Raw genomic sequence first — 144,179 nt, forward strand, 5'->3', positions numbered from 1 at the left:
TGCCTTCCCAGGTCCTGGACTTAGACAAGTTAGCAGAAGCAGCCCTTGGTAAAGAAGACAGCTTCAAAGGGAGAACTTTCTGGCTATGATTTCCCCTTTGCAAAACCTTGCTTCTTTCGTCATATGCAGGCGTTGCAAAATGTATTGCGCTTGAGTACACAGGGCAGTTGTTTGGCAAGCAAGTAAGCACACACACACACATACACACACAAACCCACAACAGCTTCTTATTGGACCAACCTTATCACCCTTCACAGCCAATCAGAACTGCTGAGGAGTTCCATGTGTCAACCAGCTTGAAGTGGAGGAAGAGGGCAAGAAAATTCGGGGAAGGGTTAACTAGCAGTTAACTTGCGCCAAAGGTATAAAAAGTTTCCCCGTGGCAGAATTCGTCCCGTTTGGCTGAAGCCACCCCGTCCATTCACAAGAGCTTCTGGGAGAGGCGGTGAAGATCCACCGAAACGGTAAGCGCAAAGGCGTTCAGGAGGGTTCTTGGGAAACTAGGGAAGAGAGAAAGCTTTGTTGGTGGTGGTGGTAAATGAGAAAAAAGTGTGCCTCCCCGGAGATGCCCCTTCTCAGATTAAAACGGAGCCTCTAGCTCTTACTGAAGGGTACAGTAACTCCCTATAGCCCATTGATCCAGAAAGGTGCGAGTCAGTTCAACAATCGCTCCGCGCATTTCTACCTAAACTGCATGTAAATTAAAGCCTCCAGTCCCTCGGAAAGCTATGCCCAGGACGAGAGAGGAGGTCTTCCTCTCCAAGGGTTGTGTAATTGTGTCACTGCAATTCGTTACACCAGTGTTTCTCAACCTTGGTAGCTTGAAGATGGGTGGACTTCAACTCCCAGAATTCCCCCAGCCAGCAGCGCTGGCTGGGGGAATTCTGGGAGTTGAAGTCCACCCATCTTCAAGCTACCAAGGTTGAGAAACACTGCGTTACACAATTGCAGAGGCTTTTGGTCTTCCCATTCAAAAGCCAAGTCGCGGGTTTGCTCTTTAGAACCCGCCTCATCTTTTTGCGTCTGAAATGGTTTTCATCTCCGATGTAGACTCTCCCTTTCTCTTCCCCAAATCGTCTTCACTCGAGGGATTCCGCCGCTCTTAAAGCCGCTAATGAAATGTCTCCCTCCCGATCCAGAATAAAGATTACAGTCCCGGATCCCTCAATAATCGTTAACAAGATGTGAGTGTCCGCTCCAATTGTGCAAGAAGTTAGTCCTATTAAAAGCAGCCTAGATCTTTGCCACGTCAGCAATAAGACGGATCGCCAAGGAAAAATGAACAGAATGTAAGACAGAAGAATGGATCAAGGAGCTCCTATGGAGCGTATGGGGGGGGGGGAGGCAGAGGTGTAGTTAATAATTCTCTTTTGGTGCTTTTACCCTCGTAAATTGGAGGGACCGATCTGTGGCTCTCCAGATATTGCTGAAGTAAAACTCCCAGCATCTCTGCTATTAACCATGGAACAACTGGTCCTTCATTGTAATGATAAGCAATCTTCGTGAGATGATGACACACTTGGAATTTGGAGAATTTATTTATTTATTGGACTTATATAATCTTGTGATTTACTCTTCCACATACCATGAGAGAGGATGTATACAATATTGACAAGAGCTAAGCAATGACAGCCAGTCCCCAAAGAGCCATTTACCCAAAGGCGAACTGGTGGAGCTGTTTCTATTCCCCAGTAAGCATACATTTAAATCCCTCAGTGAGTAATATGTTACCCTTCAGGTATTGTCGGACTGCGGCTGCCATCAGTCTTTCCTCTGACCATGCTTTCTTGGACTTATGAGAGTTAGACAACATTCGGGGAATCACGTGTTGCCCAACTGTGCTCCAAGCAAGGTGGTTGTAGAGTAGGTTTGAAAGAATGCTTAAAATGCAGCTTAATGTTCATCCAAGATTTCAGGCAAACATTCATTAAGGCTATGATACATGCCTTGTTAAGTCAAGGACTGCAAAATCTATTGGGGAAGCTGATTTACTGTCGGATAAGAAAATCCTATTATCTTCTGTACACAAAGAAGATTCTTAGTTCCTACTGTGTGCCAAAACCAGAATAGTGGCCATGCGTTTTTTGATATGCCGGTAGGACAATGAAAAGTCATTAAAAGAGTTGTCTTTGGCTCAATGAGGAACACAACTAGGCTTCCCATGGCTGTATCAGGACTACTTTTCTCCCAATGGGAGAAATCATCAGGGACATGGACTTTCAAAGATTTTATTTTATTTATTTATGTATTGCTGGTATGATGCTATCTTTTTCTCTACTACTTCTAAGAGCCCTGGTGGCACAGCGGTTAGAATGCAGTACTGCAGGTTAATTCTGCCGACTGTCAGCAGTTCAATCCAGACCGGTTCAAGGTTGACTCAGCTTTCCATCTTTCCAAGGTTGGTAAAACAAGGACCCAGATTGTTGGGGCCAATATGCTGACTCTGTAAACTGCTTAGAGAAGGCTGTAAAGCACTATGAAACTGTATACGGTTCTATTGCTATTTATTATACAAATACCGAGAAACTTTAATAGCTGGGAAGAAAGTATTGCTCCACTTGTTATCTTCAAATACCAACCCACACTTTGGAAGAGGGTATGGCAGTTTTTATTCAATGAAGAGCCTGAAGAGACTTCAAAGATAAACCAGTGTTTTCTGTCTATTAAAATGGCCCTCTGCCTCTCTCCACACCAAGTTTCAAAGCAGTCCACATCTTCTCCTATTATCTTCTTTAATTCATTATTGTGGTTGACTGCTTCCGCTGAGGAAGATTGAAATGACTGTTGGCAGATAGGGCATATTCTCTTTCTATCACTCACTGTTTTAAATCATACGATGTTTCTCTACATCAACTGGCTTTTTAAAAATCTATGTATTAGTAGGAATACTTGAATACATTTTGCTTATTTTTTAAGTAGCGTTCATTACTTGATAATGCAATTGGTAGTTTGAAAAACTTCATAGGGCAGGAACTTCAGAGGGAATGTAGTTCAGATTTAGGTTTTCTTAAGTATCCAAATTATATTTGATGGCAATGGCTTGTTCTATTTCTAGGTATCATGAACTTTGTTGTTTTTTTCATCACTAGTGGGCCTGGTTTTTTTTTTCTAATTTTTAAAAATTATTTTAGAGGTCCTGGCAATAAGGACATTGTTTAGGATCTGCTAATATCCCAAACAAGACTGTAGAAGTTTGAGACTTTTTTCCGCTTTAAACATTTTGAAGTCATTGCTCTCTTAAGTCAAAATTGCGATAGCATTAGAAAGACAGATGAGTGCACACATGCAACCTACAAAAGCAACTTTCTGTAGTCCTGGCTGCAGCGTTTGTGCAGGTGGCTGTGGAAAAAACTGAGATCCATTTGTGACTGAGCTGCATGGAAGCTGTAGTTAAGGATAAATATATAGATGAATACAGAACTGGATTGTTGGATTTCAAAACGCATTAGCAATAGCAATAGCACTTAGACTTATATACCTGTTTACAGTGCTTTAGGGCCCTCTCTAGGCAGGTTACAGAGTCAGCATATTTTCCCCAACAATCTGGGTCCTCATTTTACCCACCTTGGAAGGATGGAAGGCTGAGTCAACCTTGAGCCTGGTAAGATTTAAACTGCCAAATTGCAGGCAGCAGAAGTAGCCTACAGTACTGCACTCTAACCACTGTGCCACAGTGGCTCATTAATTCTTTTATTGTCTGGGAATAATTCATTTATTGTCTGAGAAAGTCTTGTGGAAAGTGCTGGCAATAATTAAATACTTATTTCTGTGGTAGTACTAAAGAGCCCCTGGAACACTAAAATTCACTAATCATAGGTGGCAAGAACTCCTTGGGTGCCTGATACTATAGGACAGTGATGGCTAACCTTTTCCGGACCGAGTGCCTAAAGCGTGCACCCAAACCCCCAAAATGCAATATGCGCATTGGCCCCACACATGTGCCCAGCCCCCATGAGTGCATGGGCCCCACCCCACACATGCGCACCCCCCACACACACCTGTGCCCCCTGCACATACACCCCCCTTGCATGCACCCTGTCACCCGCGCATGCGTGGCAGAGACCGAAGACCAGCTGGCCAGCGGGAGGCACGCATGCTATAGGTTCGCTATCACGGCTATAGGACATTTTGGGTGAAAAAATACTATTTTTTTCCCCCTCTGTCAAAGCAATATTGATCAGTTCTACACAAGCAGAGAGGCAGAAACTTCTGTTTTGTATGTTCTTTTCCAATATGCCATCCAATACTTATTTATAATTCTTTTCCTTCAGATAAACTTTACAATCCGGAACCCTCCCCCTCCCACACACATAAATAACTAAATAAAATAAATATTTTTGAGAGCTCCTACTGTTACTAATCAAAAGACAGTATTGAAGCATTCAATCCTTTCTTTCCAAATACTGTGTATATTATTGTGTCCCGTATTATGCCAAGGCAAAGAGGCATACATTGGTAAGATCACCCAGGAGAGTTATAGCTGTAATGGACACTCATATGCACCCATCTCCATAGCATTTCATGAGCAAAGCGGGGGAAATATGCAGTACATCACATCTAGAAGCTGTGAACTGATGGAAGGCTCTTTTTATTGGACTCAATATCATGCTTGAAGTAGTGAGTCCAGTAAAATCGATGGAGCAGGTTATGATCACCAACACTTCGAAGTTGCCTTATTTTAAAGAAATTCATGACTCTTGACCACAGTACTGTATACTATTCTCTCCCTCCCCCACCCCACCTCCTCTTGAAATTTTAGAGCTTTCTGCTTGACGGAATGCTGTGCAAAAGGCAACTTCCATTTTTTCACTCTTGCAGGTCTGCAAAAATCTACAAACTCACCTAGTGTCTATTTTAATGTTTAGTTGCACACTCTCTCTCCCCATGGAAGGGGCACCTATTTATCTACGGCATTGCATGCTTTCAAACAGCTAGGAGGGCAGGAGTTGGGCAAGGACAGGAACTCACCCTGTCACATGGCACTTGGGTCTCGTCTCGAACCCACACATATACACCTTCAAATCAGCGTTGACTCCTAGCAACTGCCAGGACTTGTCCCTGCAGTTTTCTCGGCAAGATTTTTCAGAAGTAGCTTGCCATTGCTTCCTTCCTAGAGCTGAGAGTGTGTGACTGGACCAAGGTCACTGAGCTGGCTTTGTGCCTCAGGTGGGGCTAGAACTCACAGTCTCCCAGTTTCTAGCCAGATGTCTAAACCACCACACCAAACTGTCTCTCATTTAATTGCACTGTAGAAGATTTATTTATTTATTAAATGTGTATTTTGCCTTTCATCCAAGAGCTCAGTGAACCACCATGAATAACACTACTCCCTCCTGTTTTCCACCATCATATCAATCATGTAAGGTACAATTAAAGAAGTACTTTATAAACGCGCTATAGAAAAATTCTGCTAATCCAAGATTCTTTTTAACCCATATAGCAAATCACTAGATTTTTAATCCTGCTTAGACTGCTACTAAAGTCCATATCTTTTGGGTCTAGCAAGTGAAAAGAGTGATCGTTCAAATCCACGTAATGGCTGTACTCAGTGGTTAATTATTCTCCATACAACCAGGGTTTAGATTTAGCAAAACTAAACATTAGCTGTCTATTACCTAGGAACAAAAGTTGGACACACGTCCTAAAAGACTCACAAGAGACCTTGCAAATTGCACATCTATCTCTCCCTCCCCCCCAAAATACACACACACACACACACACACAGTCCATACTGCAGCAACCATAGTTGGAAGGCACAACCTGCTAACCCTCTTCTGACCTCAGTTCTTGGACTTTGATCTGTCATCTGTTATAACATTAACAGAAGACAACCTTTGTGCTATTTCTAATGGGGAATTATTATTTTTCTCCTCTTCTTCTGTAGCTCAAAAAAAAAAGAGAGGAAAAAAGGTTTACATTCCAGCTAGGTTGACTGTTCCTGCCCAGATCCTGTTGTCTCACTGCCAGGGATTTGATTAGGCAAACAGCCTTCTTTGCTGTGGATGCTCCTGATATATGTTAAATGCCACCACACTTTTTATTGTGCTGCAACCAGTGGTGGGATTCAGCCAGTTCGCACCACTTCAGGAGAACCAGTTGTTAACTTTCTGAGCAGTTTGGTGAACTGGTTGTTGGAAGAAATCATTAGGGCAGAGAACTGGTTGTTAAATTATTTGAATCCCACCACTGGCTGCAACAACCTTTTCTCTCTGTGAAACTTTTAGGCTTGGAAAATACAATTTGTTTGTGTGACAAATGGGCTCATTCGGTACCTAGTTATGTCCGTCTTAATTGCTAGCTTTCAAAGCTTGGGTGTGTGTGTGTGTTTTTCCTAGAAGCCGAAGTCTGTTATTTTATTATACTTTTCAAAATAATAAAAACTCTTCCTTATCACTTTTTTTAATGCGGTGTCACCCAGATTTGCTAAAATTCAAGCCACACGATATAACCCTGAACATCCTCTTTTAAAATTGTCTCCAGAACTGCTCAAGTTCAGGCTGCCAAAATATATTGATTGGTGGTGAGAAACAAAGAGAAATTGTTAGGGTGAAACTGCAATGAGCTTAACATCCACTTGCAAGTGAAAACATGTTTCCCCCCCTCTTTCTTTTGCATTTATTTAGTTATTTGATTTATATAGTCGCCCATCTCACACACGTAACTTGTTACAGCACTTATATTCTGCCAAATTCAAATTACTCCAGGCAATTACTTATTATACTGTCAATTCTAAATCTCAAACCAAAACTGAACCCTGCAATATTAACAACAATTAAGTTAAAACCATTAAAAGATTTTTTTAAAATATGCATTTTAATGTCTTCTTCATATCAAAGATGTTTAGAGAGAAACCTTCCTTATTTAGGCAGACATTCATTTATTCAGATGGAAAAAGCTTTGTACAGTTTTTCTTAAGATGGTATTTTGTGATTTCACCTGTGGTTTTGGATGCTCTGTCATTCCAGGAAATAGTTTTTTTTTTTTAATGGTAGTGTTACACACAAGCAGACATGCACACTAATACCGTATTTTTTGGAGAATAAGACGCTCCAGAGTACAAGACACACATTTGTCTTTGGGGAGGAAAACAAAGGGAAAAATATCTGCCTCTGCCTACCAGTATCCATTGGTATTCATCTGGCTAACGTCCTTTCAGCAAACAGCTTGGTCAGCTTCAGCACGTTATCGCAGCCTGATTTAGCACGAACAGCTGATTGGCAGTTGGATCAGTCCAGTGGTGGGTTGCCCCCGGTAGTAATACCGGTGGGAGGCCCTGCCCACTGCCCCAGATGTCGTCATCGGCAATCTGCACATGCGCAGAAGTTTCTGTATATGTACAGAAGCAAGGTGCATGCGTGCGAAGCAAGCGCGCATGCACGATCTCATTGCGAACCAGTAGTAAAGGTAAGTAGAACTCACCCCTGGATCAGCCTCCTGGAATACTGTCAATCAGCTGTTCCAGGCTGCTGGGATCGCCAGAGCCCATCGCTGCCGATTGCTGCCTCCGTACATCACATTTTTGGCCTTCACAGGCTCTGTTTTAGACCTGTTCCAGGCTGCAGGGATCACCACAGCATATCGCTGCTGATCGCATCGCGTTTTTAACCTCTGTGCATCATATTTTCCGTCTCTGCATGCCCTGTTTTTGGCCTTCACACGTCACATTTTTAGCGGTTCCAAGCGGCGGGGATTGCAGCTGCTGCCGCCGCCAATCCCCGCTGCCTGGAACAGGCTGAAAATATGAGACACATAGGCCAAAAATGGGGTGTGCGGTGGTGGAAAATGCGGCGGGTGGAGGCGGAAAATGCAATGCGCAGAGGCAGCGATCGGTGGCAATGTGCTGTGGCAATCCCCGCAGCCTGGAACAGGTCTAAAATGGCCGGCGGGTGGGTGGGGCTTCAGCAACATTCGGTGTATAAGATGCACCACAAATTTCACCCACTTTGGGGGAGGGAGTGCATTTTATACTCCAAAAAGTACGGTACATATGTCTGAGTACAGCCATTATCCAAGTGAAAGAAAATAATTACTACAGTCTTGAATGTCATTCACAGTAGCCAGTGGCAGATAATAGAACCACTTAGCTTTTCTCTTGGCAGATTCTGAAACAGGATAATCAACAGCCTGCTTTAATGATTAACTGACTGGATACCTACATGAGCCATATAAATTATTCCTACATCTATGTACCTAAAAATCTCTGAACTACATATAAGCACCAAGGGAAGAATTAAAAGCTATCGTATCTCCCAGTAGAAGCAAAAATTCAGGTGTTTTTGTAGGAGTTTTTTTAACCTCCTGTATATATTTTATGAATCCAGATTCTTCCTGGTTTTGGCTACCATAAAGTAACATAGCTCTCCTCCTCCAAGAATCCCTGATAGGCGCATTGGCGCTGAGGAAGCAGAAGCTGATTAGCCCAAGGGCCTGTTAATAAAAAACAGAGTCCTCTATTAGAAGATCCCAATGTTATTTGGAAACAAGGAATCTGATTCTCTGTAGTAGAAAAGAATCTTAGCACTTAGCAATAGCACTTATATACTGCTTCATAATGTTTTACAGCCCTCTCTAAGTGGTTTACAGAGTCAACAAATTGCCCCCAACAATCTGGGTTCTCATTTTACCGACTTCAGAAAGATGGAAGGCTGAGTCAACCTTGAGCCAATCAGGATCGAACTCCAGGCTGTGGGCAGAGTTAGCCTGCAATACTGCATTCTAACCACTGCGCCACCATGGCTCTTTTAGGATCACAATCTTGTTGGACATAACATGCTAAAATTTTGATAGCCAGTGTCAGAAGAATAAAGCAATATGGCTGAGGGCAGGCAGTTTCTTGCATTTCTACAAAAAGCAGCTTCTACAATGGCAAACGTCAGCAAAGGAAAGGGAGAGAGCCACCATGCTATCTGCTTCTAGCAATCCATATTGCTTCTTCTCATCATATGGATAGTTCGTTTCTTCAGTGAGGTATTTTTAGGTTGCTTTTAAGACCTTCCCAAGGCAACTTCTAGAGTATTTCTCAAATACTTTTGGATGGGGTCCATGACCATACAGGGAAGGGAAAATATCACACAGGGAAGGGAAAATATCACACATGTGATCATCTTTGGTGACCTTCTGATAAGCAAAGTCAACAGGGAAGTCAGATTCACTTAACAAACGTGTTACTAACTTAACAACTGTAGCGATTCACTTAACAACTCTGGTAAAAAAAGGTCGTAAAATGAGGCACAACTCACTTAAGAACTATCTTGCTTAGCAATGGAAGTTTTGATCTCTGGTCGTAAGTCGAGGACTACCTCTGCATGACACTTAAAGCCCATTATATCATTTTTATTAAGCCAGATGTTAATTAGATTGGAATTACAGAAAGGCAAAATGTTTTAGGCATTAATCTTAGCAAACACGGAAAATAATTGCTCAGTTTGTTGTTCTTATTACCCAGGATCTAATAAACAGGAAAGGCTGAAAATGTGGTGTTTCCCTGATTATGTTTACCTTTCTTTTCTAAATAAGGAATTTGTTTATTAGTAGGTATTTTATTAGAAGAAAATAATCTTATAAACTCCCCACTCAAAATTAACAGGGTGCCACATATTACTTACATTAGAGATGGTCAGAAGGAGGACCAATTTCTAGAGATGTCAATGCTTCTTGCTTGAAGAATGTAGGACTATGTAGATGTTGCGCCAAATTCTGAAGGTCCTGTATGCGTTAAGCAATAATGCACATTGAGAGCATGTCCGCATGAGGATTCTAAGCAGCTCCAGACAGCTGTTTTCCCATGATGTCAGCAGTGTTGGAAAATTAAGCTGGTTTATCTCCAGCTCAGCTGTGGCTTAGATGAGAATGCTGCGGAACTCATGTTATTCTTGCCTTCTTGTGTGGAGATGTTGCTGTTCCATTTCTCTTTTAGCCGGAACTCTTGCTTCATTCCTTCACCTGTTTTTTTGGACTGTACAGGGAATCCTCGACTTATGACCATTCATTCAGGAACCTTTCAAAATTACAATGGCACTGAACAAAGGGATTTACCACCTGTTCCTAAAGCTATGGATGCTGCAGTACCCCTGTAATCACGTGAACAAAATTTGGGCATTTATCCACCAGCCCTTACGAAAGACCTCAGGGGTGCTCCCACCTGCATCCCACCACCCAAGGTCCCTTGGGTCTACCTTCCACCTGTCTGATTCTTGGGCTTGCTTCCTCCTGCCCCTCTGGGCTCACAGTTTTAGTCCCATTCAGGAATAAGAATGGAAAATTTGGTTTCAGTTGGTCCAACTACATACATTTCATTTGGCAGGGTGCCAGGGTTGTCTGAGTCTGTTCCTCACTATCCAGACCTTCACAGCCTCCGAACACTGAGATAAGATCTTGATCTCATACTTAGTCAGGCTTAGCTTAGATACACCATCATCTTAGTGGCCATACCTGACCTCAAAATGACAGATCACCTCACACAGATATTAAATAAGAGGAAAGGAGAGTGCCAAGTCCTACGGCACCCCGTATATCAAGGAACTCAGGTTCATAGTCTCCTCCCACCAACACTGACTGGGACCAGCTATAAAGAAAGAGGAAAATCACTACAATACAGTGCTTCCTATTCTTCATCCCCAAAGGTGGTCCAGAAAGACACTGTGGTCAATTTTATTGAAAACAGCTAAGACATCAAGAACTGGGGTAGTCCTGGTTCCTCTAGAGATCACCACAAATATGCCTGATGGCATCTCTGTACCATGTTCTGAATCCCAACCAAAATGAGTCCAGGGCCCTTTGAAGCTGAAGACATTTTTAAAATCCACTATTTATTGTTTTTTTTGTTGTTGTGATAACCCGGGGCATGGCACAAGGGCAACACAATCAAAGAATAAGTACAAATCCCTTTATTAGCTCCAAACTTTGCCCCCAACGTCCCTTTACTCTCCGGTCTGGAGAAAAACTCTTCCACAAACCTGTAAGCAGACAAAACTTCCAACTATAAATCCCACAGGGCAAGATAAAGTAATTAATCTGGCAGGGCAAGCAAGATAAGAAGTCCAGACTTGAAGTTGAACGGCAGTAAATCAAACCAGTTGGAAGGATGCCAGGAACTCAGATAAAGCAGCTAATAGGAACTCAGTGTTTGTTCCCGACAACCATCCCTCCCATTTGCCTCCCTTTTAAACTCCAGCTCCAGGTGTATCTTATGAAGGGAGTTGGGGCCCACTCCTCCTCGTAAGCCACGCAACCCAAACCCATGTTGCTCTCTTCTCTGTTCTTCCGTGCGTGCCCTAGGATGAGGAGGGGGTGGGCCTTGGTCTTCATCAGAACCCCCTTTCCCTTGTTCTACCTCTCCCCTGCTCTGACTTTGCCCTTCCCCAGTTTCCTCCACAACCAATGGAGCCACTCTCTTGCTCTGTCAGTTTTTCCTCTTCTATCTCAGAGACAGACTCAGACAGGGACATGACAGTTGTTTTACTGATTTATAATGGCTGAAAACCTCAGTGTAGGTGAGAATGTGTCCTCTTCCTGTTACATTTAAATGCACAAAGGCTTTATGCCATTATAATGATGCTGTTGTTACTAAAATAAAATTAAAAAATCATTAGATTATTCAGATATCCAAATAAATTTATCTTAAAACTTTGGAATGGTCTTTTCTTTCAGCCACCATGACCCACCAATTTCCAACCCTCTCTCCGGAGCAGAAAAAGGCACTCTCTGACACAGCTCAGCGGATTGTAGCTACTGGCAAAGGGATCCTAGCTGCAGATGAATCTGTAGGTAAGTGCCATCAAACCATCATTTTTATTCTTTTCTATCGAGGCTGAAAGGTTAGATTCATTCATTTCAGTTGTGAATGATTCAACTATAAGGGGCGCCATTGTAAATGATGAATGAGGCTCATTTTCAGAGTTGCCTTAGACAAGCCAAGGGAAGACATTCAGAAATGAATTTCACATTGTTTTCTACCCTCTCTCTGCTTTTCCTGGTCTGCACACTTTCAGACCACAGGCAAAGGATAGAAAATGTGAATTTTTCCAGTCAAAAATTGCTAATATAATCCCAATTTCCCCTAATCCTATAAGAGAGAGAGATTAGCCAATTTTCTATAAATATAGAGAATATTTTCACATGATGTGGAATGTTAAGATTAAATCCCGTGCCTGTAATCTGAAGGAGTGTAATCCACATAGGTGATACTACCAGTTATATTTTAGGTGATGGAATTTTATAAATCATTGCGTGTTATTCATGAATGCACACCCTACCATCTTTTGCGGAGCTTTTAAAACTTGTTATAAATAAAAGGACAGATTATAGGCAAAGGTCACCAACACAAAGTTCCTGACTTTTAGTGGTTCTCCTCTCCATAGGGACAATGGGTAACAGGCTGCAACGCATCAAAGTGGAGAATACGGAAGAAAATCGGCGTCAGTTCCGTGATATTCTCTTCTCTTCCGACCCATCCATCAACCAACAGATTGGGGGAGTTATTTTCTTCCACGAGACTCTCTATCAGAAGGACAACACTGGAAAACTCTTCCCAGCTGTCATTAAGGACAAGGGTATAGTGGTTGGAATCAAGGTAAATAGTTTCAAAATCCTTTCCTAGATGTCTAGAAAAGAAAAGATACGTTCATCAAGAATCATAAGGTACAACACTTAATGATAGTCATAGAGTACAAATAAGCAATCAGGAAATAATATCAATATAAATCATAAGGATACAAGCAACAAAATTACAGTCATACAATCATAAGTGGGAGGAGATGGGTGATAGGAACGATGAGAAAATTAATAGTAGTGCAGACTTAGTAACTAGTTTGACAGTGTTGAGGGAATTATTTATTTAGCAGAGTGATGGCATTCGGGGAAAAAACTGTTCTTTTTTTTTAAAAAAAAGTTTTTTATTATTTTTTTAAAAACATAAACATAAAACACATTTTTTCAAAACAAAGCTTTTGATCCGGTCATAAATTAATACAAATCACTAACAAATCTTAATTTTCAATTAACACAACTTAATATTTTACTCAGTTATTTCCCTCAATTTTATCTATTTAACTATGCCATTATCCCCCAAAACCCATTACAAATCTTAAATTCTAATCAATTATAATTCCATTGTTCTCTTTCATTTGCTTAGATGGATATATTTTAACAATATAAATCATCACAATTATTATAAACATTCATAAAGTAATTAATTCCAACATAATCATTTTATTTTTACAAATGAACGCAACATTTATAGTCTTTATTTCTGTTATTAAACTTAACTGTTCTTGTGTCTAGTTGTTCTGGTGTGCAGTGCTCTATAGCGTCGTTTTGAGGGTAGGAGTTGATCCAACATATATTGGTAGTGCCCATGTTTAAACGATCTGTGTGCTTTATTACATTTTGTGATACATGTGCATTTAATGCTGTGTTAATTATCCACAGCTGGATAAAGGCACAGCTCCATTGGCAGGAACTAACAATGAAACCAGCATTCAAGGTAAGCTTTCTTTTACATCATAGAATTTTCAGAAACATTAGCTAGAATGTTAGATAAAAAGGTTGCAGAACAAGGGAAAAAAGAACATAGTGCTTTTAAATTGAGGGAAAAGACTTCTATAAACACTAAAGGCAAGAACAAATTAACCTTGGGAACCCTGGACTTGGAAGGCATGGTTGCGTTTTAGTCCTGAAAACTCAAGAAATGAGGAATCCAAAAAACAGAATTGAAGTTCAAATAGGAACACAATTACCTGACTAGGTGGCTCAGTGACTAAGACACTGAGCTTGTCGATCAGAAAGGTCTGCAGTTCGAATCCCTAGTATAGGTCTCCTGCGTGAGCAGGAGGTTGAATTAGATGACCTCCAAGGTCCCTTCCAACTGTTACTGTTACATGCTTAAGGTAGCAAAAGTAATTATTGTCACGTGCCCCAGGGGCAGTGTTTACAAAGATTTGGGGGTGGGTGGGGAGAAATTCTTGTCAAAAGCTTCCTCAAGACTACAAAATAATTCAACTTTTCTATCTGGTATTCCAAGCTTCCAGAAGGCAGAGGTTTTGTTTACATGGCATTCTTATCCATGGTTAAGTCAACCAAATATTTTTCAATGAAACCAATATACAGTATTGGATTTTCATGACAAACAGAGCCATAAACTAACTTCACGGACTGAGTTTGCCCCATTGGAAAAACCCAACTGCTAAAATACTTCTACATTTGCCTTCAGGTCTGGATGGGCTTGCTGAGCGCTGTGCCCAGTATAAGAAAGATGGAGCAGATTTTGGCAAGTGGCGTGCTGTGCTGAAAATTACACATACAACTCCTTCTACCCTTGCCATCCAGGAGAACGCTAACACATTGGCACGCTATGCTAGCATTTGCCAACAGGTATAATAAGATCTCCACAAATATTTGGGTGCTTGGGACAGTTTGTTCAGCGGCTTGATAATGAGTATGATTGTGAGCGTTCCTAGTTTTAAGCTGGCTAAACTCAAGTACAGCCTATCTGGATTTCAATTAAATCTTCTCTCTCCGTTTAAACACCAGCATGGCTTAGTTCCTATTGTGGAACCTGAAATCCTGCCTGATGGAGACCATGACCTGCAGCGATGTCAATATGTGACTGAAAAGGTAAAGAGGTGTTGTTGTTGCTGCTGCTGTTGCTGCTGTTGCTGCTGTTGTTATTATTATTATTATTATTATTATTATTATTATTATTATTATTATTATTATTAATCATTGCACAGTCACCCAGAGAGATGTTCAGACTGGCTTTGGTGTTTTAGTGTACCTATCGAGTCCTTACCAAGAACCTGGGATAGGCAATGACACTGCCAATCCCAGTGCTTTTAAGTTGAGATATGTTACAGATATCGTTGCAGGATGGAAGCTGTTCCAAGTAAATCTGCCTTCTGCAATTGACATCATCATCATTATTAGTCTGGTCCACTTTTCAGTCTAAAATTAAATTCCCATGGGTGCAATGGTCTCATCCCCTGGTTATCAGGGTTTGATCACTTAAAATGTAATTCTAATCTTCAAGGACTTTAAAAGTCCAAACTGTTTTGTGTCTCTCTTAATATTCATTTTACTCCTGTTATATCATTTTATTTTTTAAATAAGGAGAACCATTTAACCTCATCCATTATGGGTACAATTAGAGGTTTGTGCAGGCTTGTAATTTTATTAGAAATAAATAAGCAAAACCAACCATGAAAATATATGCCAGTTTTGAAATCTCGGGCTAATGCCTTTTGAAATGAATAAAGATGAAGAATTGTTTTCTCCAGTTTTTTAAAAATATAAGACAAGCTTATGTTACTGAGCCACACCGTCCAACATTTCTTATCCTGGATCATAATGGCTGGGGTTAAAGGAAGTTGCATACTTGACATTTAGAACAGCGGTCCCCAACCTTGGTGGCTTGGCAGCTCGGCGGCAGGGGGACAGGGGAACCAGGCCAAGTGAGCAGCGGGCCAGGGCACACACACATGCACAAGTAGCTCGACTGCAAGTTGAGCTGTGCACACATGACGTGCACACTGGTCCACCAATCATGCAATCCGGTTCTGAATAGGCCACGGTCCAGTAGTGGGCCGTGGGCCGGGGCTTGGGGACCCCTGATCTAGAGGACCTGATTAGATATAAGCAAAGTGTAATCAATGATAATGTGTTGTACTCCTATCATTTTCAGTCAGTGTGAGTGTTAATGAATGACAGAGACTATAGTCCAACACTGAAAGAAAGTACCAGACTGAGGAAGGACAGCCATCTTGAGTAGCCATGGAGACACTGAAGGAAACTTATTGGCACGATTGTTGCTGAACCATCTTGTTTGAGGATAAAGGCACATTTATCTGAGAGTTATCACACTAAAAGAAGTGGGGCTGTAAGCATTTTATAAACACTTCCACCATCACTTTTCTTTATACCCCAGGTGCTAGCTGCTGTTTATAAGGCCTTGAATGACCACCATGTTTATTTGGAAGGGACACTGCTGAAGCCCAACATGGTGACAGCTGGACAAGCTTGTCCCAAGAAATATACCCCACAAGATGTGGCCATGGCAACAGTTACAGCTCTTCTTCGGACAGTCCCAGCAGCTGTTCCAGGTAATTCTTCAGACCCTGTGATTTGAGCAACAGAACTCTCCTCGGTCATTATTTCATTTTAGGTTTTCCTATCTAATTAAGGCTGTTTTAAAGCTAATTTGAGCATCCTGAATCAATATTTCTTGGTTTGTGAAAGAAAAAATGTGTTTTTATGTGAACAGTCTACCATGGTGAGAATTGATTTTAGGCACACAAAATCTTTTTACACTCACACTTGCCAGTTGTGCACCTATCTTCAGCCTGCTCAGTTTGTATGATGGAAGACTGGAAGTCTCCAGCACCTTATTCCAGAAGTCTTCTGGGTCTTCACACCTTAGTTTCATCTCATGCTTTCAGAGAGTGACTAGGTAGCCCCTGCTGTCACTCCTATCTTCCATGATACCTCACTGGAGTTCACTCCCTTCCTTAGGTATGTGATAGCCCAGCTTCATTTTAAACTAATTTTTAAAGCACGAAATGGCTTAGAATTAGGTTATTTGAAAGACTCCCTACAAAACGTGGCCTATTAGGGGCAATAAAGACCCATCTTAGGTCAGTTAAGTCCACGTGTGGTTTTAACTGGGGCAGCCCCATCTTTATTGCATCTTTTCAGTAGAAGAATTCCTGTCTTCATTTGTGATTACTTTTCTAATAAGGCTGAAAATTTCAGTTCACATTTAAATGATTGTAAGATGCAGCTCCAAAATTTGACATCTTGCTGGGTTTGATTTTATTATGTTTAAATGTGGCCTCTGTTGAAATGGAATGTTTACAGTATAGTGTAGCTTGAATTAACTGTCTTTAAATTTTTTTAATTCTTTAAATTCTTGAAAAATAAGAAATTTTTGAAAAATATGAAAAGTAAACTACCGTGACAAACTTCCTACCTTGAAAGGGGAATTTTAAAAAATGTTTCAATAAGAAACATTTGAGGCACATAAACAGAAAATAAACAGAAAACAAAGATGCCGTTGAGTGAAGTCCAACTTCACATATTTTTCATGACAATACAGATAGTCCTCGACGTATCACCACAATTGAGACCAAAATTTCTGTTGCTAAGCAAGACAGTTAAATGAGTTTTGCCCCTTTACAACCTTTCTTGCCACAGTTGTTAAGTGAATCACCACAGTTATAAAATTAGTAACATGGTTGTTAAGTGAATCTTCAAAAGGTGATCACCTCAAAAGGTGATCACATGGCCCCAGGACACTGCAACCGTCATAAATACAAACCAGTTGCCAAGTTTCCAAATTTTGATCACATGATCACAGGGTCTAAGTGCAAAAAATGGTCATAAGACACTTTTTTCAGTGCTGCTGTAACTTTGAATGATCACTAAATGAATGGTTGTAAGTCAAGGACTACCTGTAATATGGAACTAGCTGATCATCATTTCTTTCTGAGATTTTGGATTTATTAGTCTAATCATATAAAACATCACAATCCAGCACAGTTACTTTAACACTTATGAATTTGAGCCATCAATATCTTGTAATCTGATTCAAACTGCAGGAATTTGCTTCCTTTCCGGGGGCCAAAGTGAAGAGGAGGCCTCCATTAACCTCAATGCTATCAATTTGTGCCCACTGCCCAAACCTTGGAAGCTGACTTTCTCATACGGGCGAGCTCTACAGGCATCGGCGTTGGCTGCCTGGTCTGGCAAGCCTGAGAATAAGAAGGCTTCCCAAGAGGCCTTCATGAAACGGGCAAAGGTAAGCCAGTATCCTTAAAAGAACCAGAATCTCAGAGGTGCCAAAACTAAACAACATAATCAGTATATGTTTCAAACTGAAATATTATTGCTTTCAGTCAAGCTATTTCTAGCATTTTTTCACATTTTTTCTCTTAATAGAAGAGAAGATGGATGCATCTTCACTCAAATTTCATTTCTTTTATTGGATACACGCTTTGGAGGGCATAATTATAAAAGGGGCCCATAATTATAATTGAAAAATGTGCCCCAAGGACCAAAAAGCTCATCTATCCTGCTTTATCATGTAAAAATCTAAATATGTCATTAAGTCAATAAACCCAAGTTAAATGAGATAAACCTGAGTTAAACCAAGCTCAGGATGATGTGGAGCCTCACCATGCAAATATGATCAAATCATAGTAGTTGCACTATAAAAGGATAGTTTGGTGTAGTGGTTAAGATATTGGCGTAGAAGCCAGGAGACAGTCAGTTCTAGTCCCACATCACCTTAGGTATAAAACCAGCTGGATGACTTTGAGCTAGTCATTCTTTTTCAGCCCAACCCACCTCACAGGATTGTTGTTGTGGGGAAAACAAGAGAGAAAAGCATTAGGTACGTTCACTGCCTTAAGATGTATTTAAAGAAATTGAGAAGAAAGAGAAGACCTCTATGAAATTTATTTATTTATTTATTTTATTTGTTCGATTTATATGCTGCCCTTCTCTGGAGACTCAGGGCAGCTTACAATGCATTAAGCAATAGCCTTCATACTTTTGTATATACCTGCTTAGTAGGGCTTTTGGGCCCCCCTAAGCGGTGTTCTTTTTATACAAAGTCAGCTTATTGCCCCCACAATCCAGGTTCTTATTTTACCTACCTCGAAAGGATGGAAGGCTGAGTCAACCTTGAGCCTGATGAGATTTTAACTTGCAGTAATTGCAGGCAGCTGGCAACTAAGTGCTACTTTAACAGCACTTAGTCCACTGCGCCACCAGGCTCCTTATGAAAGCATCATTAGAGTGAAATTTACATAGATGTGAGGATTTTCTACCATTGTCTTGTGATATATTTAATTCACAATTCCTCTTGATTGCCTCTATAGCTAACACATTTGTGCTCTTATCTACAAGTGATGTGTTATTACAATAACATATATAATATACAAATATTTTAAATTTAATGCTATTTTTCATATTTAATATATCTGATATAAAATTACATTGTTTATATAATTATGTATTATGTCATAGTTGGTATAAAAATAGCCTGTGAACAGGTGTATTTTTACACTAGCCAAATTGACCGCTTAACTTCTTGCAGAAATTATTCAGTATAGTTAAATACAGCACTATAACAAGGGCCTGATGAGTAAAACCATGCTTTTAGAAACTTAAGCTTTGCTTAGATTAACTGATTTTTCTCAATTCTTTGTTTTTGTTATTACCTATATCTTTCCATTTTCTTTTTCAGATTAATGGCTTAGCTTGCAAAGGCCAGTATGTGACATCTGAAAAGAGCAGTGGAGCAGCCACCCAATCATTGTTTAGTCCCAGTTACACATACTAATGTTAACAACCAAAACAACCAACCTCAGAGAGCACCAAGGACCCCTCATTTCAACCCTGAGCTACAAATATTCTCCTTTATTGACATACTAGTTCATAAAGCATGGCAGTTCAGTCACCCTCTCCTACAGTTGGCAAATGGCTGAAAGAGAAAACATTACGCAGTATATATTCCTAGTAGGAAGAGCAAATGGATGAATTGCAATGAAAGCCATCATGATACTTTGTAAATCCTTTTGACACCATGCAAATTAATTTAAATAGGGAGCCGGGCAGTTTTTAAAAAATTTATCATTCATTGGACCGCTGCCTTTTTTATGACTCCCTCCCTGTCCTGTTATTATCCAAGGGGAGAAATAAGAATAAAATGCCCATGTGCAGAGAACAATGTAAAGAACACCAAGAAAGAAGCAGCAGAGAGTGCCTTTTCCAGTCTATAAATTCTGAGCAAATGTCTTAACACTGTGAAAAGATTAAATGGCTGTGAAACCTTGGACAAGTCTGTATCTGTTATTCATTTCTGGTTTTTGCTTTTTTGTGTGGCAATTCAATGACCTTATATAATGGCTTAACATAATCAGTGTTTGATTAATGTGTTTGAGATTGAGTTAAAAAGGGGTCTTTCAAGATAACCAGAAGGTTGTTCAAATCCCAGGGGAAACCACATTCCAAAAAGCTGCTACCAAGTAAATGCACTTCTGAGCTCCCAATAGGTGACATTGTTTAATCAATGGAACTGGAGCATGCCAAACCTGCCAGACTGAACCAGCTGGGCAGATTTTGCTATGGTAGGCATAGCTGGTTTATGGAATCCGGGAGCCAAACATACATCAGGTTTGAAAGTCTCCCTGAAAACCCTTTCAGATGGGTTCCTGCAAAAAGGGACGGAGGGAGGGAAAGAGAGAGGGATTTTCTATTTAAAACAGAATACACCTAGAAGCTGAACTACCAGTATTTCTGAAAATACTTAAAAGAAACACATTGCATAGGAAAATCATCACCCAGGGAAATCCTGCTTTAGATATGTGATCCACTGGCCCAAACTACCTATAGGCTAAACCAGATTGTATAAGTGTATAAGTGGACCTGCCTGCCAAAAATTCTATTGGCCCAAAGCAACAAGAGATCTTTGGTGGCAGGGATCAGACATAGCCTAATTTCAGTGTTCCAGTTAATCACAGCCCTCTTCAGCTTCTGCTCATAGGGGGCTTCCATTTTTCTGTCATCCAATACAATTTGATATTTAATGTCAGCAGAAGCTAGTAGACAGTTCATTTCTGTTTTGATATAAATCCATCCCTTTGTGGGAATAGCATTCATGGTGACCTTGCCTAAAGCCAATATCTAAACAATGCACAGATGTACACAGTGTGCATGAACATGTTATCAACATAAAACAGCAGTGCTTAAATATATAATAACCCTAGGGATGGATTTGCACGTATACTTGAGTAGAAATAAAATAGCCTAATTTAAAGTCTTGATCAGGAATGAGTCTTGAACCAACCACACTAAAGGGACGGGATGGGCCATTTTTGCAACTTGGAAGAAAGCGAGAGTGTGAACGCCTCTATCATCCATTTTTGGCTTCAAAGCTCACCCTACCAGCATTTCCAGTTCTCACATACCAATCTTTCCAAGGGCAGGACAAAAAAGACGCACTTTTGCAGGGTCGTCTTTGGCCACTGCCGAAACGAAATGGGGAAATACAGGTAGTCCTTGAGTTACAACCACAATTGAGCCCCAAATTCCTGTTGTTAAGTGACACGGTTGTGAAGTGAGTTTTGCCCCATTTTATGACTTTTCTTGCCACAGTTGTTAAGTGAATCACTGCAGTTAGTAAGTTACTAACCCGGTTGTTAAGTGAATCTGGCTAGCCTGCTGACTTTGGCTTGTCAGAAGGTTGCAAAAAGTGATCACATGACCTTAGATCACTGCAATGGTCATAAACACGAACCAGTTGCCAAGCAAGTGAATTCTGATCACATGATTGTGGGGAATGCTGCAAAGGTCGTAACTCTGAAAAATGGTCACCAGTCACTTTTCTCAGCGCCGTTGTAACTTTGAAAGGTCGCTAAACTGACCGTAAATCGAGGACTATCTGTATAAATCTCATCCAATGGAAATCACCTTCTGCCCGGCTAGACCCCGCGATCTTCACTTCTCTGCGGCGGAGAGGGGCAAGAAAGTCTCGGTGCAATTAAAACCTGCTCCGTTTCAAACTGATTTTGATTCTTTCCCAATCAAAGCTGAGCCAAGCGGTACTTTCCGCTCTCTACTTCGTCTTCCGCACCTTTTCCAGGGCAGGGGAAAAAAAAATCAGAGCATACGCCGATTGCTACGGCATGAGCCGTAGGAAAACCTCACGTTTTATTTTCTGATTACAAGCGACTTCGCATTAAGGTAGCGCTAATCGCGTCAAGTTACTTCTATCCTATTATGTCTCTATGTGGGAAAGGCACAAACTACATATCCCACAATGCCAAGGGCTTTCGCGCTTCCTCTTTCCCAACGGCGGGGCGGCGCTTTCTTTGCGTCGACAAGATGGCGGCTCCCATCGTGCTGCTGAAAGTGTGGAGACACCGGCTGAGTTTGGGGGTTCCTGGACGCAGGAGTTTCTGGGGAGGGAAGAAGTAAGTGTCTGATGGGCTTCTTTCCATGCAATAACCACAGAAAGAGGCTCATCGTATTAGGACGGGGACATAACATGGGGATGAGTTAAAAGTCTGCAGAAAGTCTCAGTCGACCAGGTCATGGTTGTCCCAAAGGTGCTTTTTCAGGAGGCAACTGGACTTTCTTGGTTTTTTTCTTTGAGGACGTTTCGCTTCTCATCCAAGAAGCTTCTTTAGTTCTGACCAGGCTAGTGGGGAATGGAAGGATTTATATACTTTGCAGACAGTTGGTCATTTGCATTCTTTTAGAGCAGAGGTCTTCAAACTTGGCAGCTTTAAGACTTGTGGACTTCAACTCCCAGAATTGGGAATTGAAGTCCACAAGTCTTAAAGCTGCCAAGTTTGAAGACCTCTGTTTTAGAGGCTCGTTGAAGCATTTGGGGGTTTATCTGTGTCCTCAGGAACACTATTCAGGTAACCCTGAGGACACAGATAAACTTCCAGGTGCTTCAACGAGCCTCTAAAAGGATGCAAAGGACCAGCTGTCTGCAAGGAATATAAATCCTTCCATTCCCCACTCTCCTGTCAGAGCTGAAGAATCTTCTTGGAGGAGAAGCGAAACGTCTTCAAAGGAAAAAAAAACACAAGTCCAGTTGCCTCCTGAAAAAGCATGGGGACATGGGGATAAGTTGGAGTAAGACAGTGGGTTAACAGAATTGAGTTGCAAAAATTCAAATGCCACTAGATGGCAGCAAAAAGAGAGACTGGGCTGCTGTTTTAGGATCGCCCAGATGTTTGCAGGAGAGAGAGAGAGAGTCCTTAGAACGCAAAATCTCAAGTTTTATTATTCTGCAGCTTTTACCTGTTGTGTGTTGAATGTCAGGCACCTTTAAACTTCATATTATGTTTTCCTACCTCTGAAATTGCAATGATTAATACCGCTCTTCCCAAGTTGTTATGTTTCAAAACCCTGATTTACAGTTCAACATTTTCCTGCCAGCGTTGGTTGGTTAGATTCTTTATCGCTGGCAACTTTGCTCTTTGGAAATAAAAGGGAAAAAATTCCCCATGATCCAGTGTACTAGGGAAGACCACACAGCCTAATTTATTTGAACAGTGCTGAGGACAAACTAGAAGCAGTCCTTGACTTAGAACAGTTCACTTAGTGACAATTCAGAGTTACAACAGCATTGAAAAAAGTGACCATTTATGACCATTTTCAGAGTTATGACCATTGCAGGATACCCATGGTCACGTGATTTACGTTCAGATGCTTGACAACTAACTCACATTTACGATGGTTGCAGTGTCCTGGCCCGGGTCATATGACCATCTTTTGCCAGATTTTGACAAGCAAAGTCAATGCGGAAGCCAGATTCATTTAACAACCGGGTTAGTAATTTAACAACTGCAGTGATTCACTTAACAAATGTGGCAAGAAAAGTTGTAAAATGGAGCAAAACTCACTTAACAAATTTCTCACTTAGTAACATAAATTTTTAGCTCAATTGTGGTTGTAAGTTGAGGACTATCTGTATAAGTACCATCCACTGAAGGAGGGTACAACAGCCTTTATATGGTTGTATAATAAATGCTGATCAGTAATGATGTCAAATGCTGAGTATAACACAGATTAAATTTTCTGCTTATAGTGAGATAAGCAGAACACTAAATTGGAGGTCTGCATTAGTTAGTTTTTATGGTTAGTTCCTTCCTAGTTTCCATTTAAAAATAAAGTGCTAGCTTAAGATAACGCATGAGCTAACATCAGTAAATACCTAAGCAAGCTATTAAAGAGGTGTATTTTTGCTCAAGGGCTTTGGTAATTTGAACATTTGGGTTCAAGTACCTGATTTATTCCTTCAGAAAACTGAGCAAAGTAGTCAGATTAGTATTAATAAATATGAGATGTGTCCCTGAAGTATTAGATTTTGAGGGAAAAGATTCTGAGTTTAGATTTATGCCTACATACATATGCAGCAGTTTTAGCAATCCCAGTAAGATTAGGTGATGTCAAGGCTATTTTAACCAATTGTTTTATGGGACAGATCTCTCAATCAAGAAGACTTCCAACAAAATTCAACACAACTTGTTTTTTTCTTTGTCCCAGAGGGCCATACTACCCATGACTTTACGAGAAGGAGTTGAACAATGTCTTCATTTGTTTGGATTGAAGTAATATTTATTATGTTTTGATTTACAAACATTTATACAGCCCACAAACCATTTTGGGAGAATGATTGTCTTGGATTAAAGGACATAAATTATAAATAGTAAGCCTTTGAATATAAATCCTCTTCTAATTTATTTCAACAGGAAACAAGATCAGCCAGTAGTAGAACCCGTGAAAGATGTTTGCCCTGTGATAGACGTTTGCCCTCCACCACGAAGTAAAAAATACCTTCCTCCTGAATATCTCCAGAATCATCTAGAATCTCGTGTGAGAGAGATTTGGGGATCCTCAGTTTTGAGTGACTGGCAGAGGACATCACTAGCAGACATCAGTTTAAAGTTTCAGCTATTGGCACAAATGGCAGCAGATCTGGACCACACAGTCCCCAATAACCAGCTCCATCAAATGAAGAGTGTGGGCGATGTCTTGGATTTCTACAGTACACCTGTAAAAGACATCTCAAAGTTAGATGAATTGGGCATGCAAGAGCTTCCATCAAATCTGAAGATCAATTGGGAGTAGGAATTAAAACAAAGTACTGGTGCCATTTGTCCTTGATAAAACAGCATCAGTATAAGTGCAGATAAAGCTTGCTTTTGTTTTCCCAAGTTCCCAAATAATGTTTCTTACCTCCCTGCAAATAATAATACTGTAATCCATCCAAGCAAATAATTCATGCATGCTTTTTTTTGGAGACAAAGAACTCGAGGGGGTGGGTTTTTTCCCCCCCCAGGCTGTTTTTCATCTGAGGAGACTATGGATATCCAAATGAGTCACCAGAAAATATTTGAGACTTGATTTTCCTCTTCTTCTTTTTACCTTCATTTATTCTGAATATGTTCATAAGAGAAGTTCTTACGTTGGTCATATATAAAATGGTGTTGAGGCAGCAATTAATTTAATCTATTAAACATTGGAGACCTCTCAGATAGCAAACTTCTGTTAATTGAATGGGAAGGAAATAGGCACCATCTTAACCATATAAGACAGCTGTAGATATTTTTTTAAAATCTACATCAATGAATTTTATTTGCTGTATAAATAAGACAGATTTCCTTTTATGACATTATAAAAATAGTGGGAATCTCATGTAAGAAAATAAAGTTATCCATTACAAGAGAATATTTATATATATGGCTCAGGGTTGAACTAGGGAATCATTGATATTCTGACATTTAACTGGCTGGCTTGTGATATCTGGGCCCCATTACACAACTACGTAACCTCTGTGTGAATAAATGTGAAATTTGCTTCCTGTTTATATACAGTAGTTTGCCCTGTCAGTTGGTGGTGTGTGTGTGTGTTTCTTGGTAGTTCTTTGATTGGAATATTGTTTTCTTCTTGATAGTTTGTCTGATATTAATCTTTATTTGTCTGGGTGTTGGCTTCGGAAGATGATCTTCTGGTCTTTTGTTTCTTACATTTTGTTTGTCTCTTGAATGGTATGTAGATGTGGTTTATAAGTCTGCCAATGGTTGATTTGTCTGAATGCTAAACTTCTAAGCATTTTTTAATTTGTTCTGGTTTAAGATGCTAATAGTTTCCCAGTTTACACTACAGTTGAGTCTATCTATATTGTGACATTAAGGAGTTTTAATTGTGCCTTCTGACTGCTAATTGGAGTTTACGGATATGCTCTGCTAGTCTTCTGCATGTTATTCATAATGGCTATTATAGTCCTTACGCTGTAAGTTATAGATGACTCCTGTTTTAATTTTTTGTTCTTTCCTTCTTTTGGTTTACTTAAAATGTTTTGGAGGGCTTTAGTTGATATAGTGCTATAGTGTATCCATGCAGTTGTAATAGTCTGTTGTTTTGGAAATGTTTTTGATATATGGTAATGTTACCCTTTCCATAGCTTGTGCTGTTTGTGCTGCAGTGGATCAAATAGTCAGACACTTTTTAATTAAGTTGTGCAGATATTCATTTTGTTAGAAGAGGTATAGGTGATCTGTTTCCTTCTTCTGTTGTTCTTGGTTGTTGTAATGCATTTATACTTTTTTTTTTAATACAGGTAGTCCTCAACTTACAACCACAATTGAGCCCCAAATTTATGTTGCTAAGTGAGAAATTTGTTAAGTGAGTTTTGCTCCATTTTACGACTTTACTTGCCACCGTTGTTAAATGAATCACTGCAGTTGGTAAATTGACACGGTTGTTAAGTGAATCTAGCTTCCACCTTGACTTTGCTTGTCAGAAAGTGGCAAAAGGTGAATCGCATGACCCCGGGACACTGCAACCGTCATAAATGTGAGTCAGTTGTCAAGCATCTAAATTGTAAATCATGTGACCACGGGGGTGCTGCAATGGTCATAAGTGTGAAAAGCCATCATAAATCACTTTTTTCAGTGCCATTGGAACTTTGAACGGTCACTAAATGAACTATTGTAAGTTGAGGACTATCTGTAATGTTCTTACACAGCTCCTCGGGTGGGAAGTTAGGTTATTTTGGTAATGGTGCACTCGGTTAGCGTGCATTATGTTTTGAAAGAAACGCATTTCTAATTTGTTATAATTTTTTCTGCTGGTGAGGATATCCAGGAAGGGTAGTGTGTTGTTTTCTTGTTCCCTTGTGAATTTTATTCATTTGAAGATGTCTCCAGTTGGCGCTCTGTGGTCACAATAATGGTTGAGAAATAGCAATGCTTTGTTACCCTTAGTGCCAACAGATACTCCTTAGAAAGACTCTTACCTGTGTTTGGTTGAGTTCACTCTTCGTTTTACTTCAGTGGCATTTTAGGTATCTTTTATGCTTTATCACCCAGAGCTCCTCTGAAAACAAGAGCCCTCTCCTGGATCTTCAAGAATAGGAGTCTGCATAGGTGCCATCTAATTGAAGACCAGAATCTCCTCCTCATTGCAAATGGCAACAAAGGTCTCAGTTAAACCATGTAGTAGAGCCCCAGGAACAATTCCAAGCTTACTCTGGAATCCAGTAGGGTTTATCAGGTGCTTGGGGTAGACTATTCAAATAGATCCTGCCTCCCCACAGGGAGATGCAGCACCAGAGAACTCCAAACCAATAAGGAATGATTTGTCTATGTCAAGGGACTGATGGTAACATTCCCCAACTCTAGGTCATGTATTGATGCAACATAAAAGCCATGACAAACGTGTGATATCCACAAGGAGCTTGGCCAGAAATAATTTGGGTAAGATCCATAGTTGCCATGGTGGTCGAGAATTTACAAGATATCTCTGAGTCCATGCCAATTGAAGGGACAGCAGATTGAAGGAATTCCACTGCTTGTCTAGCCAGATTTGAGCAGTTCAGGTAGGAGGTTACTATCCAATAGGAAGAGTGGTACATAAGCCAGAGTCTCTTCTCAGGCTATAACTGAGCCATGGTGGCGCAGTGGTTAGAATGCAGTAATGCAGGCTAATTCACTGTCAGGAATTTGATTCTGACCGGCTCAAAATTGACTCACCCTTCCATCCTTCCTCTATTTTACCCTTCCATCCTTCCTCCATTTTGAAGACTCAGATTGTTGGCAATATGTTGACTCTGTAAGCCCCTTAGAGAGGGCTGTTAAGCACTTTGAAGCGGTCCAAGTGCTATTGATGCTGCTGCTAGAATTCATCTTCACAAACAAGGGCTGAGACACTTGGCAATCTGCAAAGCCATTAGGATGTCTCAGATAATCATTGCCACATCTCTACTGTGATTCTGTGATTGTGACCGATGTAATGCAGGAAATCTGGCTGGGCACATCTCCAAGGGGGGAACATCTCACCCACACCTATGCCCAGGTAAGTTTCAACAATGGAAAGATCCACCCCTTCATCCAAAATAAATTTATGGATGAGACCAGCTTTATTACAGGCTGGCTGTGCATTCATCAGCAGCAGCTAGTCGGTCTCTAGACATGACTATCAGGCCATGGATCCTGCATAGAGGTAGGGCTGGAAAGTGATACTGATACTAACATCAAGGGTGAGTTCATGGTGAGATATTTGCATAATGACATATAAATGATACAAACATCATTTGTTTGCATAATCTCATTGCTTAAACAATATCTTTGCAAATGATGTGAATTATAGACACTCAAGAACAACACTCATACACTCCTCTTGTATCAATCACCATACTAAACTGTTGGGTTGATTTCTACAACCCTTTAGACTAAAGTGGGATTGGATAGTTTGTGGGGTCAACACATAGAAATCCAGCTATTTTTATCGTATTAGGTGAAGGCAATTTCATAAAACCAGAATATGCTTTATTTGTGTGTGTGTGTGTGGGGGGGGGGGGGAGACAGGACAGCATGGTATATTAACTCTATTAATCCAGGTTTAAAGTTTAGTATGTTATGCACATCCAGCTAATCGACTCTATAGAAAAGAATCCAAGTTGGATCAATAGTTACTTTTTAAAAATATCCAGGTCTGTCTTATGACCACTTGCTCCACTTATGCAACCTGTTCCCACTTCTGCATGTGTGGAATGTGGAATCTGTAGCAACCCTGCTAGCTAGATGATCCAGAAAGGTACAGTATGGCCGGAATGTGCAGAATGCATAGCCATGGTTGTCCATGGTGGAAGACTTGGAGATACAAATTACTTTCAACCAAAGGCTGAGACTCTTGTCAAATTTGAAGCCATAACAAAGCGTTACTGATTTTAAGTACTGTATGTTGTTGCTCTTACACTCATTCACTCTTCTGCACACCCTCACATGCCCACATCCTAGGTTGACCAGGCACTAGCTAGAGGGAGGGAAGTCTCCAAGCCCAAATCCCAAATGTTTCAAACAGCTGATGTGAACAAAATCCTTCCTAGTGGCCAAAGTCCCTGCTTTAGTGAACTGTAAAATTCATCAACAGTTAATGGATAAGGGCTTGCTTGCCCTCCAGGCATTTTTGCCTGATTACATTTCTATTAGGTGCACACATAAGAGTTGCCTTGTGGCAAGATGGGCAGCAAATAAATTTAATAAATAAAAATATTGTTTGGCTCTTAATGATTTGATTCTTTCTTAGCTATTTTCTGAAGGTGTGTTTTTGATAAGATTCCTGGTTTTGTCCTCTGTAAGCTCATATTTAGTCCAATTTAAGGTTATGGTTACAATTGTCAATTTTGGCCTGGTCAACACCCAGTGCTGGTATTTTAATGTCTTTCCCCAATGAGTGACTCCAATTGACTATTGTGTATTGCAGTGGTTCTCATCCTGTGATCCACGGACCCCTGGGGGCCACAAGGGGTCCATGAAGGCTTGAGAAAAAATTATGATTTAAATCTTGAGTTAAGTCTTGGGGGTCTGTGGTCATAAACGTTATTTAAAAGTGGTCAATGGTGAAGAAAAGATTGAGAATCACTGGTTTATTGTACTGTATTGTGTATTGGATATATAATGGGTTCAACAGGGCACTCTTGTAAGGAACTTCAGGACTAATGTTTTTGTATCATATGCAAGAGAAAAATACAATTATAGCCCCTAATGATCCCAAACTGTGAATCTCTGAACTACATCTTCTAAATGTATTGGATAACAATTTTGAGATTAGCTGATTTAACAGGATTCTTAATGACTTGCACTTTCTAAAGTACCGGTGAGGTATCAACAAGATGCCTTTTTTAAAGGAAATCTATGATTGGAGGTTTATTCATGAAACGCTGAAGAACATAGTTAAGAAATAAGACATGTCTCATATATCCCTCCCAACTCCTAGAAAAATGACAAAACCCTGATGCAAACAGTTTTGTGATAATTTTTTTTTATCTCTTTTGGAAAAAAAAATTATATACAAAAACCCAGGAATCAACATGGCAGGCATTCCAGCAAAAATACAGAGAGAAGTTCCATTTCTCAAAGGAAACACTATTGTGATTATGATCATGCTAGAAAAATGGGATGTAGCAGAAAATTTCTAGGACTGGGAGAGGGAGAGGATGAGATCAGCAAACTGGTCCTTTTTCATTTCCTTTGATTTGTTAACAATAAACCGCAAAATGAAAATCAGTTTTCAATACAGATGTGTTACATTTTGATTCAGAAAATTAAGCCGGCATTACTTGGAGGAAGGAACACCCACATTTTGGGGGAATTCAACAGCTGCTGTAGGCATTGCATTTTATTTTAACAGATGCTAAATTCTATCTCTTCAGAAGAGTCCCTCTCTGAAAACAAGGAAAATTGTTGAAACCCAAAGTCCTTTTTGGCTGCCTTTTTCCTTGGTGTTTCCATTTAACTCCTTGATAGCTTATCTTCCCAGGGAGCTGAGAAAAGGAAAAGCAGAGATAAGGTACCAAGTTTGACCAGTCTTCATCCTTGAACTGGCGTTCTAAATTTCTTTTAAATTTCCTTATGAATGAAGAGGGCCATTTCTGAGGAGGCACAACAATGATGCTTTTCACATGGTTCATATTTGACACACATAGTCAGCAACTGATTTCCTACTTGTGTCAACGTGAAAGGTATTACAATATATTAGCACCAGTGAAACTGAATCACAAATGTATTGCCTTAAGGCATCTTTCTGAGTTGCAAAATACGCTCAAATATAGCAATGAAACATTTACACTCTTTCTATTACAAAACACCAATTGGTAACACAGTGATGGTTTCCAATTTTCGGGATCATTTTGGAGCCTTCTGTGAAGCACTGTATGAAATAACAGGATTTTGAGTGGCTCTAAAGAGATTAATATATTTGTTCCAAGGTTAAGTGCTACTTCCAAAGTTCATCATGTATTAGAAACGCATGCATATGTCACAAGAAAGCGATACATATATGTCTACAGCAAAAAAAATGCTCATTTGGTAGAATTCTGGTAAATGATTCAATGATTATGGCTACAAATTTTCCTACATGATTTTCATGCTTCTTAGGAAGAGACAGTTCTTAAGAAATTTAAAAGTATCACACTGAGGTGGATTTCAGCTTAGTGCAGGCCATTGTTCTTTGGCCTGCGACTGCAATAATACTGCAATAATACTTCATTCTCCTAAGTATCCCAACTTGTTCTTCGGTTCCTCAAATCTACTAAAAGGCTAATGATACAGTCTTTTGACTAACACTATGAATTCTTGATCCAATCTGCTAAACTATTAGTGCTAAACTGGATTCCGACTAAAAGCTGCAGTCATTTGTTCTTGTAGATCAAGGCAATAATCTTAAGGATAGTGCACAAGAGGTGTGCATTCACACGCAGGCTTTCTCTATAATTTCCATCTTGCCGAAAGAAATTTTGCTAGTTGCTTTACATGAAGAAAATTTGCTTGAAGCAGACTCTACGAGACAACAAAAAGCTGCTAAGCAAGAGGTGTGAATTATGCACATTCAATGAAGACCTTGGGGCTAAGGAAACTAATCTTGAGTCAACAACCCAAAGATTACATACCATGAGCATAACCCCTTGGGACAATTTCCTGAGCAAGCTCCATAAAAAAAATTGGACTCCTGAAAAAAAGTTCAGGGTATTTCCTGCTCTAGTCACAGTCACAATTATGGGGCTTGTATAAGAGGAATCAAAGTTTGCAAACAGACATGTTCTTAGTCTTGCTATGTTAAACCAGCATTCAAAGTACATATTTCTCATTATTGATAATCTAAAGGGCCAGATCGCAGTCATGCAGAGACAATTCTACAGTAACTTCTAGAAAACGAGTATGAATTCTGTAGAATTGCACTGCCAATGCTGAATCTGAACTCACTTACTGGAAGCATCATCTCTGGTAATAAAAAGGTAAAAAATGAATTAGTATTATAATTATCATTTAATTTATTGTATATAAAACAAAACGAAACAAAAAAGTTTGTGTGTACAAATATCACAAAACATCAACAATTCCCAAAGGTGTAGTGCCTCAGAACACATTGTAATCAAAAAAGAGTTCATATTTTTTTGTCTTGTTTCTTTTTTGTTTTCATTTGTCTTAAATTCTGGCATAAATATATTAAAGCTGACAACAAGAAAAAAGAAAGTGGGTGGGAATTCCAGGGCAAGCTATATCACTTCCTCATACAAAAATGTACAAAACATTAGTTCCTAACTAGACATAACATAATAATACTGGTCATCACAGTTTGACAATTAGTATAACTGTGTATTCTGGTGGGAGTACTGTAGCAGAGGTCAATAAAAAAATTCTCTTGATGTTGTTCAGATCAGGTTACTTCGGTCATAGAGGCAGAATGATTCTGCAGAACAAAGAGAGAAGAGACAGAATATGCTTTAGTATGCAGTGATGTAGTCACAGCAGTTGATCTCGGGACAAATAAGAAATAAGGTAGGGAAAGCACACAGAGTATGGTGTCTGGAATTGTTTTTAACCTGTTCAAAACACTTCTCCCTAGGACACATGACCAGAAAGGAAAAGGAAAGAGGGTTTAATTGAGGATCCATCAATTTTTTTTAAGACACTGCCTAACTGCCTGTTTCATAACTATCAGGCTTTTTTACAATTTTTTTGAGAATTTCTCTCCTGTTTCAAACTCTTTCTGTTCTCTTTCCCCTCCAAATCCCAAACATAATTCCATTTTGTTCATTTTTGGAGCGTTATCCTGCTGGTGGTCTGGTGAAGAGACATTGATCTGATCCCCTTATTTATTTCCAAGGTTCTGTTAGGTTGGAAGCAATAAGGCTGAAAAAATAATCCTTAATAAGTAGTTAAGTAGTCCTGCTAACACTTAATGACAGCCATTAAGAGAAGCATTCATGTGATTGCCCCATTTATGACCCATCGCTGGTCTTCTCGATGTGGTCATTAAACAAATGTGCGAGTTGTTAAGCAGAGCACATTCAGGGGCCCCGGGGGGGGAGGTCCTGAGATGACTGGTGCAGGCTCTAACCAGGGGTTCCATTTGGCTTCCCCCACCTCAACGCATCCCATGCTCCTCTTCCTGCCCTGTTCCAACACTGGGCCTACTCTCCACCCCACCGGGCCCCACACCCTCTTTCTCACTTGCATTGCCGATTGTGTATGTACCTTTCAAAGAGTTCCAGAGCTTGGCTTAGGGAAGCTTTGTTGTTGGGCTGTGCGGTGCGACCCCAGAAGCAGCCACCATTTTCTGAGAGCCCTCAATTCAATGCGGCTATTTCTGGGATCACATCACGCAGCTCAGCAACAAAGCACATTGTTTTGCTTAACAATCCATACAGTCCTTGCTTAACAATGACAACTGGGACTGCCAGAACAGCTGTCACTAAGCAGCACAGTTATGTGGCAACTTACAACAATGTCACTTAATGCAAGAGTTTCCAGGCCCAAGTAGCATATTTAATGAGGTTCTACCCTGTTTTTTGGAGTTAATGGGAACTGGATTACAACACAATTCCCCATCCTGCTTTAAAAATACTTGTACAGGGCATAATATCTGAAGTAGTTCAAAGGCTCAAATATAATTGCCAAGAGTGGATACTTAGGAGGGTATTGGTTATTGAGCAGATTGTCCCAATTAAATGATTACCTTTAATCCAGAATGGATGAAACAGAATATAAAAATGCAGGATGGAAGGATTGGTGTAATGAAATATGGTGCTTCTAAACAGTTGCCTTTTTTACCCTGTTATTTATCCTGCTGAAAATGCTAAAAACATAAAAGCAAACCGACTACCAAGTTTATTTGTAATATAAAGAACTGAACTACTGAAAAAGAGTTAATCAAAAAGAGAAATAGATAAACAGAAGGTTATATGGTACCTGGGCACTCAACGTCTCCAAAGGACTTTCCACTCGTGGAAACGCCATCAAGGGCACGCCTCGCTGTTCATCTAGTTTTGATTTTGAAGGTGTCCCATGTGCTCCCTTGAAATTATGAACTACGCAGATGCCCTTGGGATCAGAAAGAGAAAAGAAGATTCCTGGAGCGATTATAATTACTAAAACCCAGAAGATATTCGCATGCATTTTGTGGCATGGACTTAAGTTTCTATCACTGAATGACATTCTTTTAAAAGGTAACAGTAAAGGTTCCCCTCGCACATATGTGCTAGTCGTTCCCGACTCTAGGGGGCAGTGCTCCTCTCCGTTTCAAAGCCAAAGAGCCAGCGCCGTCTGAAGTCGTCTCCAGCATGATTAAACTCTAAAGGCACACGGAATGCTGTTACCTTCCCACCAAAGGTGGTCCCTATTTTTCTACTTGCATTTTTTACGTGCTTTCAAACTGCTAGGTTGGCAGAAGCTGGGAAAAGTAACGGGAGCTCACCCTGTTACACAGCACTAAGGATTCGAACCGCTGAACTGCCGACCTTTCAATCAACAAGCTCAGTGTCTTAGCCACTGAGCCATCGCATCCCTTCTTTTAGAGTGAGCCACCGTGACTCACCGTGATTCACTGAGCCACCGCGACATTCTTCATAATTCATTCATAAACTACCAATTTTATCTTGTTCATACTTTGCAACCAATTAAAAGCTTTTGTATATTCTAAAAGCATTCCATGTGTACTATATAATGTTGGCTCCTGCTGAGCAACATCTAGCAAAGGTGTTTACTGACTCTCAGGATCATTAACACTCTTTTTTCTAAAGCAACTGCTAAAACGTTTCAAAGCAGATTTATATTACAGCAATCCATGATCGTATCACATAATTCCCAGTCAGCGCTTTAGATAACAGTGCACAAACTTATGACTGAGATGAAAACAGAAGTAGCTATTTCATGGGACAGATGCTGTGTGGTGAGAAGTAAACCAGAGATGTTGGGAAGCAGAGTTTGCGACAAGTATAGCTGAGGCCGAAAACCACTGACCGACCACAGTTGTTGTAAAAGTCTGATCAATTTCTGTACAAATAATGGAAGCAGGAAGTAGCATGTCCTTTGCTCTCTGGATGCAAATTGATCCTGAAAAAGACTTTTCTGTTTCCTTCAGCCTTGTATGAACAAGCTGGCCCAGTTTGGATACTGGCAGGGGAATTCTCCATATGAAAAAGATAGTAAAAGTTTATCCACCTACCAGGAAGAGTGCTACTGTGCTTCCCAAGATGAAGCCTGCAATGACATCTGAACAGTGGTTTCGATACTCAGAAACTCGGTTGAGCCCTGTAAGGAAGGCAGCACAAAGTGTCCCCAGACACAACACTGGCTTGGCAAGCCGACTGCTCTTTGTCTTGATTGTGCTAGTGATGTACATCTGAAATATCAACAGATTGACCTTAGTCACATAACCTAGTCCTCAACAATCCAGCACCAATCACCTCATATGATGGTCATCTGTATACAGGTAGCCCTTGACTTGCAACCGTTCAATTACTGACCATTCGAAGTTACAACGCCACTTAACAAGTGATTTATGCCTGTTTTGCACACTTATAACCATTGTAGCATCTCTCTGGTCACGTGATTAAAATTTAGACATGTAGCAACTTATATTTACGACGAGTGTAGTGTCCCAGGATCATGTGAATCACCTTTTGCGACCTTCAGACAAGCAAACTCAATGGGGAACCCAGATCTGCTTAATAGCCTTGTTATTAACTTAACAACTGGAGTGATTCACTTAGCAACTGTGGCAAGAAAGGTCGTAAAATGTAGGGCAAAATTCACTTAACAACTGTCTCGCTTAGCAACAGAAATTTTGGGCTCAATTGTGGTCGTAACTCGAGGACTACCTGTATTGGTATGTTACTGCAAAATGCAAGCTTCGAATCTTAGCCCCTATTCAGTTTTCTTAAGATTTTTTTAAAAAGATTAAATCAATATGGCTATGCATGCTTCACAAATGATTCAGAAGAAATTATTTGAATCTTGCAGAGTAAAAACACAACATCCCACTTCTATTTTTTAAAGCTTTTCTGGTTTTTCCCCCAGACTTTTGTAAGAAAGAGTCTAAAATATATATATTGACCCATTAAGAGTAGCCCCTTAAAGTTAATATGATTCTTAAAGGGTTATGAATAGGGTTAGGGTTTTTTGCTGGGTTGTGTTATTGGAACAAAAGACACTACATAAGAGCTGCATCTGAATCATGTTTGAAATATTTGCAGCCTCTAAAATAGCTACATTAGATCCAGCAAAGTGAAAAGAGTCTAAAACTCATCAACATAATCACATGGTTGATACTATTCCTGAATTTCTGAGGTTGATATAGCAAATGATTTTAAATCCCGAAACCTGTCTTTTTGTCTGATCAACATTCTAAGTCAAAATGTGGTACAGAAAGGCATAAACAAGTAACAGGTCATTCTTCCACATAATAGATGAATATTCTTTGCTACTTTATCCCATTTCCGGCTTTCAAAAACTGCCATTATAATTTTTAGCGTAATTAATAAATGGCAGAAAATGAAGAATGTATAGTTTTTGTTGTTGTTTTAAAAAAAAGGCAAACTATCATGAAAGACAATGAAAGTGTAATTATAGGATGCAAGATTTCTTTGTATTCACAACTATTCCTTCAACAGAACAGCAAAACCATGATAAAAAAAAAATTGGCAGCACTGAGGACAAACTTAACACTAATTTTTGAGACTATAATTACAAGGGTGACATGAGTAGGCAGATACTGTAGCACTAAAATAAAAGTGATGGGCTAAATCAGCAAATACAATAGAAACGTCTCCAGCAATTTCTGCTTTCCAAAACACAGCCTGGCTTCATTAAGACCTCACTTCCCAAAATAGCATCATCCCAATAACAGATGCTTTCCAAGTATCAAATGAGGCTTAATGAGATGCAAACTAAGGTTAGACCAAGTTAGATCAATCTCATGGGGATACAAATAAAACTGTAAAAAAATTGGGGGATATAATTAATTGGACTGCTATAATTGTAGTTTGTTGAACAATCACAGTAGCCTGGTTCCCATAAAACGCTAAGCTCTAAACCATGATTTCAAAGTGCCAATGGCTGAGCTCACAGAAATACCACTGAGACTTAGCGTAATGACTGGAAATTGAGTTGCACTAAATTCATCATACAGAATGGAATCACAATTCTATTCAAATGCTTCCTTTTGCTTATTATTCTTCAGAATAATAAGCAAAAGGTGAAATCAACTGTGCTATATAAACAAACTACTGAGGAGACCAAAAATCTGTACAAATCCAGCACAGGAAAATCTGTTCTGCATCTTTACCATTATAATTTTTATAATTATAAACACCCCAGAAGACAAGTTCAAGAACCAAAAAGATCTTGACAGACTTGAACACTGGGCCTTGTCTAACAAAATGAAATTCAACATAGATAAAAGTAAGGTTTTACACTTAGGCAAGAAAAACCAACTTTATAGGTTTATGCTAGGTGAAACTTGACTTAATGCCAATAACTGTAAGAGGGATCTTGGAGTCCAAGTGGACAATCAATTAAATTTGAGTCAACAGTGCGTGGCAGCACCCAAAAATGCCAATGTAATCCTGGGCTGCATTAACAGAGGGATAGAATCAAGATCACATGAAGTTCTAGTACTGTTGTGGCCTGCCAGTGGCCTGTGTGGATCGTGGCTGATCCCGATGAAGAAGAGGCTGGTGTGATGTCGCACCAGCAGCCTGCACAGCCAGCGCTTGCGTCGGACAGCGAGGAGGCTGAAGAGGATGTGGTGCCAGAGGCAGAGACTCAGCCAAGGCCTTCAGAACCTCCAGAAGCTCCTTCCAGTGGAGAGAGCGAAGTGGAGGAGCCTCTCCTCAATGCTCGGGCACACAGGGCTGCCAAAAGGCAGGAGTGGCTACTCAGGAGGAGGAGGTCTACTCGAGAGTAGGGCTTGAGGATAATTGACCACTCCCTTAGCCTATTTAAATCACATGCAAATAGTGAGTTCTTGCTGGAAACAACTCGTATTTATAATCAGAGTATTTTGGTTTATCATATCTTGCTTTCTGGGCTGGTTGCCAACCTTTGCCGGTCTTGTTTATTCTTGCTACTTAATAAATTTGATAAGGACCGTTGGTGTGTGTCAGTATCCTCGGAAATCCAGAGCTGGGGCAGAACAAATACTGCTTTACAAAGCCTTAATAAGACCACACTTGGAATTTCTGGTCACTCCAATATAAAAAGGATGTTGAGACTCTGGGTTAGGGGGCTGCAGGCTAAAACATATGAAGAATGGTTTTGAAATTGGGTATGTCCAGTCTAATGAAAAGGACTAGGGGAGACATGATATCAGTGTTCCAATATTTGAGGGGCTCCTACAAAGATGAGGGAGGTCAAACTATTTTCCAGAACACCAAAAGGTAAGATGAGAAACAATGGATGGAGCCTAACCAAGGAGAGAAGCAACCTAGAACTAAAGAGAAATTTCCTAACAGTTAGAACTATTTACCAGTGGAACCGCTTTCCTTCAGAACTTGTAGGTGTTCCATCACTGCAGGCATTTAAGAAGACACTGGACAATCATTTATCTGAAATAGTATAAGGGCTCCTGCTCGAGCAGGAGGTTCGACTAGAAAACCTCCAATGTCTCTTCCAACTCTATTATTCTGTTTACCAGTGTAGAATAAAGAGCTTCTTCAAAATAAGAAATATAATGAAAATCATTACTTTGCTTTGCTTATTGCAGCCAATCCATAAACACCCAAGGTACATATAAACTAGGTATATATTTTAAAATAAAATTCATCCTGATTTCAGAAAATGAACTAGTTTGTGGTGCATCCATTTAGCAGTTTATAAATACACACTTTCACCATCTGCTAGGTGACAGATAATTCTGTGAGCAAAGTGATTTTATTGGGCGTGTACATTGCTCTGGAGGGGATAGTAACAGTAATTACTTCTCAAATGCCCCCCCCTCCGTTAATTATACATCTCCACATTTCAAGGCTGAGTAAGCACAGCAGTCAGTCTCTCTCTTTCTCTCACACTCACAAACACTCGCAATACACACACAAACACCGAATCACAAAGTAGAATCACGGAAGGCAGTAGCGCTGAGTAAAAGATATCTTACAGCTTTGGTGAGCTATGTATCAATATTTTCTTTACTGCAAACGGTTTGAAATGTTTATAAAAAAACCATGGGCCTTTCCAAGCAATCTCTTTTCATCACCTGCACAATGAGATTGAAAAAGATTAGAAAGGGATACTCGTAATTTATATTAGGTTTTTCTCACTCCCCTCTCCTGTTCCTTAACGTTCTTGCCTTTCCTCTGAGAAGCAAATTAAACGACTCCACGGGGGAGTCAGAATGTAAAATGAGATAAGAACGTTTTACTCTCCTACTCTGCTGGAGCAGTTTTATGTTCCCCAGTTGATGAAAATCATCAGTTTGCACACACATCATTGCTGTTCCTGCCATGCTAACTGCTCTTTCCTCATCATGTAAATTATTATTATTTTTTCCTTGGGGAGATGATGATTAAATACCAAGCTAACTGCAACAATCCAGATGACTGCTAGATAGCAGAAAAGAAATACAAAACACCATTAACTTTTTACAGGTAGTCTCAATTTATAACCACAATTGGAACCAGAATTTCTATGACTAATCAAGGCAGTTGTTAACTAAAGCCATGCCCGATTTTAATTTTTGTCACAGTGGTTAAGCAAATCATGGCAGTTGTTAAATGAATCACACGTGATCGTTAAGTCAATCTGGCTTCCTCCATTGTCAAGCTATTCTCCAAAGCACCTGAGGGTAGGACAAGAAGCCATGGATGGAAACTAATCAAGGAGGGAAGCAACCTAGAACTAAGAAGAAGCTTCCTGATAGTTAGAAGAATTAATCAGTGGAACAACTTGCTTCCAGAAGTTGTAAATGCTCCAACATTGGAGGTTTTAAAGAAGAGATTGGAAAACCATTTGTCTGAAGTGGTATAGGGTTTGCCTAAACAGTGGGTTGGACTAGAAGACCTCCAAGGTCCCTTCCAACTCTGTTATTCTATTTTATTGACTTCGTTGGTTGGACGCTGGCTGGGAAAGTCACAAATGGCAATCACATGACCAGTGTCTGCTGCAGCCATCATAAACACAACCCATTTGCCACGTACCCGAATTTTGATCATGTGATCGTGGGGATGCTGCAGCAGTTATAAATTTGAGGACTGGATTGTAAATCACTTTTTTCATTGTCACTGTAATATTGTAACAGTCAATAAATGGATGGTTGTAAATCAAGGACTACTACCTCGATTTACTGCCACCCAGCAGTTATTGAAATTTTCGCAACATGGATCGAAAAGGAGGTAGATAAGAAAAAGTGCTCCTCCTTGGGAAGTCAATATATGAAGGTGAAGGAAGGGCAGTGAAGTTTGCAAACTTGGAAATGCTCAGCGAAGAATCAAATTGAACTGCAGAAACACAGAAATGAATTCTGAACAATTGAGCAGCAAGAAGAATTTGACTATAAGGAGGAACTAGTACCTCATGAGAGGAACCTGTAAAATACACAGGGCACAAAAGTGTGAATTAGCAGTTTATAAGCTATGGTTCAATTTGTCATGAAATTGTTGCTTGTGTTATTACAAGCAATGCCCAGGGAAACTAAGCAACACAGTTCAAATAATTGTTAAACAGCCAAATAAATTTATAGCACTACAAGACCCAAGCTGAAGTAACGACCAATAGTTTGGACTTATTTGTTTTCCCAAAGAATCAAATTTGTATAGCATGGATTTATCGAAAGCTTTTTGCAATGACAGCCAGATGCAATATTCGAAGGCAATATGCCGCTGAATCTTAGATGTTTCTACAACAAAGCAAAGAATATGGGAATCAAACAGAGGAAACATGTTACCCTAATACGGGGCGGGGTTGGGGTAGGGGCAAATTTGATGCAAGAGGCATCACTGTCATTTGATGGGACATGATTGGAACATACCCCTGGAAGATTACAGTTTATACATAAGGAACAGACTCAACAGGAAGGAAGGGAGCGTTGTATTTCTATGTAAAGAAAGCAGATGCCTGTACAGAAATTCATAAGAGCACAGAAATCCTGCTGAGAGCAATTGAGTAAGAATAAAAGAAGAGAGAAACAAAAGAGATACCATTGTGGGATTTGTGTAGACAGGCAGAAGATATACGGTAGATAAGCTCTTCTCAAGAAAGCAAAATTTTCAAAGAAACACATGATAGTAACAATGGGAGATTTTGTCCATCCTGACATTTGGTGCAAATTTAACTCTATATTTTTGTCAGAAGATGGTTGAAATAACAAAGAGTTACCCTATTTTTCGGACTATAAGACGCACCGGAGTATAAGACCCACCGGAGCATAAGACACACCGAGATTTCGAAGAGGTAAACAAGAAAAAAAGGTTTTTGCCCTCCCCTGCCCTCAGGAGTACTCTGCAGGCCTCCCAAACCCTCTGCGCATCCTGTTTTTGTGAAAAACGGGATGCGCAGAGCAGTGGTGGGTTCCAACTGGTGTTACCACCGGTTCTCTTCACGCATGTGCTTTGCGCGCGATTCACAAAAAAAAGGCCCATTTTTGGCCTCCCAAACCCACCCCACATCACGTTTTTGCCCTCCCCAGCCCTCAGGAGCACTCTGCAGGCCTCCCAAACCCTCTGTGTGCCATGTTTTTGTGAAAAACGGGCCCGTTTTTGGCCTCCCAAACCCTCCACGCGTTGCGTTTTTGCCCTCCCCAGCCCGCAGGAGCATTTTGCAGGCCTCCCGAACCCTCTGCACCAGTGGTGGGTTGCTCCCGGTTTGGTCCGGTTCTTGCAGAAGCGCACGCACGAGTGAAGCAAGGGCGCACACATGCTCCTGTTGCAAACCAGTAGCGGAGGTAAGTAGAACCCAGCCTGCTCTGTGCATCCCGTTTTTGCGGGTTGTTGGTTTTATCTGTTAACTATGCATTTTTATATATATAGTAGATCGACGACAGGTCAAATGGGTTAGGTAAGCAGAGTTGTAGAAGTACATAAACTGTGTGTCTGTTTTGAAAGGGGAGGAAATTATTATTCTTGAAATATATTTATCAGTATTCAACTAGGGTGGACAGTTTATACATATGCTTTTTTATTTTTTATTTTTTGGGGCGGTCATCTAGTTTTGTTTGTTTTTGTATTTACTTTTTTATTCTTTTTTGGAGTTTGTATTTTAATGTTTTGAATAAAAAAAAATTTATTGAAAAAGTGAAAAAGTATGCTATTTTAGACTTAATTCTTATTAACAGGGAGGGATTATTTGAAGAAGTAAAAGTGATTGAAACTTTGAGAGAAAGTGACTCGTTATCCTTCTATTTGTGATTTTAAGGGGAAGAGGAATAGAAAAGCTTTAGACATGTACAATGAAGTTTAGAATAGAGGACTCTGATGAATTCAGGCAGAAAGTAGGTTAGATCAAATCGCTTGGAATCCTGAAGAGGGCAATAATGCCTCAGGAGACCCAGACTGAATGTTCCCTCTGCCTTACCCCTTATCTCCTTCTGCTGCATAATTTGAATACCCATCCGTAACCCTTTCATTATTTTTGGAAAATCTTCCTTTCATAAGCCACTTTTTTCAGTGCTGTTGTAACTTAGAACCATCACTAAACAAATTGTTGTATGTCGAGAACTACCTGTATGATTGTGATATGGTAGAGCCCGACAAGATTGGCATGGCAGATCTCTGTGATTCTGCATTTAGGCCTTAAGAGAAATGAGAGGGCATTAAAGAGTTAGAAATGATACATGAAGCACAGAACAAGCAAAATTAGAACCTCTTTATGTACTTACTGTAGCGTATAAGGCTGAATATATGCTTAAAGCAGCATGTTTGGATGGAAAAGACCTCCTCGCCTTCTCAATCACGTCTTGGTTGCCAGTGCAGATATTCCCATTGTTAACAAACTGGTGATGAGCTCGGCAGTCACTCCCAGTGTAGTTGGGTTTACACACAGTCAAGAAATAGGGTGCCAGGTTTCCCGTCACTACCTGGCCAGCATTTACAAATATGTTGGTAGCAAAAAGACCAAATGCAAATACTCCTGGGAGAAGAAAAAGGTAAAACAACAAGAAAAGTGGAATTATTATTCAGAACTGAAACACCATAGACGTGGAAGAAAAATAACAGCTTCTTTCCCCCTCCTAGGGGGAAAAAAGGGGGGAAGGAGAGTAAAATTTGCAATAGAACTATGGCAGGAAGAAAAAAAACCCTGAAGGTCAAGTCCAAACTACGTATGTGATGAATATCTGCAATCAAATCTCTTGAGATTTAAAAATAAGGATAAATGTAATTAAACCAAATGTGGAGGCTGCAAATTTTTTGGGGAAAAAAAACCCATATATATTTATGGAGACATTCAAACGTATTTGAGCCCTTCAAAGTGGCCTAATGTTATTTTATGTTAGTGTTGGCCATGGTCAAAGTATGGCTTTTGTTCAAATTAAGTGCACCAACTGCCTAGCACATATAAAGAATGAGAACCCAGCTTTTATTAATGTTCCGAAACATAATATGGATATGTATGTAGAGGAAAATGAAGAGAGAGAGATGGAGCGAGTCTTCTTCACCTAATCAATTCAGAATTGTACTAATGAGGGCAGGGAAATGGTTAGGATCTAATGAAAATTCAGAACATTAGGATAGTTGAATATGCTATGATTAAATGAAGCATGGATAAGCCTTTTGGGATGGAAAGTTTATATAATCTCCATTTCTTTACTGGAAAATTGGAAAACACTTTCATTATAGAGCCGAGGTGACGCAGTGGTTAGAGTGCAATACTGCAGGCTACTTCAGCTGACTGCTAGCTGCAGTTCAGCAGTTCAAATCTCACTGGCTCAAGGTTGACTCAGCCTTCCATCCTTTCCGAGGTGGATAAAATGAGGACCCAGATTATTGGGGGCAATTATCGTCTGATAAACTCGCAAGATTCGTTTTTCTCGCCATGTACATGTATACATCTGAACTAGACTGTGTTATTTCTCTGTGTCATATAATATATGTGGGTATATGCATAATTTTGTAATTATTTATTTATTTTGTCATGGTTATGTAGTGTATATTAGGTTATATAGTGTATATTAGAAGTGGAGACCCTTTGAGAGCTTTATGCAACGAAATTTCATTTTAATGTATGCCGATTACTGTACATTCAAAGTGGCAATAAAGTTATTCTAAATAAGATAAGGTAAGGTAAGGTAAGAACAGGACTCCCTTATATTGTGTTCAAACCTCTGCTGACTTAATGGACATGTCCATCCAGTTTTATTGACAGCAGTATGGAAACAGAATATCATGCCTTTTGTTTAGCAGGTTTTTCCAAATTCCCACTTTATTCTATCACCTACAACCTAGTCTTGTGATGGCGAACCTATGGCATCAGAGAGTGTCCTCTCTGTGGGCATGCAAGCCGTCGCCCCAGTTCAGCTCCGCTGTGCATGCATGTGCACCTCCCGCTGGCTAGCTGGTTGTCAGGTCTCTACTGTGCATGCGCAGGGGGTGGGGTGCATGTGGGGGGAGGGTGCATGCATCTGCGGGGGGCCACATGTGCATTGCATTTTGGGAGTTCAGGCGCATGTGCAAGCATTTGTGCATGCATGTGCACACTTTGGGCACTCGGTCTGGAAAAGGTTAGCCATCACTGACCTAGTCTATTTCCTGATAATTTTTCATTCATGTTCCATGCTTAGTTTCCAAACCCCGATAAGCTGACCAGGTGCTGCCACTTGCTGTATCCATACTTACATTTCCATCTATGGTCCTCCAAGGGATGACTATGGCCACCTTTGTTTAATTTTCCATATCAGCTAAGTGCTGCCATTCTATGGGGCTTCTCCAGCATAAATGTACAGGTACTGAGAGTCCACAGCTTCAACTATATGTTTAGCGATAGTTTGAGGTTACAACAGTGATGAAAAAGTAACTTTGCAACCAATGCTCACATTCACGGAGTCTCATGTTTGCCATTATACTTCAAGGTAGGCTGGCTGGGAACGCTGATTGTAGATGGACCAGTCCTCTTTCTTCCCGAAGGGTGGAAGCTGAATCTAAAACTCTCTTTCTCCCCCCCTCCCCCCAGCAAATTGGCAGGCAGTTCCTCAGGTAAACTGAGGAGGAAGAAGAATGATTTCTGACAGCTTCTCGGAAGCCAGCAGGAAGTCAGAAATCACTCCCACTCCCACTGCTGCATCCAATCGGCTGGTGGCAAGACCTGCAAGTGAGCAGTGATTTGCTGCTTTGGAACCAAGGCTGAAATCTGAAATCTCTTCAACAGCAGTGGGTGGCAAGGGAAGAATAGCACTTAGCAATAGCACTTAGACTTATATACCACTTCACAGTGCTTTACAGCCCTCTCTAAGCGGTTTACGGAGTCAGCATATTGCCCTCAACAATCTGGGTCCTCATTTTACCCACTTCAGAAGGATGGAAGGCTGAGTCAACCTTGAGCCTGATGAGATTTGAACTGCCAAATTGCAGGCAGCCACCAGGCAGCAGAAATAGCCTGCAGTACTGCACTCCAACCACTGCACCACCGTGGCTCAAGAATAAAGGATGACTCGGATGCCTGCTGGTGAGATAGGCTGGATAGGGGATGCTGGCAGTCAACAGGGGTGTCTTCTTTTTCCCTGGAAGGAGGGGCTCTTGGGGATATACCAGGATGGGGAGCAGGGAGGGGTGCAGTTTTCCTCATGGTCTGTGACTCCCTTTGTCCCGTCCCCCCCCCCCCCGGCAGCAAAATAATAGACAGTTCCTCAGGTCAGCCAAGGAGGAGGAGGAGTGATTTCTGATACTTCTTCCCAGCTTCCCATAAGCATTGTCAAGGGGGAAGTCAGAAGCTCCCATTCCGACTGTTTGTTGTTGGTTTTTTTTGCCAATCTGTGGTCATTCTGCTTCTGTTTAGGTAAAGAAATATCTCTGAAAAGAGGACATATGATGGCCACAAGTAGTTTATTTCCTAACTACGGTAGAGGTCATTCTAGCTACTACTGATAAGACCTGGCATTCAACAATATCTGGAGGCCTAGAGGTTTTCCAGCCCAGTGTTGATTTATTTATTATTCTAATAGTACAGGAATACGTCCATGGTATCAAGCTGGGTTCCTGGAGATTACCTTAATATGACCATGTAGTTTTCTTTGGCAACAAAATGAGAGTGGTTTCTTCTGATTTTTTTTCTCATAGCCCTTGTGATTTCCCATCCAACTTCTAAGCAGGTGCGACTATGCTTAACAATTCATGATCACTGACCTGAGCCTCTTCAGATTTTGTTTTGTATTCTCATATTAAGAGTAATAATGAATACTTCTCATATGATAAATAATCAATCTTCTTTAATTACATCAGATGCTTTATTTTTAAATCTCCATTATCAGGGGATTCTGCCTCTAAAACTGATCCACTTAAAGGAAGTGTTTTCCATCTAAGTAGCTACATATTTCAGAAGCTTATATACAGATGAAAGCCATCTAAACGGAAGCAACTTTCACATTTAGCCCAGCATATCTAATCCTCTAACTACAAGAAATTAAAGAAGGCAGACAGAAAGAGAAAATATTTGGGATGTAGACTAATTGAAAGCAGAAGCTGCTTAAAAGCATATCGGCCAATAATAAACATTTAGTCATACATGCACAGCAGAAGTGCTTTTAGCAGAAGTCCAGGTGAGATTGTTTGATTAGTTTAGACTTCAACATCAGAGTGAAAGCACTTTCTAGATTTTCTAATGGACTCTTTACCTCTTATCATATCTTATTATTTAAGAGATTGCTTAAAATACATATTTTTAAACCATTAAAATGTGGGTGTTTTTTTATTTCTTGCAAGTGATGTCTTTCGTTTGATTACTTCATTCAAGAAAGAAGCAAGCTACCCTGTGAGACAGGAAATCTTAAGTTTTATTTTCATTTAAAATGGATACACGCAAGGAAGCCACTAATAAGACATTAATTCTACAACTCAGTTTCCTCCTGCAAGATGGGGATAACACTACTAGGCTGCTAATATGATTTAGATAATGCATATGAAGCACAGAGTGCGTGAAATGTGCTAAGCCCGAATCCTTGGACATAGTTCAGCCAGAAAAGAAAGTATGTAATTATTTTGTTTTGCTCATGAGAACACGGGGAATAATCATAATGGATTGACAGGAGTCAAGAGTCCTATTGAAATAGCAAAAATTTCATTGCTGCCTAGATCCAAATTTCTCCCAATTTTTTCACAGAATTAGGACTTCAATCTGAATATCTTCACTGGAAGAACATGGAAGCTGGACCTTCCTAGCTCCTCCTCCTCCTCCTCTCTCAGAAACTTGCCCCTGTTCCCTACCAAGAGCAGTGCATGCAGCTGTGTTAACTGCTCTTATACAGGTAGTCCTCACCTTATAACAGTTCATTTAGTGACTGTTCAAAATTATGTCATTGAAAAAAAGTGACTTACGGTAATTTTTCACACTTATAACTGTTGCAGTGTCCCTGCGGTCATGTGATCAAAATTCATACACTTGGCAATTGATTCCTATTTATGATGTTGCAGTGTCCCAAGATCATCTTTTATGACCTTCTGACAAGCCAAGCCAATGTAGAAACCAGATTCACTTAACAACCATGTTGCTAACTTAGCAACTACTGTGATTCACTTAACTGTGGCAAGACAAGTTGTAAAATGGGGCAATATTCACTTAACAAATTAGTAATAGAAATGTTGAGCTCAATTGTGATCATAAGTCAAGACTACCTGTATTTCATCTCTTCATGCAACTTCTGAAAGAAAACCACTATTTTTGTAATCTGTTTTTAGAGGCTGCCTCTAGCTGGGAATTCTACTTCAAAAGCTACTGAAAATCAAAACTGCTATGGGAAACTAATGGAAAATAAAAATGATGGTTGTCAGCCAAAAGTCATCAGAATGGCAGGTTAGTAGTTGGCCTCCTATAATGAAATTGATTTCTTAGTTCTGAACGGAAAAAGAAGAAAACAGTTTTGCCTTTCTTTTGTCACAGGCCCTTTGAGAGAATCTGTCTCTGGCTATCAATCAAACTGTACAAGGCCTTCTATATCACTAAGCTTTATGAAATATGATTTGTTAGGTGTGAAATATTGTGCCAGAAAAATGCCCCCAAAAAAGGGAAAAAAAGTCTAAAGAAAAAGACTTTCAAAACCTTGGAGCTAGTAAATTCTCTCTCTCCCTCCCCCCCCCCCCCCCGTCTCTCACACACACACTTGTGTTTGTGCATAAAAATATATGAAATAGTTCGGCTTATTTTATTGTGCAAATGTGTTAATTATGCTTACCTATAAATCGGATGATTCTCCGAAGTAGTGGATTCAGGTAACAGCATTCTCCTGTCAAAATGGTTTTCTCTTGGATAATTAAGCTTTCTCTGGTGGACTTGATGAAATACATAGATATCTCTCCAATAAAAATCTGTAAAAGGAAAGGGGAATGCTGAGAATCACAAAGACAAATGCATTGGTCACTGCTGAACTCCCCTTGATAACCGGAAACCACTCTCTGGAAAGGGATGTTAATCCATCCCACCCTTCCGTTTCTTAACCTGATCTAACTCTATGGAAGCGTTTCTTAACCTGATCTAACTCTATGGAAGCAGAGACAAGAACACTGATAGCGGACAACTGGTGGGAGTAGTAGAAAAGTCAGATAAATTGAGTTTTCACCTATTCTGGATGACCACCTCTGCATAAAGAGATTAATTAACCACTTACTACAGTTCATTAGCTTAGATCTGAAGCAACAGACTGAGTCTTTAATTCTCCAAAGGTTATATTCTATATATTACTAAAATTCTGAATCCTGTAACTTTTAATTGGGTGGAATAGTGCATCATAGACAAAACATTTTGAACCAAGTTATCTTAAATGGGTTAACACAGGGGTCCCCAACCCCCTGTCTGTGGATCAGCACTGGGCCACAGCATGCCAAAAAACGGGCTACACAAACAAGCGAAGCCCCATCCACATGCCCTCTCTGGTCCACAGGAAAACCTCTCTCCACAGAACAGGTCCCTGTTCCCAAAAAGGTTGGGGGACACCTAACATACAGAATACATCAAAAATCTGGGACCCATGACTCCCTTGGAATTGAAATTTGGTAAAGTTTCTAAAACACTTTATGACATAAACATTATCATAAAGCAGTTTATGACATGATACAAAATATCATAAAGCATTTCCTGTGCTGATGTTTGACTGTGGTATGCAGTACATCTTTGAATGTATCCCAACTTTTTCAATGAAGGAAGTGCTATGCCATTATTAAAAGCACTAAGGAATCTGGTAAGGAAATATCTCTGAAACAATGACCCAATAAGGGCACAAGTTATCTATTTAAATATCTAAAAGGTTAAATTTAAAAATAAGGCAAAAAAAATTGCAACCAAAGCAAATGACACTTTTTTAATCCTCCACTTGCTAATGTGAGGGGAGGTATATGCCTGATGATTTTCTACTTATATCAACTAAATTTATTTTATATTTTGCTAATCACCTTTAGTTGGGAGTAACAAAATTTTATTTTTTACAAGATGTATTTATTTTTTTGTTATTAGTACAATCAGTATAGGAACAGAACCTAGTAACAAATTAATAGGGGAAACTATTATATTTTTCTGTTTTTTAAAAAAATAATCCAATTTTTAAATAGTGTGCTGCTGAATCTCAGTTGGATGCAGGAAGACCTACGGAATAGGAAAGGTAGAAAAGGGAATATGGAACAGCTATACTAAAAGCAAAAATGGCAATAAATAAACCTTGTAGATTATAAAGGCTATCAAATTCATTATGCAATAAACATACAATGTGGGCAAGGAATTAATCCTCATGGTGCTCTTCTTTTTGGAAAGAGTTGTATTTCTGTTTTTATTGCTACTTCTCCCTCTTAGCTATGGTACATTTCTGTCAATAGGGCTTCTTGTATCTCTGACTCTATTTATTTTCCCAGGTTTTTTTTTTTTTAAAGAAAAGCTCTGCTTCCTTCTCCCTTATTATTTCCCATTCTCTTCAACTTCTTTACTATTATTCATCTGAGTGCTGGTGGATGCAGGCACACAACAAGACTTGATATTTTATAAAGATCTCTGATTTTTTACAAATTTTTAGTTGGCAAGTAGGACATATCCCTCATATGATGCTTTCTTCACCCCTTGAATCTTTGCAATTGAATCAGTTTGGGCATTTATTTTCAAGAAACACAACTACTGCTGGTGTTGCTAGAGATATAATAATCTACCAGTTTGACTGAAGCAGTGTCATTAAGAATTTCGTTAGTAAAAAAGATTATCCAGGAGACTAGTGTAATGTAGCCATTATGGTATAGTACTGTATCAGGGAGACCCAAATACCAATTCATCCCCAGCCACAGAAAAGCACTAGATAACTTTGGGCCAGTCACTAGCATTGGCCTATCTCCCAGGCAGAAAAGTAACACAGGTAATACAGTAATACAGGTAGTCCTCAACTTATGACCAGAATTGAGCCCAGAATTTACATTGCTAAGTGAGAAATTTGTTCAGAGTTTTGCCCCATTTTATGACTTTTCTTGCCACAGCTGTTAAGTAAATCACTGCAGTTGTTAAATTAGTAGCACAGTTGTTAAGTAAATCTGAATTTCCCATTCACATTGTCAGAATATCACAAAAGATGATCAGATGACCCTGGGACACTGCAATCCTCATAAATATGAACCTGTTGTCAAACATCCAAATGTAAATCGCATGGCCATGGGGATGCTGCAATGGTCATAAGTGTGAAAAATGGTCATAAATTACTTTTTACAGTGCAGTTGTAACTTTGAATGGTCACTAAATGAACTGTTGTTGAGGACCACCTGTAGGTATGCATAACCTACTTTGACTGTGCCTGCCATATATAACAATAAGTTCATGCTATCCAATTGTCCTGGAGTACAAAACAAAAGAAAAGCACACTTTGGATTTCACCATCAAGCATATGAACATCAATTCCTGTTCTATCATTAATATGGCTTCAACCACCGGACAGAAAATTAGCAGGTAAAGGAAGCATGTTTTTACCGAATCAAAGAACTTCAAATATAAATCCCAGATGAAGGGATGAATGAATTTACATGCAAGGCATTAATTACTCCTGTATGTGGTGATCTAAGCTCCTTTGAAGAAATGTGGACTGCAAATCAGACATCCTTGAAATGGGAATTTGGGTCATTCTGTACCTGCTGTACATTGATTGCATATTACATGGAAAATCCTTCATATACACTTTGGGTGCATGAAGTATAGTGTGTCACAGAAGGATTTGGCGAATTAATTCCAGGCACTGCATTTATGCACAAAAGTGATAAGACTGTTAACACTTAACACTGTTATTTCCCCAAGCACTGGGGCTGTGTGTTTAAGTATCAGTGTTAAAGGATCCTGCATATATCCCAATGCATTTACATAGAAGGGGGAAAGTTAATTAGCTAAGGTTCTACTGCACAGGTGTCAAACCCGCGGCGTCATGTTGCCGTCACGTGACGTATCGCAACATTTTTCCCCTTCAGGGAGCTGGGGTGGGCGTGGCCTGAGTGTGACACATCTGGCCCATGGGCCGCCAATTTGACAGTAGAACATATGGAAGAATCTCAGAGAGGGACAATAATAAACATTTAATCTTTTTTTATAGCTGTCAGGGGCTGCCTGCCATGAAATGGCATAAAGGGCATATGAATGGTCATCTTTATTGAATAATCCTTGGGTGAATGTGGATAGCAAGAAAACACTTCTCAAATACCTTTCCAGATTATTTCCTTTAAAAAGACCTCTCTTTCTAGAAGCCTGTACACTTGTGACTACAAATGCACCTTTAAAAGCTCACAATACTTTTTCCCTAGCTTTCAATCTCTTTTGCAATACCTTCAGCAGATATCTCCTACTTTGGAACATTTTAGCCACTGTGGTCTGAATATTTAACCTGCACATTAGTTCCGAGTTTTTGAAATTTTTATTTTATTTCTTTGAAAACAGGAGATGACATTAAAAAACCTTTTCCAGAAATGTGGATGGAAGAAAGTATGTCTGTAGCACTCTTCCTATCAACTAACCATATTGTACACAGTTGTGCACATCCTGTAAGGATGCTGGATTAAGACTTGTGAATTTGAATAAGAAGCTAAACTGAACCTATCCTATATGGACATATTCATCTAGTTGATGTGCTTAATACATGTTGCTCATTACTCTTCTGTTGAATCTCTCTTGCAGTGAACTTAAGGAAAAAAATTGCAAATAGGTATAATAACACGTATTCTGGTGGGAAGGATAAACAAACCAGGTTGCACAAAAGGAACTAGACAAACATGTCTCAGAAGCTTATTTGAAGCAGCGTTTTAAATTAAACTGGTGGCTGAATCTATTTGCTTTGTAGCACAAAGAAGCTAATGTCTCCCATGAAAAGAAAAGCAATCAGGACATTTTTTGGCATTTATCTCTTAATTAATAGTTTTCTTGGACTTGTGACAGCCTTCAATTATTTGGCATGGGAATTATATTGGAAAGATTTGGGAAACCAACATTTGATTTGCAAAAGGCAATTTTTTTATTCGTTCATAAGCACTACTCAGCTGAAATATTTTTTAAAGCAGTCAGTTTTGCCTTCAGCATGTGAAACTTCACACCTTGCAAGGTTCTCATTTTGCTTTTACTAAAAGCATAGTTTATTTATTTACTAAACTCCCTGAGAACTCATGGTGATAAACTCCAACACCAATCATTTACATCAAAGTGTTGTGGTTGATCTAAATGTGTGAAGCTGTTTACCCAGTGAGAAACACTTAGCTATTGCACTTCATCTGAGAAATATGTAACATGGGGTTTTGTCTTCCTGTGAAATCACATACACATAATTAATTAATTAGCAGGATAATTAATACCCCCAAAGGGATTATGATAACATGTCAATGTCTGTCAAGAGCTTCAGTTTAAAAATAAAGAAAGAAAGATGCCTTGAAGTTATGCTGAACTCCTCATGACTATACTGACATTTACGGAGTTAGATAAAAATCATGAGGGTGGAAAAAGGAATAGAATCTCTTCTCTGGGAAGTCATCAATCAATAATCCAATAAAGGATCTTTAAAATATGCATATACATATATATTTACTATATTCAATCTACTTACAATTGCTGTTGGGGTTGCAGCCAGTACACAGTAGAGGATAAGAGGGGAAATGAAGCTTTCGTCCTCTGTTCCTGGATATGGTTTCATCAAATTGCTGTCTTGGCAGAAGAAGCCTTGAATATGCACCTGGAAAGTGTCCGTGCACTCGAAGTAGTAGGCGAGCAAGACCGTCCCAGCCATAATAACAAGCTGAAAATACAGCATGGTGACAACGAGACATTAGCAAGCTGCTCAGCATTTATGCCTCGGACAATTGCCACCCTCCATTCTCACTGCTACCATTTCAGCAGCAATGCCCACATATCGGTGCAGGAATGCGCTTGGATGAATGTCTGACCTCTGGAGCACCTCTTTCATAAATCGCAAAGTAACTCCCCCTTCTACTCCAAGGAAAGTTTTGGGACTACAAAGCACCTCACAAAAGAACAGGAGGTAAAGCCCCGACTTAGTCCAAAGTGTGTAGTTGTTACCAGCAGGGTAGATCAATGCAAATGAAACGGGGCAGCCCTGAACAGGGTATACATCCTATCAGTTAAGAAATCTGGGCCGGAATAAACACTCCCCACCCCACAAGGCAATATACAGATGGAGAAGAAACCTGGGGGGTGGGGGGTGGGAGAGAGAGAATCTAGTGAGATTTTTTCTGGAGGGTGCATAGTAACGTAGCCAAGGAGTTTCAGAAAGAAGGGAAGCAAAACAGTGACATTGACAATTCTCTGCTGTTCTCTCTCCACCTACTTCCTATTTTTAGCTCTCTAGAGAATATGCCATATTTTGAGGGGTTTGAATTCTTTTTTGGGGGGATGCATCTTACTGTTGTACTCAGTATTCTGTTTCTTTATAATTTTATTTATTTTTAAATCTGCTTCCTGTCCATCTCGCCCGTTCTGATTGAAATGGGTCTAAGGCGAACATTTGAGATATTCCAGCTAATTTGGTTTGGAAATTAGTCAAGCTCCTTTCCCCTGCCGCCATGGGAAGTACTATGCTTTATTTTGGGATTTTTTTTTAAAGTGATTGATTGATTGTTTAATGTATTTGATTTATGTCTTCCCTTTCCATCCAAGTAGGATGATCAAATTAACAGCCTAATAAATTAAAAGCAACATAAATTATTAACATGCATACATACAAATAGGATGATCAAATTAAAAGCAACACAAATTATTAACATGCAACATGCATAAAATAGTTTAACAAAATCCTTTAAAAAGTTCAGAATATCAGGCTGAAAGTGCTAAATTTAAAGCCACTTGGAACCCCAGAAATTCCCTTCTCCTCATGCAGTCTGTTAAAAGCTTCTGGCAGGCCATATTAAATAATTAAGGCTCACTCAATGTCAATCTCATTCAGAAAAAAATAATAATTACAAAGTAGTAAATAAAATAATGGAAGAAAGGAAGCTACAGGAAGAGAGGAATTGATCAGTAATCCAAGTGCATGAATTTGTCAATGCTATAAAGAGGCTCTTAACTGAGGCGCAACTGACACAGCACTTCTGATGATTCCTATTATTGTCTTCCCAACTGAGGAAAAGATATGATGTCTTTCATAAGCAAAATGAAGATTTCTCACAACAGAACTAAAAAAAGTGATTATGACCATTTTTCACACTTATGACTGTTGCAGTCATGTGATCAGTCATTTGGTCATGTGATCAAAATTTGGATGCTTGGCAACTGGCATGTATTTATGACAGTTACAGTGTCCCAGGGTCACGTCATCACCTTTGGCAACCTTCTGACAAGCAAAGTCAATGGGGAAGCCAGATTTACTTAACAACCATGTCACTAATTTAACGGCAGTGATTCACTTAACAACTGTGGCAAGAAACTGTGGCAAACTCACTTAACAACTATCTTGCTTAACAATGTAAATTTTGGGCTCAATTGTGGTCATAAGTCAAGTCACTGGTATTTCAGCAACCTAAAATCAGTTTTACTTTCCTTTTATTACCTCAAACATATTCCTTTGCTATCATATTTTTAAATTGCTATATATGCCATGAAAAATAGAAACAGACAAGATATTTCTTTGCTCCTGCACAATGGGACTGTTATGCATTGAGAATGCCTACATTAAATGAGAAATGATACAAATTTCCATATCTCCTGTTACTATAAAGACAAATCAAATGAAACCAAAACAAAAGCACAATGTAGAGCAGCAGTTCTCAGGGATACAGTAAAGTAGAAATGATGAAGAGAACCACACTGCCTCCTTGTGAAAAAAAAAGTAAAGGCAACCTTTAAAAACATTTTTTTCACTTGAATACCTACTGCAACCTCACTTTCTCTGCTAGGCTAAGTTGGGAGCAATGCCAAACCAAACAGATGGCTGTCTGGTCTAACCATCTGCAAGAATATGCAGTTTAGCTAGAGAATGCAGTACTACAACTAGAAAGAGAGAGAGAGAGAGGCATTGTCCTGATACTTAGGGAAGAAAAACTGAAGGCAACTACATGAAGACAAAATCTGGATTCATGCAACCTTTGAACAATACAACAGAGCGAAATGTGGCGTAGCGTGTTGTGTGAGCTCAGTCCTCAGGAAGAGTAGTAGTTGTTGCCCCTAAGTATTTAGATGCTGTGTGGGGAGAAGATTCTCCATTGTTGGTTCTCCAGAAAACCCTTTCTAGATCCCACACCAAGTGTCAGTTCAAGGCCTATATAAAAAACTATGAAAAGATAAAAAACAGCCCTGCCTTAAAATTAAAAGGTGGCCAGTTGTCATGTAAAGGTGATAAGCCAGTCAAACTGAGCTGAGTTATCATAACCATCAAAGGTCAGAGATGAATTCAGAAGGACAGAGACAGCACAGTCCCATCCAGCACAATGGAATCATTATTTCCTTGTATGTTTATCAAGTTTTCAAAAAGCAAATTTCTTGTGTGAATTAAATTCCAATTTATCCAACTTCCTTCAATTTAACATAGGCATCAGGCTTTGAATTACAACTTTCTTGAGTTTTAATAAAGAACAAAAAAAGAAATATAGCATTAGCACATTCTCTGGAAAGTATATATCACGTTCCTGTGAATGAAAAGTTTGTCAAATGGCATGATCACATGAGAAATCGATTTGCATTTGGACGAACTTCACTCACATAATCGCTTTCATCCTTTCATGAAATTGAGTAGGGAGGGAATCTGGATGAGGCAGGGCTTATATAGTTCATCTCCCCATTTTAATTGTTTATGCATGCAGACTGGTTACACCAGGCTTTATTTGCAACTGTTTTACACTTACTAGCTGTTTCACTATACTGAGCAACTGGGCTTGATGAAAAAATACAGGGTGATTCTTGATTTAGGACCACAATTGGGACTGGGATTTCAGTTGCTAGCAATGTAGGTTGTTAAACAAGTCATCACATGACCAGGCCTGATTTTATGACCATTTTTACCATAGTCGTTGAGCGAATCATAAGGACGCTAAGCAAATTGCACAGTTATTAAGCAAATCTGGCTTCCCCAACTGACTTTGCTGGTTGAAAGCTGGTTAGGAAGGTGGCAAATCACGATTACGTGATCACAAGATGCTGCAACTGTGGTAAATGCAATCTGATTGCTAAAAACACGAATTGTGATCATGTGAATGTGGAAGCAGTGTAATGGTTGTAACTTTGAGGATGGGTCATCAATAACTTTTTCTAAGGCTGTCATAACTTCAACTATTGTTAAACCAACGGCCGTAAGTTGAGGATTGCCCATAGAAGCTGAACTGAACCAGCTGATTATGATCTGATTATTTGAATTTTAGAGACCTGAACTGAAAACAAGAAAGTCTATAGCTGAACTGAGGCCAAAAGTATGTTGGTTTTTTCCTGTGGGACCATCCACTTTATCATCCACAAACAAACTTGTGTATAAACATCACACGAAACTAAAATAAAAGTAGTTTTATCTATCTGGCAAAGTGGTTTTCACTGTCTAGTTCAGGGGTGTCAAACTCAAGGCCCGTGCGCTGCATCTGGCCCATGATCTGGTCAGATCTGGCCCATAGGGCTGTCCTGATCTACCCAATGCAAAGAAGAAAGATTGGGCCAACGTGGCTTTGGCCCGGTCTACCCAGTGTGAAAAGGAAAGATCAGGCCAGCATGGCTTCAGCCCAGTCTACCCAATGCGAAGAGGAAACATGCCAGCAGTTTGGGGAGTGGCATCAAGCTGGCCATGCCCACCCAGTTGGCTATGCCCGCTGGCCCGAGGTCAACCACAGCCCTGGTGTGGCCCTCAATGAAATTTAGTTTGACACCCCTGGTCTAGTTCCATACATGACATTAAACCACAGCTAATGAGGACCCAGATTGTTGGGGCAATATGCTGACACTGTAAACCGCTTAGAGAGGGCTGTAAAGCACTATGAAGCGGCATATAAGTCGAAGTGCTATTGCCATGTGGTGAGAGCTGTGGTGATGCAGTGGTTAGAATGCAGTATTTCAGGTTAATTCTGCCCACTATCAGGAGTTTGATCCTGACTGGCTCAAGGTTGAATCAGCCTTCCATCCTGTCAAGGTCAGTAAAATGAGGACCCAGGTTGTTGGGAGCAATATGCTGACTCTGGAAACTGCTTAGAGAGGCCTGTCACTGTGAAACAGTGTATAAGACTCAGTGCTATTGCTATGTATTTTTATTAGGCTAATTTGAGATTTACAAAACAATTCGGAAGAATATTTCATCTGAGAAAAAGTACTTGTGTGCAGAAATTCAAATTAGGTCCAGTCTGTAACAGATAATAATTGGTTCTGTAGAATTTAGTAGGTACAAAAAAAAAAATAATAATCTGGAAAAAAACTGTATTTTTTTATCTTAAGAAGGGCTCCAAATTTCCTGTAAAAATTCCCTTAAAACGTATCCTTTAAATTTCGCTGCACAGTTCTTTCCCCCTCACTTTAATTAAAAGAAAAAAGAAAAGAAACCCCAGAGTTTAAGTGCTGAATATTAGCTGGTCCTTGAGCTCCACTGATCCGTGTTTCTATTTAAACTCGCATAAGCTTCTACAGAACTTCAGAAGATTATGCAGCAGGGGGCATTAATGCTTTGTCAGACTTTTTTTGCAGACAATGCTGTTTGAAGAATGTCATGCATTTTTTCCCTCCATCAAAATCATTTAATATCCCAAAGAAGGCTAGACTTTCATTTAATTTTCTCACAGTGGTTAATCTGACTCTTGTGCATGGCAAATGAGAGATTCCTAGACTGCCCTTTTCTGTTAAAAATGGAAGATTAAAAGTGACATTTGGAAGTAAAAGCAAAGGGAGCCTAATTGTTCAATCCTATGTATGTCAACTTACAACCAGGTTTCATGGGGTTGTTTCTTATTTCTAGGGAGTGTTTACAGAGTTACCATTCAAACCAGTGCATGCTATGAATAAAAAGTTGAAAGCTACTGAGGTTTACCATACAAGGGGAATTATTTTGCCTCTACACACCCTTCTTTATTGAACACCAGTGACAGCAAACCAGAGATGACTATGGTACATGATTATGATTTCTTCCTCCTTCTATTTCTATAATCATATCCTTGGTAGGAACATATACTCATGTGTCCAACCTCTAATGTTTAATTAGAAATTGATACAACGCCCTCATCATGCTCCCCACATCCAACCCATAATCCAACCCATGGATTACAACCTCCTGAAAATGAGAGTGACAGATAGGATAATGGATAATTGTTTGTAGCAAACCACAAAGCAGTAGTTTTGTAGAAAACAAAACTCCCATCTTTTAAATTTTTTAATTCGTGATTTTACAAATTGGGTGTTTTAATCTGTGTTTCGGCCGAAATATTTAATAATTTTAAGGGATTTTTTAAAATATTTGTATTATCTGTATTTTATCTTGGCTGTTCACCGCCCTGAGTCCTTCGGGAGTAGGGCGGTATAGAAATTTAATAAATAAATAAATAAATAAATAAATAAATAAATAAATAAATAAATAAATAAATAAATAAATAAATAAAAGAAAAACCCAACAAGAACTGTCTCCCACAGCTATTCTCTCATAGACGACAAGATACGTAGTTAAATTTGGTGTGGCAGCTGCCCTTTGTATGAAACGCCAGAACTCCGAACAAAAATAAAAATAAATGCACAGTATTAAACAAATCTCCCACAGACACTTACTTAAAAACATAACATTACATAACTGCTTATGAAACAACCTCCTGCTGATTACTTGAAAGCAAAGCTTAGAGTGGCAAGTAAAATAAAACCCAAAGTCAGGGACAAAATACCGTCTGCATCTATAACCCAAACAAGCCTTGTAAGAAATGGAGCTCAGGAGCAAATCCATCTTCTGAATGCTATACAGGTAGCCCTTGACTCACAACCATAATGGAGCTTGCCCGTTAGTCAAAAGTCGTGACAGCTATTAAGCACCCATGTGATTGCCTCACTTATGAATCGGTATCCCTGCTCTACCTGATGTACTGTGTTTCCCTGAAAATAAGACCCAACCGGAAAAATAAGCTCTAGCATGATTTTTCAGGATGCTCGCAATATAAGCCCCCAAAATAAGCCCAAGTTAAGATTGTCAGCCAGACGGACGCATTAAGTATCGTATTTCCTCCAAAATAAGACCCAACCGGAAAATAAGCCTTAATGTGACCTTTGGAGCAAAAATTAATATAAGACCCAGTCTTATTTTTGGAGAAACACAGGATAGTCATTAAGCAGATTATGAGGTGCTCCAGGGGCATCAGAGCCAGCCTTGGGAGGCCTAGTACAGGCCCAGCCCTGGACTTCCCAAGGCCTCCCCCACTTCCTGGGGCACCTCATGTTCCAATTTCAAGCCCTTTGGAGTTTCAGCAGGCCTTGGGTCTGCTTCCCAGAACATTGGGCCCCACACACTCCTCCTCACCCAGCATCACCACTGCACACTTACCTGCAGCAGTGGTGGGTTGCCCCTGGTTCACACCGGTTCTATAGAACTGGTAGTAAAACCGGCGGGAGGTTCCGCCCACTGAGCCTGACATCATCAAAATGTTTCTGCGCATGTGCAGAACCTTCTGCACTTGCACGTGGCCCCATTGTGAACCGGTAGTAAAGGTAAGTAGAACCCACCCCTGACCTTCAGAACTCACATTAATTAAGGGACATTGTAAGTGGAGGAATAAGGTTGAGTTTGGCTCAGTAAACCTTATTTTATTATTCATTACATGATTACATCATATTTCTAGGAAAATACTATCTAGGGATGTTATCAGAGTTCTACTTTGAAGGCTTCTATACTTGCTATGGAATGAAAATCAATGTGATTTATAATTTAAATATGTACATGGATTATTTGTGTGTTTTTCATTTCTGATGTCAACCAAACGTTTTCCTAAGTGTTAAAAGGTTCTAATGTAGCTTCATAAGAAAAACAAAATGCTCTGTGATAATGTTAGATTTCTTCTTTACCTATACATAGGCAGGCAGGTAGCCAGGTAGATATGCAGAGGAAAACATTGACTCAAATTCAAGTGAATACTAAATTTAAAAATCTACAGTGTTTATAAGACTATCCAATAAGCAGCAGCTAAATATATAGAAAGGCCTTATGAAAAGTATGGATAGGGAAATGTTTACTTGGTTCATATTTCTTTTATATACTGATCTAGTACCATTATCGTAAAACAGTAATCCCAAATATTGTTATGTAGCTCTACAATAATGAATTAATTTTTCAAAAATTTTAAAGAATGAGTTTCCATGTCTGGATTATTGCATGCATTTTTAATGAGAAACTAAAATGTGCATACATTTCTTCCATTGTATGGATTTGTTTAAGATGTAAATAATAGTTTGTCAACCATCATGGCAGGTTAATACAACATATTAAGCCAAACCAAAGAAGCTGCATTAAGGCTTAGGATAATGTATGAAGAATTATGTATGAAAAAAGTCTAAAATGTTATGAAAGATAGAAGGAAAAAAGAAGATAAGCAGCAAAATGGATGGGGTGCATCATTAGAAAAATTGAAAGAGAGATCATCATGGAGAAAAACTACCGGATGTGGTCACTAAGAGTTGACACTGATGATGGCACATAATGAACCAATCATTTATGCATGAAGACCAACATGTGCAAGTGTATATAATTCTCCTGAATTGTTCATTTATCTGTTGGATAATGCAGCTGAAATCCTAAAAGTGGAGATAAATGTTTGTGAGAGGAGAAAAGGGAAGAAAGAACAGGCAGCTGCTTAATATCTTTAGTAGCAAGATTTAACAATGGCCATTCATTTTGATTGTGACTTCACAACTATGGTTGTGATTGCAACCATACTTGGAATGTCACCTATGTTTCAGAAAAATGCATCAGCTGAGAACATTATGATGGAATGCTTGTGAAAACTGTACCTGGTAGCTTGCTGTTACATATTTGCTGCAAAAAGATTGTGCAACCTTGTTTTTCTAATTTCACCAAAATAAAGTGCAGGGAACCTATCAGCAGGGGGCATTCTATCCAAATTCAACAGTGACCCAGAAATTGTCTGCAACAAGCAGCAAAGCTGTTTGGTTTTTTAAAGTTTGTGCCTTGATAAATTTGAATTGCTTTAAAATGAGAATATGAGCTGAGGATGTGACATCTACTATAGATTAAAATTTAACTAATAATGGGTTCATTCCTATTTATCATTTTGTGGTCAAGGCTGTATGTACGGAATGTTCTTAGTATTTCTGTCATGCTTCTCTCCCATCAAAATCGGTTTCACATTTTAAACTAAACCACAGATTGTTTTAAATATTTAAATATGTCAACAATTATTAGGAATTCTTTACAGCACAATCCAATTCCAAATAAATCACATTATGGCTTAATGCAATGTTGAAAATTAAAATTTGGTGAGAATTGTATGAATTTTCTATTAGCAATTCCAATCTTCTGATTTCAAAGTGCAGTTTCCAAGAATTTCTAGAAAGAGTACTGAATCAGTTGGAGTCTGCATAAACATTAGCAGTTGAATTTTTTCAGGAATTATTTCCATTTTTTGATAATGCCCCTGTTTTATTTCAATGGCTTACCACAGGCATTAAGGAATGTCAACATGTGAGTCATCTCTTAAACAGTTAAGACTTTCCCTATCTCACCTCCATTTTTCCTTGCTTATGAACCTGCAACAAGTTGTTCCCAATATATTGTTTTATACTTCAAAAAACTCCCAACTGCACTGATAGATGGATCAGAAAAGGATATTTTTGGGCATATATTCTGTGTAATTCATTCATTCTATCCTTACCTCTTGCCTCTCCTTTATGCCACTCACTACTTCTTGTGAGCATCTGTGTATTTCTTTGAAAAAGCACTATAGATCTGGAATGACATACTAATGCAATTCTTCATTCACTCATCTCTTCTTTCTTTCTGAGTTTCCCTCTCTCTTTAGCTTTATTAGTTCCCTTCTAGCTTTCATTTTCCTTCATTTTCCTACTGCCTCCAATTTGGCCCTGTTTGATTCCCCTTCCTCTTATCCTTCTCTGTACCATCACTATTAGATTTCTTCTGAACCCCCTGTTTGCATTTTTCTTAGCAGCAATCACTAGTAGAAATACTGTTAATACTATTTTTTTTAAAATTGGCTTTGTCTTCTGAGTTAGAGGGTGCATAATCTCTGCTATGAACTGGTTTCTCTTTCCATTCTCAGACGCAAGATGTCTTCCCACCCAGCAATAAATAACATAAAGTAATTAAAAAAAATTGAAAGCAGTCATTTTTGAAAATTAATTGCCTGACAGTGCCTATAACAACCATCAATAAGAAGCAAACTACCGGTAGATAACATGGCAATTTGGTATTGCTCTAGTTTTAGTCCCACATTTATTTTAATTACAAACGTATGGTTGCTTCTTCCAGATTGGGACAACCATGAATGGGATGTGATAAATCTAAACTCCCCCACCCTATCCATATCTCCATACCTTTGACGTGTTTTAATGTTCTTCTAGCACTTATGGGGGGTAATTTCTGGGGGGAAACTCTATGCAAATATGGAGAACTTTTAATAATCCAATTGAAGGAATGAGGCTTAAATGTTATCCCCTTCTGATCAGCATCAGCCAATCTTGCCCTTGCAATTATGTAAAGAAAATTGTAAATAAGTATGGACCATATTCTGCACCATTTTTTAAAAATGATGCCTCACTATACCTATCCAAAAAACCCCTCCCCCAAATGACACTCCGAATAATTTTGCAAAATGGTGAGCTAAACAGAAACAATGACTACACAGCAGTAATTTTAAACAGTGTTAATTGAAATTCATGAATTGTGGCCTAAAGGCAGGGAAGAAGAAATAAAAACAGCATGTAGGTATGTGAGATAGCTGCATACATACTCTTATCAACTAACTAACATGCACAAGAGAATTAATGTAGAAGAGGAGGAAGGGATGGTAACAATAGCTCCTTTCAAACAGTGTCTCTGGAATTGAAACTCTGTAGAATATGCATAGTATCAAAGACATTAGCTTTTCTTCCTAGATGAATTATTTCATTACAAAACAAAAAGTGCAAAAGAATATAAATCCTAGAATGATTATGATAATGAAAGGGATATTTCAAAAAATGCTACAGTTGCCCACGCACATTTAAAGATCCAGACAATCATAGTCTTAGATGACATGATGACTTGACAATGATATGATATCATCACACAACTAATGACATAATCAGTGTAAGTCATGTAAATGGTACCAATTCATAACATTTCTGTGGTGAAAATATCCATGACCCTATAGTCCAAGAAAACCAGTTCTATTCTGGCAAAATTAATGGTACAGATTGAGATTGATCCCTTTGCAGAGGACAATCTTGAATTCATAGAGTAAGTGGCAGGGCCTTAACTGAATATATGTATGGGTAATATTCTATGGGCAATTTTACAGGATACAGGTTATCCAAACCGACAAAACCTGCATTCATTAATTTCTCAATGTTTTCCTTTGCTAGTTTTTCTCCTGCTTCAATCAAGAATATGCGAGCTTCTTCTATCCTAAATTATTTTAGTTTCATTCAGTTTTATTTATATTTAACTGTGATATATTATCACATTTGCTTAAAATTTGAAGCCACTTGAGAGACTTTTTTTGAGTAAAAAAAAAAGAACATGTGATTCATGATTTTTATGATTAGGTAGGGCAGATTATAGAAAGAAACTACTATGTATTCCTTCACAGAGAAGCTCTTGAAATCTATCCCACCTCCTGGGGAAAGAAAAAGCTTCAACAAGAAAAACGAAAATCTGAAAGATAACAAAGCTTGGTTACCTGCCCTGTGCCACAGCAAAGTCCTGCCCAAAAAAAGGAGTCAGCTTCCCAAAATGGACAAATTGGAAACTTGCCTGGATAAGGACCTAATCAGGACTCACTGCTCTAACTATTCACCAGAACCCCGCACAAAACAAGAACCAATCAGGATTCAGCATTCCAAAAATTACCAATCAGAACCCTGCATGAACAAAGAACCAGGATTCAATCACCAACCAGTCTGAACCAATCAGAAATCAGCTTGGCTAAAGGGCAATCAGAAGTCAGGAAGTTAGGAAACGGGCTGCACAGCTGGATGGGTGTGAGTGATGGGTGAGGGAACTCTAATATAAACTTGCATGCATGGAATCTAGATTGTGTGCTGCTTCTCTTCACCACCACCACCCAATCCTTACATTGCCCAATAAACGCTGGCTGTGAACCCCTTCACCAGCATGTACAATATTACTAACCAAAATAAGCCATTTGGACAATACTCATCCATTTGATTGGTAATGTGCTACCAACTTGGTGTTGATGCATAGTGACTTCATAAGATAGATTTTTTTATTTAACAAATTAGAATTTACAAAATTGTTGTCCAAACTGTAAATATTATTTACTAGTGATGCTTCTATCAAGCTGAAATGCTTTGGAAATCTTATTACTAACCATGGAGCTGCCTTTGCATTTAGGGGATTTTAAAACAAAGCAAGAGTTAGGGCTTTAGTTTTACCAACCTACACACAAGTTGATTCAGGGGTGAAATCCAGCAGGTTCTGATAGGTTCTGAAGAACCAGTAGCGGAAATTTTGAGCAGTTCGGAAAACCGGTAGCGGAAATTTTGAGTAGTTCAGAGAATGGGCAAATACCACCTCTGGCTGGCCCCAGGGTGGGGAGGGAATAGAGATTTTGCAATATCCTTCCCCCAGGAGTGGGGAGGGAATGGGAATTTTGCCGTGTCTTTCCCCTGGAGTGGACAGAGAATGGAGATTTTGCAGTATCCTTCCCCTGCCACGCCCACCAAGCCACACCATGCCCACCAAGCCACACCCACAGAACCGGTAGTAAAAAAAAAATGGATTTCACCACTGGGTTGATTCAATCCAAAATCCCATGGCCATACAATATTGGGGGTGGGGGGGGGAGTGACTTGCATGTTATATTTATAATGTAACGTTTGCTTTTATTGTTGGCAATATACCTCACTCTAGAATGTTGTCTTTTTTCCTCCCAATAAAATGTTAAGATGTTTCCTTCCTCTTTTTTTCTTCCTGATAAAATGTTAAAAACAGAATAGATGTCAACATCCAGCCAGTATAATATAATATTTTCATGTGATGGGGGATCTAGTTTTACAGTAATGTAATTTGCACAATGTTGCACACATAATGTTCAAATTGTCCACAAAAAATGCTCTTAATGTGCTCTTGGTTTTTTCCCTAATAGCTGATTTGCACAAGTTAATAGGAGCCACTTTTGAGAGCATAGGAATGTAAATATTGAGTTCTGAAATCACACTAAACCGTATTATGCTTGTTCACAGCTTACCAAAAGATGGGATCTCATAATCTATACTTCAATAACTACGGTTTATGCCTTAGTATAAAACTATGGAATGATCAATTATGATTTATGCAACAAACCATGGTTTTCAAGTTTGCCAACTGCTATGGTCTATGCCAGGGATGGCGAACCTTTTCGGCACCGAGTGCCCAAACTGGAAAGCGCATGCATGTGTGTGCATGTGTGCATGCCGTAGCACCGGAAGCCCAAGACCAGCTGGCTGGTGCACACATGCTTAATTTTGGGGCATTTTTGGGGCCGTTTTCAAGCTATTTTTCGGACCATTTTCAGGCTGTTTTTCGAGCCATTTTCTGGTGCTCCGGCACCCACGAAGACCAGCTGGCCAGTGCACATATGCAGCCGGAAACCAGAAGAGCAGCTGGCGATGGCACGTGTGCCCACAGAGGACTTGTATGCCACCTCTGGTACACGTGCCATAGGTTCACCATCCCGGGTCTATGCCATTTACCTATTCTTAAAGCACATCTGCTCTGGCCAGCTGAAAAAGTGGAAACTATTTCAGAGTATTTGTATCAGAACTGTTTGGCAGGCAGGGAGAATACCATTTTATATGACTGATGAGAGCTTAAGCCTGCCAGTCTTATTCACACACGTGAGTGAGATCTTTTGTTAAAAACATGCTACTAGATATGCATGGATTTAATTTAAAAAAGAAGATGAATAATCATCTTTCAGAGATGCTTGAGCAGGGAGCAGGGGTGCATCAAATGACTTCTAAGATCCTTGCCAACTCTATTATTCTTGGAGTTCTATATTTGGCAGTTGGTTGGTGCCCTAATTCCAGAAATAAGGTTTTTAGGCCTCCCTTAGGCAGGAAAGCCGGCTGGGTGACTTGGGGCCAATCACTCTTTCTCTCAGCCTAACCCATTAACAGGATGGTGGTGTTTGTGGAGAAAACAAGAGGTAGAAATATTGATTATATTTGCTGCCCTTATCAGATCAAATATATTTTTAAAAGGCAAGATAAATATTGTTACCAATACTAATACTGCTGAGCTTGTCTCCAATAAATTGCATTCCCACCTCTACTGCAATCTTCAGAAGCTAAATGGAATAGCATAACATACTTCTGCCCGCCAAAAGATGCCCAGCAAATTCCCCTGGAGACCTTAACATTTGGAGAAATACATCAAGACTGCTAAACAACTGCAGAGAGTTCATTAAAATGTGAAGTCCAGCAGGTAATCTATACCTTGTCCATGCAGTTCTTTTAGAATCAATATTGAGTCATTTCTAAATATTGACCCGAGGAGTAATCTCACTGCCCTACTTTGTAGTGGCTGGAAGGACAGGACTGCACAGAGCAGACTTCAATACTGTAATCCAAATGTGAGCTGACTGTGATAATAATTGAGGTGATGGGGGAAAATGAAAATTTTCAATATAGTGCTGACCTTGGATGGGAGAAGAGTATCCTAAATCAAGTATAAATGATCTTTTTTTGAAGTGGGGATTATTCTGGGTATTTCCTAAAGATTTTTGGTTTTACACTAGTTTTCGAGATTCTACTAACAAATTTATACCATCAAGAAGTACCGAGTGGTACTGTTCTCAACTGCAGTGATTGCTGTAAAATCTCATCAACCCAAAAGACTTTTGACAGGTGGCAAGGTAACAAGGAAAATGTAGTTTCTTGATGTTTCTCTCTCCTTCTTTACTAATTACATCCAAGGCCTCCGAGAATCAATTCTGGCAGAAAAGAGGGAAGAGAAGAAAAACCAACAAAATAAAAACATTTTGGGGTAAAAGGTATAACAAAGGATTCCCTCAAATTTTTTCACAATAGGATCCACTCACACCCCCCCCCAGCCCTTCATATCCTTCCTACAGATCCAGCTGATGTAGTGATTCCCGCCCTAGAAAGCAGAAGACTAATTTTTAGGCTCCCTTAGGCATGAAAGCTGGCTGGGTGACTTGGGACCAATCACTCTCTCAGCCTAATCCACCTAACAGGATGGTTGTTGTTGTGGAGAAAACAGGAGGTGGAAATATTGTTTATGTTTGCTGCCCTTATCAGATCAAATATATATTTTTAAAGGCAAAATAAAATATTGTTATCAATACTAGTACTAATAATATCGCTAAGCTTGTCTCCAATATGTTGCAGTCCCATCTCTATTGCAATCTTCAGAAGCTACATGAAATAGAAATCAAACTTTATGTAACAAACGCAGTAGGGTAGCTCCATCCCACATGAAGAGAGAAAGCTGATTTATACGGTACGGCAGATCAAGTTGTGTTAACTACACTGTTTCACTATCACACTCCACGTCCTTATTTCTAGTCCTCAACATCTGCCACCTGAGGTAATGTCACACTGTAAAAAATAATGGCCTTTTTGATTGATAGGTTGCAATAATTGATTTGCATAGTTTAGTTTTGCAAATTTTCAATTCAACACAGTTCAGCTCCTTTTCCTGATACATATTTAGGAGAAGACATTTTGAATTTTTAGAATTATTATTTAGCTTTCATTTAGTGTAGCAGAATACTCTTGGAGATTTGACACAATAGTAGAAAAATTAACCCTTTTTAATTTATTTTTAAAAGGCAAATTATACCAAGCTAACAGATGGTATTTTACTGTATAAATGGCTCACATATACACCGCCTCCATCCCACATTAAATCTATTTTCTGCTCTCACGGCATTTTATCCAATAAAAATGTCTATCATTTTACAAGGAATTGTTGGGGAGATAATCCCTTTCTCACATGAAGTTCCTTGTCAGAAAGAAGTGTCTGGTTTAGTAAAGTAATGTATCTTAAGATATTTTGATAGCATTTCAAACACCTGAAATTGCCAGATTTGGCAGTATTGACTTCATGCTATTTATAGAGAATGCCATGAAATAATACTAATGCTTTATTTTCAAATGTGTGTGAAATATGCTGAGCCTATAGGAATGTCCCTTTATTAGATTAATATCCCACTTTGCCTTCAGGAGTACAAGGTAGCACATATAAGTGTTTTTCATTCTCCTGTTTCCCCAAAGCAATAAAGCATTAGCAGATGGATGTAAATGGGCATTGGGTGTGTTTGTTAATGTACAAAGCAAAATATTTTAAGAAACTGTAATAAGAAAGTTGAGATCATTTCCATGAAGTTTAACTCCTACTTATGTAGGGAATATAATGGGGATAACACTTTTTTTTTCTATTTATTTTTATGAAAACGTAAGCCAATGGAACCTGTGCTCAGGAACATGATTTTTTCCAGTTTCCTTAGGGTTGTTTTTTTTTTTACTATACTTTTAAGAAACTTTTAAGACTTCACATACTATATAAGTAAATATGCCCCTGTGACTAACAGCAAGGCAGATTATTTAAAAATAATTGTAGGCCAGAAAGGAATATAGGTAGTCCTTGAGCTACAACCATAATGGATCATGACAGTCACAAGTTATGATGGCTGTTAAGGGAGATGCCCTCTCTTAACAAACCCTACCTTCTGCTCTCCCTTAAACAACCATGCAGATCATTAAGCAGAGCGCAGGGTGCCTCATGGGTGGGGGAAGACGTGGGAGGTCCGCCAAACAGCTGGATCCAAAAAGGAGGCAGACAACCAAAGCCAAAAACAGTTCAGAGAAGAAGGTGAGCCCAGCTAGATTAGGGCTCAGCTCTGCATTCCAATGCCGAAGAGGTTTCCAAACAAGACTACATGCGTGCCCATGATGCTTTAAAACACCAGGAAGCTTGGTGGTAGCACAGCGGTTAGAATGCAGTACTGCAGGCTACTTCTGCTGACTGACTGCAATTTGGCAGTTTGAATCTCACCAGACTCAAGGTTGACTCAGCCTTCCATCCTTCCGAGGTAAAATGAAGAACCAGATTGTTGGGGGCAATGTGCTGACTCTGTAAACCGCTTAGAGAAGGCTGTAAAGCACTGTGAAGCGGTATATAAGTCTAAGCGCTATTGCTATTAGTGATCCATCCACTGGTGCATTTTGCAAAAAGAACGAAAGCAGGTTTGTGGGTTGGGGCTCTGCCCCAATCAGCAGGTAGTCAGGAAATTGTAGGCCTCTCCTAATTCTTGTGAGGCTTTGGAGAAGCCAGCACCCTGCATGCAAAGGATGCAGCTCTAGGGAAAGCTTCCCAAAACCTTTCCCTTGCTTTACACCTTCCCTCTTTCACAAACCCACATTTTTTTTTTCAATAAAGGAAAAAACCTTTATGGAAGGGATAGACTTATTGATCTTTCTCCCTCCTTCCCATCCCTCAACCTCCCTTGACTGCTGAAACTAAACTCTCTTCCCTCCAATTCCCATCCTCATTAACCACTTAATTTGGAGAAGCTTGCAGTCTCCCGACTTCCAGCTGATCACGGCAGAAAGCTCTGGAAGTGGATATCATTTCCGCATGAAATTGTCAGCCTACTGAAAATGGTGGCCACTTTTGGGATGCAGCCATGTGGCCTAGGAATGTGTGGTCTTCCTTAACATGAGATCCAGAGATCTTCAAAGGATAAGTGTGCGATCGGTGATTGCGGTGAGGACCCAGCAGTGCACGAAAGGGGAGGGAGAGGTGGAGGGCTTGCTGCAGCATCCTTGTTGGTCATATGGATAAATGACCATATTGGCGCTGTAGCGGCTGTAACTTCAAAACAGGGTCGTAAGTATCTTTTTTTGGGGGGGGGGTCTGTTGTAACTTTGAACAGCCGCTAAGTGACCGGTTATTAAGTGAGGACTACCTGTAGCTAGGGTGCAAATCAGCTGTTTGGTGATTAGTGGTATGGTAGCAGCTATATAGGTAGCAGTGTCCCTGAGACCTGGGGCGGATAACAGCATGTCTTTTGGAATGAGTGCGAAAACATAAGCAGTGGTGGATCCTTCCTGGTGGGCTGCGATGTTGAATGGCAATGGATTATTCTTCAAAAAAGGCTGTTGGACAGGCTCCAAGTGGCACCAGACTGAGACATATACCTGCTTCCAAATTACGAACACAGCCAGATTAGAGAGAAAAAGAGTCCTACTTTGCTTTCCGCTTTTATAATTTTTTTAAATGATATTACCAATTGCTATGAAAGCTGTTTTCATATTCCCATCATTACCACGGAGTTAGCCACTCTCATGTTATCTCCCATTTTAATCCCCTGCTGGGTGAAGAAATTAAAGATGGAATATGAAAAAAAAAACCCACAAGTTCATATTTCAAAATGTTTGATTTTCATCTGCTTCAGATACGTACGTGAATATTTTAATCTTTTTTAATGGCCAACTATCAAGGCTTTCTATTTCACTACATGCTGAGGAAAATATTATATTGATAAATACACTTTCAAGGCAGGCTATTTCAAAGGTTATTAGTCCTTAGAACAGATGGATTTTTAACATTGACAATTCATTGTTCATTTTTCTAGACACAAATATTGAAGATGTCAGCCCTATCTCTGGAGCAGACATAAGTAATCCTTGACTGGCTGGAGACATTTTGTGAGGGTGGGTGGATTTGATGCTTGCAGAATATACAGAGATGAAGTGGCTGAGGTCATGCCACTCATCTTGGCGTTTTCTGTTGGAGGAGAAATTGGAGAAATCCAAGTTTCAGTCTACTTTTAACCAGGGTAACTCAGAAGGTGACTTTTGCATATTCTGGAGGTCAGATTAGGAGGTAAAACAACTTCTGAAGTTGATAGCTGCCCTAAGCATACTTGTGCTAACTGGGTAAAATAAAAACTACTATTAATCTTCTCATCGTTCCCACCACCCATCTCTTTCCACTTATGACTATATGACTGTAATTTTGTTGCTTGAATCCTTATGATTTATATCGATTTTGTTTCCTGATTGCTTATTTGTACCCTATGACTATCATTAAGTGTTGTACCTTAAGATTCTTGATGAACGTATCTTTTCTTTTATGTACACTGAGAGCATATGCATCAAGACAAATTCCTTGTGTGTCCAATCACACTCGGCCAATAAAGAATTCTGTTCTGTTCTGTTTGTTCTGTTCTGTTCTGCTCTGTTCTGTTCTAAAATAAAAATAAAACCCCAAAATAAAATTTTAAACCATAAAATAAAATTCCTCTGGGCACAGTCAGTGGATCAAGTTTATCTAAAGAGGTGCTTGGGATCCTGGCCTATGAATTTGTTTAATCCCTTTGAGACAGCAATTTCCTGAAAATGGACGTGAAGTACAAGGGGTGGAAAATGGACAACTGTTCTTCACCAAAAGTGATTTAGTGAAGGAAATGGTGCAGGTTTCCAGGGCCAGTTGATTAACAGCTGTACAATGAAATCATTCCATTTATTTCAGAATCTGCCTGTAGATGTTAAGAGGATTCAATGTGTGAGTCTCGGTATTATAAGCTTTACCACAGATTTATATTCATGCTGATGGCCAGATCACCAAGATGTATTTCCTCTGAATTCCAATACTAACTGGCACTGAATCAAAATGAGTTATATTGTTACAATAATAAAAACATAATCCTTTATCCAATCTATTTGAAAAATTATTCCACTCTGTTATAATTGAATTCATAAATTAGCTAGAGACTAGCAAAATCCACATCCCATTTCCAGTGTACCATTATATCTGTTATTAATATGACTTTATTAAGAATGCAGCATCAGCAGAGGATAATGCAAATCCAAAACAAATAACAAGAAATAAGCAGCTCCTTTTGTGGTTAATCAGTCATATAGGCACTGATCCTTTATTCATTTTTTTCTCTCCTAAATTTAAATGACAGATATGTTCATTTGTTTAAACAGACAGGACTACATGAATCCATTTCATTCCATTCCAGAAGATTGTTGATGCCATTAGTACTATGAAAAATGTTTTACGAGCATTATAAGAGCGAATAAAATTCAAATAACATTAGATTGGTGCTGCTATCTTGTATTGAGTGAGGATTTGGGATCTTTTTAAAACTAAGTCCATAGATAATAATTGACTATAATAACCAGTATAATAAAATATATGCATATGTATATGCCAGAGATGGGTTTCAGCAGGTTCTGACCAGTTCTGGAGAACTGGTAGCAGAAATGTTAAGTAATTCGGAGAACCGATAAATACCACCTCTGACTGGCCCTGCCCCCATCTATTCTCTGCCTCCTGAGTCCCAGCTGATCGGGAAGAAATGGGGATTTTTCAGTAACCTTCCTCTGGAGTGGAGTTGGAATTAATTAATTAATTAATTAATTAATTAATTAATTTATTATTTATTTATTTATTTATTTATCATAACTTATATGCCGCCCTATCTCCATAGGACTCAGGGCGGCTCAAAACAATTAAAACAAACCAATAAAAACATAAAATACATACATAAACAAATATGTATGAAGAATGGAGATTTTACAGTATCCTTCCTCTGCCACGCCCACCAAGCCAAGTCACGGCCACCAAGCCAAGTCACGGCCACCAAGCCATACCCACAGAACCGATAGTAAAAAAAATTTGAAACCCACCAATGGTATATGCATATGTAAATGTATCTACACTGCCCTTTCTCACTAAAGTGGTTTACAATAAAAAAAACATACCATAGTATAAAAACATAAATAAAAGCAAAGTTAAAACAGAGTTAAAAACAAAATCTAAAACTGAGATATTAAAAAGTTACAAAGGCAGAGAGAGCATTCTCATATCAGCAAACACCCTCAGGGTTGCATATCCCTCTTCAACTTCCATGCCAATTGGCAAAACCAAGTCTTGACACTTTTTGGAAGGCCAGAAAAATGAGGCTGGTCTCACTTTTGGGAGTAAAGTGCTCCGGTGGGCAGGTACAACAGCAGAGAAGGCTTTCTTCCTGGATCCCACCAGTTGAAATTATTTCACCAAATTATTTTTCACCAAATAATGATTGTGAATTATTTGAATTATCGGGATTTCTTTCAGCTCTAAGAATTATTTCATTATTTACCAAATTAAATTTACATATTAAAACCTTACGTTAAGATAGTCCAGGGGTCTGCAACCTTAAACACTCAAAGAGCCATTTGGACCCGTTTCTCACAGAAAAGAAAACACCGGGAGCCACAAAACCCTTCCTGTGCCTGACTATTTCTTGAACGGCCACTAAACTAGCCTATGTAGTTGAATTAAACATTCTGTTTTCTTCTGAAACTTTTCTTTTCTTGGATTTATCCATGGTTGGCCTACTGGGGGTTGAAAAGCTCAATAAATTGCATGCTGGCGGGTATCGCACATTGGTGGTTGTGACGCATATTTTGAGTAACAGGGAGCCGCAGCAGAGGGGTGAAAGAGCCACATGAGGCTCCAGAGCCACAGGTTGCTGACCCCTGAGATAGACCCAAACTTCAGATGTGGTAGAAGCCCAGATGTAGAATTATAATCCATAAATATTAGTTTCCAAGCTGACTGAATTCAGGATCAGAAACAAAACAAAACAAAACAAAAAAAAAACATGTAACATTTTTAACCATTATACTAAGAGCAAAACTCAAGCTGGAGACATGCCAAAGTAATAAGAATTTTTTTTTTTTTGCTTTCATACAGGTTTTCCTTGTTTATGTTATTTTAAGATCAAGTGTGATTAGAATGCATTGTATTTTTGAAAAGAAGGCTACACAATCTAGGATTCTTGGGGATGCATTAAGCCTTTTCTTTTACCCCCTTAAAACAGATATATGGATGGCACCAGGGGTGGGCTGCTGGGGGTTCGCAGGGGTTTGGGAGAACCTCTAGCTAAGATTCTGTGCAGTTTGGAGAACCGCCAAATCCCACTCCTGGCTGGCCCTGCCCCCCTGCCCCTCCCAGGAGTCCCCAAGCAGCCCGTTTTGGATGCAGGTAAGTGCAGGGCGCGCATGGAGGCTTGGAGCAGGCGAAAAATAGGCCTACTGGAAGTTTGGGCCTCCTGAGCCTGGGGAGGCTGTTTTTGCCCTCTCAGAGGCTCAAGGAAAACCTCTGGAGCTCGAGGAAGGCAAAAACACTCCCCCTGCCGTGGTGCAGGAGGCCGACTACCATGTCCACACCCACCCAGCAACTGGGCAGAAAACCCCTTGCTAAAATTTTTGAAGCCCACCCATGGATGGAACCTGATGCTAGCTCAGTCCTCCTTCCTCGGGTTCACATCAAATTTCACAAGATTTAAATCTTACGAAATTTCAGCAATCTTACTCCAGAATCCAGAATCTGGGAATGGTAGAAATCTCACAGGGTACTTGTAAGATACACCAGTTTTGGGAGCCCTGGATTCCTTCATATCCAGGCAAAAATTATTAATCATGTAAATGGTGGTGGCAATTGAAACAAGGGGCATCTTGAAGTTCAACCTATCCTACCGTAAAGGACTCAAAGACAGGTACATGTCTGGCACTGGCTTCAAAGCTCAATTATACATTAAGTTGAGTCCCTATGATCTCCAGTTCAAGCTTCCTATAACTAGGAATGATTTCTGACTTATAGCCATAGTAGCGATTGAAAAAAAAAGTAATATAAATTTGATTTGAATTCTATTTGAGAAGGTGGAAACTTTAAGAGTTTATTGGTATAGCTCTGGACAGTACAAGAGAAAAGAACCCTGTGTGCTCTACCTCTTATAGGTTTTCTCTTTATATGAGAATCCATTTATCACTTTTCAATAGCAAAAATATAAGCGAAATAGAAATTCTTTTCTGCTTAAAATTAAAGCCATATATTTTGCAAGAAGTTTTCGAAGACGCTGACATGCATTCTTTCCCTTTGCATGCTTTTTTTTTAAAATTTAATAAATGTTTTAATATTTTGCATTTCACACACTTAGTTTTTACAATTATATGATGCTAATGTTAAGGATTGGTTTATTGTTTTTTTTTAATTTTTTTTTAATAAACAAACATACATATACAGACGTAGACATTTAAACAAACTATACATAAACTAACTATACAGAGAGGTCAAGTCTTACAGCTTGAACTTTAAAAATAGAGCTACTTCGGTAATTATATATCTATATATCTATGTATATTTATCTTTCATCATGTATCAATGTTTATTCAACGATATTTCATTTTATTTCCTTATTTTTGTATCATTGGGTGGTATTCCCTTATTTCGTGTTCTTTTTATCTAACCAGTTGTACCATTTCTGCCAGATTAAGTAATTATTACTTAATCTGGCTTTTTTTTTTTAATTGCAATTGATGAACTAAAAGACCTTAATAAGACCCTGGAGAACCAGTTTGATCTAGTAGTTAAAGCATTAGGGTAGAAACTGGGATTCTGTGAGTTCTAGTCCCATTTTAGGCATGAACCTATCTGGGTGAGTTGACTGAACAAGAAGGTAATAGCAAGCCACCTCTGAAATCTTACCAAGAAAATTGCAGAGACTACTCCAAACAGTTGCCAAAAGTTGGCACTGAGCCAAAGGTGTGTGTGAGTGCGCATGCACCTGTGCACACCAGTGGTGGGTTGCCCCCGGTTCAGACCAATTCATAAGAACCGATAGTAAAACCAGCGGAAGGCTTCGTCCACTGACCCGGACATCATCAGAAGTGATCTGCGCATGTGCAGAAGAGCATGTGTGCGAGCGAAGCAAGCGTGCGCACGATTCAAACCGGTAATAAAGGTAAGTAGAACCCACCCCTGGTGCACATCACTAATCCATAATGTAAATGGCAAAATACATATAGTTAAATATGAGGCAGAAATCTAGGACAAAACATGTTTTGGTTTGTTATAATGTCTGGAATTTAATAATTCCAAAAAAGAGAAATGATCAAGGAGTTGAACCTTAGGAAAAGTCTCCAAATATTACATAGTTTCCTTTTAATGTCGGGACATACATTACAGGTAGTCATCTTTTAATTATCACAATTGGGACTTGCAAGTCTGTTGGTAAGTGAAATTGTCATTAAGTGAAACCATGAATGTGCTGCTACACACTATATTCAGTTTCATATTCGATTATAATTATTATCACCAAGCCACGTATTTCCTTATACTTATGCATCTGAATATTTTTCCTCATGAAGAACTTTATTGGCTGCTAAATTTCAGTATTACTTGTAACCCATTTCTCTAATTAATCAAATTTTATATTTGTCTTTTATGGTATTTGTTTTTCTGGCAAATATTTTGCCACATAAATTTGTTAAGCATTCTTTCCATGTCTTCATTCACGTCATTAATAAAAATACTAAAATTGGAAGACCAAGGATTAATTCTCAAGGCAGCCAAATATCTCTCTCCAATATGAGGAACAAATTGAGCTATCTTTAAGTAATCCATCCCTTTCTTATCTGGATTGCTAATCAACATACCATGCAGCATTTTGACACTCGCTTTACTGAAATCAAGATATATTTTCTTCTATTTTAGCCCTGCGTCCTTTTGATCTAGGCAAAGCTCAGAGGCAGATTAATTGGCTCCAATGAACTTTATGACTTAATTGCAAAGCTTATGCATATACAATTTCATCTCACAAACTCCCCCCTTAAAATAGATTATCAGCATACACCAATCTATATTGCAGGGTTTCATGCAATTGAGCATAAAAAGCAAATAGACGTGCGATTGCAACACTAGGCTGGCATCCACCTCTCTCGATTTTTTTGCAATAAATATTAACCGCTTCAGGCCCTACCAAAATTGCCATCATAACAAGATTCCTCTTTGTATTTTATTTGCTACTGGGTATTGATACAGATAGCAATTGGTATAGCGTTCTGTAGAGCAGAGTCCTATCTTTCCCATTATGGATGCTCCAGTGGGAATGGTGAGAATTACAGGTACCATATTTTTCCATCTATAAGACGCTTCCATATATAGGACATCCCCATGTTTCATCTAGAGTAAGTAAGCACACTACAAGTCATTATTGTGCAGAAGTCATCTTATTAGAGAGTGAGTAATACAAGAACAGGAAATGCATCATAGGAACAATGGAGATGAAACCTAGAGTGCCAATGTGATACAGGAAACAGCTACAATAGAGAGGAATGATAGAGCTCTATATAAGGTAGAGGCTTGTCTGGCAGAGCTGGAAGAAGGGTATGGGCCACGCCTTCTCCTCTCAGCCTCCTGTGTATAAGACACCCCTCCATTTTCAAGTAAATGTTTTTAAGAAAAAGTAGCGTCTTACACACAGAAAAATACAGTAGTCCTTGACTTATAACAATTTATTTAGTTTATTTATTCAAAGTTACAACAGTGACTTTTCAGTTACAACACTGAAACAGCAACTTATGATCATTTTTCACACGTATGACCGTTGTAGCATCCCCATGGTCACGTGATGTACATTTTGAATGCTTACAACTAGCTCATATTTATCATGGTTACAGTGTCCCAGGGATCATGTGACCTTTTTTTGGCGACTTTCTAACAAGCAAGCAATGGAGAAGCCAGATTCACTTAACAACTGTGCTACTAATTTAACAACTGCAGTGATCCACTTCACAAATAAAGCAAGGAAAGTCATAAAATGGGACAAAACTCACTTAACGAATTTCTCACTTAGCAACATAAATTCTGGGCTCAATTGTGGTCATAAATCGAGGACCACCTGTATAATGTCTCCACCCTAGATAAGCTAAATGTTTGGAAAAAAATAATCATAGGTCTGAAAATTAAAAACAGAGAATTGAGCCATATTTTATCAGTGCGATTTCAAGGGTGGGGGGAATTCAAGATCATTTGTGATTTCACATGGAAAGGTTGTATTTCCTAAATATCCAGCATATTTTTCAAGCGAACTGCAATGAATCACAGCCGCTGAAGGGAACATGTTCCTATTTACAAACCACAATGAATACACGCAGGGGGGAAATCTCCTTAGATCGCCATAATGGGCTGGCCATAATAGACTCTGCAAAACAAACGCCATGAGAAAACATTGCTGCCGCCTCTACATAGTGTTCCAGCTTACTTTTCTGTGGGAAAAGATAATCACTTTGTTGCTGACCTTTAAAGAAATTCTTTTCCACTCCTATGAAATCTCACTATGCCTGTCGTTACTCACCAGAAGACGTCACAGAATTTATTCATCTCTTGTGGCAGCCATAAAACTCTGCAAGGGCTGAAACACAATTCTAATTCTCTCTCTCTCTCTATATTGCTAAGGCTGTACAAAGTCTGGAACACGGGCAGCTCTAGGGACACACAGAGCAGCGGCAAGAAACAAAAAGGAGAGATCAGTGTGTTCAAAAGGATTCCAAGGTTGGGCACACATACAAAGGAAAATGTCTTAATTCCTAAGAAATCTCCAAAAACAGCCACTGAGGACCCTTGCATGCTCAGAAACTGAGAGAGATTAGATATACAAAGACTACATGCAGTAAGTCCCCTATGTCTCTGGGTTAGACTTGCCCATCTCATTAAATCGTAAATTGGTTGGTTTGATTTTGACTTGGTATACAACATGAGCCACTTAGTTGTGGTTTATTCAATAAACTCTGGTTAAGTCATGGCCCCTTTCTTTCTTCAGGCTGCTTCCTCTGAAATTACACAAAAGAAATAGTAGATATATAAAGGAAATCCTCATACTGTCTGGATAGTTCGTTTTCTACTTCACACTGAGATTCTTTGTATGTCCCTGGGGGATTGAGTGAGAGGAGCCAACTGAAATCAGTGAAGAAAATCTAAGATGTCTACCCAACCCCCTACCCTGCAAAATGCCAAAAGATAGCAAACAAACCCAAAACAAAACAGTGACTGCTGGGTTTTTTCCTCCACAGTTTAAGGCGAAATGTTTTAAAGAGGAACTGTGGAGGATCTGATGCTTCTGTCAAAATATGAAAGCACTGTTATGCCATGAACTCTTTTGTCGATATTTGCATGTTACATAAACAAAAAAGACAGAGCTTGCATTTCAATGGTGGGAACCACAGTATCCTAATTTCCCTTGCAGACCCTTCTGCTGCTAATGAAGATTCTATAGTAAATAGTAAATAAAAATAGAGTTTTCCTTACAAACTTGTTTATTCATACAATTCTCTCAGCAAATATTCTACAAATTAACTGCCTAGGGAAGAACCTTACTGAGGGTGGCCCTCTTGATTTAGATGTTAGAAGGCCTTCATTTAATCTGTCCAGAAAAACCAATCCAGCCTCTTCAGACAGGTTTCTTTTTGTGAACTCCCCTGCTGGATTAATTTACATCCAGACTGTCTTGCGTGACTGTTTCAGGCATCCTACCTGACAACATCATAATCCACTTTCTAGTATGCTACTCTAGTTTTAATTATCCTTCCAAATTGCCTAGTTTTCCTCCAGTGTGCTGTAAATCGAGCTGTCAAAATCTGTTTCTTTACAGAACACTTCTACAGGAAATATATGTGTGTCAAAAGGAGCCAGCTAGGATGATAAGGTAGAGCTTTTGAACATGAGTGAGCTTTTGAGCTTTGGCAATTCTCCCCCTCCAACATACACACATACCATTTTTATCTTGCTTTTCTGTCATCAATGACAATGGGCATCATTTTAAATAATTTGTGTGGTCCCATTACTACAGTGCATTTATGAGTAGCAGGCAGGGATTTACAAGCTGGTGTAGGGGATGCCTTTGTTTAACAACTCTAGTAGAGGCATGGATTTACAAGCTGATGCAGGGGACCTTTCTTTAATAACTCCAGTTGTTCACTCATCGCAAGACAGTCAGTTCCAGTTACTGTTGGGAAATGTTTTGTGGTGTCAACTGAAATCTATTACTTTGTTATTTAAATCCCTTCTGACTTGCCTCTGTATTGGAACAATTCTGAATGATTCTTCGCCATCTGCTACATTAGCATTTTAGAAACTTGAAAAGTATCATGGCACCCTGCCGTTTTCTTTTCTCCCAAGTTAAATATCCCAGGATACCAGACCATGATATAGTAGTTAAGGCACCAGGCTATAAACCAGGAGACCATGAGTTCATCTCACCTTAGTCACAAAGCCATCTGGATAATTTTGGGCTAGTCCCCCTCTCTCAATCCTAGGAAATAGCCAAGGGCCACTAAGAGTCACTTGATAGTGTGATAGGCAGCATATAAATTTAATAAATAATTGCCAAAATCTTGCCAAGAAAAGTACAGTCTAGACAATCAACAGAAATCACCACAGAAACAACCCAGTGCCTTTTACCATTACTCATACAGTTGTGCTTCAATCCCTTTATCATAATGGTTGCTCTCCTATGGACATGCTCTGGCTTGTTCATGTCCTTCCTAAAATATGGTGTCCAAAACTACAGAATATAGATAACAATGTTGGAAGTGATCTTGGAGGTGTTCTACTCCAACCCCCTGCTCAAACAGGAGATTCTGTACCATCACAAGAACCTCACTTGACACACCCACACCTGAAGCCCTTATAAACAGAAGAACACTGACATTGACATCCCCTAAACTCCACTGAAGGTATCACCTAGCCTGGTAAGAAAATGTTCGGAAACCAACCCACAAGCTCAGAGAACGACCATCACCCCATACCATTTCAGACAAGTGGCTGTCCAATCTCTTCTCAAAAGAACTGGAAGGAGTATCTTAGATGTGGTCATAATGCAGAACATTGAGAGGAACTGCTTTTCTCCCTTAACATTTTGTTCTCTAAACAGGCAAAAGTAAGAAATGCTGAACTTCAGTGTGTTTTATGCCCAAAACATTAAAAATAAATCGAATTAATGATTATTCTAGCACTCTACATATATTAGAATTTAGGTTGCTGAAAAATTAAAGGCCAGACTAATACAGTAAGCTACAGTGAAACAAACAGTACATATTAGGTAAAACATAATTACTATATTACCTCAAAATCTAATGAAAGAGCCAAGCATTGGTGCTTTCTTTATTCAAATATCAACTATGGATATTAATCACAGTCCATATTTATGATAATTACAAGATTTATCAGTACCCTTGAACCATGAAATTTAACATGCAATCTTTATGCTTAAATACAGTTGTATCTGTGCTTAATAGTTTCTGAGGATAGGAAATTGTGTTTTCTCTCAGATTGTGTTTATTTCTCTCTGATTATGTAAGAAAGTGAATGTTTCAGTACATAGACCTTTAGCCTGATCCCAGGAGGGAATTTGTAGTTAAATATTTTATCACAGATTTCTGAAACAACTCCAGTTTCTGAGCTTTTCAGCAATCAGTTTGATCAATGCCTGAGTAGTGTTTTAATTAGACCTCAGCTTCACCTCTTTGTTCCATGTTAATAGGAAAAAGCTTTCTAATTAAGAATTAAAATGCTGATGTACTTTTCTGCTGTTATAGGTATTTCATGCTCCCCTTGCCGTCTCTTCTCCTCCATTTGCCAGGCATGGCAGGAGCTAGAAATCAGGTAAGACATGTGTCCGCTTCTCCGCCGTGTCTTACCCAATTTCCAGCTCCTGCCATGCCCGGCGAGGGGGGGGAGAAGAGAAGTCCCCCTCCCCCCAGTCCCAGGTCAACAGGGTTAGGGCTGGCAAGAGTTTTTTTGTGGCCGCTCTTTGCGGCCGCCAGTAAGAGAAGGACTGCGGGAGCTAGGGTTTGCGGGAGTGGCCTCCGTGAGGCCGTTCCACATGGATGGCAGGTGCATGTGGGGCACGTGGGGCATGTTCCCCCCCCCTTTCCTCTCCTCCGGCCTCACCTCTTTACGTCGTGTTGTTTGTGTGGCAGCTGCACATGCGTCTAAGTATTTGGGGGGGGGGCTTATTTTAGCGCATGCACTCGAAAGCCCAATTGGGCTTATTATCCAGACAGGTCCTAATTTCGGGGAAACATGGTAGTCTGAAAAGATATAGGCCAACCACAGATTCTGATAATTGCCTATTTATTTTGTAATTCTAGTTCTAGAATCAACAGACGATTGAGGAAAAGAAACCTTATGGGACATAAGGAGACAACAGCTGTTATCTCCAGAAATGAAACTAACCAGCAGAATAAAAGAGGCAGCTGAGTAGGCTGCCTCTGGGGACAATAGGAGCAGGGACAGTCTTCTGCCAGAAAGAGAAATTGGAAATTGCTCTGACTTGAACAAACAACCTTGATTTCATATTCAAAGTTACTGTTTACTTGGGAGCATTACAGAAAACTTGGGTGAAGCTGAAAGCATTAAATCTACTGGAAGAGGCTTTGGGCAGGCAAGAATTGGATTTCTACTTATATGTGCTTAAAACAAAAAAAACAAATGTGGTATTTATAGGTGGCTTCATCATTTCATATCAAAAAGCCACTGATTTACTGGTGCCTAAGAGGTTAGGTATACCCCTAGAGTGGGTTTTTTTTTTTAAAACAATCTATTTAAATTGCTTAGCCTTTTCCATCACAGTCATATAACAGGAAGGCAAAGAAATGGATATGTTTTAAGTGCTCATTTAAGTATTTTTAAGCACTTGCAGGACTTCAAAAGAAAAAAAAGTAGACTCATTTGATGAATGGGTAAAGGAGCTAAACTATCGATTGAACCAACATTGTATGAGTTAGATCTGATGTTCATAATGCAAAAAGCGGGGATAGGATAAGTTGAGAACATATTGGAGGACAAAGAACTGAGTATAACTTCTATTTTCTTAAAAAAAATTATTTTCATTCATACAATTTTGCAAGTTAAGTTTGCATCCCCCCAGGAAGAATGGATCTGCTGCATAAACTTTAATGGGATGGAGTGAAAATGTGAAATCCCAGCTTTGGCTGTTATAAAGAAGCAGAGTGGAAGAAATATAATCTGCTTATGCAGCAAAGGATTCTCAGTATTTTTTTTAACAAAAGGCATGAAATCAGAATGTATATTCTCTTGCAGACATGTCTGTAGCTCCAATAGATTTTCGTTTCCAAAAAGAAAAAAGAACCAGCCATCTTCTGGATGCCATGCTATCTTATCCAATTTAGTCATTTCAGACAAATAGATAAAAATCAACTTTATATTGTGAATCTAATTTTCTGACAACCTCTATCCTGCAGAGTGGCTCATATCGAAGTAGTTATATACTAATAAATAAATAAATAAATAAATAAGTAAATGAATATTTTAAAAGCTTATGGGTTCAATTCCAGGAAGACAAGATATATCAAATCAAATCTTTATTGCAGTCACAGACTAGCATAAAGACAAGAAATAAAGTTAATGTTTGAGCCAATCTCTTTTTTTCTCTTTAGTAAGGTTCACATAAGACTATTTATTTGTAAAAATTTATAGGTCACCTTAATCTGTTTTCGTTCTAGATGGCAATTACAATTTGTAAATGTGCAATTACAATTAGTATACATAATACAAAAACAACATAATACAAAATATAGAAATAATCAAAATCCATAAAAATACCATTTAAAAGAAGAATACCATGCAGGTTAATATGGCTAGCATTGAAGCCCTGGTGGTATTTTCTCATCAGAACCAATTTGTTATGATGAGTTTATCCTAGTTTCTCATATAAGTAGTAAAAAAAAAAAATATTGTACATCTATTGTCTATCGAATCTTTGTTTCCTATTACAAGTTGTCGAAAAGCTCACCTCAACAAAGATGAAACATGGGATGATAGAGTAACTTCGTTGTGTATTGTCTCCCAAAGCCATTTCTCATCACACCCCCTCAAGGTTAGGATCCAAAGCTGTTCGAGGCTGATTAAAAAGAAAGGGGGGGGGGGGGAGAACACTAGATCAACAAACATTATCAGACATTAAATTCTAATAATTTAAATAAAATGGAGAAAGTAAGAGAGCGGGAAAGATATAAACTTTTTTTAAAAAGTGATTTTACTTTGCGTTTTTGTTAAACTGCCTTAACATCAAACACAGAATCATTTCTTTTTCAAATGTAGTTTTTGTTTTTCTCTGAACAAAATGTAGCTGAGCACAGTAAGTAAAGGCAGCTTGTTTCTGTATCAGTGTTGGGTTGCTCCTGGTTCGGTCCGGTTCTTGCGAACCGGTAGTAAAAGCGGCGGGAGGCTCCGCCCACCCTACCGGATGTCATTATGATCTGCGCATGCGCAGAAGCGCACGTGTGAGCAAAGCAAGAGCGCATGCACACTCCCATTGCGAACCAGTAGTAAAGGTAAGTAGAACCCACCCGTTCTGTATTCCCCACATTCTACTGACCTGCATTGCTTTACTGTAGTTGGCCTTGCAAAGATCATGTTATCTTTGCTTTAAGAGGCAAACAGCATGATTTTAGTGACTAGGGGTTTGGATCTTTAAATAAGCCAGTGCAGATAGAACATTCATCATGAATTCATTAGCCAAGCTCCCATCTTGTCCAATTTGCTCAGGGTTCACCTCTGGCAAGCTCATGAACTACAAAGAATGTGACAGAGGCTACTGTTTAATACTCGGGTGTGTGGGGAGGAGGGGGGCGGAGAGCAGCAGAATTCCTACAAAGTTGGGAAATGTGAACCAGGAAGACCAAGCTTAAATGTTTTATTTCCTCGGGGAGGGGAAGCAAGAGCACAAGAGGTTAACCAGTCAAAAGGAAAGAAAAGGGAAATTCTAATAAGCTGAGACAGGTGGAAGGTTAATGTCAAGCAAATTTCTTTTCCGCCTTAGGCCAGAATGAAGCATCAGGGGAAACGCATACTGGTGGCCGAGGCAAAAACCAACACTTTATTCACATTTCCTCCATTTAAAAACGCACCAGTGAAAGTAAAAAAAAGTGTGCAGCTCCGGTTTTTCCATTCCCTTTTCCCCAAAGCAGCAACCAATGAAGAAGACAAAAAAGGTAGAACATAAACCGGTGGTCATAACAATAGTAATAGCTGTTCCTGAATTGAAGGCTCATCCATTTTGGGACAGGGCCAAAGGGCGTATTGGTGGCCCTTCACAGTCTTGTAAACGACAAAGATGCATGGGGCTGCCATATTTCAGAATGTGCTGGCAACTGCTACAATGGTCTGCTGCGCAACCCAGCTTCCTTGTATTGTCATGAGGAAAAGCAAGAGAGCAGGTGGGCAGATTTAATTTGTCAATGTAGCTCTTGATAGATCCCAGTGCTGCAGTGTATTTGGCTTAGAAGAAAATAACCAGCTCTTTGAAGTGGACATAAAAGCCTACAGGTAGTCAGTGTAGCAACTTGAAATCAATGTTATTCTGCAGAATCAATTCGGACCGTAAGCCCTCTGGTTACCACCTTCTGCACCACAGTTGTAGCTTCTGAGTCATCTCCAAAGGCAGCCTTCCAAAGAGTGTTACAATAGTCCAGCTACATGGTGATCAAGAGTTGTTGTTTTTTTATCCAGATAGGGTTGTAACTGGTAAATCTGTTGGAGATGAATGAAGACCACATCATCCATCCTTAAGCAAGAACTGTGAGTTCAGGAGAACCTCCAACTCATGGAGCATCTCTCGGGGGGATGGGGTGCAATCCAATTAACAGTAATGATAAGAGCTGAAGACACTGAATTGTCCAACTGTTTATTGACCACCAACCACTAAATGTTTGTCTTTTATTTCCCTGAATGGCTAACAGCATATTTAGAAAGTAAAACAATGGGTTTATAATAATAAATTCAACAATCCAAAAAAAGGACTAATAAATGAGAAAAACTCATCAATTCAGCCTTTCAAAAAAAAAAAAAAGGGTCCTTAAGGTAGTTCATAAAAATTACAATAAATGGGCTGTTTATTGTACCATCAGCAAGACAAGTCAATTAACATTAAGAATGATTAAAACAACAATATCACAATTAACAAAGTAGCTGGCAGCAGCAAAAATGTTATTTTGTTGGTCTCCATAGAACAAAAATTAACAACTAGACTAGGAAATGATCTGTGAATTATCCCAAAACAAAGAGTTCCATTTCATATGGAAGATACTATTACTGGAATAGTCTTGCTCCTTTATAGCTATTACATTTCAAGGACCCCAGCACAAATATCAAATCATGATCTCTTTATTACTAAAGTGCTTTGGTTATCAATGGGACCTACCTCCAACATTTGTAACCCTAATTATTTTAAGGGATTTTCTAATAGAATAACTTATATGAAGCAAGGAAGCTGCTCTTGGCGTCTATTCATACCTACAATGTAAAGACGTGTGTGTGTGTGTGTGTGTGTGTATTATTATTATATATATTATGGTATTTATACTCACTGTTAATATCTATTAGCAATACCCACAGGTTTCTTTCAAACAAAAGCAAAATGAAAATTGGATTAGCCAAAGGATTAGTTTGACATCAAAAGCAATTTGTAATCCTTAAGTGACAGCACTGTGTATCAATAAATGATTAATTTATAAGAGGAACAGTTATAAACGCCACAAATAACATCCTGCATCTGAAAATAAAAATACATGGGAAAGAATGTATGTATATATGTATTAAAGCAGTTATAGTCTGCTAAATTCAAACAATTTCTCCAGCAGTTCTTTCTGTTACAATTTCTTCAAAGAATCAGTTCTGAGCTGTTAAACTGGGGTGACAATCCTGATTGCTACAAATTTCAGAATCATGTTTGAGAAACACCATCAGTTTTCTTGAAAGAATAAAACCCGCATTCAGCTGATACAGAAAGCCATGCACGCAATTTTCGGCACCCCAAGATCAGTGCATGTAACAGTAACATCTCTGCTGTGTGAGCTACACTGCATGCTGGTTTGCTTCCAGGTCCAAATCAAGGTATTGGTTATGACCTTTAAAGTAATACATGGCATGGGGTCAGGTTATCTGCAGAACTATCATTACATCAGGCCACCCGGTTAGACACAGTAGGTATGCTACAAACCCTGTCAATTAAAGAATTTTGACTGGCAGGGTCCAGTAAGAAAACCTTCTCTGCCATTGTCCCACCCTGTGGAAATCCTACTGTAAAAGTCAGTATTTCAAATTTAATTGCACCTTTAATCCATTTGTAACTTTCTTAGATCAAAATCTTATTTAGCTTTATTTCAAATTCTTTGCAGTTGTTTATTTCAAATTCTTGTAAGTTGTTAAGTTTTTGTTAATTTCACATTTATTTTTGAAGCTCACCTGGCCACTTTTCAATCTTGTTGTTCCAAAGGTTTCTAATAGCATTAAAATGGTTAATAGGCAATTTCCAAAAATGACTAGAAAAGAGATTTGTAAACCTGGTATCCTTCAAAAGGCTCTGCCAGGGTTAGGAACAAGATGGTGAATCCCATCGTCTCCCAGCTCACACGCCTGCAGCAGACCACTGACTCACATTCTCCTCACAAGGAGCAGCTGTCCAGAGCACATGTGGGCGAACTCTTATCCAATCCTTATCAAGACAGGTTCAGTTTGTTGCAGTTGTCAACTCCACTTTTGCAAAGACATCTTCAGTTTACCATGCCTCCCATAATGGTTTACTACAGAACGTATTTCAGTAGGGTCATGTGAATGACTCCTTTAGATACAATATATGGCATTATAAACTGCATAGAAATCAAAGTTTCTTAGGTACAGAAATACAGATCCCAGAAATGATATGGAATAACTCAAAGAATGAAGAATGTTTTCTGTGTCAATTTCATCAGATATGTTTTTACTGGTACCAAGTTACCTTTGTCTAATAAACATATATGTTTGAATCCAGAGTGTAAACAATTACAAAGATTTGGTTCGGCATGATGAGAAGCCACCATTTTATGATATGAAAATAAATGGGCCTGTTTCATGCTTGTGCAGGCCTTTCTCAAGGCAAAAGATTTCACTACTGTTTTCAAGAAACCAGGACTTTCTAGGCTATCTTAAATTTTTAAAAGATGGTTAATTAAAATTATTCAGAACAAGTTAAAATCAAGCTCCTTCTAAACCATCCTATAAACATACAGCCATCTTCTATGCTGGTAATTTAACTGGTAATTTAAAAGTAAAAACTCCCTTTGCCAATGGGTATGAAAGAATGAGTGAAGAGAGTAAATGTATTTTAACCCTAACCATAACATACAGCAATTATACCATTCTCTGAGCAAGTATTTTGATGATTTGAGGAGTATTAAAAAAAAAAAAAAAAAAAAAAACCAACAACCCCAAACTGAGCAATTAAATCTCTGATGCATATATAAAGGGTTTGGACAGGGAATGATATAGAAAGAAGTTTTTCTGACACCCAAATAAGCCAAGCAAGCACACATTAATTTATTTCAATTAAAAACTGGGCTTCTGATGTTCTTTCAATATGCCTTGTTGCAGCAGCAGAATTCATTCTCAGTTTTATATAATTTGATAAACTGTTAGTCCAAATAACTTTTTCTTATGTTATTTGCTCTACTAGTTTTCCCAGATGAAAAGTAAATAAAATAAAATGATTAAGAAAACTGTAATTTATTTTTCCATGGAATCAGGACTCTGGCTCTCTCGGCATTTGCAGTTACTTCATTTTCATATATGTGAAAGTTGCTTGCCTTCTATTTGTTTGGAACAGCTCGAGAGGAGAGAATAAAACTAGAACATTCCTCCTTGGTTAGCGGACGGTGAGCCTGAGTGTAAAAGAACAGCAACAAAAAGCCACATTTGAATACGGTGTTCTCCCTTGCATCAGACACAGTACATTTTAGACTGAGTTTGTGATTCCTATTACTTTAGAACAGGGGTGTGAAACTCAAGGCCCAGGGGCCGGATCCGGCCCACGGGGCATTTAAATATGGCCCATGGGGCCACTCTGGAAACAGCGAAGAACCAATCCATGGTGCTTCTGCCAGTGAAAACAGAGCCCCCAAGCTCAATTTTTGATGGCAGGGGGTTGCAGGAGGCCCTTGCAGCCGGAAACGGAGCTTGGGAGCCTGTTTTCACTGGCAGAGCGCTCGGGCCACAAGCGCCCTCGACACAAGTGATGATGAGCTGGCCATGCCCACCATGGCCACGCCCCCGCAGTTAAACACAACCCTGATGTGGCCCTCAATGAAATCAAGTTTGACACCCTTGCTTTAGAACAAACCATGGTGATCTCCTCTGCTTTGCCCTTTGCCATTCTTGCCTCTTCCATAAACCAAGACAGTGAAAACAAGCAGGTTCACAATCTTTCTCCAATTGTAAGGTGACCAGATTTTAACATTGGTAAAGCGGGACACCATTGTGGGCGTGGCTTATTTTGTGAGCGTGGTTTGGAGGTCATGTGACTGGGTGGGCATGGCTATGTGTATAGGGACTACTCAGAGGGCTGAAAAAAGTCATTTCTGACAGGTCCTCGCACTTTTGACTGGTCCTCACACTTATGACCATCCTCACATTTATGCCCGTGCAGCATTCTTAACAACCATGTCACTCATTTCACAACTGCTTCTCTTCACCATGATGACAAGATAGGGCAAAAATGTAAAATGTGAGGACAGTCGTAAGTTCGAGGACTGGTCAAAAGTGTGAGGATCAGTCAAAAATAACTTTTTCAGCCCTCTGAGTAGTCCATGCATAAAAGGATACAGCAATAGAGAGGGATGAAGGAAGGGAAGGGAAATTAGAGTAGGAGTGAGGGTAAGAGAGGGAGGAAGAGAGGAGGAGAAGGAGAAAGGAAGAGGAAGTAGGGAGGAGAAGAAGGGAGGAAGAGAAAGTAAGAAGGAAAGAAATGAGAGAGGTGGTAGGTTTGAGGAGAAAGATTGCTGTACAATAAAAAAGATGAAAGGGAAGAAAGCCAACCCCAAACAAATATAAAGATATTAAGGTAAAGAATGAATTGTTAAACTTTAAAGAATAAAAGAGAACAAATATGAATAAATAGCAATAATTAGAAACACACATACAAAGATACAATGTATTTTCTTTGAACAGAATATTTGGCTGGTTCACAAATTTAAACAGTGTTTAGTCATTTCAATTAAATTTACAATTTCTATATTTCCTTTTTGCCATATTTATTCCTCATCTATTTTTTTAAAAAAACAATATTACCCTTCATCCTCATCTCTAATCTTAATCAAATTCAATTTTTCCCTTCTATTCTATATTATACCCCTTCCCATTGTCATCTATTTTTATATCCATCCTCACATTGGTTAATTATGTAATTATGTAATACAGTTGTTTAATACAAATTCAACATTTTAATATAAATCAATTAGTTATATAACTATCTTTTTTGTATATTAATCAATATGAACATGAATATTCCAATTATTTCCATGCAATCCAATTTCTTACAAATCAATTAATTATATTTACCAATAATAATAAACCAAATAATTTCCCCCATATATTCCTCCAAACCACAACTTAACCATTTCTGCTTTCAACACAATATACAATTAATAGTATCTCAATTATTACAATTCCCTAGTTAAATAGAGCTTTTTTTCTTTTGTGTTTTAAAATCTTGAACTCTCCTCTTTTGCCCTAAATTTCCCATTGTTTGCAGTTTTGCACCTCCCTTTTTTGGTGAGGAAAAAGAAAAAGAAATCTCTCTCTGCCTCATTTTGTCACGTTGCAGCAAAGACCCTGCTTTACTTTTGCTTTTTCAGCATAGCTAGGGGGGAAAAAAATCTGCTCCAGGAACTCTTTGCAGCTAGTAACAGAACAGAGCCCTGCGCAAAACAGCTGAGAGCAAATCAGCTGAGAGTGGGGAAGCCGAGCTAATCAACTTGTGCTAATTAACCTATGCGGAAGCTGTAAGGGGCTGTTTTTTCTATTTTTGCAGGCATCGGTCTACTCATTTGTTTTCTTTTAACACTGATCAGCTGTAGGACGGCCCTTTGAAGCCCCGCGGCAAGAATTTAAACAGTTTTTTTCCCTCTAGCCATCAGCTGGGACTCAGGAGGCAGCCGGGACTCAGGAGGCAGAATGAAAAATCGGGACTTTTTTAAAACGCCGCGGGACACGGGACAAATTGCTAAAAATTGGGACTGTCCCGCCAAAAGCGGGGCGTCTGGTCACCTTATCCAATTGCTTTCAGTCAGGGAAATGAAGGGCCTTTATCTCCTTCCCTTGCTGTGAAACGGGCCTCACTGATGCATAATTCCCAGAGCAAACTCTTAGCAACAGCACTCTGGCTTTACAATAAAATTAGTAAGACTGAACAACAGAACTCAGAAACCTCTCAGGACACACAGGGAAAAAAATTGCTATCGTCAAAGAGACATTTGTGGATTCATTATCCAAACTAAATATTTGGCAATGTTTTCTCTGGAACAAAGGGGGCTGCCTTGGGAAAAAAGATGATTCTCCAAGATACCAAAAATAATCTTTCTTCTAATAGGTCGGTGACATGGAACAGCTGCTAAATTGTTTTTTTGGTCTAGTAATTCAAAGGAAAGACCGATGGAGGGGAAAGGAACACAGACAATTTGACCTCTGCAACCACTGCTCAAGAGGTACCAACAGAGGATAAGCGATAGGTAATCATTTTCCACTAAATTGACTGTAATATCAACAAGCATTTTCACTTGTATGGGCAGGTATTTTATATTTCTATAGCAGAAAAAAGATGGGGGAAAAATCACTTGTAGAACTTCAGAATATACTTTTCAAAAGCTGATCCTCTGCTGGAAGCTCTGGATTTGGGGCCTCGTATCTCTGAACAATCTGGTGATGCTGGCGTATCATTCTGGGAACTGAAGCCCAGTAATTTTGAACACCACCAAGTTAGGAAAAGTCATGTTAAGAGTTCCTGCACATCCCTACTCTGAAGTCATATCTGTAGGAGTTCCTCAGGATGCCTCTCTATGCTGAGATGCAGTCAATAGGTAGCCAGGATTTAGCCTTCTGAGTTTTCTCTGAAATATTGTTTCCAGTGGGGTATATCTGAACACAACTTTGAGTTAGGCAAATGCATTTTTATTCTCATAGGCATTTACAGTGATTAGGATTTTAACACATTGCTGTCTAACATTTTATAAATCAATACTGTTACATTGGAACTCTGAATTTTGCAATGCAGTTCTTCAAGTGGTGTACAAGTAATGGAAACCTTAATGGGAAAACACTCATGAAATGGATACTCTTAAAAACTAAATACCTAGACTTGCATCATCGTAGGGAAATCCGCTTTCAAAAATAGTATGTATGTTGAAAGAAATGTTTGATATGTATGCACATTTTATAATTTTGTTTTTTAAAAAAAAACTTTTCATACAAACCTGCATCTATTGTTAGAATGAGTAACCTGTAGTCCTTGACCTACTTTCCAAAGCCTTTTGCAAATGGCTTTTGTTCATATCTGTGATAGGAGCAATCTGTTTTTTTCTCTTGGGAGAGTAGGGATGTAAAGAAAGTGTCAGAAAAAGAATAAAAGGTAGGTCGGGGGTGGGAGGAAAAAGGAGGAGAATGTCGTTCTCCCTTTCCAGATTCTGCTTTCTCAATATTGTTATTGAGCCTGGAAGAGAATATTTCCTAAGAAATATAGGCTTTAACTTAGAAAAATCCTGTGCCACCTTTCTTTGTTCCCCAACCCCCTTTTAGGGTTTTCCTACAAATATGAAAGAGCGCCATTTCTCCAAAATTGTGACATCCCCTCCCACACACCTACCTGACACTTAGTGAAATACTGTTTTTAAGTGAAGAAATCCACAATGAGGCAGTAGTATCACTCAGAGTAGGTGGATTCTACATGTAAGGAGATGGGGGGAAACAAAGAGTTCTCACTGAGGTGACATTTTGGCAGTAACCTTATGCACAGAATATAACTGTACCATAAGGGATTGGGAACAATCAGGATGATCTGTGAATACAATCCTAGTTGTTCTCTTAGAAGCCCATTGCTAGGCAACATTATGCACACTGAAGCTAAATTATGTATTTTTTAAACAAGCATGCTTTAAGGGACAATTCTTCAAAGCCATCCAAATTAGGATAAAAAACCTGCATTGAGATATGAAAAATAAGAGTGAACAAAGCAAAAAAAAAAGGCAAACAAACAAATGAAACCATGCAGTCAAATAGTAGCCCATCTGCAGTTTGAAGCCAATATGTAGTATGAATTAAAAAATAAATTCAGATTAAAAAATAGGGGGCAATTGTGAATTAAGTGAAGCATTGATCAGATCCAAAATCCTCACCTGGGTTCTGACACAGGTTTAGCAGATATTCCATTGCCTGAAACAATATTTGCCTCCACTAAGTGTTGTCAGAATAACAGAGTTGGAAGGGACCTTGGAGGTCTTCTAGTCCAGCCTCCTGCTCAAACAGGAAAACTTATACCATTTCAGAGAAATGTTTGTCCAATCTCTTCTTAAAAACCTCCAGTGTTGGAGCATCCACAACTTCTGGAGGCAAGTTGTTCCACCGATTAATTTTTCTAATTTTCAGGAAATTTCTCCTTAAGTTTCTAGGTTGGTTCTCCCCTTGATTAGTTTCTATCCTTTGCTTCTGGTCCTACTTTCAGATGCTTTGGAGAATAGGTTGACATCTCCCCCCTTCTTTGTGGAAGCCCCTTAGATATTGGAAGGGTGTCAATTGGTATATTTAAAAAAATACAGGTAGTCCTGAAAATTTCAGGAAATTTTAGTCCAGGAAATTTTGGCCTCAATTGTGGTCACAAGTTGAGGACTACCTGTACCAGTTTTAAAAAAAAGACTTTAAGTTGTTAAATGCTCTTGCCCAGGGGTGAAATGCTCCCAGTTCTGACCCGATCAGGCAATCTGGTAGCGATTATGGCAGGTGGTTCAGAGAACCGGTAGTGATGGCAGCGCGAGGCTCCGCCCACCCGCCCAGGTGTTATTACTTCCTGCTTTTAAAAGACCACAGCTGTGATCGTCAGAGCCTTTTTTTTACCTTTTAAAAGCATTTTTTACAACCTATTCGCTTGAATAGGTTGTAAAAAAAAGCTTTAAAAAAGTAAAAAAAAAAAAAAAAGTTGGCCACGCCCAACCAGTCACATTACCCCCCCCACCAAGCCACACCCACAGAACCGGTAGTAACAAATTTTACATTTCACCACTGCTCTTGCCCATCTAGAAGAAACTAAAACCACCAAGATTCTCCTCTAACCTCTCATAGCTCAGCAAAGTAGGTGTAAGTACTAGCAAGCCTGTCTGAACTGGTGATCTGAACAGGCATGATTTGAGGGCAGACAGATTTAAGAAGGGTTCTAACTTTTTTTAGTTATACCGATAAGGAATAATGAAGAAATAACAAAATGCTTGATATGGGGGGGGGGGGGGGCGGCGCAGGATGGAAATAGGAGAAGAGGCAAACCTTTTGGGAGACATTATGTTATGTTTTAGCTGGATACCTTTCAAAGACTTTACCTCTATTTTTTTTAATGTTCTCTGCATGTAGCACTTTTTAGTTTCTGTTATATTATGGTCAACGATAAAAATTTCCTATGTCTTTTATGATAGAGAAATCAGGGCTGAGAGAAGAAAAACTGCCTCTGGATGGTCTAATAAATTCCCTACAGAGAAGTTGGCAGAACTAATGTGGAAAGTGTCCTTTTCTAACCTAAGAGTACAAATGTTCAGAATTGCTTTAAAAAGTAAGCTCTAACTTTTCCACTTATTTGGCAAGCCTCTAACAATGAGCATTTAAAGAAGACCTGGTTCTGCCAGCGGGCCTGGGGCCAGAGCAGGATGGAGCCCATTAAATGGCTCGTGTGCTCTTCTGTCACCAGGGTGGAGGTGGGTGGGAGGTAGGGGGTGATTTTGTTATATTGTACTATATTAATTTATTTGATTCTTTTTGTTAGTTTTTATTGTTTTAAATGTGGTTTTATATTCTGTAAGCCGCCTTGAGTCGCCATGGGCGAATAGGCGGCAATATAAATTCAATAAATAAATAAAATTTAAAAATTAAATTTATTTGTCCTTGCCTTGTTCCTCTGAGTACTAGATTTTGGGAGGTGACATAAAACTTAGTCCCTCCTTTCTCAACACTGATAAAAGGCAGGTATGTAGGTTCTATCAGCACTGTGCACGTTACTTAGCAGAAGGAGCAGAAACACACTGGGACAGTGATAAATAATGCCACAGAGACAGGTAGACCCCAGGTATTCTTAATTAAATTAATTAAATAATTTAATTATTTTAATGAATTAAAATATAATTAAATTATATTGTAATTATTTAACTATTCTTTTAAAATCATCTTTTAATTTTAATTAATTATTTAATCACTTTAAAAATTATTTTTAAATTTTAAGAAATGTTAATTATTTAATTATTCTTCAGAACAGCAACTGTATCAAACAACCCATCAGCGTTTAGTGTGGCATCCATTCATTCCTTGTGGAGACACAGAATTGTGCAGAATGTGAAATAAGTTTTGAACAAGATTGCATACTGGACTAGCCGTTCACAAACTAAATGGAATTTCCCAAGGGGTTTTGCAAGACCAGCAGAAGAAACATAACAGTCTATTTATTAAACCTCTAGAAGGCATAGAAATACAGATTGCTAATTGAAACATAAGCTGAAACCATAGAAAATAGTGCAGGCTAAGGTGAGAAATGTTGCAAATGTTAATTTTGTTTGCCAGTATAAATAGAGTGGATTTTTTTTCCCACTGAAAAGTGTGTTTTGATTCCTCACTGAACACACACAACAGATTGTTGCATGGGCGGCTATTTGGGATAGCCAAAGGGACAAAGATGACCTGCAACATATAAAGATTAGCTGTTCCTCCATCTTGTCTAAACATATTCAATACCGCAAATGGGGCCTCAACATCAATCAGACCACCCAGAAGAAGACAGTAAATTATAGGTTGGGTGTTGGTTTAGAATTGACTTAATGTTTCTTTGGATTAAATTTTGAACAGCCTTCCCTTGCACTAGTAATAAAATTAAATGACCTGCAGAGAAAATTACTTGGTTTCATCTAGCAGTTTTTATTTAGCCACCAGCCTCTTCTCTCTCTTCCTGAGCAGCATATTATTTAAAAAAAGGATTTTGTTGAAATGCTTATGTTTGGAAAGAGTTAAGGGGCTGCTTGTTTCAGTGAAATTTCAGTTGAACCACCTCCTCAAAAACATATTTGTGAATCGAGGGAGGGTTCTCTTCAGAACTCCAGGTGGAACCAGGAGGCCTTGAGCTACTTTATAGCCTTTTGAAGTGCTTTGCAATTTCAACAGCTTCTGGGACTCTAGCAGAAACTTCTCTTCTATTTATGGAAAAACTCTGGTGGGGTTTGAGTGGTGTGGTAGACTCTGACAGTGATATGAGTAGCTGGCCAATAAGATTTTATCACACTATTAAATCCTACTATCAGAGCTCTTTGAGGGTGGAAGTACTCATGCATACTATTCTATTTCTGCTCATTCCAGTTTTTCTCTTTATGCGGGGATTTGTTTGCTTTACAGCTTATTTCAGATAAGGGAGAAGAGAGGGGATCTGTTTCTTTTGCTCTGACTTGCTGCTTGTTTGTTGTGGGACACAATCATGTTTCCTCAAATCCACATTTTATTAAAATGCTTGTTTGTATGCACCCAATTCCCTGAAAGCCTATGTCTTCCATATTTCAGTGTTTCAATCCTTTTCATTTCCCTCCCATGACAGAACATGGAATAGAGTTGGAAGGGACCTTGTAGGTCTTCTAGTCCAACCCCTGCTCAAATAGGAGACCCTACACCATTTCAGACAAATAGTTATCCAGTCTTTTTTTTGAAAGCCTCCAGTGATGGAGCACCCACAATTTCTGAAGGAAAGCTGTTCCATTGATTGTTCTCACTGTTCGGAATTTTCTCCTTAGTTCTAGATTGCTTCTCTCCTTGGTAAATTTCCAACCATTGTTTTCTTGCCTTGTGCCCTTACCACTTCCACTCCCCTGATTTTAAAATCCCCTCTGTTATCTACTGCTTGTTTTGAATAAATGGATCTCGAAGTGTGTTTGAAATTTGAAATCATTATAAAATGCCACCTGCATTTAGTATCATGATAGTCTCTGCAAGATAATAGCTACACATGCACGCCTCTGAGAATTACTTTAATTTCATTAGTTCAGCAAACTATTTTACTAGTCAATTATATATGAATAAATATGAACTGTGGTGTGACCAGGGAGCAGATGGAAACAAGGGAGCTGAAATAAAGATGAGTTTTGGACACTACCCCAATGGTCGGTGGTTTGCTCTTCTCTATTCATGCATTAGCTGACAGTGTACACAGAGGCACTTTGTGTCCCACCTGCAATAAAGGAGAGATCCAAAGGCAGCAGAAGGGCAACTTCTTCTGTCCCACTGGCAGCAGGAGCCACTAGTCCTGTGGTATAGATTTTATCCCACCTTTATTTTTTTAAATAATTCAAGGCAGCAAACATATCTAATACCCCTTCCTCCTCCTATTTTACACACAACAACAATTCTGCAAAGTGAATTGGGCTGAGAGAGAATGATTGGCCCAAAGTCACCCAGCCAAGTTTCATGCCTAACACGGACTAGAAGTCAGTCTTCTGGTTTTTAGCCTAGTGTCTTCATCTCTAGACCAAACTGGCTCTGCAGAGCAGTTTTCAAAGTTTACAGGCCAGTTTAAAAAAAAATAATCCCAGAACACATAATCTAGAGCCAGAATTCTAGTGATAGAAAATTGGCTGCATTTGAGTGAGCTTTTTTTTTTTTTTTTTTGGTCCGTATTCTCTCACAAAACCCCATCAAGTTCTCACAGAACCCTAAAGTTCCTCAGAACATTGTTTACAAAACCCTGGCATAGAGGAAGGCATATATTGAGGAAGATATTGCTGTTGTGGCCTGCCAGCAGAGCTGGCAGCAGAGTCAGACAGTAAAGAGGTTGGGGAGGAACATGGGTCAGTCCTGGGGGCTGGGGAAAGCTCGGATGAGGGCTCTGCGTCAGAGGCAGGGGCAGATAGTAGTGAGGCAGAGGAACAGCTGGAACCCATTCCCAGTGTGCACAGCTGCCAGAAGACAGGAACAACTCAGAAAGCAGGGTCGATTTTGGATTAAAGTCACACCTTGGAGATGATTGGCCCCTCCCATAGGAAACAAAAGAAAAGCGAATGGGGAGGGGGCTTTTGCAGGAAACAATTCATTCGTTTGGTCATTTCAAGAGTGGAAATTTTTGATTGTGACACTAAAGAGACTCTGTGCCAAGTTTTGCCATACTCTGTGTTTGGAAACAAGTGAAGTGGCAGCTTGCCAAGCGAAATAAGGTCTGTTGATAAATATTCCTTTGAAAAACTGTTTGGACAAGCCTTGCTGACTGTAAATGCAAGTAATTCATAGTTGTGTAAATAAAAGAGGTTTTGCCAGGACCAATTCCTGCTTCCTGCTTTTTAAGGAAGCCTAGGTCAGAACAGTTGCAGAGATGGAGGTAAAACACTTGGGCCATCTTCTTCATTCTCTGTTCCTTTTGTCTTTGAGGGGCACCAGTGTTCCTTCTTCTACTTACTCTAAGGTTTACAGGAACACTAGAGTTTGTAGAGCCAGAACCAGAATCTATATGCTTGTGTAAGAAGTATGCAGTCAGTGTTTCATAGAATCTCTTCCAGAAGGCAGTATGTGAAGCTTTCAACTAGTGCAACAGGCTTCCTCGAACCCTGTTGGCCTTCATGAAACACTAAAACTTTGGCTTTCCCATCAAATGTAGGACCCTGATAGTGTTATAGCTTGTTTGAGTGGTCTTGGGTTTTCTCCACTGCTATTTTTATCTTTTTCATTTTTTAAATTCTGCTTGTTTTTATTGTTTTAATTGAAAACTGTCCAGTATTATGTACAGGTAGTCCTTGACTTATAACCACAATTGAGCTCAAAATTTCTGTTGCTAAGTGAGACAGTGGTTAAGTGAATTTTGCCTCTTTCTTGCCACAGTAGTTAAGTGAATCCCTGCAGTTGTTAAGTTAGTAACACGGTTGTTAAGTGAATCTGGCTTCCCCGTTGACTTTGCTTGTCAGAAGGTCGCAAAACATGATTGCAGGATACTGCAATAGTCATAAATATGAGTCAGTTGCCAAGAGTCTGATTTTTTACCACATGACCATGGAGATGTTGCAAAGGTTGTAAGTATAAACTATGTAAGTCACTTTTTTCAGTGCCATTATAAGTTTGAACAGTCACTAAATGAACTGTTGTACATTGAGGACTATCTGTAGTGCCTTGCAGCCTTTCCCTCAGGTGCCTTGGAGAGAAAATACTGGGAGAAGACAAGCCAGATATTTCTGTACTCAGAAGTGATGGATGGGTACCACATCACATGTGAGTTGAGGCATGTCATAGACCACATATTGGACAGATTTCAGCCCTTCAAAGTAAATCAGACTAGGAAGCCAATGTTATGTATGTCAGTACTATTTTTATAGTAACACTTTAAAAATAGAATCTTGCCAGTCTCGATGTGTTTACCCCCCCCTTAATCTTCATGTGAACTAAGGAGGAGACTGTCTGAGACATGTTACACTGTTGGCATGAGTTCAGGCCCCTTTTATCTGATGGTTGCCTTGCCCTTCCCTCTGGTAGCCACAGGAAAAAAGATGAGGCCCCAAGCCACATTATAGCCTTGCCATTCTTCCCACTGTCCCACAAGGTCATCCCCTCTGCCCTCTACAGTGGGTGGCTTACAGGGCGGACAACCTTATCTGTGGCTTCATATTGGCAGAAAATCACAACGTTGGGAGTTTATGCTACCCTGTGTTTACATGATACTGAGATTGATAATTGGATCTCTTTCTGGGTCAAGCTGTGCTTGTCAAATTTTTCAAAAGGCACGTGTAGCCTGGCAACACAAAATGCAAGTGGTTAGAATATGAAAGTGGTGTTATATTAGTTTAAATATTGCTTTCAAAAGCCCTGAGTAATATATCTTTCCCAAGGAGTCATGCTCAATTTTTTGCCTGTTCATACAAATAATTTTTGTCAACCGGGTCTTGTTTCTTTGGCCCAAGACAGGTTTAAAAAACCAAGTCAATATTGACTGGATAAGCAGGCACCCATTCCTAATGGTAGGCTTTTCCAAAGTACATAGTGTGGCTAGGAATCAGATATATGAACAAGCAAGTGTTTCCAAAGGAGATCACTGCTGTTTGTTAATTGCTTTATTGATAAGCAGTCTAGTCCCCCTTCCTATTTGCAACTCTGCAAATAGAGTGGCAGCAAGGCTAATGAGGCTTTGGACTTCATCCACGTTCTCAGTTCCCATTTTTTTCATGCGACCAGCCATAATTGCTCACTCTTTGGTGAATAGAATACAATTTCTACCATCCTCAACCAGCGGGACTCCTACAGCACTGGAGATCTGCTCATGGATTTAGACATTCATGCTTCTGCATAAACTGATGAACCAGCGACCCCCAACTTTTGGGCACAGGGACTAGTTCCGTGGAGAGACATTTTTCCATGGACCGGAGGAGGCGTAGTTTTGTGTGCTGCCTGCATCCTATGGATGGGGCTTCGCTTGTTTGCGCAGTCCAGTTTCTGGCAAGCCACAGACCAGTGCCAATTCATAGACTGGGAGTTTGGGACGCCTGTATTATACTGTATGTAGTTCATCTGTTTATTCCATAAAGGACTATAAACCCCTTTTCCTGGAGATAACAGACATTTCAACACATCTGAAGAGAAGCAAACTAAGAAAGATTACAAAATTTTAAAATATTTTGAAATATTATCGAGCAGTTCACCTGTCCACCTGAACTATTTCAGCAACAATTGCTCCTCATGTAAAGAATATTTAGAAACCAAATAGGAAGGGGTGGCAGTAGAACTTCTACCCCCAACCAGTAATTATTTCAGTAAGAGAAAGGCTAAACCCCTTTGAATGAAGGGTTTAAATAAACTCATAGGTTCATTTCTTCTTCTGCCTTTGACTGTTGGAAAACGAACACTAGAAAGAACAGCCAAGGAATTAATACATGCTTTTTGTCCAGGGAATAACCAATCATTGGCAGCTTTCCTAATTTATTTTCAAAAGAAAATCTGATTACATTCTTCTAGGCTATAACTACCTCAATTTGTCATACTGGCACAATACCAATGACATACATAAGAGCAAAAGGAAGGGAACCCAGTGATTTGTTTTTCCCTGCTTCATTCTGTCAGAAACTCCTGTTGAGTATACGATATTTAACCTACCTTCCAGTGAAGCCAAACAGGGTGCCCCTCCAAGATGTAGCTTGGGCAGGCAGGGAGGACTGTCCTATACTGCCAGCCCTTTCAGACAGGTTAAGATCAGAAAAGAGGAGTGTCTAGGAGTCTCAGAATGTACTTTAATGTAGTATTGTATCAGCATTTTGAAAACCGATCAAGGCCCTCCTCTTCAACTCATAACAAACATAATCAAGGCAAAGTTATCTAGATCTTCACTCTTATCCTTTTATTTTCCAAGGACTCAAATAGCTTTTCTGTAATGGCTCAGCATTCTCTTTCTCTAAGTCAGATCAAATCCCATCACACCTACCAGCGTTTGTCTTCATCTCTGCCACAACACCAGACCTCTATGAGAAGCTTCAGAGCAAGGGTCTCCAAACTTGGCAACCAGCATGGCTGGCTGAGGAATTCTGGGAGTTGAAGTCCGCAAGTCTTAAAATTGCCAACTTTGGAGATCCCTGCTTAAGAGAAAAATGGGGCCTAGCCTGAGTTCTGAGGAGGGCCCCAGAACTGCCAGGGTATCCAAGAATTCTTTTTTCTTGCTCCGATTCCAGGTGACCCAACTCATCAGAGAAAATCAGCAGAGGCTTTTCACTAAGGAGCATCAGTTGGCAGTAGTGGATCAGCGGTGCTGGTTCTTCCCTCACTTAGTCCCTTCTTCCTTCTGCTCTGTTCTTCTGCTACTACTATTCGGGCCCCACTGGTATGACCAGGTTTTATAAAGGAGTAGAGCAAGAAGAAGCCCAGAAACCCATGCTTATGGACTCCCTGAGGCACAATTTCCAATGGCCAACTCACCATAGGATAACTTGCAATGGTCAACTCACCACGGGGTGAATCGCTGCTGGACAAGTCTACAATTCAGTTTAATTATTTAAAATAATTTTTAAAATATTTCAATTTTTGTCATTCACGTTTCATTTTGGTATCCTTTTTTCTAATGATTCTATTCCACTATTTCTTCAATATCTTGTTCCCTGGCGAGTTGTCCCGTGGTGAGCTGGCCATGGCAAGTTGTGCCGCAGTGAGTTGTGCCGCAGTGAGTTGGCCATGGTGAGCTGAATGAAGCAAGTTGCCATAGACCCTCCTACAGATGTCTATTTGAAAGAAAATGCCATTCAAGGTGAAGCAGCTAGCTATCAGAGAAGGGAACTCTCAAAGGTTGTCTCTCCACTTTTTCTGGATACAGCTTTAAATCTCTGCCTTTCCCAGAGCTTTTTTTCTAAAAAAACATATATGGAGAAAAGTACAAATGGCCTCTGGTTGTCCCTTAAAATTATTACTTCAATATTGCATTAGGTTCTAATAATTTATGGACTAAATGCAAAGAACTAATTTTAGGATCTTAGTTCAAAATAATCTTAGCCCTACAAATCTGACTATCCTCCCCATAAAAATCAGTTGACTCATATCATCTGGGTGCTTGCTCTGAATTTCATGGCCTTTTGGAGGAATTTTGCATAACTCCCTCATGGATATGATTTAATTCAGTCAGGAACTTGACAAAACAGTATTTAATCAGTTAACTCTCTACTCTGAGGTGTGTATCTATTCTAGTCTTGCTTTAAAATTATTATTGCTAAGTACTTTTGATCATACTGACGGATAAAAAGGCAGATGTAAATATTGCAACAGAATAATCAAATAAAACAGAAATTGTCTGACTTTATAATTTTTATGTTTAGCCATTTATAAGGAGAGCTGTAGGCCAGAATAAAAATGAGACAAGCAATAATTATTTTTAAATGATTGCACATCTCTACACCCATACAGTTTTAAGGTAACTGATCACTGACAGATTGAAAGATCCTAATTATGCTTGCTGTCCACCCCGGCCTAGAAAGCCTGATAAACCAAGGGCAGAAATGCCAATAAACAAACATAGATGGCAAGTTGGCAACTTTAGGGTTGATAGTATTTACTGATCCTTGGGACTTCAACATGTCTTATCAGAAAATGGGTAGACTGACCTGTAAAACAGAGGTTATTTGGTGATAGAGACACTGATATATTAAACTATTTGCTTTCCCCAGTCCTGGATTCACACATAAATCCAGTATTTACTCATTTGTCTGTCACACATCCTGGCACAAGTCAGACATTCATTAGCTCCTCATGATTCCATGCTGGGTTCACCAACTCATCACGGCTTGTCTGATGATCTATGTCTGAAGAGCCTGTGACATCTGCTCTATTCTTTGGGAAAGTGCAGATTTAACTCCCAGGGTGGAACTGTCACATAAATGTGACTGTGGAGGCGTTTCCACTTCAAAATCCCAGCAGTTAGTCTAAACATCGTCATAATCCTATAACTACTTTAAATACTTTCTTTTTTTCAGACATACTCCACACCACAGAGAACATAAAACTTGGTCTATTTTCATCTGCCCATTTAGACCTCCTAAGAGGTATTAAAAATAAGAATACGGAGTTAATTCTGTCTTAAAATCCTTTTACATAAGCTAACTGCTCAAGATTATTAAAATGTCTTATTTATATCTTATACAAAACAGCAAGCCAGGGAAAATTTACTCTAGATTTACATTAATGTCAACAGAGAAGAAAGTTTTGCTTCTCTACTTCCATTATGATACTCCTAGCTGACTTTATACATTAAATGTAAATTATTTGGAAAAAAGAACCCTAGTCTTTCCTTCAGTTAGTACAATAGTATATTAACTGGGATAAAATAGGACCATGTATTTTTTACAGCTTATTAACTGAGGAGCTGAAATCGAAATTTCTAAATTGCTCTGATTACAGGGTTGCCACTACATGGCATTTAGAAACTGTATTGATAAAAATAATATAAAGCTGTGTCATCAGTTCATTCCTCCTGAAAATGTAACCAAGATATTACTGCTGATGCATGCTGGATAATTGAAAAATCAAGAAATACACCATACATGACTATTTGATAGAGCGGTCATGAAGGCCTTGGAAAAGATACTTAGATATTGTGATGAGTCTATTCTTACAAATAATCATAAGTGCAAGCAGTGGTATTAATTTTGACATTTATGGAAGCAAAAATTGGACTTTGAAGATTATAAGGAGCTTTGACACTTTTCAGTTCTAGTGCTAGAGGATTTCTTAGAATATTATGGACAGTGAAGGAAACAAACAAACAAACAAACAAACAAAAACAGATCAACCAATCCCAATTCAGCGCTATTCTCTAAAATAATCTAGAGTAATTAATGTACTTTACCAGCTGCACTGAACTGAAAAATGCTTCAGTCTAAGAGCTACAGCTGAAAGCTTAAGAAGAAAACTAGAGAATAAGATGAGCTTTGTTGGGAATGAAAAATAATTGCCCTTAACAAAAGGAATGTTAAAAAAAGAAAAGAAGAACAAAACTTCTTTGTGTGCCAAAATGGGCGTTTGTTCTACCTTAAACGCCGATTCTCTCCTGGCTGCAGAGTAGGTCATTAATGGGTTAATGGAGTCCGATCTGTCAGGAGATTGAGTCAGAATTTGTGGCCACGCCTTCATGTCTCTGCTTCCTGTCCCAGTTTTCGGCGAAGAAAGACCTGGAAGAGAATCTGGACCAGACATCAGTAATTCCTAATCCAGGCCCCGGCGGAAAAGGTGGGGCTGACCCACACTGCAGCCAGGAGAGAATCGGCGTTTAAGGTAGGACAAACGCCCATTCTACTATCCTGCTGCAGAGTGGATCATTAATGGGACATACCCAAGCCAGCAGAGTCACGGGCGGGAAGCCGAAGGGCCTGGATCACCTCCGGCAATGACCACCTGTTGCAGAACACGTCTCCCCAAAACATCCAGCTTGTAGTGCCCGATGAAGGGTGAGGGAGAGGCCCAGGTGGCCGCCCGACAAATCTCCTCAAGGGAGGCTTGCGTGGCCCAAGCAGCTGTGGTGCTGCACTGCAAGTGGAGTGAGCTGTGATTCGTCTAGGTGGTGGCAGAGTGTTGCTCTTGTAGGTGCGGGCAATGCACGCCCTGATCCAGTGGCCAATGGTGGAAGAGGTGACCTTGGTCCCAAGGGAAGTAGGTTGAAAAGAAACAAATAGAGCCTCCGTCTTCCTGGAAGTTGCAGTGCGGGAGATATATATATTTTAGGGCTCTCCGGACATCCAAGGTATGCCATTTTCTTTCCAAGGCATGGGAAGGCCGAGGACAAAAATTAGGCAAGATGACCTCTTGTACCCTATGGAACCAGGAGTTAACTTTGGGAACGAAGGTTGGATCCAGGGTAAGATTACCTTGTCTGGATGGAAAATGCAGAGGTCTGACCTAACAGAAAGGGCCGCCAGTTCTGAGATATGCCTAGCAGAAGTGATAGCTACGAGGAAGACGACCTTAAGGGAGAGATGGCGAAGGCTAGCCATTCTCAGAGGCTCGAAGGGAGGTCCCGTGAGTGCCCTCAGGACCTTAGGTAAGTCCCACGTGGGGTAACGATGAATGACAGGGGGCCAAGGTTACTGGCTCCCCGGAGAAACCTGCGGATATCGGGATGTAGGGCCAGGGATTCCCCTTCCCTGCCCGTCAGGACTGTGGCAAGGGCAGCTACATAACGCCTGATGTGCTGTGGGCCAGTCCTTTATCCAGACCATCTTGCAGGAACTCCATCACCTGTGGAACAGAAGCTGAAACAGGATTAGTTCCGCGCGCAGAGCACCAGCGAGAAAATACCTGCCAGGTATGATTGTAAATCCAGATCGTGGACTTCTTGCGGTCTGCCTGCATGGTCCGGATGACCCTGTCGGAGTAAGCACTTCGCCTCAAGATGACCCCCTCAAGTGCCAGGTGGTCAGATGGAGCCATTGCGGCTCCGGATGTAGAAGAACCTCTTGGCTGAGGGACATCCTCCAATGGGGAATCCTCCATGGTTGGGAAATGGAGAGAATGATGAGGTCCGTGAAGCACGGTCTTCGAGGCCAATGTGGCGCCACCAGAATCACCTCTGCCTCCTCCTCGATGATCTTGCGTATGACTGCTGGTATCAGAGGCAGGGGCGGAAGGCGTACAGGAGAACTGGAAGCCATTCGCAGCGAAGCGTGTTGGTTCCTTCCGCCCCCTGAGTTGGAAACCTCGTGAAGAAGCGAGGTAGGTGCGCATTGAGATGAGATGTAAAGAGGTCTACTTGCGGTTGACTGAAGCAACTGCAGATATCCCAAAAGAGGTCTGGATGGAGACGCCATTCGAAGCTGTCGATTGTGGTTCTGCTGAGGAAGTCCGCCTGGGTGTTGGAGTCACCGGCGATGTGGTCCGCCTTCAGCGATAGATGAGCCTCCGCCCATCTCCCAAGGCGGAGGGCTTCCTGCATCAGCTGCTTTGACCGAGTGCCCCCTTGGCGGTTGACTTGAGCTTTCGCAGTGGTGTTGTCTGTCAGCACAAGGGACGTGCTGGTTCTGTACCAGTCGATGGAAGTGGCACAGGACAAGGTGAATTGCCCGCAGCTCCAACCAGTTGATGTTGTGTCGAAGGTCCTATGGAGACCAGCGACCTTGAGCCACCTGGTGGTTGAGGTGAGCTCCCCATCTGTAGAGGCTGGCGTCTGAAGTGATGGTGAGTCTTTGGGGCTCTCAGAAGATCGTTGGGGGATGCCCACCAGTGAAGTGATCGCTGAACTGCGAGAGGAACCTGCACCGGAGTCTGGGAGTTGGAAACCTTGGCTCGTTGGAAGGGAAGGAGGAACCACTGGAGCTTGCGAAGGTGTAGACGGGCCCAGGGCATTATTTGGATGCACGAAACCATCTTTCCTAGTAACGACGACAATGTCGCCAGAGGTACCGAGGAATCTCGTAGAACCTGGGCTACCAGCTCCCTGATGGCTATCTTCCTGTTGTGGGACAAGGAGACTTCCCCGTGGTGATGTTTATGAGAGCGCCTAGGTGAATCAGGCTCGTGACTGGTTCTAGTTGACTTTTTGGAAAGTTTGTCAGAAAGCCGTGGCTTTTCAAGGTGTGTAGTGTCAATTGAATGTCCTCTCAGGCCCTCTAAAGGGAGGGGGCCTGGACTAGGATGTCGTCTAGGTATGCCTGAAGCCTTACTGGTTTTGACCTTAAATGGGCAATCAAGGCAGCTAGGATCTTTGTGAAACAGCGGGGGGCCGATGCCAGCCCGAATGGCAAGGCACGGTACTGCAGATGTTTTCCCGCATAACTGAATCTTAGGTATTTCCGATGTGCCTGGGCAATCGGAAAGTGAAGATCAGCCTCGGAGAGGTCGATCGAAGCCAGATAATCCCCCTTGTGAATCCCCTCCAGGATGGATTTGAGGGAACACATCTTGAACCTCTTGTAAACCAGGTGGGAGTTTAGGTTTTTTAGATTGAGGATTCCCCTCCAGCCCCCCGAACGCTTCGGTATCACGAAGAGGATGGAATAATAACCCTGTTTCTTTTGATTTGGAGGAACAGGTTCTATGGCTCTGATGTGCAGGAGGTGCTGAATGGCCTCCTCCGTGCAAGCTTGCTTGGCCAGGTCTCTGGAGATATGGCATGGCATGAAGTGGTTCGGCGGGCTGAAGAGGAAGTGCAGATGAAGACCGAATCTGATGGACCGGAGGACCCAAGGGTCTGTTGTTGTCTGAGCCCACTGGTTTACAAAGAGGCTCAAGCAACCTCCTATGGGGGGAGGCAACGAGTCACTTTTGTTTACGGAATTGGTGTCCGCCAGTTCCATGGAGGGAGCGTCTCTGATTTCTGCCCTGTCTGCCCCTGTAACGAAAGGACTGTCTGTCCTGTTGTCTAAACTGACCTTGCTGGTAGGAATGTTGAGGCAATTGGTTGTCTTGATAGTTAAAACAAACTGATTGCCTGCGCGAGTAAGGAGTGGCCCTCCTATCTGCCCTTCTGGTAATGGAAGGCAAGATCTTGCGCCTATCCTTGTCCTCTATGAGGAGAGGGTCCAGAGCTGACCCAAAAGCTAGTTCCCTTGTATGGGGCTGAGGCCAAGCGCCACTTTGCCCTAAGGTCAGCTGACCAAGATTTAAGCCACAGAAACCTTCTGGAGGTGATGGAGGAGGCTAGGGCCCTAGAGCAGTATTTTGCTTTAAGAGTGGCGCCAGCAGAGAACTAAGTGGCGGCTAGGATCTTATTAAGGTCCTGATGGACCCGGACCTCCAAAGGAGGTAATTTGGCCTGCAACTGCTGTATCCAGAGGATGGTTGAGCGATTAAAAAACGAGGCTGCAGTAGCAGCATTGATGGCACATGTGGGAGCTTGATGGGTCTTTTTGAATGAAGCCTCAAATTTTTTATCCTCTGGCTTGAGAGCCTCAGAGGGATCTCTGGTTGCATAAGGTGCTGGAGATAGCAGGGCCGCCACTGGAGCATCTACTGTAGGAACCTGTAGTAGTTGACTGAAGGTAGGAGCCATGTTATAAAATTTTCTATCTGAAATACTGGGAGTGGGGAGAATAGAAGGGCTATTCCACTGATTTTGTACCACATCCCCAAAAAGCTTGGGGGCTGGTATGAACAGCTGTTTTAAAACAGGTTCTGAAAAAATGCCATGGCCTTTCCCAGGAGCAGGAACCAGCTCAGTAGGAATGTCTTCTTGAAGCCCCGCTGTGACTATAGCCTTGTGTAGTAAGGACTTAAAAAGGCTAGCTGGAAAAAGCCCAGTGAAGGCCGGTGTATCAGGTAAGGCTGAATCTTCATCCTCAGACAAGTCAGGATCTCTGGTAATCTCATCTCCAAAAACTAGTTCCCCACTGCCCTCTGAAGGAGAAGGGGAGCGATGGGAACGTTCACTATGGCTTGGTTGGGGAGAAGAATGAGCCTGCTTACTTAGATATTCAGAAACCACAGATGAGGACCTATGACTGCGGATACCTGCAGCAATGCCTGAGGAATCTAGATATTAACAACTGAACATTGTCTGGTAAATTGTCCAGCTGAAACTCAGCAGGCTCTGGAGCCTTGCTGGACCTAGGGGTCTCAGAGTGAGAAGCACAGATAAATGGATTGGGCAGATTAGGTTGCTCCCTGGCAACAAGCAGCTCTTGTTCTGCAGAAATAGTGGGACTTGGAGTAGGTCTTCCAACTTCACCCTGAAGGGAAGGCTGGGGAGAGGTTTGTTGAGGGATCTGAGGAGATGTCTGAGCAACATGCTGATCACTAGACCTGGACATAGCTTCTAATTGGGATTGCTTCTTCTCTGCCACAGAGAACTGTTTCTCCAAGGCTTTTTATCTGCGCTCCATATCTTTCAATTCAGCACTGGATTGTTGAGAGCCCCTGCGCCCCTGTTTAGATTTGCAGGTAGCCTTTTTCTGGGTGGTAATCACAACATTGTCTTGTGACCTATCTGCCATATTGAAGCCTAAGGCAGATCAACAAGCTGGTGTAAAGAATTGTTAACCAGCAAATTTAAGCAGATAAACAATGGGAGTCTGCTAAGGGGCGGCTTACTCAGGGCGAATCTGAGTGCTGCCTGCACCTGCCCCCCCCCCCACACAATTGCCAGTCCCTTTTGTGGCAATACTTGCCAAATTGCAGCAAAAGGAAAAAAACAGGCTTTAAACTGTTACCACCAGGAGCTGCAGACATCCAGAGAAAGATCTGCTGTTGTTGTGAAACAAAATGGCCACCGCAGCCTTGGACACGCCCACTGGCAATGCTTTACAATGGCCGCCCCCTGACTAGACACTTCTATAGTCTAGAATAGCCTCCCAAAATGGCCACCGCCAGAATCCAAAATGGCCACCAAAGCTGAATCAGCCTCATGGCCTGCCCAAATTGGCTGCCACCTCACAAAGATAAGGGAGAAGGCTCCCAAGACACCAGGGCACTCCAAAAATGGCGGCAAAGTCAACCGCAGCGGATCGCTTCTCCTCAGAAGTCTCCGCATTAAATAAAACGCGATGGTGTCATCGTCGTCAGAATCAGCAGTGAATTTCAAGCCGCTTCCCAGCTGTTCAATTCAAATATTTTCGGTGGCAAAATGGCCGCCTTGCAGCTGATAGCTTCGCCACTAATACATGGGGCAGTGGCAAAGCAATATAACAATAATCTTGTTGGTGGTAGTGTCAGCGGTGGTGGCTAGAAGCTGCATTGGTAATAGTGGCTATAGAGGAGGAAGGGGGGCTTCTTAGGGAGGGAAGGGAAGGAAGAATGCCAAACAAAACTGGCAAGGCTTATTAGGCCTGGGCCCTAAGGGGCAGCCACCCCCTTTTTTTTTTAGTAGTGGCGGCTTTATCAGTCTAAACTGATGTGGCCAGCACACTAGCCCCCAGAATAAATATAATAAATAATAAAAACCTGTAGTTGATTTAAAAATGGGTTGAATGGAGAGCAACTGCCAAAGATGTCTCTCTGACGGACTGAGTCGAAAACTGGGACAGGAAGCAGAGACATGGAGGCGTGGCCACAAATTCTGACTCAATCTCCTGACAGATCGGACTCCATTAACCAATTAATGACCCATTAATGACCCACTCTGCAGCAGGATAGGAGAATATAATTGTTAAATCAAATTAGGCACAAAGTAGTGCTAGGAAAATAAAAACAAAGTTACAAGGCTTAATTACATAGAAACAATACACATTGGTATAAATTCTGAACCACGCAATGGCCACGGAGGTATTATATTCGGTACACAGTGGCAGAGCCCTCTATCCTAACACTCACCAGAGACTTCGGCAGTACATATATTTCAAAATATAAGGAGACCTTCTGGCAGCCTCCTTGGCTTCTCTACATCACTTTCTTGTCCAAGCTGGTTTTACTAAAGTTGAAATTAAACTTAGTAAGTTGCAAATTCCCAGGACATCGATAAAACAAGACAATGACTACCTTACTCCCTGCTATCTGAATGCCAGAAGAAGCTGGGCACAATATGCCTGCGTTTCTAGCTTGACTCATGCAGCGCATGTATTATAAAACAGGGCTTGTAAACCATAATATCTATGTTTTCGTACAGTCTGCCAAAACCATGTTATGGCTTGATACAAAGTGTGAGCCCAGTACCAAATCTAGCAAGGATTGTAAAAATTCTATGCATGCTATTAAATGTAAATCTTGACTGTTCTTTGTAGCCTAGCAACTGTAAGCCAGATCTACAATGAACATTGTAGGGATATGATTGTTTATGAATAAACATGAACCAAGTAATCTCCATAATAAGTTCATACGATTGCAGAGCTGCTTCTGTGTTATTATTAGAGGTCTTAGGTTATAAGACACCTCGGGAAATTAAACATACAATTGAAACTCAATGGCTGAAAAAAAGAGGATTATCTTTATTTAATCAATATTGTAATTTTCTTTCAACTCTGATCAATGCAATTGGAATATTAAGAGTCTCTACTTAAAATACAGTTATTGTTTAGATTCAGCATGTCACTGGGAAGATCTGATTGCGATGGAATCAAAAGTAGCGAAGATCAAATGGCTGCGTTTGCCTTTTTCATCCCTGCAGATTTTTTTTAATGCTTTCTGTGCTTTTTTGCAAATTTGATTAGCCATGCACCAAGAGCCAGTAATGTTGAGAAAGGAAAGTTAGTCATTAATTCTTCTTCTGTCACAACCATGGCAAATAGCATTTTGATGGAGACTTGTGGTAGATAAAGCTGCAATAAAGAAAGTGAATTAAGTGAAGTACAGGTAGTCCTCGACTTACGACCACAATTGAGCCCAAAATTTCTGTTGTTAAGTGAGACATTCATTAAGCGAGTTTTGCCCCATTTTACGACCTTTCTTGCAATAGTTGTTAAGTGAATCACTGCAGTTGATAAGTTAGTAACCCGAGTGTTAAGTGAGTCTGGCTTCCTGCTTGTGAGAAGGTCACAAAAGGGGATCACATGATCTCAGGACACAGCAATGGTCACAAATATGGTTCAGTTGCCAAGCATCTGAATTTTGATCATGGGGATGCTGCAAAGGTCATAACTGTGAAGAACGGTCATAAGTCACGTTTTTCAGTGCCGTTGTGACTTTGAACAGTCACTAAGCAAACTGCTGTAAATCGAGGACAACCTGTACTGGCTTCTTGGGTCACACAACTGATCTGAGAACCTGACAAGAAAGCTAGCTGTTCAGTTGAAGAATTAAATAGCATGATAGATTGTAGCAGTATTACTAATAATGTGGGCTATGCATATACTTGCATATGCAATATTAACACTATATGTAACAGGACTTTTTCAAAAATACAGTAAATGTTAATTACGCAGGATGATTTTTAATTTAGAAGCCCAACATTGGCTGTAATGGCAGCCACTTCAGTATAATTATCAGCATTCACACTAGACCCCCATGTCAACATTTCATTAAATGTCATTGATCTACTTTAACACAGACAAGCTTTTTCCAATCTGGTGCTCTCTAGATGGCTATTCTGGAAGGAGGCAATAATAAAGCAATTCTATTTTGCTGCCAAGAAAACTACATGGGCTCATGAGGCCACCTGGAACTGAACATGATTCAAAGAAGACTTATCTTTTAGAAAATTAACAGATATTGAAGTGGATAACCATATGGAATTATCCACTAGAAAAGATTAAGCAATTATTTTCACCTAGCATCCCCCTTTCCCCCCTTTGAATGCACATTAGTAAATCATGACAAATTTAGCGCATCAGAATTATTGGGGTTGGTCAATTACCGCAGTACATCCACAGAAACCACCACAATCTCAACAGGAGCCTGTGCTCCAGATAGGAAATAGACTAGATCCATTTAGTGAGGAGACTGGGATTGATAAAACTGCTGAAATAGAAAGCGGAGGAATAAGCATTCTGTTGGATATGAGATCTTGGGAAGTGTTTTTCCTTAGAGATCAATATTACTCTCATTCTCCAAGTATATTTAAAATCAGGTGCCATGGGGACATATTCTTTTCAGTGTTCCGTCCTGTCTTGGGGACAGAATTCCCTCTCTATATAAATAATTACCACTACATGCTAGCATTGAGAGAACATACTGTACACATATCAGACTACAAACTCACTCTTTGTTGTGACTGTTGCTCATTCCCCTTTCCTTCATTTGTATAATGGCTTGTCTATCTCAATGGAATACATAACCATTACTTTCCTTCCTTACCTGCCTATGTAGTCTTACTTACGTACTTCACAAAGCCCTTCTCTGTAAGTAGAATATACTCTTACCAATTGAGGAAAGGAATGAGCTGCTTGAAAACATCAATAAAATGGCTATGCAAATTCATACAGTGCACATGAATAAATGTCGGGCTTACATAAGGCATTGGACCCCAAATTACCTGTAAGTATTCAAACTTTGTGCAGCAGTTACCAAATCTATGAGATCACTTTATAATGCAAATTGGGTAAAGCCATGTAATTGGGAAAACTGAGTCAATCAAGTTCAGTAAATCATAGTTCTAATAACTCTATGAACATTCAGAATACAAAGCTGGGTCCACAGAGGGAATTGCCATATATGAGGAGTAAATGTGCTTAGAAAGTGCAAGGAAGAACACTATTCTATACAATGCTCCTTTCTCAGATTTCCCACCTCAGCAGTTTTATCAATGACAGACTTGCACCAAAAAGGATCAAGTTTACTTGTTCAGACCATGTCTTCTGAGATGGCAGTGATATCTATGATCCGAAATATTCATATTGTGTCTAGGTTGGTCATGCTCCAATCTGAAATACAGAGCAGATACTTCTTCTCAGGCAGACTGCAGACATTCTCTATACATAAATGCATGAGGGAGAGAGACAGATCCACAATCTTATAAAGTCAGATTAACTCAATTCCTTCTTCTGCTAGATCCAGATAAAGACTTCTCCTTTTAAAGGAAAGCTGAAGTTGCTAGACTGAGGCGGGAACTCAGCTGGGGTATACTATCCCTAAACTATCTCAGATAAGCAGTTGGAATCTTCAGGAAAGTGAGCAGCTCAGGTAAAATGGACCAGAAGGAATTTCTATGGCTATACAGGTATTCCTTGCTTTAAAACCATTTGTTAAGTGACCGTTTGAAGTTACAACGGCACTGAAAAAAGTGACCTGTGACTGTTTTTCACACTTATGACCACTGCAGCATCTCCATGATCACGTGATTAAAATGCAAACATTTGACAACTGTCTCATATTTATGACAGTTGCAGTGTCCCGGGGTCATGTGATCATCTTTTGTGATCTTCTGACAAGCAAAATCAATGGGGAAGCCGGATTTGCTTTAACAACCGTGTTACTAATTTAACAACTGCAGTGATTCACTTTAACAACTGTGACAAGAAAGATTGTAAAATGGGGAAAAATTCTTTTAACAAATTTCTTGCTTAGCAACAGAAATTTTGGGCTCAATCATGGTCGTAAGTCGAGGACTAAGTATATTTGTTTACCCTCCAGGTAACCTTGCTTTTCTATTCATTCAAACCATATGAAGTAATCAAGGCAAGTGGTGGCTTTGCAAAGAACTGGAACACAATAAAGCTTTCCTTCATATCAGATAAAGAATAACCACCGCAATGACTTAACACTCTAGTTAACTCATGTGCAATCAAGAATATTCCTCATCAGTATTCCTTATATAATCCATAAAGTAGCTTAGCCCAACTTCATGAATTAGTTGCTGTATTTAAGCAAGATAACCTTGGTTAAAATAGATTATGTTGTTTTTAGATTAACCTTTAATGGCAATAAATATTTTGCATTTAATGACAAAGAGATATCATTAAAAGGACTTAATTAAGAATGTATTTAAGGACACTGGAATATCACAGACAACATGCTCACTCTTGCATACTATTCAGTTATCTGTAATTCAATTCACTGTCTATAAAATGAGACAAAAGTAACCCTTTGTTCTCCAAATAAATTGGGAGTAACTCAGAAATACTATGTCCCAATACAGATAGACCTCAACTTACGGCCATAATTGAGTCCAACATTTATGTTGCTAAGTGAGACATTTGTCAACTGAGTTTTGCCTCATTTTATCACATTTCTTGCCACAGTTGTTAAGTGAATTATTCCAGTTGTTAAATTAAGAATCTGGTTGTTAAGTGAATCTGGCTACCCCATTAACTTTGCATGTCAGAAGGTCGCAAAAGATGTTCACATGACCCCGGGACACTGCAACTGTCAAAAATATGAACCCGTTGCCAAGCATCCAAATTTTGAACACGTGACAATGGGCATGCTGCAATGGTCGTTTGTGAAAAATGGTCATAAGTCACTTTTTTCAGTGACACAACTTCGAACCGTCACTAAATGAACAGTTGTAAATCGAGGACTACCTGTATACAGTTTACAAGATAGAGAAAGCTTCCTGGTTGTTTTATTGGAACACTGTAAAAACGGGCAGATTGTGTGCCAACTTGAAAAAAGCATTTCCTTGGTAGTGAAAGAAATTATTTTCAGAAACCCATGAATATAATAGACTGTGTAACACTAGGAATATAACTGAATTGCTAAGGTAGACTTTAGTAATCTGCACTGAATCTTTAAAATACCCCCAAAGAACTCAAAATGAGAAAGGCATGGCGTCCTTTCTCTTTTTCCTCTCCCTTCTTCCGTTCTCTCCTTGGGTCTGGAGCCCTGCTTCCTTTTCAGCTGGCCCACAGGGACACCTTTAAGGGCAATTTGATCAACCATTATTTGTACGTGCTAATGCTTCTCTGCATGCCATAAAAAGCTTTGCCTGATGATTTCTGCAGCTTTAAGCACTGCTAAGGGCACAGAAAAGAGCTGAGCCACTATTTCCTAATTGGTTTCAGTAGCATCAGTGCTGTCAAGCACAAATGCAGCCCTGCTTGTTTTCAGCAGGCAGGAAAGGCAGAGTGGGCAAACAGAAGCATAAGGGGATAAAATTGGCAAGAAAAAGCTTCCAGCAAAGATTTTTTATGTGTGTGTTACCAATTAGAAAACACTGTACAGTTACTTCCCTGTTTTCTTCCTTAACAGATTAGCTTGTGGAAGTTATTTTTCAAAATGTTTAGAAGGTATAGGTTGCCTACCCATGAATGGCTTCCCAAATCTGGGTGCTATTCACATCACTAGATTACAGTTCCAGGATTCCTCTCAATGGCCATGCTGGCTGGGGAATTCTGGAAGTTGATCTTCTTAGGCCAGGAAGTTGCTGAAATTCAGGGCATCAAATCTCGCTTGAGTCTGTCTCTTTTACTGTGAGGATCTCAGATTTAAATCTTTCACACTACCTGCAATATGGTCTCTTCAAACTGAACCTATCCGGAATTGAACCAGGGGTGAAATGCTCCCGGTTCAGACCAGATCGCCTGATCCGGTAGCGATGGTGGCAGGTGGTTCGGAGAACCGGTAGCAAACATCCCTGTCCCCCACCATGCCTAGCTGAGGCGCGCAATCATCAGAGGCTTTTTTTTTATTTTTAAAAGCATTTTTTCTACAACCTCTTCAGCTGAAAAAATGCTTTTAAAAGTAAAAAAAAAAAAGCCTCTGATGATCCTGTGACTCAGCTGGGATCGTCAGAGGCTTTTAAAAGCATTTTTTCTACAACCTCTTCCACCGAAGAGGTTGTAGAAAAAATGCTTTTAAAAGCCTCTGACGATCCCAGCTGAGTTGCCTGATCAGCAGAGGCTTTTAAAAGAAAAAATCTTCAGGAAAGTGAGCAGCTCAGGTAAAATGGACCAGAAGGAATTTCTATGGCTATACAGGTATTCCTTGATTTAAAACCATTTATTAAGTGACCATTTGAAGTTACAACAGCACTGAAAAAAGTGACCTGTGACTGTTTTTAACACTTATGACCACTGCAGCATCTCCATGGTCACGTGATTAAAATCCAGACATTTGACAACTGTCTCATATTTATGACAGTTGCAGTGTTCCGGGGTCATGTGATCATATTTTGAGATCTTCTGACGAGCAAAATCAATGGGGAAGCCGGATTTGCTTTAACAACCGTGTTACTAATTTAACAACTACAGTGATTCACTTTAACAACTGTGGCAAGAAAGGTCATAAAATGGGGGGAAATTCACTTAACAAATTTCTTGCTTAGCAACAGAATTTTTGGGCTCAATCGTAGTCGTAAGTCGAGAACTAAGTGTATTTGTTTACCCTCCAGGTAACCTTGCTTTTCTATTCATTCAAACCATATGAAGTAATCAAGCCAAGTGGTGGCTTTGCAAAGAACTGGAACACAATAAAGCTTTCCTTCATATCAGATAAAGAATAACAACCGAATCTGGCCTGCTGATCTCGGGCGGCAGCAGCTCTGACCCGATCCTCCCCGGCAATACTCTGGGCAAGAACCAGCCACGCCGAACCCGCTTCATGGCTGCGCAGACAGCCCACACCGGCCACTACTCGGAGCTCCGGCGCCAGTCCCCCTCCCTCCAGTCCCAGGTCGACAGGGCTAGGGCTGGCAAGAGTTTTTTTGCGGCTGCCACTAAGAGAAGGGGTGAACGAGCTAGGGTTTGCAGGAGCGGCCTCCGTGAGGCAGTTTCGCATGGATGGCAGGTGTGTGTGGGGCGCATGGGGCATGTTGTCCCCCCGCTTCGCCTCCTCACCTCGTGCTGTTTGCATGGGAAGCAACGAAAAAGCTGCCACGATTACAGGAGGCAGCGGCCTGAGCAGCACTGGCGAAGCAGCTGGTCGGAGCTCCGGCACCAGTCCCCCTGCCATGGGCCAATATTTAGGGGCCTCCTGCACCTCAAAAATAATAAGACCCCCCCGATAATAGGGCCAAGGCCATATTTCAGTGATCAAAAGAAACACAATATTTATCTACTTGCATTTGTATGCTTTCAAACTGGTAGTTGGGCAGAAGCTGGAGCAAGTAATGGGAGCTCAACCCATCCCTCAGCATTCGAGTCTCAAACAGGGAAAGTCAGCTTTCCAGCATTTTTAATAAGCCATTGTGCCTTTCTTATGCAGGAATAGAACTTCTTTATACTCATTAGTTTTACACACCCACACACCCACAAACACACACACACACACACAATACAATTCTTTATATTTGTTTTCATCTTTCAGAAATACATTGGGGAGACAAGAGGAAAGAATATGACTATAACATCTGAATTTAATCAGAAGGTTTTTACTTTTCTTTATAGTAGAAATGAAACTATTATTTCCCAATATAACTTTAGCGTTTCAAAAATACTGGTATAATTTCATTCAAAGCACAGGTAGTAGCTGCAAATGGATTTCAGATATACTCTAGTGGTTTATCAATATGTTGTATCCAGCTTGTCATGTGTCAGATTTAGTTCAATTTTCCTCACCTTTTATTTTTTTTCCAACAAACAACTCTGAAAACCAAAATATAGTTTTCAGCTTCATCAGCTTCAATTTTCTACTTGTCTTGGATACATGAATATTCTCAGCAAGGTATAGGTGGTCCTTGACATACAATAACAATTGAGCCCAAAATTTATGTTGCTAAATGAGACAATTGTTCAGTAAATTTGCCCCATTTTACGACCTTTCTTGCCACAGTTAAGTGAATCACTGCAATTGTTAAATTAGTAACACGCTTGTTAAGTGAATCTGGCTTCCCCCACCTTTTCAGAAGGTCGCAAAACGTGATCGCATGACTCCAGGATTCTACAACCATCATAACTATGAGTCAGCCAAGCATCTGAATTTTGATCATGTGACCATGGGGATGCTGTGACAGTTGTAAGTGTGAAAAATGGTCATAGGTCACTTTTTTCAGTGCCGTTTTAACTTTGAACAGTCACTAAATGAACTGTTGTAAGTCAAGGACTATCTGTACAATGATAAAAGAATGAGGACAGGAGTGTGGTAACATCACAATATAAAATTCAGCTCTTTGTAATGGTATTACAATGTTGGATATAAGCACAGAATCAAGGTTTTTGCAACATTATATCATGACATATTTTGTCATTTGCCCTTCTGATCCCCCTTAAAACACTTTATGTTTTAGACAAGTAAATAAAGCAAGATATATTTTTTAAAAATAAATTAGGATTCCCTAAAAAATGGTCATAACAGAAAGAAATCACTACTATAAGACCTTCTCTTTCGCTCATTTAAGTTAAAATGCCAATGTAATATTTTCATCTAGGAAACAAAAATATAAACAAAAGTTTAGCAGGAATGGACAGAAAATCATCCCAAATGTAAAAATGTCAGAATACATTACCGTATTTTCCGGCGTATAAGACGACTTTTTAACCCAGGAAAATCATCTCAAAAGTCGGGGGTCGTCTTATACGCCGGGTACCCGAATCTGAGTTGCTGGCGCTGACCGATGACACTTTGGGAGCACCGGCAACATTGAGGGGAAGCTGTACTCCGAATTAGTTCCAACCTACAAGAGGTGCCAGGCAGTGCGCGGCCCACGAGAAAGGAACACGTCCCCACTCAACCCCGGAATTCGGGTCACCTTCCTTCCTTTCCCAGCAGTCCACGGTGAAAGCGGCGGCGCGGTCGACCTGGGCCAGCGCCTTGCACACCTGGCTCTGAGTCTCCATTATGAGAAGCTCCATGCGACTTCGCATGTCTCCGCCCCAGTCGCACAGCTCTCGCAATCCGCTCACCGGAGGAGCCATGAAGTGCTCGCACCGCCTTGCCAGATCTTCCTCGTCCTCCTTTCCCCATGGCTTTTCCCGTTGTAATTGCTGCTGCTGCTGCCGCCGAGGCTGCTCCTTCATCTCCGCCCACCGCACCAGACCCAGCCTGGCCAGCACCGCCGTGGCTCCCGCAGTCCAAGCGGATCGGCACCTGGGCTCGCAGGCGAAGGGTGGGAGTGCGCAGCGATCGACGCCGATCGCTGCCACCCACCATCGCCCCAACGGGAAGAACCGCCCGGCAGCGATTCCAAGGAGCCCGAAGCGAACATCCTGGAGCAGCACGGGCTGGCCCAGAGGCTTAAACCCCGGGAGCCCAGGTGCCGAACCCCGCACAGCAGAAAAGACATGACAGCCGGTGCCCAGTTCGTTCTGCAGTCGTCCGGATCGGCGCCAAGCCAGGAAAATGCGCTGCGCACTCCCACCCTTTGCCTGCGAGCCCGGACGCTGATCCGGATGGCTGCAGAAGGAACTGGGCACCGGCTGTCATGTCTTTTCTGCTGTGCGGGGTTCGGCAGCGATCAGCGTCGCTTGGATTGCGGGAGCCACGGCGGACTCCTTCCCCACGAGGTATTGCTCTGCATTTCACCACCTCTTCCAGGCTCACAGCCACCCACCATCGCCCCAACGGGAAGAACCACCCGGCAGCGATTCCAAGGAGCCCGAAGCTAACATCCTGGAGCAGCACGGGCTGGCCCAGGGGCTTAAACCCCGGGAGCCCAGGTGCCGAACCCCGCACAGCAGAAAAGACATGACAGCCGGTGCCCAGTTCCTTCTGCAGCCATCCGGATCAGCGTCCGGGCTCGCAGGCAAAGGGTGGGAGTGCGCAGCGCATTTTCCTGGCTTGCTTACCTTAGCTCAGTGGTTGGGGGTCAAACAACCCTTTCACAGGGGTTTTGATGGTGGTGCAATACAGAAAAACGAGCGCAACCCTCTCCATCCGGAATGAATGGTGCTGTTGTGGCGGTGGGGGAGGGGGCGGCAGAAGCGGGAAGAAGCGGCGTTTGCGATGGCTGGAAGCTGTGGGAGTGAAGCACTACTTTCATTTGTACGGCAACAGCATTCCGCCTTGGTATATTTGTGTCAGGAGTGGCGCAAGGCAGCCTTTGTTTCCTGCTGCCTGGGACTCAGAGTGGTAAATGGCGTCTGATCCGGAGAGCTGCTGGATTTTGCTCTCTAATCCGGATGCCAAATCGGCCCCCTGCAAACTCTCGTCTCTCGAGGAGCGCTCCCTGAAGCGGGGCTGGAAACTTTGGTTGGACTGCTTGAGAGAGGAGAGCTTGCAGGAGGGCGATCTGGTGTCTGCAACGGAGAGCGGCATCCAGCTTTTTCTCTCCGCTATAAGAGCGCTGTAAGAGCGGCAGCCCTCATCTCCTAATGTTTGGGACTCGGAGCGGTAAATGGTGACTGGTCCGGGGAGCAGCTGGATTTTGCAGTCCCAAGCATTAGGAGATGAGGGCTGCCGCTCTTACAGCGCTCTTACAGCGGAGAGAAAAAGCCGGATGCCGCTCTCTGTTGCAGACACCAGATCGCCCCCCTGCAAGCTCTCCTCTCTCAAGCAGTCCAACCAAAGTTTCCAGCCCCGCTTCAGGGAGCGCTCCTTGAGAGACGAGAGTTTGCAGGGGGCCGATCTGGCATCCGGATTAGAGAGCAAAATCCAGCTGCTCTCCGGATCAGACGCTATTTACCGCTCTGAGTCCCAAGCAGCAGGAAACAAAGGCTGCCTTGCGCCGCAAATATAGCAAGGCAGAATCCTGATGCTGCACTTTCAGCAGACAGATGAGGGCTGCCTTGGCCATCGGCTGGCGCAAATATACCAAGGCGAATGCTCATGCCGCACAAGTTCAAGTAGTGCTTCGCTCCCACACTTCTTCCGGCCCTCAGTCTCTCAGGGAGATGCTTGACTTCCTCTCAGCCCCAAGACACTGGCTGGCCCATGAGATGAGAGAGAGAGAGAAAGAGAGAGAAAGAGAGAGAATCAGAATGAGACAGAGAGAGAAAGAGACAAAGAATGAAAGAGAGAATGAGAGAGAGAATCAGAATGAGACAGAGAGAGAAAGAGACAAAGAATGAAAGAGAGAATGAGAGAGAGAGAATCAGAATGAGACAGAAAGAGACAAAGAATGAAAGAGAGAGAAAGACAGAATGAAAGAGAATGAGAGAAAGAGACAGAGAGAATCAGAGAGAGAGAGTGAGAGAGAGAGAATGAGAGACAGAGAAAGAGACAGAATCAAAGAGAACCAAAGAATCAGAGAGAGAATGAGAGAGAGGGAGAGAAAATGAAAGAGAATCAGAATGAGAGAATCAGAATGAGAGGGAGAGAGTGGGGAGAGAGAGAAAGAGGGGGAGAGAGAAAGAGAATGAGAGAGAAAGAGTGGGAGAGAGAGAAAGAGAAAGAGGGGGAGGGAGAAAGAGAAAGTGGGGGGGAGAGAAAGGGGGACAGAGAGAAAGAGAGAATGAGAGAGAGTGGGGGGGAGAAAGAGAGAAAGAGAGTGGGAGAAAGAGAGAAAGGGGGGAGAAAGAGAATGAGAGAGAAAGAGTGGGAGAGAGAGAAAGAATGAGAAAGAGGGGAGAGAAAGGGAAAGAGTGGGGGAAAGAAAGAATGAGAAAGAGTGGGAGAGAGAAAGAGAATGAGAGAGGGGGGAGAGAGAAAGAGAGAATGAGAAAGAGTGGGAGAGAAAGAAAGAGAGGGAGAGAGAGAAAAAGCGAAAATGAGAGAGAGAGAAAGAGAGAATGAGAGAGAAAGAGTGGGAGACAGAGAGAGAGAGAGAGACAGAGAGGATGGAGAGTGCCTGAAGGACCCCATCCCGTACTGGGAGTCCAGGTGCTTCAGCAAGCGGGGCACTGGATTCGTATTAGTGGTCTGCGAAATTTAAAATTATGAAGTTGGTGGTCCCTGAGGTCCAAAAGGTTGGGGACCCCTGGCCTAAGACCATCGGAAAACACATATTTTTGATGGTTTTAGGAATAACTTTATCGTTGGGGGTCACCACAACATGAGGAACTGTATTAAAGGGTCGCAGCATTAGGAAGGTTGAGAACCACTGCCTTAGTTGCTTGCCTTGCTTCGCTTGCCTGAATCCATTCCATCAGCAAGCGACTTCAACTCCCAGAAACAAAGCTGGCAGAGGAATTTTGGGAGTTGAAGTCTACAAGTCATAAAGTTGCCAAGGTTGGAGACCCCTGTTCTATTGGGTACCGTAAGTTTTTTTCCCCTTTGGGATCTTTAAAAAAAAAATAGTTAATTGGGGTTTTTTTTAGTTCTTTTTTAGACCTAGCCATTTAAAGTTTAGGAAGTTTAAATTTAGCTTTCATATAAAAATAAAAATAAAATAAAATAATATTTGTGCAGCTTTCTGAGATTTAGTGTGTTTCTGTAGTGTTTCACTCTAACTACACAAACACACAAAATCTCACAAAGCTGTATGTGGAATTTTGTGTGTGTAAAGTGTGAAAGTTGGGTTTTTGGGCTTTTTGTGGCTGTGTGAAGTTCCTGCTTGTTGCAGGGGCCATTTTGGGTCTAGCACAGCTACTTTTACATTGTGGATGAGCCAGTTGTGTTGTGTTGTGTTGTGTTGTGTTGTGTTGTGTTGTGTTGTGTGTGTAAAGCGTGAAAGTTGTTTTTTGGGGCTTTTTGTGGCTGTGTGAGGTTCCTGCTTGTTTCAGGGGCCATTTTGGGTCTAGCACAGCTGCTTTTACATTGTGGGTGAGCCAGTTGATGTTTTTTTAATTTTTATTTGGTGTGCGTTGGAAGAGGGGTAGTCTTATACGGCGAGTATAGCCCAAACCCTATATTTTAACAGGAAAAGTAGGGGGTCGTCTTATACGCCCAGTCGTCTTATACGCCGGAAAATACGGTATTTAAATATTCTGTTCTTTTCTCAATTTCTAAACCAAAAAGAAAAAAATGGACTTAAAGAAATCTAATCAATTCAGTTGATTAGATACTGTGAAATAAGATATATCAACTTGACATCTTCCCTGTATTTAGCTCATTGGAAAATGATTGTTCGTTGTATCTAAACCATTTGCGTGAAAGCATATTTTTTGTTTTGCAAATATATATTCCACTTCAGTTAACTCAAAAGGGCTTTTTTAAAATGAATAAATGACATTATGCAGGTTAATAAAACTAAGAAATTAATAGTACAACTAATGGAAGTCTACTTCAAGTCAAGCTCAATCAACTCCTGCTGATTTATCCATGTAATTTTCTTTATAACAATGTGAGGAAAATGATTACTGTTTTATTTTATTTTTATTCTCCTGTCATCTTAACAATGATTTACTCTGAAGCATTGGGATTTTCTAGTGGTGTCCTATGGAAATACTAAGCAGATCTAATGCTGCTGAGCTTTCTGCAACCTACCAGAGATCAGCTACAGCCGTGATGGCGAACCTATGACACTCGTGCCACAGGTGGCACGTGTAGCCATATCGATGGGCACGCGAGCTCAGCTCCAGCATGCATGCACGTGCCAGCCAGCTGATTTTCAGGCCTTCTGGGCCAGTGGTGGGTTTCAAAAATGTTTACTACCGGTTCTGTGGGCATGGCTTGGTGGGCGTGGCATGGGAAGGATACTGTAAAATCTCCATTCTCACCCCACTCCAGGGGAAGGTTACTGCAAAATCCCCATTTCCTTCCGATCAGCTGGGACTTGGGAGGCAGATAATAGATGGGGGTGGGGCTAGTCAGAATTTTTATCACTGGTTCTCCATACTACTCAAAATTTCTGCTACTGGTTCTCCAGAACTGGTCAGAACCTGCTGAAACCCACCTCTGTTCTGGGCCCACCAGAAGTAGGGAAATAGGCTGTTTCCTGCCTCCAGAGGGCCTCAGGGGGTGGGTGGGGAAGGCCCATTTTTCTCTCCCCAGCCTCCAGAGCCTTTCTAGGAATCTGGGGAGGGTGAAAACGGCCTTCCCTACCCCCACCCCCGGAGGCCGGAAACGGCCCATTTGTCAACTTCTGGTGGGACCAGAAATAGGAATAGGAAAACAAAGCATTCAAATAATCAAATGTTTTTTATTTTAATTTTTTATTTATTAAATTTATACACTGCCCATCTTACCCAAGTGACTGAAGGAGTTCTCTTCTGTGCACAGGCAGGAGCTGAAATCCTTTGGTAGGCAGCTCTTTCAGCTGCTCTCAGAGAAGAAGCAATTTCAGAAACCAAAATGCAGAGAGGCAGCACGGTAAGGAAAGGCGTACAGGGTGCCTTACAAAGGTAGGGAAGGTCCACTATAGGTTATGTATGTTTCTCTGCTCAGGAGCTGAAAATCCTGCTGGGATTTTGGCAGAGAGTATTTTCAGCACCTAAGCGGAGCCTTCCAGGGTCTCCTCCACCCCCTAAAGCACCCACACTCCTTATCTGGGACTCATATGCTTAATGATCCACCAGATTGCCTAACAGAACAAGTAACAATGCCAGGACTGCAGTTCACTGAGTGAAGCAGTCACATGGTATCTTGCTTACTGGCCGCTTAACTCAATGACCAAGTTTCTGGTCCCACAGTGAAACACTGAAAATGTGACAATGAATTTCCCTTTCAATAAATCTTGTTATTCTCACTTTTGAAGAAGACCTTGCTTTAGAAATCTGAGCAAACAAAGACATCACCTTAAATAAATATGCACACCATAGAGGTAGACGAAGACCATTTCTAGAAATAGGAAATGAAGAAGAGGATAGGGAAGAAGCCACTCTAGCTAGCTGATAACTGAGACTGACTCCATTAACCAATTCACTAGAATAATGAAACAGCTAATACAGTCTGACTGCACATTTAAAATGTGGAATTTCAAATTTGGAAAGATGTGAATGAAAAAATACACCTTCTGATTTCTATCACTTATTTTCTGCAGCTGCTGGCATGCCCAGCTGATGCAAAGCACAGCCTTCTTACTAAAGCCTGCTTGCACCATCCTGCAAGCAAGCCCATTTTCATGATAATTAGAAGGCTCCTTCTCCAAATCACACAATTTTGAAAAAAAAGGCCTTCTAAACAATCACAAGATCGACCCAGTATTCTACCGTTCTTAGCCTAACTTTTATCATTTTAAGCGATGCTGTTCACTAGCTTTTCAGCCTCTTCCATGTACATGAGACAATGCTTCAGCCAGGCTGCAGAAACTGTGCTTGGGTCTTTTGGAACACAAGTCCCATTTCCGCAGACTTGTGGAGGAGCTGAGCTCTACTTCGTAGGCAGCTCTTCCAGCCAACCTCAAGAGATGAGAAGGGGCAACTCTTGTCGGGCAACACTAGATTGCAGATTGCAAACCATTGACTTACTGAGGAAGCCAGCAGAGAAGATTGCAAATGGTGATCACGTGATCACAGAGCACTTGGCAACTGATCATAGGTGCAAATAAGTTGACAAGTGCCCCCAAAAATGTTTTCATGTGACCACGGGGGTGGGGGTGGGGGGTTCAGGTCAGCATAGTGCTTTATGGGCTGGAAAGCACCCTTTGCAAGCCATTATGGCTTTGAACAGTCATTAAATGACCAGTCATAAGTTGAGGACCATCTTTAGAGGTGGGCTGTAATATTGTTAATAATTCCAAAGCACACTTGCACTTTTAAAACATATTAACTTAATAAAACTATATTAACAAATTGATGGATGATACTAAGGGAAGAAACACCTTGAAATGTGGGTGTGGGTATAGCATCTTTCCCACAATTTTCTCACTCTTGGCAGTGATATTGCCTACGAACCATATGCAAATAATGTCTGCTTGCCTAATATTAGAAATTGGTTAATTTGAGAAGTAAAATCAAAGAATGAAAGAGACAGAAAACAACAGTGAATCAATCAAGCAGCTGACATCATATTCAATTTTAAAAAATGATGTTCCCTAAAAGATAAAAAGATGTTTCTGTTAGAAAAATCTAGCACCAAATGCAGAGAAGCAGAATTGACTCCTTCTCCTTTGTATGTTATTTACAATCTATAGGTGCCAATGAGCAAAAGGGAAAAATGCAATTCTTTGCGTCGCTGACTGTAATTCTTTTTGCAGAGGAAGGAAAGTAGCTGCCAGCACAAAATAACATTCATAAGACTAACCCTCATGAGAATTTTGAGGAAAGGAAGGTCAAAGAGCAAGAGATGCAGAGATAAAAGGGAATGTATGATATGAGAAGAGATGAAGAGGAATAAAAAAATGCTGAAATGTCCTTCCAACATATATTAGAACTGCGGAAACCTTGGAAGAAAAGCATAATTTTAGAGGCCATCAATTTATCTGTTTACTTGTAAGATTTGTTGGTGCAGGAAACCCAATGGAGAACTCTGTTCTGTAGTAATGGAGAGAACGACACTTTTATGTAAAATGGGCTTTTTTCACAGTATACAATAGAGCCAAACTGTGGGCACAAAAACAAAAACAAAAAAACCCCCCACACAGCATGTGTTGTTAAAAATGACAACAATGTATGTTGATTACAGGTAGTCCTCAATTTACAATAATTCATTTAGTTACAACGGCAATAAAAAAAGTGACTGATGATTGGTTCTCATACTTAAGACCATCACAGCATCTCCATGGTCATGTGATCAAAATTTGGGTGCTTGACAACTGGCATGTAGTTATGAAGGCTGCGGTGTCCCAGGATCATGTGATCACCATTTTCAACCTTCCCAGAGGGCTTTCAATGGGAGAAGCAGGATTCGCTTAATGACCATGTGATACATTTAATTGAAGTGATTCCTTTAACAACTGTGACAAAAACTGTAATAAAATTGGATGTAACTCACTGAACAACCACTCTGCCTAGCAATGGAAATTCTGGTCCCAATTGTGGCTGTAAATTGAGGATTACCAATATGCCAGTTTATCAGACAACCACTAGTCTGTTGACTGACATATTAAGAGGACAATGATTGAAATGGCAAAATTCTCAGGCTGATCACAAGTTAATAGCAATCACACTTAGACTTATGTACTGCTTCCTGGTGCTTTATAGCACCATCTGAGAGGCGTACAAATGTCAGCATATTGCCCCAACAATCTGGGTCCTCATTTTTCTGGCATGGGAAGGAGGGAAGGCTGTGTTAACATACCACCCCCAATAATTTGGGTCCTCATTTTACCAACCTGGAAGGATGGAAGGCTGAGTCAACTTTGAGCCAGTCAGCATTGAACTCCAGTCTGTGGGCAGAATTAGCCTGCAATACTGCATTCTAACCACTGTGCCACCAGGGCTCCTAAATAATACAAGGCCCACTCCTATGTAGCAAGTATTACAGTCACCTTAATGCACTTGAGACATCCCAATATCCTTGCCTTAAGCAATTTAAGCAACTACCTTTATTTCCAGCCAGAAGACCAAGGCTTAATGAATCTGAAAGGATGGGATTACTAGGTGGGATTTCACTCTTCCCCATTTGGTTATTTTTAAAAAAAACTTTACAAAGTGCATTAAAATATCAAAACTCTAACACCCTCCTCACTAATTTTCAGGAACAAATCAGCAGGAAACTGCACTGCCATTATTTGGCAGTTTGTCGCTGAATTTTAGCAGCAAAGTTTGGGAGTTTCCTTGGGCTCTGTACAGATTGCTCATCCCTGCTGCTTGTGAAAGATTGTGAGGAGGCTGGAAAGAAATAAGAGGAATTCTACACATAAACAATCTACAGATGGCAGAATTTATCAGTGATTTATCTCATAAATGTCAGCTGAATCCAGCTTGTACAAAGGCCTGGAAGAAAAGATTTAAAATGTTCAGATTTCAGCCTTAATGAAGTTGCTAATAAAAAAGGGGTGGAAGGTTACTATTGCAGTTGCAAAGATTGTGTATTTTACCCCTAATTCCTGCTTCCTTAATCAAACAATGTCACTTGGTGTGATGGCTAAGGCTTATAGCTAGAAATTGGGAGACTGTGAGTTCCAATCCTGCCTTAGGCACAAGGCCAGCTGGGTGACCCTAGGCCAATCATGCGCTCTCAGCCTGAAGATGCAGGTAATGGCAAATCACTTACAAAATCTTGTGAAAAGAATTGCCGGGATTTGTCCATGCAATGCTGACTGGAAGGCACAAACAAGCAAAGTAACTAATCGAAGAAGTGAGCATACAAGTAACAATGAAATTAACCAAGCCTTTTTGCCAGCATTTTCAAAGCTCATCTACTGAAATTTAATCCATCCAGTATAATTCAATCAAAATATACTACCAAGTCTATCACAGCAATTCGAATAATTTCAAAATGCCTCGTAAATTTCTCATACAATGCCCCTAAATCCTTTTTTGACCAGATTTTAAGGAAATTCTATCTGGGGAAACCTTCTAAAGAAAACACAGATGGAGATGAAAAAACAAACTGAGGTAATGTGAGAAAACCGAGGCAGTTATGAGAATGGTGGTTTTGTTGAGTCATCCATTTTAAGATCAGATACAACCTACTTCTTTATTCCAGCTGCATCACATGATTACTTAGGTTTCCTAATCAGTTATTCTATTTTCTGGCTTTGATAATTTATTGAGTCATATACAAGCCAACAGGCTGGCTTTGTAAATGCTTTAAAAAATAACCAACATTAAAACTAACCAAGCAAAATAGGTTACGTGAACACCACTCCACTGTGCAATTTTAATTGACCTCATTAATCATGTTGTGTGACAGAAGCCATTGAAAGCAGCGAGGTACAATAAGCAGCTAGAGTAAAATTATTTTTCTGAGGAAACTATGAAGTATCCCAAATAGCCGTCCTGAGTCTTCGGAGAAAGGCGGCATATAAATTGAATTAATTAAATTAAATTAAATTAAATAGCACTCTGAATAGGATTACCAGCTGTCTAGCAAAAGGAGAACATGTCCTCCTTTTTGTCTTCATGTCCTCCATCCACGACAGGCATAAAATCAAATATTGTCCATCTTTTTGAGTATCTTGGTTTTCTATTTTGGTCTGTTTTTGCAACAGTAGTCATTCAAACTTTCATGGCACTGTGACCTTGTAAATTATCTGCTTATTTCTTTCCCTGGTCTGTCAACAATAGCTTAGACTTATATTATTTCATTTATTTCCTGATTTTAGCTTTCAACTTCACTCCAGCCCCTGTACTGTATGTTCATTGTAGTCGGGCGATCACATGTCATACATTTCTATGGTTGTCAATGATACAGAATTCTACATCATTGCTAGGATTTGTTCTTGAACATAAAGACTTGTTGGAAAAATTTTGCAATTCAAAAACTAATCTTTCTGATATTGGAAAAAGTAATGTCACATATATGTAAGGTTAAGCACATTTTTTGCAGTTTTTTGCTGTATATTGTCACAGATGCCAAGAACATTGAACTTAGAATTTAGGATTTAGACTTGGAATAACTTTATTGTCACTTTGAATGTATACTTATTGGCATACATTAAAATGAAATTTCATTGCATACAGCTCTCAAGGGGTCACCACCTACAATATACACTACGACGACATGAAAAAATAAATAGCAAATTATGCATATGACTCAGAGAAACAACACAGTCTAGTTTGAATGTATACATGTGCATGGCAGGAAAATCTTGTGAGATTACCAGATGGATGACATAGGGAACAAAGCTGTTACAGAATCTGGTAGTTATGCTAGAAATACCGTATTTTTCAGACTATAAGACACACAGGAGTATAAGACGCACCAAGGTTTCAAAGAGGTAAACAAGAAAAAAGTTTTTGTCCTCCCCAGTCAACAGAAGCACTCTGCAGGCCTTTCAAACCCTCTGCAGGCTTCCCAAACCCTCTGCAGGCTTCCCAAACCCTCTGTGCGTACGCGGGGCGAGTTTTTGGAAGGCCAAAAATGGCTGTATTTGGTATATAAAATGCACCAACATTTCCACCCTCTTTTGGTGGGGGGGAGTGTGTTTTATACTCTGAAAAGTATGGTACTTGGAAATCTTCTCCCAGAGGGGAGCAACAGAAACAGACCATAAAGTGGGTGTGTGGGATCTCTAACAATGCTTCAAGCTCTAAGCACATAGCCCTTATAAGCAGTATCCTGATTAATAGGACACGAGCTTTCTATAATCTTCTTGGCTGTCCTTACCACTCTCTGTATGGACTTTCTATCTGAGGCACTGTTGCCACCAAAACAGACAGTGATTCAGTTTATTAAAATGCTCTCAATTGTGCCTCTGTAAAAATGGCTAGGATAGAAGGAGAAAGATGTGCTCTCCTCATCTGACACTGGAAATGTAGACGGTTTGCATGCTTCATAGTTAGCATGTCATCCTTTCCAATTATCTATGTCCTCTTTTTGCCTGTTCAAATATCTGAAAACTCTTAAGGACCAGTGGTACACTTGAGAAAAGTACTACCTTGGCTGTGAACTTTCTCGCAATGCTTTCTAGCACAGAAACAGATTAAATGTAATCTTGTCAAATCCTGCTTGTAGGGAGTCACTAACTGTTTTCATCTAAAGCTATAGAGCTCATTTCTTAGATTTTTTTTTTTTTTAAATTTGATTTATATGCCGCCCTTCTCCGAAGACTCAGGGCGGCTTACAATGTGCTCAGCAATAGCCTTCATCCTTTTGTATATTTATACAAAGTCAGCTTATTGCCCCCACAATTGAGTTTCCATTTTTAACAAATCAGTCTGGTTGACAGCCACTGGAAGAAATTAAGTATGCCCATCATCAACAAAAAACACAGGATCCATGTTGAGGAATCAAAGATTAACCAGGCCTCAAATACTTCATTCCAACATGCTTCTCCAATGTGACACTGTTCCAAAAAGACTTATAATAAAAGAAATGCCATGAACATTGTTTGTACACACAAAAAATGGGAGGAGCTTCCAAGATTATACTGAGTTGCATTTTGGGTCCCGGGGATGCTTCTGATTTAGAACTTCAATTCTTTATACTGAATTGTATTTTTGTTGCATGAGATTTTTATGTCATTTGAGATTTCTTCTCTCAAAGACGTATGCTCTCTAGTATTGCTTGCCTCAAAGGTAAACTTGGTGCAGTGTAGAAAAATTACATGGACATTTTTAAAAATCATTTGAATGCCTGGGGGTGGGGGGAAATGAGATGCCACGGGCTGGCTCCTTTTCTAAGGAATGAGGATTTAAATCTTTCTATGCTGTCAATTTAATATATTTCATAAACATGGCAATTTACTAGGACACATTTGAGTCTCAGCTTGCTTCAGTGTGTGTGTGTGTGTGCATGTGTGAGAGGGGGGGGGAAGGGGGGAGGGAGAATGAATCTCCAACAAAATGAATTCTTAAGGAACATCTTTTTCAGCATCACAGAATTCCAATGCACCGCAGTGTGTTTGAAATAGCACTTATAATGTCCTTTCTTCACTTTTATTTTCTGCCATGAAAAATCTTGTTTCCAGTGGAAAAAAAATCAGATAGGACATAAATAAGCTTCTAGGAAACAAGACAAATAGAGTGTGAGGATTGGATGGGCTAAAGAGGCCATGAGATTTGAAGCTGACCTTGGAAACAGACTTTTCGTTCCTTTTGTATGATTCTATTTTTATTCAATTGATTCAAGAATGTTACAGCTGTTTTGCAACATGAACTCTCAGCACATGATATTCATTCATACAGAAGAAAGGCAATTGCTTCCATTCCAAAGTTATTATCTTGTTTTATGTGATTAACACTTGCTTTTCTGCCAGAAAATCATGTAGCAAGCTGAGAACTGGTGTGAAGATTCTACCAGCTCTCTGCTCTTGCTTCCAAGAGCTGTGAGGATTTAAAATAGAAACACAAATGGAACCTGGAGGAGCTGTTTCTATGAATGAGTGCTATAAGTGATGGGCCTTCTTTTCTATTCTTTCAGTCTTAGATAACTATAGGAGCCATTTTGTCTGGGCCACAATTTAAAAGCATCTCTAGAAGATCTCTCTCTGAGGACTTACATAATTTTGTATTACAGTGGTTGCAGTCACTACTGGCCACTAAGGGGCACTACAGATCCGATTTCACTCTTGTTGGACCAAAGGCATGGGTAACACCCCCACCCCTATGTTAAATCATATATTAAATAAGGAGGCTCTGCTCACTATCACTCATGCCTCTGAGACCTCCCATTGCCCCTGAAGAGCATTTGTAAATTTCAACTGGTACAAAATGTAGCAGCAGATAGTAAATAGTGCCAGTTATATGGCATATGCAACACTACTATTCCATGACCTGCACTGATTGCCAGTTTGCTTTCAGGTGCAATTCAAGGTATCAGCTGTCATCTTTAAGTTACTTGAAGGACTATAGTTGTTTCCATCTATCCAATCTGGTTAGGCAGGATGGGCATGGTTTCGGTCCCATTGGCTAAGGAATGTTTGCAGGGCCTAGCCCTAGAAGACATGGCTTTTCTGCCATAGCAAGTCTGGTGTAGTAAAGGTGCTGGCCTAGAAACCAGGAGACTGTGAGTTCTAATCCCACCTTAGGTACGAAAGCTGACTGGGTGACTTTGGCTCAGTCCCTTTCTCTCAGCCCAACCCACTTCACAGGGTTGCTGTTGTGAAGAAAAAGAAGAGAAGGAGGAAGGAGTATTCAGTAGATACTCTGCCTCGTGTTATTTAAAAAATAATACAGGTGGGATAAAATATAATAATTAAATAGAGGAACAATTAAATAAACAGATAGGTAGCATTGACATTATGGAACATTCTTTCTCTGGAGATCCTTGCCTGCTTCTCATAAGACTATGCCCTCAGACTATGCTGGGACCTATTTCTTGGTTGTATGAGTGGTTATGGGATGGTATTTTCTTGCTATGTATTTTAATTCTTCCATTATTACATTTTTTATTTTAATATTGTTCATTTGGCAAGATGGGCAGCCACATAGATTGAATAAGTGAGTAAATTTATAGGCCTTGCACTTTGATGATTACAATGAGGGCATTTAGCTTTTACAGCTATCTTTGGCAGAGAAGTTTGCAGATGCTATGAATTATACACCTTCCTTTTTATTCGTTCTTAAACTAGGGAGCTATAGGAGTTAAACTGTCTGGACTTCATACTAGAAGCTTCACGACTTCCTCCCAAGGGGTCTTTATAAAACTTTGTATGGCTACATTGCTACTGACCAATACTGAAATTTCAACAGTAAGTTTAATGTATAGTCCAATTTATGTAACCCACCAGGTGTACAATTTACCAAGTGTATTATCAACTAAATGTATATGACCAAGTTACATGACCAGTCACTGAGTCATAAATGGGGTGTTGGTCTTACCTGATACACTCCTCCTCGTTGGGGTGGAGATAGCATCCAGGAAAGGGTTAACTCCGTCTGTCAGCTAATTGGACTGAGTCTGCAAGTTGGACATCTAGTCCAAGCTAAGACTGAGTCTAAAAGCTGGGGACGCAAGCAGAGGCGGCGTGTCATCACAACTTGCAATCCAATTAGCTGCCAGAGTTAACCCATTCCTGGATGCTATCTCCACCACTATGGAGAACAACTATTCACATTTTAGCGTAGTGTATGCTATGAACCCAACCAATAATAGCTAAATTAGTCTGCCAAACTCCTTTGAGAGTTCTTTATAGCATTTCACTTGAATAGAGGGCTGATAACTTTAAATTGCCAGTGATCCTGGAGACGAATCTCAACTACTTTTTAAAATTCACTTGATTTTGTAGAAAATAATTTGATGAATTCGTGTGTAAGCTATCACTTAAAAAGCAAGTGCCACTTATGAGACAGGTTGGAGAAATGCCAGTTGATAATTACTCCTGTGCTCTGTTCATCGTAAAAGGGGTCAATCACCTGTATTAGATTTTCTGGCTTCTATAGGGGAGGAGACACTGTTACCTAGCAACTAAAAAGAACAGGTGAAACAGTTATAGGATGTGCTGAAGGGATTTTATCTCTAACCTCCCTTAAATTGAAATATCCTCTTTGCAAAACATGTATTTGCAAACATGTTTAAGCTCTAATTTGTGTCTGTTTTTAATGCGTGACATCTGATTGACAAAAAAGGATAATAAGATCTCTAACAGAGCTCTTTTAAGCATGTAGGGAAAAGTAAACTGAATCCACCTTTTTCCAAATTAAACATTCCCACACAGGGCAATAGCACATAGAATCGTTTCTGGGATTTATCTTGAGTAGCACTTGTCATGGCTTGGAGCTATAGGAATATAATGTATATCTTAACTAGTAAATTCTGGAGTACAATTTAATGCCATCAACTTTTATTTATCAATTTAGGTGGAATTCTTGGTCAATGACCAAGAGGTCAGAAATTCTCTTCTTTCCTCTCTCTCTGTTTCTTCACATAAATTAATCTTAGTCATAACTTCTTAGTGCTAACTATCCCACCATAGGGATAATAAAAAAATCAAAACATTTTGGCAACCCATTTTTAAAGTGGGATGCCTAGTCACAATACTCTTGGCAAATGTCATAAATGTTTAAGGGTGTTTATAATATGAGTCTGTTTTTTATAAAAATGTCAAGCTTCTTTTAAGCTGAACTCAGCTTCTTGTGACTTCATGAACACATCCGTTGTTTCCTTGTCAGTAAAAAGATGTGACTTGCACTGCCTTTTTTCCAAGATGCTTTTTGTCAAACAATGCATTTTGCCATTAATTTTGCCATTGAAACCACATGCCACATTGCTTTACTTTGTCAATTTTACACAGGTATTTTGCCTCATAGTTTCTTTAATAACAATATTTTTAGGACATTTGGATTTGTTGTCTGAATTATAACTAGTAGATATATAGTATATTGTATATTCTAGCATAATTACAAACTTTGATATTCCTTAGAATTCTCCCATTCCATTAATCAGAACTGAGCTTGTTGAACTTCTGAACACAAGAGAAGGTCAGTTGGCGATATCAACTGTTGAAATTTGCTATTTTGTGGCAGAATCAATCCAGTGACACCTTTAAGGATTCTTTAAGCCAGGGGTCCCCAAAACCTGGGCTGCAGCCCACTACCAGGCCTTGAGCACTCAATTTGTAATAGTTCTTTATGCACCACCTTGTTCTGCTTATTGTATAATGATGTGTGTTGTATATTGCAGGGGGAATTTTATATTCAAGTAATGTTTAAACTACATCAATTAAAATGTACATCATTATAATCTTTTATGTTAGTATAGTTTTTGAATCCTGGCATTCTTTCTTTCCAATATTTTACATTACACAGGAAATGTGTAATTAAAAAGATTTTATTTCTCATGTGTGAGAAAGGCTTATTCCTTGAAATACTTTTTTTCAAAAAAGATTCCGGTATTTTGAATAAAGAATAATAGAAACAAAATCACTTAAATTTATATGTAGGTGTTCTCATACCCACATTGATGCTGATGTAGCTATCTCTGAAGAAATAGAACTGCTGAACAATGAATTTCTGCACTCCACAATTGCCTCTAATTCCATTTCATGGTGGATTCTCCCCTCTCCCAACCTCTTTTAACTGAAATCTCATTTAAATCCAGTATGTACAGTTCTTTCTCTAACAGATGAACAGTCTCGGCCAAATCATTTTGAGATTGTGATTTAATCCCTATATTTTAGGTTTTTGACCAATTACAACTTAAATCTACAAGCATGTCAAAGGTACTACTGTGTTAATATGAAATGTGACCAGTTGTTACTCTCTTTTTTCATGTTTGCAACAAACTATTTTGGTTTCATTTGTTTCCAAATAACTTTCCACACGAGGTTTTTGCCTTTAAAGAGTACTTTAACATGCTCTCCACCATCCTTATAGAGGAGAAATTTAAGAAAATTCCTATTTTTGTCAATTTTACAGAAATATTTTGCCTCATAATTCCTTTAATAGCTGTTGGAAGAAATGTCCATCTGGGATCAGTTCCAAGAGGGAAGGAAGACACTGGAAACATGGAGACTGATTGGAAAGATGGTTTAATGGTGGACAGGACCATATGGTTTGAGGTCCTGGGCAATCGAGCACATCAGGGAGAGAGAGAGAGAGAGAGAGATTTATACCCTCTCTTGGACTTCGAATTTGCTTCCTGTTCCTGTGAAAAATGTATTCTGATTGGTTGTCAGTCTCCCATGGGGCCATGCAGGGGTAACTTTGTAGGTTGTCATGAGTCCCAGACTTGGTTGAATCTTGTTGGGTGATGTAATGAAGGGGCTTTGGGCAATTCCTCTTATGGCTTTATGGCTTTGTCCTGGTTTGGATCTTGAGTGAGGGCTAATCCTATCACCCTGGAGCTGAAGGTCTGTTGTCTTGTAGATGAGCTGGCACCAAAATATCTGCTGGGGCTGAGTTTCTGTGTCCCTTAATATTTCTATTTCTCTTTTAGGAGAAATATTCTGCCTTTTTAATATTTCCTAGAATATTTCATTCTAGGAGAGGGGTGGGTGCTAACTTTCTACATAGCAATAGTGTGTCTTTTTAAGAGACACAGATTTGCTTTCTCTGAATTATTTATTTTGGAGCAGAAATACATCGTTTTCTCTTAATTGTTGTAAAATTTTGTGTCACAGTATACAATATAAAATTTGACAAGAGCTAATGAGCTAATATCAGAGTGCATGTGTCTATCCTGTGAATTTTGCTGTTTTATGTAGGTTGGTCAGTGAGCACATTAAAGAATATCTCTCCCTCATGAAGATACTACATGCACTGGGACATTCAGTTTTTTAATAGCCTTATAAAATATTATTGTCATGACACTGACCATCAGAAAGAGCCAGCGCAATGCAGCCAATAGATTTATTCTGGAAGATATACTTCAGTATTATTCACCTTACAAGTACGGTATTGGCAGAATACTAGACAGCAGAGAAAATTAGTATATTGCCTCAGGCTCCTTATGCTGCAAAATGTATGTGCACTTGAGAAGAGAAAAAATCTACTAATACGAATCACATTTGATATTACCCTTTCTTGGTTATGAATACAGCAGGGTGAATACTCTAAAAACAAAACACACACACACACATATACACGTTTTACAGAAGCACTACACTATCCTTTACAAAATCTTTATTGCTTGAAAGTAAGATTTGTTTTGACGTGGAACCATTCTCAGAAGTCACAATTTCACCATTTCTATTCTGTCTTCTTATAATTACTATTGAATAACTGAAGTTATTACAGTTGCTGAACTCAAAATGAGCTTTTACACAGAGCAAAGTAAACATATTAATTTTTGAAATTATGGGCTGCATTCAGTTTTAATGAGAGCCAGTTTGGTGTGATGGTGAAGGCACCAGGCTAGAAACTAGGAGTCTAGTAAGTTCTCCAGTGAGACTGTGACATCATCCAGACATGGGTTGCTACAATCGGATCTGCCTAGAGACTGAGTCATAGTTTTTTGACCACACCCCTGTGTCCCTTGAGCAGCATCCACCTTGCTCATGAGTGTGTGGATGAATTTGTAGTGGGGATCATTTGTTATTATCCCCATACGTTGAGAGTAATTGGCTTGTGAATGTAGAAGGAACGGCAGAATCTGGAGGTGGAGTTAAAAGTAATCAGCCTAGAATCCTTATATAACCATTTGTGAATCCAAGCCCCCTCCCCCAATTTTGGACTGTTGTTGATTCTTATCTAACTCTAAGCAGGTGTGGAGTGTTACTGGAGAAGTTTCCTGTGCATACTTTAGCAGTAAATCAGCTTAATTGAATTTTCACATGTGGACCAGGTCTTTCAAGCCTGACAGTGGCCATTCTATGGATTCATTGTGGAGATAGGAAGATTCTTAGTAGTGGAAAATTCAGAATATATTATACCACTGGAACATGATACACTTAAATGTGTACTTTTTTTTTTTATCCCATCCTTCAAATTTATATACTAGTTCTCATGACAATTTCTTCTAGGGAAGGTATGACTGCACAAGAGTTGCAGAAAACACCAAAAACTCCATAGAGAGCACAGGGAAGATGTAATAATAACAGCAGATATGATGGGAAGACTAAATCTACAAGAAATCTGAATGTCTTTTAACACTTGGGAAAGCAATTACTTTCATTGGCGTTTTCAAATTGACCAATATAATTTACATTGCCTAGAAACATTTGAGACATTACATAGCATTTAACACACTTTGATGCAGTTGTTCTTTACAGTGTGCTCTTTGAATTCTGCAGTAAAGTTCAAAAGTTGCATACAAAAATACACAGATTAATAAAAATGATTAAATGTAAATTTTCTTCAAGATTTTTTAAACTGCATGCTAATGAGAAAAGCTGGATGGAACTGCCAGCAATAAATATGAAACTGGTAAGAAACAGAAGCAGTCTAATTTATCTGTTATGGTAGCAAAAACTCAATGTTAAATGGTTCCTCTAGGTGTTTATTATGGATGTGTATTATTTACAGTACCAAAATGTCATAATAGCATCTCTTAAAAACAGAAATTAAATCAAAGCATACCACAAGAGAAAGGCAGCTTCTATTCTTAGCTTCTATTATCTTATTTCCACTGCTTTTAATTTTAATTTCTCTGCTGGAATCTAATTGCTGCCACATTACTTTTCTGTATTTTTATCAGTTTTTCAGTAAATTAGAAAATATACAACCTCCAACTGTTTCCAAATTTTCTTTAAAATCCTCACCTTAATTAGCTGCTTTTCATAAGGCACATATTCCTTCGTATAATTTATAATTTATAATTTAACAAACATACCACAGATTCCAAAAATAAACATTTTTTAAAACAATGTAATTACACCTAGTGCAAGTTTTCCTTATTATGGGCAGTGTGCCATTGCAGTACAATATAGTACCTCAAAACACCAACACTCCTGGGCATACATTAAAAAAAGCGAACAAAAATGGGACTATTAATGAAGGGACTCATAAAGTTTATCCACACATACACCTAACTGTGGCTTAAAGATAACCAACTTCCTTATGGGGTTATTTTGGCTTAGGCAGCAATGAATCAGCACTGATCAGGCATTACACAGCCTCCTCTTCTACACAGATAGATAAATGCTCCACTTGTCAACCTGCCAAGATGTGCAACATAGGGGCGAGCATGAGAATCCACCTCCAACTCACCCAATCAGCTATTTTTAAATAGAGGGAGAAATAAAAAGCAGAGAAGGATGACTGAGGATAAACAGATGCACAAGAATGAGAGAAGGACAAGCAAGAGAGAACCTCAGAGAGAATGGGAGCAATAGCACGTGAAAGTTGAAAGAGAAAAAACAATGAACCTGAACAGTTAAGTGAGAATGACAGAGCCTGAAACAGAGAGATACACAGGCAGCAACTGTTAAAGCCAGTAACAGAACCAGTAACTAAAGTGAGGGTGAGTGAAAGAGTAGGTGATGGAGTAGATCACAGGTGTCAAATTCGGTGATGTCATGTGACATATTGCTACGGTTTTTGCCTTTGCGGAGCCAGGGTGGGTATGGCCTGCATGTGACACATCTGGCCTGCAGGCCATCAGTTTGACACCCCTGGAGTAGATGATGAAACAGGTATTGGAGCAAGCAATAAAATGAAAGAGAGTGATTGAGCAAAAAACGGAGCGTGTGTGATAAGAGCAAACAATATCATGAGAGAGGACAGTGAATCGGGTAATGGTTCTAGTGACAGAGCAACAGCAATGGAGTCAATGATTGAGCTAGCAACAAAGGCATGATAGAGCAAATGTTTTAGAGCAGCTGATGAAGAGGGAAATGGGACAAGAAATGGAATACATTGTGGAGAGAATGAACAAAGAAGAAGCCATGGGAGATGACATGATCCACAAAAGAGCATAGATTGTGAATTAGGGAATGGACTGAGCAAGGATCAATAGAGTGGGCAGTGGAATGAGCAACAGAAAAGGATAAGTAAGGAAGAGTGAAAGAGAAAAACTAGCAAAAAAAAAAAAAAAAGGACTGAGCAAATGAGATGGGCAAAAGAGAAACCAGAAATAAGCCATAGATCAGTGATGGCGAACTTTTTCAGCACCAAGTGCCCAAACCGGTGTGCGTGTGCATGTGTGTGCGCCGGAGCACAAGAAACCTTAAGACCAGCTGGCCGGCGCACGCATGTCTGGTTTTTGGCTGTTTTGGGGGCTGTTTTCAGGCCATTTTGGGGCCATTTTCAGACAGTTTTTCAGGCTGTTTTTGGCCTGAAAAACAGCCTGAAAACGGCCTGAAAATAGTCCAGAAAATGGCTGGAAGATGGTCCGGAAAATGGCCCCAAAAGCAGCCATTTTTAGGCGCTCTAGTGCCCATGAAGACCAGCTGGCCGGTGCACATCTGCTTGCTGGAAACCAGAAGAGAGCTAGCAATGGCACGCATGCCCACAGAGAGGGCACTATGTGCCACGTCTGGTACCCATGCCATAGGTTCACCATCATGGCCATAGATTATTTGCTGGTTGGTAGGAACTGCAGCTCCTGATGGACAGGGCACACTGTGTGGGGTCTCCTGGCAAATCAAATTACATGTACATGATATAACCCATCTTTTTCTTATGAATGATGGGTGCTTTTTTGTAAAAATAATAACTATTATACAGAATAGTAGCCCTTAGATGAGATGAAGTTATCTCTGACAACCTCAGTGGCAGTGATTACTTGACAGAAGACTCTATTATGTACAAGCAGGGAAGGTGAAGTATGAAGACAAATGAAACATCTCTACTGAATGGCAGAAAACATTAATAATGCAAGCAAACAATATGAAAGCATCCATTATCAAACATTAGGTTGTTGAATCCACGAGCAATAAGTGTAAAACATGGAATGTCTAGAAAGAAAAAGCTGCTTACCTCACAGCAGTCAACAAACAAAAATCTGCATTTATCAACTGGAAACATCAGAGCAACCTATGTGTTTTAAATAGTCATTTCAAGCTTTAAAATATACCATACATTTAAAGCTTGGTTTGTTCAATAGGCCATGAATTGTCCAGAAGACATTTTAAGACAAGTAAATGGGATTTCCCTATGCTGAGATACTAAGAAAAAGATTCATTTTTTTCATTAAGTACACAAAGCATCTAATAAAAATATGCTGCTTGTAATTCCTTTGTCCTCTGCTTCCCTTTATTAGAGGAAACAGTTGCATTGTAAAATCCAAGGTAAGGTCAGAAAATATGCTTCAAAAGATTTGGTCAAAAAAATGTACATACATCAGCTTCTACTGTCTAATAGTAACTTGAAATAAAAATACAAAGAGCCAGTCATTTGGCAGGTAACAAAATAGGAAGTTTAGTGAATTTGCCTGAAAGTTGTTTAAACACCTTCAGGATTTTTGGATAGAAAGCAATTACTGAGAGGGATCTTGGAAGAAATTGACCAGGTAATCTTGTAACGGCTTGGATGTGTTTTTTCAAGATATTGTCTACATTCTTTCTGAAAACAAGAGGCTATAGATTCAGATAAAGGAGGAAATCTGTGATTCTTGAGATTTTGTTGAACTTGTACCTAAAATGCAATCTTGGAAGGATAAGGAATACTGGGATTTGTCACTCAGCAACTGCCAGGGACCCATGCTCTGGACCCAATCCAGAGTTTGTACATTGTGAGTTAACAGGAGAAATCCTGTATGTCAAGCACCAGGAAAATCAGGAAATTCAAGCAGTTCAAATGAGTATAAAGATTTATTGCAAGCTTAAGCTCTTTACAAGAATCTGACCAACAAATGGTTAAGGAAAATGAGCGGGAGATAAGAAAGACATTCAAAGTGGGCTGGACTTAGATCTCTTGTGTGACATATGATGTGTTTGACCCCCTCCCTCAGTCTCAGCCTAGTCATCTCCTACACTTTGTTCCTCAGTATTATTCTATAGCCTACCATGAATTACAATCAAGATTGACAGTGTCAATGAAGGGCAGGTATTGGAGTTGGTCACCTAGGCTATGTATAATTTATTAGCTCTTGCCTGGAAATGGAGGGAGGGAGGAAGGAAAGCTGTAGTTTACATAGAGGATGTGTTTATTCCTTTAAAAATTAGATACTTTGTAAATGTGATTATGTAACATTGTTTTTGCTTTAGAAAATGTGTGTATATTAAAAATTGTAAGTTAAGACTACAGCTTCATCTTTGCAATCATCTTTGCAATCACACTCTTGGGATAGTGGAATGTGTAGCCCAGAGTGTGATGCAAGCTTGTGAAATTTCTGCAGGTTGAAATCTGATGATTTACCCAAGGGTACTCTGTATTCTCCAGAGTAAATGCATGCTAGAATTTTGCTATGGATACTGTCACGCTGCACACTTGTATGTATGCTTGTAAGTATGGATTTGAACTATTCACTTTTGGATGGGTGTGATTACAAATAGATATGGACTAATTATTTTGATATTCACAACAGCCGTAGTAAAGTAGATTAGAATGCTGCTTTCTACTGGTTTGTAGCCTAAGACAAGCTACCATACATTTGTTACAACTTCTAAAATTTAAATTTTGGCATACTGTAGCATCATAAACAAGAGATGGCTCTGATAGCTTGCAGATATTAGGAGATATCTGTTCATTGAAGCCTAGGAATATACATAGGCCACTTTTTATTGTACGTGAAACTATACTCAGATCAAAATCCCATGAAACCTATGACGTTTTATTTAGGAACCCCCCCCCCCAAATTTCTAGCCCTTGGATTGCAAAGATACCCTTATGTTTGAAACCGTGCAGGCAATAGTAAAACAAAATATATTCCAGAATGTGCAAGGTAAGAAAAAACAGTGAGTTCTGAGTAATTTCATAGTTAATATGAAGTTGCTCTTAATGGCTAGATGGGTGGCATATAAATTTAATAAATAAAAAAAATTAAAATTAAATAATTAAGTTTGGGTTTCTTATGGCACTGTTTTTTCACTTGAGAAAGCTAAGAAAGCACAGATTGTTGGGTCATGAGGAAGAATCATAATATGATTCAGCAAAGGATATTTATGTCCTCTATCCACAGAGAATATCAAAAATTGTTAAAATAGGAAATTTATAAATGGAGACTGCAACAAAATGTTGCCTCAGGCATTTCAGTTTAGGATTCTAGTCTGCCAAGTCCTTTGCCTTCTAATCTCTAACATTTATCAGCCTTTCCCCCCTGACACTTAACCCAAATTCTGTGCAAGCTCAATCCTTTTCAATGACTTTGCTTTCAACATATATAAAATCTTACAGCATTTTTCTCACAGAGAATCTGACTGAAAAATTCTGTGGTTTTTGCTTTTATACTTGAGCCAGTATGGTGTAGTTTTAAGGTGCGGGCATAAA

At 40.0% G+C, this 144,179-nt stretch overlaps 3 protein-coding genes across 3 annotated transcripts; 2 read left to right on the forward strand and 1 right to left on the reverse strand.

The window, feature by feature from the left end:
* The first annotated feature begins 356 nt into the window (after positions 1-356).
* Positions 357-19,834, forward strand: ALDOB (aldolase, fructose-bisphosphate B). The gene is made up of 9 exons (XM_070938550.1): positions 357-464; positions 11,650-11,766; positions 12,360-12,571; positions 13,429-13,483; positions 14,210-14,370; positions 14,530-14,613; positions 15,920-16,094; positions 17,589-17,788; positions 19,241-19,834. The coding sequence occupies exons 2-9, from the start codon at positions 11,655-11,657 to the stop codon at positions 19,334-19,336; spliced, it is 1,095 nt and encodes a 364-aa protein (XP_070794651.1). The 5' UTR covers positions 357-464; positions 11,650-11,654; the 3' UTR covers positions 19,337-19,834.
* Positions 19,835-21,814: 1,980 nt separating this feature from the next.
* On the forward strand, positions 21,815-25,241 carry MRPL50 (mitochondrial ribosomal protein L50). The gene is given in 3 exon segments (XM_070935491.1): positions 21,815-21,830; positions 21,833-21,968; positions 24,264-25,241. Coding segments are annotated over 3 exon segments (531 nt in total). The 3' UTR covers positions 24,643-25,241.
* Positions 25,242-32,232: 6,991 nt separating this feature from the next.
* PLPPR1 (phospholipid phosphatase related 1) lies at positions 32,233-84,280 on the reverse strand. Its single transcript, XM_070935492.1, has 7 exons — positions 84,218-84,280; positions 53,026-53,214; positions 48,166-48,298; positions 42,667-42,917; positions 35,023-35,199; positions 33,768-33,899; positions 32,233-32,265 (listed from the first exon to the last, which is right to left on the reverse strand). Exons 1-7 carry the CDS (start codon positions 84,278-84,280, stop codon positions 32,233-32,235), a joined length of 978 nt encoding a protein of 325 aa, XP_070791593.1.
* Positions 84,281-144,179: the final 59,899 nt, after the last annotated feature.

This window comes from Pituophis catenifer, unplaced genomic scaffold, assembly GCF_029215685.1.
Source record: "Pituophis catenifer annectens isolate HBS135680 unplaced genomic scaffold, rPitCat1.0.hap2 SCAF_2, whole genome shotgun sequence".
NCBI classification, from domain to species: Eukaryota; Metazoa; Chordata; class Lepidosauria; order Squamata; family Colubridae; genus Pituophis; species Pituophis catenifer.

What these genes read in the sequence shown, in the direction of transcription:
- ALDOB (XM_070938550.1), top strand. Translation starts at nt 11,655, where the DNA reads ATGACCCACCAATTTCCAACCCTCTCTCCGGAGCAGAAAAAGGCACTC. An exon ending in GTATAGTGGTTGGAATCAAG is followed by an intron (nt 12,572 to 13,428) that starts GTAAATAGTTTC and finishes AATTATCCACAG; the next exon opens with CTGGATAAAGGCACAGCTCC. An exon ending in GTCAATATGTGACTGAAAAG is followed by an intron (nt 14,614 to 15,919) that starts GTAAAGAGGTGT and finishes TTTATACCCCAG; the next exon opens with GTGCTAGCTGCTGTTTATAA.
- PLPPR1 (XM_070935492.1), bottom strand. Translation starts at nt 84,280, where the DNA reads ATGGCTTTGGGAGACAATACACAACGAAGTTACTCTATCATCCCATGT. An exon ending in CATGTTTCATCTTTGTTGAG is followed by an intron (nt 53,215 to 84,217) that starts GTGAGCTTTTCG and finishes CTGTATTTTCAG; the next exon opens with CTTGTTATTATGGCTGGGAC. An exon ending in ATTCAGCCTTATACGCTACA is followed by an intron (nt 35,200 to 42,666) that starts GTAAGTACATAA and finishes TTGATATTTCAG; the next exon opens with ATGTACATCACTAGCACAAT.